General features: G+C 37.8%; 1 protein-coding gene and 1 non-coding gene across 3 annotated transcripts; one reads left to right on the forward strand and one right to left on the reverse strand.

Annotated features, from left to right (window-relative positions):
- Window positions 1-17153: 17153 nt before the first annotated feature.
- LOC114025895 (transmembrane protein 245-like) lies at window positions 17154-102293 on the reverse strand. Of its 2 annotated transcripts, none has more exons than XM_027839405.1 (17): window positions 101583-102293; window positions 95289-95406; window positions 94178-94279; window positions 87119-87238; window positions 82182-82400; window positions 79567-79736; window positions 71634-71738; window positions 70598-70680; window positions 68663-68753; window positions 63260-63358; window positions 58563-58694; window positions 50569-50691; window positions 47348-47493; window positions 29688-29788; window positions 24262-24436; window positions 19884-20078; window positions 17154-17648 (listed from the first exon to the last, which is right to left on the reverse strand). In XM_027839405.1, the coding sequence occupies exons 1-17, from the start codon at window positions 102276-102278 to the stop codon at window positions 17615-17617; spliced, it is 2709 nt and encodes a 902-aa protein (XP_027695206.1). In that variant the 5' UTR covers window positions 102279-102293; the 3' UTR covers window positions 17154-17614. The 2 variants fall into 2 exon arrangements, with proteins under 2 accessions (XP_027695206.1, XP_027695207.1); XM_027839406.1 differs by having other exon boundaries at window positions 19874-20078.
- Window positions 102294-117582: 15289 nt separating this feature from the next.
- Window positions 117583-117655, forward strand: TRNAE-CUC. The gene has a single exon. It is a non-coding gene; the product is annotated as a tRNA-Glu (tRNA).
- The last annotated feature ends 15505 nt before the right edge of the window (window positions 117656-133160 follow it).

Consider the following 133160-nt stretch of genomic DNA (forward strand, 5'->3'; position numbering starts at 1 on the left):
CTCTCTCTCTCTCTCTCTCTCTCTCTCTCTCTCTCTCTCTCTCTCTCGCCTCTCCTGTCCACTGACTTCTCTGCTGCCTTCAAACATGACCAAATGTTGCTCATCCTTAAAAAACCTTCATTGTGTCCTACCATCCCATATCTTTCCTCCTTTCATGGCTAAACTCCCAGAAAAAAAAAAAAGCTGTTTGCACTTGTTGCTTTTACTATCTTACCTCCCATTCATTTCCCAGCTCCTTACACCTTTCCACCTGACTTGCAGCTGAAACCTTCTATATGTGTTGTTTTCCCCTATTAGAATGTGAGTGCCTTAACAGTACGCATTGTGTTGCTTCTCTTTTGGTATACCCAACACTTAGCACAGCACTTTGTGCAGAGTAAGCACTTAATGAATGTTCATTCATTCCTTCCTTCCTACCCTGCAAGTGCCTCCACAAAACACTGAAGCTCATACACTGCACCTCCAGTTGGACCACAAACTAATGGGACATTGAAAGCTGTATGACATACTACTAAACCTCTATAACAATAAAGGTCTTGAATCAGTGTTCCCAAGTCTTGCTGCAACCATTAACAATTTATCAGAGATAATATTTCACTCATTTCCATTGTGGCTCTCTCACCACCCCAGTGATCCTGAATGAGGTTGATCTCTTCACCAAAATGGCACAAGAAACTCCAAAGAATCCAACACATGTATTGCTGCATGTGACTTTTACTTTCATGGGTCCTCTCAAGATATTCTTTCTAATCAAAGCCCACATTTACTTGGAGCTTCTGGAATAGGTGTTTATATATATCTATATATCTATCGATATCTGTAGATACATATATATACATATGCATACATATATACAGAATATACACACATGTGCACACATGTGTACATGCATATCATGTATGTGTGTATGTGTATATGTATATGTATTTGTCCAAAATATGCTAACCACAGGTGAGCAAATGGAGAGAGTAAATCAGATGCTCAAGGTTCCTGAAGGTATAGGCAGAATGACTGGTCTCTCAGAAATTTACATAATATTTCTCATTACCCTTCATAGCTCCCCTACCCCATTTACCTCCCTTTTGTGAACCACATGCTCCAAAGTATCATGTCTGATCTCACAGTATTGCTCATGTGGCAGAGCAAGGAAAGGTTGTGGCAAGCATGCTGGCTTACAGCCACAAACCTGTTAAAAGAACACTGCCTTGGGGAAGGAGGCTGTATCAGACAAAGCATTATTTCACCAACACCTACTGATTCCATATTAACTCCCCCAGCTTTAGACTACTGGTTTATGCCCTATTTCCTACCTTTTGGCTTGTCCATTAGATTAGGCATTTCCTGTGATCTCATATATCCTTTCATTTATCCTCTCTCAAATCATGGCTTGGACCACATCCCTTTTCCCCATAAGAGGATCTCTCCTTTGGTGCTGGTGATTGCTTCAGTCACTGTTGTTTTTTTTTTTACCTCATTTCTCTCTACTCAGCTAACTAGGAGTCAGGGATGAAATAGGCCTTTATAGAACAGGCCAGCTTGCAAACAAGGCTACAGTTTTCTTTGAGAAATGTGGTCTGGCTGTCTCCAGAAAGACAGTGAGGCAGAAACTCAAAATATGAATCTTGCCTATGACATCCTTGCCTACAACATCCCTTATTCCATTTGAAGATTCCTATAATAGGAAATTCAATATTCCATGAGGAAGACCATACTATTCTTGGACAACTATAATTGTTAGGACTTTTGTTTCCCTTTTGAGTCAGAGAGGAGTATCTCCCTGCAATTTCTACCAACTGTTCCTAGTTCTTTTTTCTGGATTCAAGAAGAATGAGTCTAATTCCTCTTCCAAAGAACAACACTTTAAATATTTGAATAAGCAACTATGTCCTCCTTTAGTCTTTTTTTAGCCTACCTATCCTCAACTAGTTGGTGCAGTGGCTACAGCTCTGGGCCTGAAGTCAGGAATACATGAATTAAAATATGGCCTCAGACACTTACTAGCTGTGTGACTTTGGGCAAGTCACTTAACCCTGTCTGCCTCAGTTTCCTTATCTGTAAAATGAGCTGGAAAAGGCGAACCACTCTAGTGTCTTTGCCAAGAAAACCCCAAATGGGGTAATGAAGAGTTGGACATGACTGAACAACAACCTATTCCCAGTGTCATTATAATTATTGTGAAAGTAGCCTTATCCATCTCTACAACATCTCTACTGATTCCATATGGTAGCTTGAACAAGGAAGCAAAGTAAACTTAAGCCTACACCTTTGGATGCCTCTGTGTTTCTTTGCCTGATTAATGGAGCATCTTTGCAGTCTGGGTTCTGACTTCATCATTCAACTGATGTTGGTCACTTCAAAATTAACAATGATCTTGGTTACACAGTCAATCAACCTCTTCTCACTGATTCTCTTCTCTCCAGGTTTACAGGGTCCTCACTGGGACCTGGACAAGCCAGGATTCAGAATGTTAACAAAAAGTACTCCAAGTAATTTTTGTGACTTTGTTGACTCAACTGAACAGTAATTCTAAAATGGATGTGTCCAGGCTTGAAGGCAGCCTTGTGAATTTGAGAGGCTGTGAGATCCTGGGTCCTCATTTGGTGATGGTTGCGCTGTAGCAGGCACCCTTTCTACATCCATTATAGTGCACATTGGAGGAGGTGGCATGAGAATGAGCCTAGCCCTTGGTTTAGCTTGCCTGAAGATACGGACCTAATGGGAACTATTTGGGTTGTGCAGAGGTGAGGTGAAATGTCAAGTTCTATTTCAGTAGTCCCACAAATGACTGTGTTTTTATGGTTTTAAGGTTTATAAATAATCACTGCTGCTTCTTTAAGGCATTTTTAGCAATGTGTGCTTATGAGTTTTTAGTATTTAGTGGGTTTTTTTGTGTAGAAGTAATAAACAATTATCCTCTGCTCAATTTACACTGAGCATATTTCTACTCCCCAATTTTGGGAAGATCACTGACATCAGCCAAATGTAAGTTTTAAGTAATTTTCCTAAGGCTTCGGATTGTAGAGTGTGAGAAAAGGAGCCCGATTTCTCTTTAGGGACTAGGACCCCAGGACTGAATTGAGCCTACTTGCAAATGCATGGGGCTGCTTACTGGAGAGGGAGAGAGTGACACTTAGGGCCCCTGGAGCCAGCAACCATTATAATGGTTAAACTAAGATATATAGGGCTGTAAGTATACTTGCTTTAGTGACTAATCCTTCTTTTATTTCAGTTGAATTTGGTTTCATGTTTTGTATTATTTTCACATTGGGAAATACACAGTTGATTAGATACCTTTGGGGTGCTTGCCACTGGCATGCTGTTTGCCCCAGGTGCCAAATTGCTACATTTGCTAGTTATAGCTCTGAGACACACAGATATATGTACACATAAACATATGCATACACACATACATTATTATCTATCTGTAATTTAAATAGATAAGTTTTTTTGCCCTAGATGTCAAGTTATGGCTCTGTGATATACATATATACATACATACATATATAGATATATACACACACAAAACTACAACCTTCTGGGATATTCACACATATTTATATTCACATGTTCATCTATATATAAATATAAACATCTCTAATCTCTATATCATTTAAATATGTGTATATGTATTTATATATGCCCACATTCTTATCCAAATAAATATAGATATATGGATGTGGAGGGAATTGGTTCCAGATTTCCTTATCTGGAAGTTCCCTATACCAATGCAATGACAGGTCCAGGTCCTATCCACATACCCATACTCCACTCCCAGCAACATACAACACACATAATATATGATTCACTATAGATAATATATCACACATGTATATATGTATATGCGTATATGTGTAGTATATATGGTGTTTATACATATACCTATACACATATAAATAGATCTGAACATGTGTGTGCCCCCTTCCCTCCCCATATATATGTGTGTGTACACATATACACAATATCATACGTACATATACATATACTTACATGTACACATGCATGTGTACTTCCAGATGAGGAAATGAAGAAATCTGGAACTAATTTAGATAAGCCCCAACCCTGCAACTTATTTGAGAACACTGAGTCAAGTTAAGAAGTCAACAAGCATTGATTAGGTACTTTCCAGGGTCACATAGCCAGTATGTGACAGAGGTAGGATTTGAAGCTAGAATGCTGGCTCCAAGGGCAGATTTCTGTTTACTGCTCCATTCTGCCTCTCTCTAGGGATACATACATATAAGTATTTACTTGTTTTGGGGCTGTGATATATAAATTGTGATTTGGTAGTCTTTGAGAGAAAGTTCTTCCCCACTGCCTTATGCCATTCAGATGTTAGACTGAATCTTGCTTCTGTCCATTAAGGTAAATATAGAGAAGATTAGCTTTTTTTCTCCCCCAACATCTTCTTTTGGTGTGCTCTTAGTGTCTAGATACTATTTACATGGAACCTGAATCACAGAGAGAACAAGTCTTGCAGAGGTCACAGGAGTTTGAGTTAGAAGCAAACTTAAAGATTTAGTCCAGCCCCCTCATTTTATATAGTTTATAAGTGTTCAAGAATTCAAGAGCTTGAAACAGTTAGAAATAACTGAACACATTTTCCCCCTCTTCAGAACAATTGTTAATTGTATGTCAGAAGAAATACTCTACAGAAGTGCTTCTAACAGCATTGAAAGAGGCATGTGGGAAGCTGGTCCCATTTTACTCATTAAAGGATTCTTTTACCAAGGCCAACTCTTAAAAATGACAAGCATTTAAAATAGAAAATATAGAACAGCAAAGGTGACACAACGAAGTCATTGTTGTAGCAGTGAAATTGGACTTAAAGTAAGGTTTTCAAATTCTAAAGGAGTCACATTTCCATTTTTAAGATGTAACTTTTCACCAAATAGCAAAGGCCCTCTGTAATTATATGTGAAAGCTGTTCTATTTTCCTTATGGTGTTCAACAGGAAAAGTAACGATGTTTCTAGGGCTAGGTTCCCTAGTGGGACTAGTTATCAGTAGTTTTAGGTTGCCAGTCAGGGTTACTGGAGGTAGATAGGCAAAAGTATAGGGAAAGGAGGTCCTTTGGACCTGGTCAGTCAGGGTCAAAAGAAAGTCAGTTAGCAGCAGGGTGGAGTAGTGTGGTTCCTATGGGTTGAATAACATGGCTACTTAGGTCCTTTCCGACTCTCAAACTTTGGGATTCTTCAAGGTTAGATAGGGACTTAGGGTGATGTAAAACAGCCTTGAACATCTGGCAGAAGAATTTGAACTTTAATTGGTAGAAAGCAAGGAGCCACTAAAAATTCTTGAACAGAGCAGTGACCAGGTTTATGTATGAAGATAGTTAATTCAGCAATATGAAGGATGGTTTGAAAAAGGGAGATAGTGAAGAGAAGATCTGTTATGAGGCTACTACAATTGCCCAGAGAGGTGATGAAGGCTTGTGCTAGACAGAAGGGAATATCTGTGAGGAAGATTATGAAGGAGAGTAAATTAGGGCTGTTTGTTGCAGCAGTTGGAATGAAGACTCCTTAAGTTTGAGTCTGGAAATGAAGACGCTTGATCAGTTTCTTTTATCCACTTTAATTTCTTTATTTGCAGCAAATGTTTCTCTGAAGAGGTCATCTATGTTGATGCTTGGGAGAGAAAAAGGAAACCCAAAAGACTTATGCATGAGTAATGTGTTAAATTTTTTTTTATTAAAATATATTATGTACAGCCAACCAAGGCCAGAGGAAGGATGGAGATGCGAATGGGATGCTATAGTCTTCACATTCATGTCTAAATTGGGGTGGTGACATGACGGTTTTAAAGATGGCTTCTCAGATTTCTCTTTTTAGTGTAGGAAAAGTCTCATCTCTGATGTATATTAGAAATGCTTCTTCCTTTTCAGGGTTCCCTGATGGTGACTGGTGGGGAGCAAGGTGTTATTTGCTGCCACTTCTTTCAGACCTATACTGGGATATTTGATGAACACAGTAGTTGTTTGAGAGGGATAAGAGTATAAGACTGGACCATTCCTTGATTTACTCAAGGCTGACTTACAAGGGAGATGTATAGGACCTTATTTGAACTTCCAGGTGTTATGATATCTATGATGTCATTATGAAAAGAAGAAGAGATCTTTGGTGATTTTAGGGGTGAAAACAAAAAAGCAAGGGATGATTAACACTTAAGGGACACAAGACAATTATCTATCAATTGCGAGGAGAATTGACTTGGCTTATTCTCTCAAGTGAGTAATCAAAGATTTTGTAGAGGTGCTTCTGGTCTCATTTCCTCCCCACATTCCATTTCTGCATTTGAAATGCTAATTCAGATTCCACTGGGGAGAGGGAGTAATCTTCAAATACACAAAGGGCCTAAAAAGGGAAAAATACCTTACTTATTAATATAGCTACATATAAATTTGTATAAGGATGTATATATCTAAAACAGATACTGCTCTTCTACAGTGTTTAAGTGTGGTATAGTATTCACAAGTTTATTCTAAGAGAGCCATCTGATACAGCAAGTCAGCTAACATATCCATGGTGTTCCTGGGGTATCCTGGGTCCCTTTACTTGTCAGGTCCTCGTAGGTCCCTAAGGGATCTGTTTTGTGTTTGAGGGGGAAAGTGGTTACAATTCAATAAACACTGGAATTTTACTTGTCTTTTTAAGGCTGTGGAAATAATGCGGGAATGATCAGTTCAAGACTTAATTTTTTAGGATATCTGTTTCACAAATGTAATGCAGGCATAAAGGATTTAGTAGCAGGGCTACCCTGGTTGACTATACCAATATTTTCTGACAGCTAATCATAGTGAGGCAGAACAAATTCTGTTCAAATCTTAACCCTTCTTTGAGGCTCTAAATGTGAGATTCTAATGCTTTTGACCATTTCTAAATTACAAGGCCCTAAGAGCTGACATTCATCTAGCATTTCACATACATTATTTCATTTGAGTCTTAAAATAACCTTCTGAGGTAAGTAACAGAAGTATTATCGGCCCCATTTTAAAGAAAACTGAGGCTCATAAAGGTTAAGCCTATGGTTTACTCAACTACTTTCAGAGGCAAGATTTGAAACCAAATCTTGCCTCCAAATCCAGCACTGTTATTGGATACCACTACAATCTCTGTGCTCCATTTTTAAATTTTTTTATTTTTAACATGTGTTTTTAAAACTTTGGGTTACAAATTTTCTCCCTTCCTCCCTCCCCACCCACCCTCATTGAAAAGGCAAGCATCTTGGTACAGGTTATAGATGTGTAGTCATGCAAAACACTTCCATAGTAGTCCTTTTGTGAAAAACTAAGTATATTTCCCTTCATACTATCCTACCCCCCATTTATTCTATTTTCTCTTTTGACCCTGTCCCTCCTCAAAAGTGTTGGTTTTTGTCAATCCCTATTTCTTGTCCACATTCTCTGAACTCAGTATATACATATATGTATGTATAATGTGTATGTATATGTATATATGTGTATATATGTGTATGTGTGTATGTATACATACACCTTCCCCCCTTTTTTTTGTCTATGCCCCAAAAATGTATGTCTAATTTTATACTCGGGTTCCATCATGTCTTTGGAACTATGGTGGGCCATTGCTTACTTCAGAGTTCTTAAGTTTTTCTTTATAAGTTTTTTTTCTTTAGTGTTTGACACTGTACAAATTATTCAACTGGTTCTGCTCACTTCACTGCATCCATTCATGTCTTCCCAGGTTTCTCTGAGACTATTCCTTTTATACTTTTTTACAGTATTATAATATTCCATTACATTCATATGCCACAATATGTTCCAGCTATTTTTCACTTGATGGGCATACTCTTAATTTCCAGTTTTTCACTATAGCAAAAAGAGCTGCTATATTTTTGTAAATATGGGTCCTTTTCCTCTTAATCTGATCTCTTTGGGATATAGGCCTAGTAGCAGTTATGGAGTATACATAATTTAGTGACTTTGGGGGCAGTTTTGTTTTTTAAAATTTAAATATTTTATTTTTTCCCAATTAAATTTAAAGGGATTTTTAACATTCATTAAATTTTTTTTAGTTACAAATTTTCTCTCCTCCCTCTTTCACCTCCCCCCTCCCTGAGACGGTAAGAAACTGGATATAGGTTATACAAGGGGGTGGGGATGGAGACAGTTTTAAATTGCCCTCTAGAAAGGCTGGACCAATTCATAGCTCGAACACTGTATCTATTTCCAAATCCTTCCAACACCTTTCATTTTCCTTTTCTGTCATCTTTGACAGTTTTATGACTGTGAAGTAGAACCTCAGAGTTGTTTTAAAGTGTATTTCTCTAATTCACAGTAATTTGAAACATTTTTTTTCATGTTGTTGATAGCTTGGACTTCTTCCTTTTGACAAATTGCCTGTTTAGAGCCTTTGACCATTTATTTAGCTATTGAGGAATGGCTGCCATTCTTATATATTTGAAAGAGTTGAATATCAGACCTCTATCAGAGAAACCTGGCACAAATATTGTCCCCAGTTAACTATTTCCTTTCTAATTTCAAATGCATTGATTTTGTTTATGCAAAAATGTTTCAAGTTTATGTAATAAAAATTATCCATTTTATCATTTATGTTGCACCCTATCTTTTGTCTGATCATGAACTCTTCCCTTACCCACAGTTCACAAAGGTAATTTTCCTCTAATTTGATTATGATGTGACCTTTTATATCTAGGCTCCATATCCATAGATATTATTATGGTATATGGTATGAGATCTTGGTCTAATAAACCTAATTCTGGCAGACTGTTTATCAGTGTTCCCAGCAGTTTTTGTCAATAAGAGGCCTTACCCCAGTAGTTGAAGTTTTTGGGTCTACTAAACACTATCTACCATGTTTGTTTGCTGTGGTGTGCTGTGTATCTAATTTGTTACACTGCTTGACTTTTTCTTTTTTTGTCAGTATAAATTGTTTTAATTATCATTGCTTCATAGTATAGTTTAAGACCTAGTACTGCCAGATGCCTTCATTTTAAATTTAGTGTCCTAGATCATGCCCTATATTTTCTCCCTTTATCTCCTGCGTTGCAGCACAATATACAAATGCAACCTGAGCAACAGGTGCTTCCTAACATAGTTACCATGTTGGGGAAATGTGGTTTGTCAGATTTCTGCCCTGAAATGCCTTCTCCCCTAATACCAATTGAAATCCTAACCATTCTTTAGTTCCTTCATGAACTGCTACCTGCTGATGAAGCTAGGGAACCAACCTGAGATTTCATCAAGGGGTTCCTTAATTCACTTCATTACTGGGTTGGCTTCAGGGTAATAGTTTGGCTGCAATTAATTTGTAGAGGAGGTACTGTCTTCACTGATATAGGGAGCAGACTTTGGTGAAATCATGACTTGAAATTTATCTTGTCTTCCTTTAACAGACTATGCTTTTGGATGGGGGAGGTGGGGAGGGTTAACACGTCTTATCTCCTCAGGTACTTAGTTATAGCATGGAGCTATATGTAGCCATGTAGTCACTCAAGAAATGTTTAAATGGAAAGCTTTCACTCGACTTCTCATCAGTTTCTTCCCTTCAAATACCCCAAACCCATCCCTACCACCACAAGGCTCCCCCCCCCCACATGGTCTCCACCAGAACCCTTGTACCACATGACTTCCTTACTCCTCATAACCACCTCCTCCAAAAGATTCTTATGTTAAAAAAAAAAGCCATTTCCAGTTACTAATATTATAGCAAGAGTATTGGTGGAACATGGAAGATGGACAAGAAGAGAAGCCAACGTGGGGCTAAACAAGACAGAAAGATGGATGCAATTGTTTAAGTTTTTCTTCATTAACTATATTAGAATGGAGCTCTTTTTTGGCCGCTTGAAACAGATGAGATTTCATTTAAATCATTGATCATATTTTAAACATTCAACATTGATAAATTTATTTCAAAATATAATTTTCATTTACAAAGAAGTGACACTGGCACCTTGTCAAAAGAAGTTGAAAGCTAAGAAATACCATTTGTGCAAAAAAGAGTGCTTTTGCTACCTTCATTCTGCTTTTGTTTCTAATTTCAGACCATGTCTTCTTTGTTTGAAATATGTTGACTCAGAGATGATATTTTCAAGTTGTTACATATGCAGTTACTGCTACATATCACGGTTTCAAAATCAAATGGTATTTGTGAACATGAAATACAAGGGTGTCATTGGAATGAACAACAAGAAGCATTTCTTCAAATTTGCTCAAAATAGACACAGGGACTCACACATATCCTTGGTCACTAAAAAATAGGGATCTCTGACAAACTAACTTCACTTGAGATTGAATTCCATGTCATTTGTGGGCCTTTTTTTTTTGAGCTGAACGAAAGAATAAAGTATGCTGGAAAGGTATCATGGTGCAGTGTAAGTAGGTCAAAATATTAAGTCAGACACTTGTGTTCCAATTAAATTCATTAGTTTAGTAACCTTGGACAAGTTATTTTACCATCCTTGTTTCTTCATCTGTAACATGAAGAAAATCATGCTTGAATCATTCTAACTCATGTGCTTGTTATGAGACTTAAATGAAACCATGTACATAAAAAATGCTCTGTAAACCATAAAAAGGTTATAGAAATGAATTATTCCTAAGCAATGAACACAAACCTATTCTGTTAAAAAGGGCTGAAGTTCTGAAAACTGTTCAAATATTTAGGAAATGAAAAATTTCTCCTAAAAAATGTCAACAGGAACAAACTGAAAAAGGACAGCTGGAAACAGAAATAAAATAGGTAGCACCCATACACAAGTGACCCTAAGCATAGCTTTCTCCTGGGCAAAGTTAAGAGAAATTCTGCCAATTATGGTTGTTGGTGGTGTAGGATTGTGTTTGGTTCTGTCACACTACTGCACAGGAAACATTCTCTGTCATCACTACTGACAGTATTCATATGGGTGGGCCTGTTTTCTAATCTGCTGTAAAGAGGTTGCATTAAGAGAATCTTTAAGAATGCCATAATGGCCTTCCCTGTAGTTCTAAAATACTATTCTATTAGTATTCTAATAGAATTTGTTCCTCTAAGATACATAAGGTTCTTTTATACTTATGAAAATCTGTAAAGTTATACTTCCAAACAAGGAATTCCCAGCCATTTTGAGGGGATCATAGACCCCTAGCAGTCTGATGAAGCCTATGGACCCCTTCTTAGAATAATTTTTTAAAATTCATAATTAAAAGATATTCTACATTTCACTTAGAGGTTAGTAAAAGTAAAGATATAATTTTTCCCCCTAAGTTCATGGACTCCCTGAAATCTATCAATGGAGATCCATGGACCTCAGGTTAAAAGTCCCTATTCTAAATATTTTTTTTCAAATGTGGAAACTTATGTCTAAATCTGATTCAGGTTTTCTGTTCGGACTATACAGAATATACAGTATATAGCTAAAGAAAGCTGTATACTGAGTTAACCAAATTTTAAAAATAAAATTCCATGTTAAAAATTGTTTGTAAACTTTCTTTTTTCCTTACTTTTAAAATTTATTCCAATTTGGTAGAGAGAGCTTCACCGGCATGCAACCATGCAATCAAACATCTATTAAATTTTTCCCCTCACAAAACAGCAATAAATAAGACTTAGTACATTTTCTTACTACACCATCTAAAATAAAAATCTGTTATCTCCCTAACTTGGAAGATAATTCAGATAAAGACCAAAGAGACAAAATCACTTACGTGGAAGACTTGTGTGAACTGAATAATTAGATGCCCTCTGGAGTTATGAATATGTTTCTTACTTTAAAATTACCATTAGGAATTCACATTGATGTCCTGTATGTTTTAGTTGCATTTTCAAAAGGAAAATGCAAACATTTTAAAAATGAAAATTGACTGTCAGAAGCAATCTTCAGCTTTAGTAATTTATGATGAGAAAAAATTCCATTAAATTTGGTGTTTTAGACATCACATTTCACCAAAACAATCAGTGATAATTTTACTCAAGAAAAAAAAACCCAGCAAGAAAAGCACAGAGGTCAGGGTGGTGGTAGGGGGAGAGGTAGAATGTCAGCTGTCCACAGATTAATAAGTGCTCTGCTAGACAAGGCAGCAGAAGAGTATAATGGGGAACAATACTGGACAAGGAGTCAAAAGAAAGACGCAGGCTTTGGTCCTAGCTCTGGCACTCAGACAAGTCGCAAACTCTGTAAGGAGAGATCAGATGGAGATAATGCTGCTTGCCTTACTTGTTATGAGGAACAAATGAGATAACTAATGTGTATAAAAAAGGATATGATAAGTTATCACAATGCTAGGACTATTATTACTGAAAAATCCCACAGTTCAATGAAATACCTTGCATATAATAAAGGAATTGTTCTTCATAACAGCTTAAGGATCTAACAACCAATATGAAAGTCTGAACTTAAACTACTGTTACCAGGAAAACCTATGAAATTTATTACAGGATTTCATAATATCACAGTAATGGATTCACTAAATCACATTTCCATTGTAGATATCTCACAAAAGCCTGATAAAGACTTACTTCAGATAGATACAAGGCATTAGGAAGTAGATGAAGTATTTTGGCTTAAAATAGTTTTGATTATTTTGAATAACTTAGGTAAAGAAAACATTTATTAAGTGCTTAGTATGTGCTAGGAAGTAGGTATCTTAATAGTTGGAAGGGGCCTCAGAGGTCATAATGGACAATGTGCTCCAAAGAGGATGCCATCCAGCTTTCTCATGAAAACCTACAGTGACAGGAAACCTACTATTAAATAAGGCAGCCCATTTCATGTTTGGGCAGTTCTAATGGTTAAGAAGTTGCCTCCTTAGAGATTCCTCTTATTGGTCTTAATTCTCCTCTCTGAGGCCAAAAAGACCATCTCATCTTTCCTCTAAACGGCAACCCTTCAGGATTTTTTTTAAAATTGTAAATACCCTAGTTATCCCTTGTTGCTTGGTTTTAAGCATCCTCACTATCTTAACTGCTGTCTCCTGGGTACTCTTTAGCTAAAATGTGATGTCTAGAATTGAATACAATACTCCAAATGTGGTCTGACTGTAGGAGAATTCAGGGAGGTACCTTTGTATACTAAACAAAGAAGATGCTTAGTGGTTTTAGATAGAATGTATGTTCAAATCATTAACTTCAAAAGATAAAACATTATTAAACCTAAATACATAATGACACGTTAAAAAAAATTAAAATGTTACTCCTCATTAGCTGTTACCTAAACTTAAAAGCACTGGCCAGAACTTTGGGTGCTTGAGAAAGTAACCTGCCCAGAAAATCAGAGGTGGAAGGCCATCTGAATCATCTTTGTTAGAATCTAATATTAAGGTGGTAGCTAGATGGTGTAGTGGATAGAGCACTGGCCCTGGAGTTAGGAGGACCTGAGTTCAAATCTCACCTCAGACACATAACACTCATTAGCTGTGAGACTCTGGGACTCAGAATCATAACACTCATTAGCTGTGTTACTTTGGACAAGTCACTTAATCCCAACTGCCTCACCAAAAGAAAAAAAGAAACAATCTAATATTAAGAACTAAGCACTGAACATGCTTCTTACAGGTAGGTAATTCTGTTTTGTTTTTTTGCTTTTTGGTGAGGCAATCAGGGTTAAGTGACTTGCCCAGGGTCATACAGCTAGTGTTAGGTGGGTAATTCTGAAGCTTGGTGTAAGAAAGGTGGAATTATTTTAAAGGTAATAACAGTGAATACAGGTACTTGGTAACATATTTTGGGTACTTCTGGATAGTCAAGAAACAATGACCATGTGAGTGAAACCACAGCAATAATAATAGCAGTAATAATAAATAATACTAATTCTACCTTATATCTGTACAGTGCTTTACAACTTATAAAGTGCTTTTACAAAGAGTCTTTCATTTGAGCCTCATGAAAATCCTGTAAGACAGGATAGGACTATCCTTAATTTGTAGATGAGGGATTTGAGGCTCAGAGTTTAAGTAATTTTGCCTAAGCTTGCAAAGCAAATGAAAGAACTGGGATGGGAACTCCATCTATGATTAATGATGCCTCACAATTATTCAACTCTCCTATAAGATGATTTAGGGATTTTTAATAGAAGCAAATAAAGGTCTTGTGAAAATAGTAACTATAGTTATATAATGTATAATATAGCAATTGAATATTAGAAGATGGGCCACATTTACTTAATATGGGGGTGAACACAAAGGTTATACATCATCTTCTTCCCCAATCTCTCATCTTGTTAGAACTTTCCTATCTGTTTATCTTGTTAGAACTTACATTACACTTCCTTGTGTACACACTTTTACCCTAGCCAGATTCAAAGCTCCTTCAGGGTAGGAACTGTGTTTTTTCATTTCTGAATCTAGCCCAACACTCAGTACAGTGGCCTACAGATATGTGGCAAGAACTCAATAAAAGGATTAGGGACTGGTTCTGTGATCTCACTGGTATAGAGATCTTCCAGGTAAGGAAACTACCTCTATCAAGTCAGGCTGATATGTTCATTGTAATTTATGGTCTCATCAAGTTGTGAAGAACACTAAGGTTAAGTGATTTGCTCAGGGTCCTTACAGGTATAATGCCAAAGGTAGAACATGAGCCCAGGTCTTCCAGGCTTCAAAGCTTGCTTTTTACTTACTGTGCCAGGCTGCTTCTTAATAAATGCTCAATTAATATAACCAATGTTGTGGGGACAGCTATTGCCATCTGTGTTTCTTATTCAATTTACAACTTGTTATGAAATTAAGTAATTCTTAAGAGTGGTAATAAAGAATGTTTTGTATGCCGTCTAGTAGTTCTATAGATGTACGTGTGTGTTAATTACCATTATAGAATCATCTGTAGTCACTGAACAAAATATTTGTATTTGAACCCTATTTATGTAGAATTAAAAATTTTGTCTTGAACAAAGGCCACTTTAAGATTAGAAACTCCTTGAGGGCAGTTACTTCCTTATTCATCTTTGTATCTTCCTTAGCCTAGAGGCTAAGAGCAGAGCTAAGGCCATGCACTCAGGTTGGAGCTCAGTAAATGAAGACTGAAGGGTGAAAGGTGGATAGACACTGAAAAGACCTTGGGCAGATCCCTTAAATTTACTCTTATATCATATCATTAGTGTAGAGATATGTGTGTGTGTGTGTGTGTGTGTGTGTGTGTGTGTGTGTGTGTGTATGTGCATGTATATACATATACACACGTACACGCACCCTGTCTACACACACAACACACACACACACACATTCAAAGTAAAAATACAAGAGCTGCATTTGGCATAGTATGTTATATGTACCAAGTAAACATCTGAAAAGTTCCAATTCATAGACCTCAGAAAAAGAGCACATTGGTAACTTCAGGCTATTTTAAAAAATTTAACAATTTCTTTTCTGCAGTAGCATAAAGGCATGTTTAACTGCTTCTTGGTGAGTTCTGATTTATCAGTACCAAACATGCCATCATTTTTATTTTTAAAAATTTTACAAGGAAATTCACGATACTTTTAAACCTGTTTTCTTTTCCTTGATATAAGAATATTGGAGACACGTATTTTGGACAACATATTAAGGTGAGAATAGTACCAACTGAAAAGCAAAGAATCATTGAATTGAGAACTAGGGAATCATCTAATTAATTAGATTACTTCACTTTACAGGTAAAAACGGAGGTCCACAGAGGTAATGTTACTTGCCTTAGGTCACACAGGCTGTAAATAGAAGAGGCATAAATAGAAAATGGGACTGCAGTCAGAAAGATCAGCCTGCTATTCTACAGTTGGGGACCTCTAGACAAGTCCTTAATGTAACAAATTTTCTATAGCCTAGTTTTGTGCAACTTTCAAGACAGCAAATGGAATATTTCTTTGAACAATTTTTATTTTGTCTGTCATTTATTTGATAACTTACCTGAAGTCTAAACAAACCCCTCATGACTGATGTACTAGAGTAGGATCACCTTTTGTAATTTTTGCACTCAACTGAGTATTATCTAGATGGAGAATTAAATTTAAAGGATCTAGTGTTTTGTGGAAGAAACTACAGAATGGCCATCTATTAAAATCTGGTTTAATGCTGATACCAACTGAGTAAATCATGAAGGAAGAAAAACAAAAACGCCATAGGCTTTTTAAACCAACTGAAAATATTATAAAAATGTCCGTTTTCTGAAATCCTCTTCCTATACTCCACTGTGGTAAGGAGATGACCCTGACTCTCAAAAGATATGCAAATGGAGTACAAGCCCTGGAAGGTTTTAGCCAACCAAAGACAAGCTCAACTAAATTCAGAGAGGCTCATCATCACCCGGAAGCTGGCTACTAGTTAATTAAAGTTTTATGGCCATAACACCTTATGAGACTCTTTTAATAAAGACTAAGATGTGGAAGTGTTATAAATTGGCAGGAAGTATCCATATTGATTAAATTATATATTCTGAAGCATTCACTAGGCAGTCAGTGTGTTATAGCAGAAAGTGTATCAGTTTTCTCTGTCAGAAGACCTGGATTCCAATGCCAACACCACTGCTTTACCACATATGAGAGGCTGGGCAATAACTATTCTGGGCCTCAGTTTTCTCATCTTTAAAACAAGGGGGTAGCATTTGATGACTGAGATCCCTTCCAGCCATAAAACGATGCATGCCCTTAATATTCTTATCTGTAAAATAGAGACAATAAATACCTGCTATACCTTATCTCAATCTGTGTGGATGAAAAATAGTAACAGTAATAACAATGCTCTAAAAAGTTATAAACTTAAGGCATTATTATTAAAAATAAATAAATAAAATAAACGATGTGAGCAGAATTTCAAATATGAAGAAAATCTGGATTTAGAAATCAAACCATTATTATACTTGAGATTCCCATTTAAAACATAGGGGAAAATGCATAATTGTACATTGTATTTTTAAAAATAATTGCAGGTCTAGCAAAAGCAGCCCAAAAAAGTACTTCATTTCAATATCAGGAATGTGGCTACATTTTTATCCTTGGGGAAATCTTTCTGGGTCACCTAGGAGTAAAAATTTAAATTCCAAGTCAGATGTTTTCATACCAGTTTGTTGTTTTTTAACAATGGTAAAGAGGAAGGGAAAGAAGATGGAAAGATTATCATCCTTCTTCTTCACACGGTTGAATGCTGTAAATCTCTTAAGTTTCTTGAAAGCACTCTTCATGGAAAAGTGGTTATTATAGAAATATTTTAAAACAAATTTCTTAAAGCAGAATAAATTAATTATGTTATATGCACTTTTAATAACAGGTACGTTAGAGCTCTTAAAATTACTGTAAGCACATATATCCTTCATTTCCCTTGACACTTCAGGAAAAAACAGCTATGATTTTGCTCTTTTCAAAGGCATTTGAACAAAACTGATTACCACAAAGGAAAACATCCATATTGGTTGTTCGAGCAGGTAACAGCCATGACTCCAGTGTATAACTTAAAAGCTTTCAAGGTCATTTTCTAAAAAATAAGTCATCAAATGAGTTTCTCTGTTGTAAAGTTGCATGTTAATAAACAAAGCCACCAGCAGCATCTGTTCTTTTTTGCAATAAGCCAGTACACACATTGTCTTTCCAAAATGCTTCTTCACTGGACCTTCCTTGATCATTACAGCTGGGAGGAAAGAAGTCCATTGCTGTTCTGAATTCAACTGAAGGAGAATTTCTTAAAGAAGTTGGTGCAAGTATCACTCTGATGATTTTGGATCTTCAGAAATTCTTCTGAAAGTAGTAACATAAGAAAATGTCTTTACTTCAAGGAAAATTGTTTAATTTTTTCTTTTTCAGGCAATTGGGGTTAAGTGACTTGCCCAGAGTCACATAGCTAATAACTGTCTGAGGGCAGATGTGAACTCAGGTCCTCCTGACTCCAGGCAGGTGCTCTGCGCCATCTAGTTGCCCCAACTGTTTATTTTTCAAGAGAAAATCTAACAGCAGGGAAAGAAACTCCTTTTTATATTACTATACTTATATTTACCTAAACCAAAACAGACAGTAAAGACCCAGTTTCCCCACCTATTAAAAAAAAAAACAACAGAGATGGGTTGGATGTCTCTTCCATCTCTGACAGATTATGAATCAATTAAAAATTTATAGTCCTTTTATACCTGTAATGAACATATCCAAAGGCTATTAAAATGGAAACTGTTAGGTGGGTGGGGGTGGAATTGCTTATGATGCACATGGCTTCTTTTGGCTTTAGGGAAGGCTGAGCTTGCCCTGGCAGACATTCTTGGTGAGGGAAAAGCACACTTGCTGCTACTTGTCTAATAGTCCCTAATGCCCTGCCAGGCATTCTCAGCATAGCTCCATCTCTTTGCCTATTTTCAGGTAGGGTGAATATACTAGGACTCAAGGACCACAGTGCTGAGAGATTTTGTGTTTATGGCCCTAAGAACCTTTCCTGAGTGAATTTTGTATCCCTACATATTTTTACATTCTGAAAAAAAAACAAAAACCTATTCATGTTTTAGGGAAAAAAATCATATTTAAACAGAGTTGTGTTTTTGCAACTAAAGGCAAATCTACTTATAAACTCTATCAGGCTTTTTGGGTACCATAGCTTTGGGTAGCTTAAATTAACACTTACTTGTATACCAGAACACTTGCTTATTAATGGCACTTCTAGATAAAAACACTTTTCAGGCACTCTTACCTTTGATGCCCTTTGAAAATACTAACGATATTTAACATAGGTAATTTTGAATTCACAGGTATTCCATCTAAGAGATACATAAAATATCCTGCTTGAGGTAAAGACGTAGGAAGAAGTTGATACAAAATATACAATATTTTAGGCCATTTGACAATCTTTTTGGAAATATTAATTATAGCTAAGGATAGGTGAATAAAACGTGGAATATTAAAGCTGGAAGGGGTTCATTTAGTTCAGCTCCTAAAGGGGAAATATATTTGGAGGAGGGAAGCATCTTCCTCAATATCATTCCTGGTAGAACCATGACAAAACCAGTTCAATACGATTTTTCCATCAATACTCATTCCAATATACTATACTACCTTTCACCCTTTTTCCAATACAGAAATTTGAAATCAAATTGAAGCAAACTGTGAAAGCAATCTGAAAAACCTCCTAGCTTCAAATTTATCACAGGGAGCTGAATATTCAGCCTAGTAACAGCCACCCCCCCCCATAACACTTATTTTTATGCAAATTAAAAGTACTTATCAGAGATACAAAAAAATGTGTGTGTAGGAGTAGTGCCTAATCCCTGAGAAGCAAGGACCTAACTAGATAGCAGAATTAATGAATTTTTAACTCTCTGGTTAGGTTACATGGGTAAGCTGGTCAAAATCTTTTGTAAAATTATTTTAATTTCAACCTACAACTTAGATAATGTTGTGTTAGATGTGCTTTTGGGATCTCACTTTTTTTGACCAAGGGAAAAAAGGCAGTGCCTTTTTATTTTATTAAATAAGGAATAGCCACATTTCATTTTATTATCGTTATCAAGAGGCAAAAGCAACAAAAGGGCCAGGTGTGAATTAAAAAAAAGCTTTTTGTACCTGAATACCTCTCTCTCCTTTTATTCTTTTTACAAAAACTTCATTTCTCTTTTCCTTTAGCCTATAAACTATGAGTTTAATGTAGACCCAGCTCTAAAACTCTAACTCACAGGGGATCTCTACACTCAATAATTTAATGAAGGATGCACAAACAGAACATAAATTTAAGAGGATTTTAAAACAGCCTCACAACAGATTTGTTGTTTGGCTTCAACTGAACAAGACGAACAAGACTATAAATTTCTCAAAAGCAGGGCTAGGCTACATATTTTTTTTTTTCACATTCTCTACAGCTCTGAATACAGTATAGACACTCAAGTATTTTATCTGCTGTTCGACTGACTAAATCAAATCTCATGGAAAAGAGCAAAAACATCAGTTATATTTCAATATTAGCACTCAGTTTAGAGATATTTCTCTACCTCAACTTACTGTTGTGTCTGTTGAGGACCCAGTGTCTGACTTGGGGTGGGCGTGGGGTTTGTAGGACTTAGTAACATGGCACTGTAGATATTAGAGGCAACTACGAGTATGCAGAGAAGTATAGGGCCAATGATCGCTCCTTCTAGGCCTAGGTAGTATGCTCCACCAGCCACTGCTAAACCCGTCAAGTAAGGATGGCCTCCTCTGGAATAATAACATAAACAGATTACATGTGAAAGGATATATCAGTTGGGCAAACATGGCTTTTAAAAACTTGACATCTAAAAACTAAGGAACTGTTAAAAAGTCAAAATGGCAATTTCTAGTCAAATAAATGGCCAAAGCATATGAAAAGAATTTTTTAAACAGGAAACAGACCATCCTGATAATCACTCAAAAAAAAACCCCCAAAAAACACAACTTTCCTAATAAACAGCGATGTAAATGAAAACTACTTTGAGGCATCACATCACTCATCAAATGAGCAAACATGATTAAAAGTAACTAAATGCAATGCTAGCAAGGCTGAGGAGGAACAGGTACATTTATCTATTGTTGGTCTAACTCTACATTTTAAATATCTTTCTGGAGAGAAATCTGACAATACATAGTACAAGTTACAAAATTAATCATATTTTTTTTTGAAATGGCTAATGTGGAAATATGTTTTGCATGTATAATGGGTATCATATTTCTTGACTTCTCAATGAGTGGGGGAGGGGATAAAGAGAGGGAGAGAATTTGGAACTGAAAATTAAAAAAAAAATTAAAAAAAAAATTACACTCTTTGACACAATAGTTCCATGGCTAGAAATATACCCTGAAAGTGTAATAAAAAACAAAAGAGCTATCTATAAAAAGATTTTCATAGCAATGTTATTTGTAAAAACAAAAACTGGAAGCAACATAAAAGTCCAAATGGAGTGCATTACACAGTAGATATTATAATGCAGTGGTTCTCAAATGGTGTACATTAAGTTTTAGCTAAGCGTGTTGGAATTGTGTAGAACTTATACTTACAATCTCATACATACTTAAATGTCTTGACTCTTTTATATTGTGCTGTGATTCCTATGGTCAGTTGATCAGTCAATAAGTACATATTAAACACCTACTATATGCCAAGCAGTGTACTAATCACTAGGGATACAAAGAAAGGGAAAAAAAATCCCTATGGGAATTAATACTGTGCTTTGAACAAAAAAATTTTTGAAAACCACTGCTATAATGTAATTAGGACTAACAGGTATGATATATACAGGGAAATCTGTTAAGATCTATACAAGGTAGTCTAAAAAAAATGAACCAGAAAAGTAAAATAAAAACTATCTACAACCCTAAGGGGAAAAGTAAATGAGAAAGAATGCTAAGGAGGTCACACAGGGAATTCCTGAAAAATCACTATAGTTTATGCACTGAAATTAATTTAAATGTCAATAATTACTAAGCAAGTTCAGCTGATTGTACTGTTGTTCAATATAAATTTACTTTTTAAGAAAACATTAAAAAAAAAACAACAAAAAATTCACGACAATTTGAAAACAAGCTATGTGATCTTATTCTACAAAAATAATGATATAAAAAGCATACATTTTAAGAGTAAATTTAAATCATGAATTCATTATAAAAACAGCATAGGAAATGTTTAATCCTCAGCACCACTATCTCTCCACTCCTTCCCCAATTAATGCAGTTAATTGAAATTTGAGAAGAAAGTAAGGAAATAAGATTGGAGTGGGGGGTGGGGAACTCATGGTGAATTTATAGGAGGACATGGGCAAGATTGGCACAGGATGGGACAACCAAGGATGAGTTGTGATATGCATTGTTGGAGAATTTTCCAAGTCAATGACATAACTGATTCATGTATGCATTTGAGAGCTGACTGTAATCAGGTTAATTTACAGAAGTTTCATGTCCATGAGGTCTGTGATTTTTATTATAACTTTATAAGTTTGAATGGGAAGATCAGTATTAGAGAAACTGATTATTTACTCCTAGGACATAACTTCTATGATTTGGATCATTGTTTCCAGTGGAACAGTGGTGTCTGAAGAATACAGTTGCATGGGTTAACAGGTCAGTATAACACAATTCCATTACGTTATTTTAATGGAAAAAGCCACAATAATGACCCACAATCCAGGCAAGTCTTCAAGGTTGTAAGCTGAAGAGCAGATATATTATTAGAGGGAGTTTATTCATTTGCAATTTCTTATGCAATTGAAATATGAATAAATAAATAAACAAATATGAAATTGCAGGCCCAGTCTCTCCAAAAAACAAACAAAAAAACCCACTTCCCACTTCTTTGATGATCAGACTTCTGGCAATTTGAACCATCCAGAATCAAGTAATGAAATTCAAGGTAAGTATGAAAAAGTCTTCAAAGCTGTAAATGACCACTACAAAGCTCAAGTGCTCTGAGACAGAAAGGTCAAAAGAGTATATTTCAATTATATAGAAAATTCACACATAAAATGCCTCATTCCCCAATGATGCCAGTCAAATACCATCCTCCTTTAAACATCTTATTAAAATAACAGAATAAATATTTATTATTTTCTAATTATAAGTAATATGATTCAAAATTAAGAGCAAGGTTTGAGGAAATATAATGCCAGGGTAAAAATGAAATATCCTTTTCCAGTATATTTTACCTGTTAAACAATCACTACTACAATTCTAGTTCTTTGTACTTTGAGAAACCTCTAACTTTCTTTTGCTTGTGCTCAATATATCAAAATTCCCCAGGCCTCGTGTGCTGCAAATCTGTGACCTATTCTCCTCCTCTGATTTTTCTTTAGAGCAATTTAGCAGCAAGAGTCTTTACTAGTCTATTTCCAACTTACCGGAGAGAAGTCAAGGCATTGATTTGCCTCTTTAGCTTTCCTAACCAGTTTAGAGCACTCTTAAATAATCATCTTTTTCTGTTCTTTATTTTAGGGGACAAGGATTCTTCCTGTGGTTTTCTCTGTTTCATTTTCCTTGGATGTAAGAAGGGTTACTATTGTGTGTGCACATACATAGGCAAGAAGCTGTGTAAGTCTCCAGATAAGAGCAAAACAATGTGGTGGTCTTTTTATAATCAAAGAGATGTTTCTCCTTGAACATTACATTGGTTCTAATCAACCTTCCCTCTCTGATTAATGCTCAATTAATATAGGAAATGTTTTCTTTGTTGTAGCAGGTTTCTAGCAGAATTTATAAACTATCATAGGCTTCTGACATAGACTACTTTTTAAAGTTTTCTGCCTTAAAAAAAATCCCCAAACTTTAACATTTACAAACACTTTAGAATAGAAAAAAAATATTTTTAAAAGAGAAATCCAGTTCTTTGTCCCCAGAAGGTACAATGTTATAAGAGAATATGGGCTGAAATGGAATTGCTACATGTCAGAATTAAATATTTATGTTGAAACCAAGAGATAGAGTAATGTAACAAATAAAAGGCTAGCCACGGAGTAAGGGAATGCCTGTGGCTTGCTTCTTTGACATGGGCAGGCCATTTAACCTCTGCTGCCCTGGGCAACTCTAAAACTGCAAGTTAAGTTGCTGATCTGCGTCAATGGAATTCCTATGTTTGGACTTCCTCACAGGTCAGGACCAAAATTAAACAACAACAAAACAGCTGAAATTATTAGATGGGACAAGGAAAATTATGTAAAGATGTGGATATTTGATTTTAAAAAGTTATTTTAATGGAAAGGTTCTGAAATAAAATATTGACTCTTCATTCTCGCATACACCTGGTAATATTTCTTTCTCCATAGAAAATACTACTAAAACATGAGTCTGCCGACAATTTTCACTTATTCTGACACTCAATTATATACTTTCTTACTTTAACTCTTCAATGGATCTGTGATCACACTGATGTGGGTAATTCACTCCAATGGTGCAGATTATAACTCATCCCCATTTTTTCAACCTGGCCAATTCACATCTGTATCTTCCTTTAAAGAATCTTTCTTGCATTCCCCCAACAAATAAGAAGTCTTCACATTTCAAGGGTAACTGCAGCACCCAATCTGTCTGTTATCTCTCACTCTTGGCACATGACTGGCTCATTTTACTTTCCAATTCAATGTCTAATACAATCCTTGGCACAGAACAGACATTTAATAAATGCTTGTTGATTCCTCATACATTCCTGAATGTTATTTTTTATGTCAACTTTTGCACATAATTCAGTATCACTGCAGTCTATTTATACACCAAATATGTTTCTTCAGTAACATAAATAGCCCTATTTTATGAAGTCAGTTTTCATTAAAATTTTACAATGGTAACAGAAACACAAGGGAGTAAAAAGAATTTTTATCAAGATGTGAAGACATTGATATAATTACAACTAATACTGCTTTCCCTTTTGTGAAATACTTACCCTGATATATCAGAGTAGATTGCAGTATCTACAAAGTAGGTTGGTAGGAGATGAAAAACCAGAAGCAAGACGGCTTTACATCCTTCTCCCTGAGTAAGCCACAGGTCCAGGACTGCCGGTATTGCTGCCCAATACGTTCCCAGAAATGGTACTGCTCCAAGGATTGCTGCTAATGCTAATAAAGTCAAAAGAAAATAAACTTCATACTACAGAAAAATAGTAAATAAAACTGTTAATTCTCTGCAATAGAACCCCCCCCCCAATTCACATACAGTAAAATAACCCAAATTCATTGGAATGTTCAAGGTATGTAGTGTACTGGATTAATGTATTTAAAAAATAAGTGAAGGTTAAACTGATTAACTGAAGTCAAGCTTCAGTGAACTTCCAGTTCACTGGAATAGTGTTTACTGAAGAATTCCCACACACAGAGCCTGCTGAAGTGGAAAGAACACTTGAAGTATGTTTTTGTCTCAGCCCTGCCACGCAAGTCATATCACTTCTCCAGGACTGAGTTTCTTCATCTATGAAATGGGGACAACATTCTCTGCCATGTCTATCTTAAAAGGCTTTTAAAAGAACCCAATGAGAGAAGCACTTGTGAGAGTTGTAACAAACAGGAGAGGCGCCAATCAATTAAATGCCAATAACAACTTTTCAGTAGCAGCAGGAACACCTTCCTTGCCAAACTGCTAATGACCAAGTTTCTTTCCCAGGCCTAGAAGCTGCCAACAAGGTATTTGGCACCGTTCTTTCACAAGTGACCCAAAACTTGTTTCTGACAAAGATGAAGATATATTCAGAATGTGGTAAGCTCCAGGTATCTCCTCGTGAAGGCGATCCCCATGGGCTACCTTACCTGGAGATGTAAGGGAGCAGAACCAGGGCCCTGTGTCAGTCTGAAGATTGCCTGTACCACTCTAAAACTGGGAAGGTGGAATGTGCTGGTTTTTTATAGTGCAAACTTTAAGCCAACCTGGAACTTAAAGTTCACAGGATTTAGAGGTGGAAGGGAATTTACAGCTCATCTAATCCAACTTTCTCATTCTACAAAGAAGAAAATGGAACGTCAGTGACATTATGTGACTTGAGTGAAGTTATACAGGTGACTCAGGAAATGAAGAAAGCTTGAACTAGACAAGAAGTCGACCTGGGCTACAAAGGATGAAGCACCTGACACCTGAAAACTAAACACCAATGTGTCATTTAACCTGTAGTGTTCCTACTCAACCTGCCATAGTCCCAAGCAGGAGATACTACCTTTGTTTTTGAAATGTTTGGTTCCATGAATCTAGTTACTGTCTCCTTGATCCTGTTTCCTTCATACTGGCTCCTCTCTTGGTAGCCACCTTTCCTCAACTATCACCTCTTATTCTCTCTAATCTTCAATCTCTCCTTATCTGTTGGAAACTTCACTGTTGCTTACACAGAAAAGCCCATCCTTATAAAATTCTTACTTAAAGCTACTGTCCCCTCATGTTATAATTCTTTTCCCTCCTTTTCACAGCCAAATCACCAGAAACACCCAGCTTCACTCACTGCCTCTTACTTCCTTTCTAAATTCCTTATAATCTACATTCTGACTTCATGACTCTCATCACCTCAAACTTCTTTTTCCAAAGTGACCAATGACATCAGTTGCCTCTTCTCAGTCTTCATTTTTCTTGACTTTTTTTGCATGAAGCACTTGACCCCAGTGACCACCCTCTCCTCCCAATTCATCTCCTCATACTCTTTCTTGTGTTTTCAAGATGGTTCTCCTGTGGTTCTCTTCCTACCTATCTGGTTGCTCCACCACTCCCTATGTGCATATGTAATCCCAAGGCTCTGTCTCCCAGATAACCCTCAAATCTATTTATATAATCTCAGCCTCTCTCCTGAACTCTAGTCTTTCACATCACCAGCTGACCACTGGACATTTCCAATTTGATGTCCTATAGGCATTTCAAATTTAATATGCCCCAAACTAAACTCATCTGCCTTCCTCCCCCCAACCCACGTCTCTTCTGACCTTTATTTATATCAAAAGCACTACTATCCTTCTAGTTCCCTAATTTCACAACTGTGGAGTCATTCTAGATTCCTAATTCTCCCTTCATGCCACATCTCCACTCATTCGTCAAATCCACAACCTCTCTTGCCATTAGTCTCTTTTTCTTTCCTTTCAAGGCTGTCAGCCTAGTTCAGGCCCTTATCACCTCTAGCTTAGGCTACTGCCACAGCCTCTTAATTGGTATCTCTTCCTCAAATCTTTCCCCATTATAATACAATCTCCTGAACTGAAGTGATATTTCTAAAGCCTAGGTTTGGCCATGTCACTCCCATGTTCAAACAAGCTCCAATGGCCCCCTATAATCTCTAGAATAAAATACAAACTCCTCTGCTTAGCAATGAAAGCCTTTTATAAATGTTGCAAAATTATAAATAACAAGTTTGGCTCTAAAGAAGAGATTTGAGAAGACATTCCCACCCTAACCCTCTGTAGAGCTGGGAGGTCCCCAAATGTTGTACATTGTATTTATTCTCAGACTTTTCCCAATGCGTTGCTGTTCTGCTGATTCCCCCCCCCCCTTTTTCTTTTTGTCTTTTATTTTATTTTTTTTCTTTTTGTCTTTTAAAAAATACTATTTGAAATAAGGGATGGCTCTCTGGGAGGGCAAGAGGGAGGAGTACTGAAGGAAACTATGGTGATGTCAAAAAAAGATATCAATAAAAACTTATTTTTTAAAAAAAGTAAGCCTTTTGTAATCTGACTCCGGCTTTTCTAGGAATATTGCACATTTCTCCCCGTCACACCCTATTTGGGTCAAATTGGCCTACTTGACACACGACATGCTGTATCATGTCCCCATGTATTTGTAGTCTGCCCTTCATGTCTGGACAGTACTCTTTCCTTTCATATCCTAAAATACCTAGCGTCCTTCAAAGCTCAGTTCAAGTGCCCCCTCCTACATGAGGCTCTTCTTGGTTCCCTTTGCTGCTAATGCCCCACTTGCCCCCCCACCCCCAACTTACTTTATATTTAATTATATGTATACAGATTATTTTCCTTAGTAGAATCTAAGTTCCTTGGTATGAAGAATGTTTTATTTTCATCTTTATATCCCTAACACTTAGCACATAGTGAGTACTTAATAAATGCTTATCGACTGATTCTTCTACTTCTCTAATCTTTTCTTTGGGGTCTTTGTCCATTTTCTGATCTCTAGATGTGGATGTTCCCCAAGGGTCTGTCTTTGGTCCTTTTCTACTTCTACATATTAAATCTATCCTTCCAGCCCTGACCTCTCTTTATGAGCCTCAGGTCAACATTTCTAGCTGCTTTCAGATTAACTGGACCTAGATATCCTACCAATACCTCAAGCGCAACATGTCTAGAGACTTTAAGCTTCTTTTCTTTCTAAACCTTGAAGTCATGAACCTGTTTGTAAAAAAGTATTCTGAAGACTACTTCAATATTGTTTTTCAGTTGTTCAGTTGTGTCCAGTTCTTCGTGATCCCATACAGAATTCTCCTGGCAAAGATATTGGAATGGTTTGCCATTTTCTTCTCCAGTGGATTAGGCAAACAGAGGTTAAGTGACTTGACCAGGGTCATGCAACTAGTGAGTGTCTGAGACCAGATTTGAACTCAGGTCTTCCTGACTCCAGGCCCAGTGCTCTACCCACTGAGCTACCTAGTTGCTTCCAAGGCAAACAGAGATTAAGGGACTTGTCCAGGGTCACAAAGTTAGTAAATATCTGAAGCTGGATGTGAACTCTGGTCTTCCAATACTCTATCCACAGAGCCATTTAACTACTTCAATATAGTTCTATGTGTTTCATGCATTTAAAAATATTATACTCAGAAGCAGTACACAGGCTTTACCAGACTGTCAAAAGGCTATTATATAAAATCCCCTGATTTAAACCTATTTTTTCATGTTTATAATCTTAGGGTGACCTTTGATTTCTGCTCCAGGTACTTTTTTGTGTTTCTGAACATAATCTTTACTATTTTTACTATTTCAGTAATGGAAATTATTTCTAGAAATGGTAATATTCCTAAACATTTATCATAGAATAAGAACATTTCTTTTTTAGCATAATATGATTATAATTTAAGGTAATGCCCCTATCGTTAAAGAGTAGTTTTTTTTGGGGGGGGGCTAGGCAATACGGTTAAATGACTTGCCCAGGGTCACACAGCTAGTAAGTGTTGAGTGTCTGAAGCCAGATTTGAACTAATGGTAAAGAGTATTAAAATCAGATTACTATGAAAAATAAAATTAATAACCCCTTTAAATTACAAAGAACTTTTGTATCTATACAATAAAATGGAATCCAAACGGTAGCCCCAAACAAAAGGTTTCTAGGTCAGGATCTCTCTTACAGGGTTAGAAGGCAAAGATCAGACAGAGCAGGATAATGAGAAAACTTGAAACCATGTCACAGGAAAAGGGAATGTTCAGCACACAGAAGAGAACACTTGGGAGTTAGACATGAAAACTGTTTTCAAGAAGAGAGTCCCTGAACCATGTGGCTTCTGAGGGAATAATCAGAATCAATGAATGGAAGTTAGGAAGAGGAAGATTCTGGTTTAATAAAAGAATTTCCTAACCATTAGGGCAGTCTGGAAATAGAAGGAACTGACTCATGAGGCAGTTGAGTTCTTAGTTCTATGTGCCATTTGGTTAAAATAGGGTGAGGTTAGGGTCACAAACACTGCAGAGCATGGATGAATGGAGAAAGAAGGTATTAGTGAAAGGTAGCTCTAGGTAAGGTCCCTTTAGGATGACAAATGTCTATAGAAAAGAAAAAAAATCTTTGAGAATTGAAGCCATTCTACACTGAGGAAAAAACTGGTGAGGGTAATATGGTATAATGGACAGAAACTCAACTGGGAAATCAAAAGAACAAGGTTGTGGTCTCAGTTCTTCCACTATCAGGCTGTGTGACCTTTGACAGTTACTTCATCCTTCTAAGTCTCAGTACCCTCATCTATAAAAATGAGGGGCCTGAGCCAGATCATCTCTAACTTTGTAACACACAGAATGAACTCGAAAGGAATTCAATTATAAAGAGGGTACTAGATGATCCCAGGAATTACCTGGAACTCAGATAAGATGTGTAGATAGCTCAAGTAGCAGTAGAGGAATAACGAATCTCGGCCCCCAGAAAATAGCAATAATAATAACAACATTCTGTAGGACATAATCACAAGGCTACTAAAATGTCTGCCGTTAGATAATCACCACAACAGTTTTAAAATATATGGCAAACCATACACCAAGTCTAACTCTCCAAAGATTTCTGAGACAGAATTAGAAAAAGTAATACTCCAAATCTGGGGAATAACACATGCCCCTAACCAAAATGTCAATTTTCTATAAAATGCTCTTAATATCTTTAAAAAGAACACAACTGAGTTTATGGTATGATGGTTACCTGATGGGATGAAGACAATATTGATTCCAAATACAGTGTGAGTCAACCATGTATACAATCCATAGAACCCAGCCATTTTCAGGGAAGCATCAAACACACCTCTAAAATGACCAAAAAGAAAACATAGGAGATAAAATTACTGTCACGCTGTTACTTGGAAAATTCAGTTACGATTTAGGTTAATGCCCTTATTGTTAAAGAGTATTAAAACCATGTTACTACAAAAAATAAAATAACTCCTTTTAATCAAAGAACTTTTATATCTATTTAATAAAATAGATTTTCTAGACATGGAGTTTCTAAACAACTTATTCCAAAACTAAAAATCTTAATTATTCCTCTTCTCATGTACCAAAGATTAATAATTCACATTGTTACCTAAATAATTGATACCATTTTCTCAAGTCCAAAGATTCATGTTCATTAGACTGTTGCTGCAATTTGTCTTTTGTCTTACTTTTTGGCTTCTTTATCTCATATGTGAGGTTAGTTCTTCTTAAACTTAGATGATGCCAGACATACAGATCTACCCTTTTGCATCTCTATGGTTCATTATTAATTTCATATAATATTTTCTTACAGACTAGGTCACATCCTTAGGATGAAATGAAAGAACAAAAACAAGGAAAGAACTCAACAGGGATTGGCAGTTAAGTAACTGCTTCTCTCTGATCACTGGTAGGCTAAATTTTTACAACTTCCCTGGAATCTTCTACCTTAAAAGGACCACTTGGATTAAATTACCTTTGAATTTTGAATTATTTTGTACTGAACCATTTGTATTTTTGTGCCTCAACATGAACATGGATAATCAAAAGTTGACCTAGAGAATCAGTGAAGGGATATAATATAGAAGATATAGTTTCTAATTTTAGCTTTACCATTAATTACCTGCTAAATAGCCATGGGCAAGTCATTTCCCATAGCTCTCTGGGCTTCCTTATTTATAAAATTCAGATTCCTCTAAATTTTTTTCTATGTTCTATAGTCTTAGATGATTTTGTTATAAAGTCTCTTTCAGCTCTAATAATCCATGATATAATGACAAGGAAACGCCAATTAAGTAAATATGTTACTTATTTACTTAAGTAATTCACTTACCTTGTTTTCATCCCAGCAGATATTTTATTGCCAAAACTATAATAAATTATTTTTATGTGGGTAACTTGACGCCGATGACACAGATGAACCCAAGGGATCCAAGCTGCAATATGTTACCCACAGCAAGTGAAAAAGTGAATGATACTTAATCATCTCTTCCTTTTATTATCTAACTTCTTCATCTCAATTAAGCTACAAAGCAATAAGCAATTGTCTACCAGGTATAAAAATCATGTGGAAAAAAAAAAGAATAGAGCCAAGGGAAAAATCTCATAAATTTAGTAGATTAACTGAAATCAGTCAGTCAATAAACATTTATTAAGCACTTACGATTTACCAGACAATCTGCTAAGTGCTAGGGATACAAGGAAAGATAAAAACATAGTCACTCCCCTCAAAGAAAGTGCACACTTCAATATGGAGATAATATGCAAACAACTAAATATGTACAAGATATAGAGTAGATGAAAGCTAATCTCACAAGGTTTGAGAAGGGACCAGGAAAGGCCCCTTGCCAAAGGTGGGTGAGTATTGAAGGAAACCAGAGAAGATGGGAAGGACAAGCGAGGAGGAAGAGCATTCTAGGAATGCAGTATAGCCAGTGAAAAGCCATGGAGTTGGGAGATTGATTTCTGTTTGGCAGGAACGGCTAGAAGGCCAATGTAGCTGAATTGTAGAGCAGGTAGAAGAGTAAAATGTAAGACTGCAAAGGAAGAAAAAGGTCACATTGTGAAGGGCTTTAAATGCCAATTATACCGAAGGTAATAGGGAGTCACTGGAGTTTATTGAGTAGGTGTGATATGGTCAGATCTAAACTTTAGGAAGGTCACTTTGGTAGCTAAGTGGAAGATGGACTAGAATGGGGACAGCCTTTAAGAACCCTATCCTGTAACACAGCAGGGGGTGGAGTCTGGTTTGGGCACAAAGCCTCAATTTATGAACTAAAGTTGGAGAGATCATTAAATCAAAGAAAACACTCAACAGTGTCAAAAACTAGTGCAAATTTAAAAATCCCCCACAAGAGTAACTATAACAACTGAAAACAGAGACTAAAGGAAAAATGGATTTTCATTGTTCAATTGTTTTGGTCATGTCCCACTCTTTGTGACTCCATTTGGGGTTTTCTTGGCAAAGGTACTAGAGCGGTTTGCCATTTCCTTCTCCAGCTCATTTTATTACAGATGAAGACCTGAGGCAAATAGGGTTAAGTAACTTGTCCAGGGTCACACAGCTGCTAAGTGTCTGAAGACAGATTTGAACCTGAGGAGATAAGTCTTTCTGACTCCAGGCCCAGCACTCTATCTACTGTGCCACCTAGCTGCCCCTCTATAAGGATTACACAAATACTTAAAAGAAATGGAGCAAGAGATAAAAAATGAGGGAAGAACTGGAAAGATAATAAAGAGCTTAAAAGAGAAAATGGTAAACCTAATCCAGTAATGGACTCCCTAATAACCAGAATAGACCAAACAAATCTAATGACTCCCTGGGACAGAATCTTTTCTTTCTTTTTTTTTTTTCTCTTTTCTTTCTTTTTTCTTTTTTTCTTTTTTTTTTTTTGGGTGAGGCAATCAGGGAAGTGACTTGCTCTGGATCACACAGCTAGGAAGTGTCCAGTGTCCGAGGCCGATTTGAACTAAGGTCCTCCAGACTCCAGGGCCAGTGCTCTATCCACCGCGCCATCTAACTGCTCCCAGAACCTTTTCTTTCAAGATCATAAATGAAAACATTTCAGATAGAGTAAAATATGAGGAAAAAGTAGAGATAGAAAAATTCCACCAATCACCATCTGAAAGGAACTCTAAAAGGAAAAGTCCCAGGGAAGTCAGTCAAAATCCAGAGGCTCCCACATGAAAGGAAAAAAAAAATTGCCAGCATCCAGAAAAAAGCATTTCAAACACCAAGGGATCGTAATTAGGAACACATAAGAATTGTAAGCTTCTACTAAAAATGAATGGAGATCTAGGAATACAATATTCCAAAGGCAAATGATATAGGCTTACAAACAAGAATAACTTACCCTGCACAATGTAGAGTATAACCTTACAGAAAAAAAAAATTATCTTTAATTGAATAGAGGACTTTCAAGTAATTTTGATAAAATGACCAGAGAACTTTGAAATGAAAACACCAGAGTCAGGAGAAACCTGGAAAAGTCAATGTATTTGAGAAATTGGTAGGAATTATGTGATGATATGGTACTAACATTCTAAGACATGAGAAGAAGAAACAAGTGTCCCTTTAGGATCTTAAATGTCTTCAAAGGATACTGAGGGAGTGAAATAAGAAAAATATGAGTTAAATGAAACAAAAAATCCCAGCGGGCACTTCCTGGGAATAAGAACTTGCCACAGTTAATTGTTTTCCTGTGACAGTGGCCAGAATAAGAAAAGTGACCTGAGCAACAGCTGCGCTTCAACAAAAGGAGCTTCAATGAAGACAGGCATCAACACAGGAGAAATGAAGTAATAATGGAAGGGAAAACAAGTCTGTCTAATATTCCTGGGCAGTGGGAAAGAAACAAACCAATCCCTAACCTTCTCCTCCAAATATAGGACACCAGCTTCTTAACTGCTTCATTAAGATTTACTCCCACCACATTCATTGATAAATACCTTCAAAGTATCATGGGGAATAACTTGGTATAAAGTTTAATTAAGCTTCACAACAGATCATGGGTCCCTCATATTTTCCTCATGAGGAACAATTTAAAGGAAGTACCATCATGTAATGAAAAGAACAGCAGATCTATAAAGTGACCTGGATTTTTGTCTGTTCATCTCTTTTGCCACTAACTGTGACCTTAGGCAAATAAGTTCATCTCGCTGGGCCTCAGCTTCTTCATTAGAAAAAGAGGATCAGACCAGATCAGAAGTCAGCAAACTACAGCCCTGGGCCAATCTGGCTCCCCACCAATACTTTTTACATTTCAAAATACTTTATTTATACTTTATAAGGTATTTATGCTGTATCTCATTTTAAAAGGTAAAAACCATTCTTAGCTTACAGTCTGTGAACTGAACTAGATGTTCTCTAATCTCTTTCAGCACCAAGACTTTATATATAATGTTCATCTACGGTTGACTTAAAGGTCTGTGACTGATAGCAGGACAGGGTGGGGTGATAGTGGTAGTGGCTGGAGTGGAGGTTAGAAGAATCTGTGTTAAGACTATAAACCCCTTATGAGAAATGTTCCACTTAATTTTAAAAAGTCGTGGTCTTTCTTAATAACAAACTATGAATAACAAGTCAACATGAACTGACTTTATTACTGCCATGTAAAAAAAAATACAACAATCCGAATTTGAACTATATGATGCTATGTATATTCACAGGACCGTAGAACTGGAAGAATCCTTGGAAGCAATCTAGTCCAACTTCTTACTCAATGAATTAATTCTCTTTATAATTTCCTTGAAAAACGATCCACAAATCATTGCTGCCCACTTCCAGACTTCGTTTGGACCTCAAAAACATCCCCTCCCCTCCTTTTCAGCTCCTTTTTGTTTGCTGTCTTCCTCCATTAGAATGTAAGCCTGTTGAGGGTAGGGACTGTTTTTCTTTCTGCTTGTATATGTATTCCCAGTGCTCAGCACATAGCCAACACTTAAACAAACAAAAGCATTTATTAAGCACTTATTATGTATCAGACATTGTTTTAAGTGCTGGGGATACAAAGACAAGAACAGTCCTTGCCCTTAAGACGCGCATGTTCTAATGGGGGAGACCACATATGAGTAATTTGGTATGCAAGATAAATATGGAGTGGATGGAAGGCAGTCTCAGAGGGGAAGGCACTAGCACCTATGGGGATGAAGAAGGACATACCAGGAAAGGCTTCCAGCAGAAGGTGGGATATTCTCTGATAGCTGGAAAATTCTTCCTTATACTGAATCAAAATCTGTCTCCTTGTAATAGGAAACCTACTACTTCATGAAGTACCCATTTCATCTGTAGATAGTTTTTTTTAGAAAGTTTTACCATATGTATGTTAAACTGAAGTCAATTTTACCATGATATTCCATTGTTCCTAGTTATGCCTTCCTGCTGTGGCATATTTGCAATGATGACTTCCTAGGAATGTGTATAAAAAACATTTTTCAGGAAATGGATTGTCAGAAAAGACTGGTCAAATAGTATAGGCTGAGAGATAATACATGGAAAAGCCAAATACTGCACATATACTCACAGAATGCTAAAAAACCTAAAGGAAGGTTCCTAGCACACTAGGCAGACCATCTACAGTAGATTTAAGGGAGAGCATGTAAAAGAAATGCACAATACAATATAGATAGGTTGTGATTTAAATTGTTGGAGGGACTACCCACATTAATGGGATGATGGAACTCAAGAATATTGAGTAATGAGACGGAAGACAAATTTATTTTCTTTAGAAAATATATTAACATTTTCTTATATTTTGATAGTCTATTTAAATTCTTTTAGCACCATCTTTAATCAAGTGGTTAAAAACCTATTATGTTTACTAATTTGATTATTTTAAAATAATTTCATTTCATTAATTTTCCTACATTGGTAAGATATTTGTACTATTCTGTCACTGCTAGAAGAGGTACTTGTTCCAATGAATTGGCATCTATTTCCTTGCTGCTTTAAACCTGCTGTTTACATTTCAATTTATGCAAACTTTACTCAGTAGATACTAAATTTCTTGAGTTTTTTTTAATGAAATTTTAATTTGTTCTAAACAGAAAGCAAAAAATCTTATTTCCTGGATAACTACCCTAAATGTATAATAAAAATTGAGCACTCTTGAGTTACCCACAAATGGAAAAAAAAAACCCCAAACAATAATTTCTCAAGTGGAAATGTTGTTTTAGCAACAAAACTTATGTTATGTAATATACATTTCTGTTAAGCTCTGAAAGGTACAGTGTAAATATTAACCAGGCTATTATACAATGCTTCAATTGGATTCATATAATGAAATTTCTCCCCCAACAAAAACCGAAAGCTATGATAAACTTTAAGCCACAGCCATACCCATGTGCATGCACTCATGTGAAAATATCACACATACTAAATTGCACTAAGGCCGTGACAACATGCAACTTAGTAATGTGCAATATCTCCACCAGAGCAAGCAGAATGAGAACATCAGGGAAGAAGGGTATGGTATGAACATTTAGGAGAATGACATGCTTCCAGGGGAAAGGAAAATGGCACAGGGAAAGATGTGCATGCCACTAACTCAGTGAGATTCATGAACTCAAAATCAAATCTCATCTTTATTCATTCAGCAAACTAACAATTAAAAAATTAGAATAAATTAAGATTCAAGATTCAATGAGGTTAGTGAGTATATAAAATAACTATGTACTCAGAATGGAAAACTTGAAGTATGGGGAAGCTTTCAATGTCTGGTCATGCAATTAACTCCCAATAATAATCTACTTCACTGAAATTATTATTGGGCTACAAATAATTCAAATTTTCTACTTTACTGAAGCATCAGGATTATTAATTGATTATGTACATCTGACATTATATTCTAAAGCCAAATGGTATAATGGAGAAATTACAATGGTAATTATCCACACGACATGTTTAAAGTCTTATTTCAACAGTTCCTCTTCCCCAACTTAAAATGATGCACCATGCAAACTTTCATGAAAGACAATTAGATTTCTCTTGAAAATGGATCTCCTTACTATCTTGGCCACAAAAGAGTTTTCAATGGTACGAGAGAAGATGCTTCAGTGGAATCCTCAATCTTCATGATATTGAAATTTTTCTAAATATATGTCTTCTATATAGCTAGTGAAAACATTAATCATAAAGTCTTAGGGACTGCTTAAATGATCTTTAATTACAATTCTGAGATTTATACAAACTCAGTCTCAAAAAAAAAATCTTAAAATTATCATCAGGACCCTCAAATTTTCCAGTGCTATGGCATGACACAGATGTATCTCATATAAATGAGCATCATTAATTTAAGAAAATATAGTTGATCATATTTTAAATGTTTATTAAAACTAATTGATCAAAGCATAAGAGGATTTTGCTTTGACATGATTTATGTCTTGGATTTATAGGCTAGCAGTGTTAAACTTCATACTTGGTGTATATAATTATATTATCAAGTTAGGGTATTTGGCTATTGATAATATTACTATATTAATTGGAAAAGAGATTGTCTAAAAAGCTTACTTGTCCCTTGTTCCTTACCTGAAGGGAAGTCTTTGGAAACACAGGTACACAATAAACATGAAATCCACCAGAGAACTTAAACTGGGAGATTTTGCACTAAAAAAACTACAGAGTTTCATTTTAAAGAATAATAAAAAAATTAAAACTTGGTTTTCTACTAGCACAGCATATGATATTTTTAATAAGCCAAAGTTTTAGTAATTGTCATTAATCATAAATTTCAGCTTAGTGAGTAGGAAAATCTTTGGTCTCCAAATTTTCAAGCTGATGCTTAAATATGCTATTTCATGTAACCAAAATGACCAAATATCTATCACAAATATAAAAAACAGAAAGCACTGTACATAATTAAAATCTTGCTTTAAAATTCTTATACAGAATATACATTTCAGTGACATTCAGTAAACCTGGTTTCTCTAAATATTTAATGTTTGTGATGTGCCCTATTTCCTCTGTTCTATTTATCTGAATCCTACCCTCTATGTTAAGGTCCATATGGAACCTTTTTCCATGAAAGTTTCACTCACAGTCTTTTCACTGAGATCACCCATTGAACGTCTACTCATCCTTTAAAGTACAATTCAAATTCTGCCTCCTATGTTAAGCCATCTGTAATTCTCCCCACTGGAAATGCTTTTCTTCTGGGAACTAGACATAGCACTTTTCTTCTGTTAGATACTCTAATGCATTCTTCCTGCATTATAACTTCTTATATGTATGTGGGCTATAGGGTCAATGGGGGTAGGGACTATATTTTATATAAATTTGCATTTCTTCCATAGCTTATCATAGTGTTCTGCAAACAGTAAGTGTTAATAAATGTTGGTTGAACGAATCTCTCACAATGACATCATTCATCTGAGAAAAAAATTATACAAGGTTTTGTACAGAATACAAAAATGCAAAGGACATAGTCTCTTGCCGCCTGGCAGCTTCCAATCTAGTGAGGGAGATAAGACACATGCACATATAATTATAATACAAAGCAACAAATAACCGTTTTATGAGAGCTACAGGTAATATATAGGTGTTCAGTACAGAGAAAGGTAACATCTGGATGAGGTGATCATGGAAAGCTTTATAGAGACATTATGTCATTGAAGCTGATTTTCAGTAGCTAGCAGAAGCAGACTGAGCAAAGGCAAGGAGGCAGGAAAGTTCCAAGCATGATCCAGTTTTGCTAGGCATGAGGACTCCTAACAAGGAATAATGGGAAATGAAGCTGGAAATATAGGTTAAGGTTAGACTATCAAGGGCTCTGACTGCCAGGGTAAGGAGTTTGGATTTTATCTGGTTCAATGGTTTTTTCTCTTTGTATAATAATGGCAGGCACAAGGTAGGAAAAAACAAACAAACCCCAAACCAGTACATTACCCCTTCATAACCACTAAGCACCCAGGTACTTGGGGAGGCCACTGTTGACACTCAGGCCCCTGCCCAGAAGTTTGCAATCCTATTTCTTCTTGGGGTCTACATGTGGACACTTGGTTGCTCAGGAACCTACTGCCACATGGAGAAGCATGATCTTTTTCACCCTATGTCACCAAACCATTGAATAACAATGTGTCAGCTCTCAATAAATGCTGAGTGTCCACATATAGACTTTTGCTGCCAAAGTCCCATCCAGGACCAAGAGTTGTACACCAGGTCCCAGCAGGAACAAAAAGTTTCTTTTCATCTTCCACTATTTTTGAGATAAGGCAAGAAACAAAACAAAACAAAACAAAATATGGCACTGAGTAAAAGTTCATTTAGGTCCTAGATGATCTGAACACCAAGTGCTTACCAAAACAGATGCAGGATCCCATGCCCTGTTGCCTCTAACCCTCCATTCATTTGTATTTAGAGAGAGGACAGCATTTCACTACTCTGCCATCACAGGTCGCTGGGGAATGGGATCCTCAGTCTTCTGGCTCATCTTATGACTAGCAAACTCCCACATTCTTTGTCCTTTATACTTGTTAACAGAGAGGAAAAATTATCTTCCCCCACTCCCACTCCCTGTGCTCTCTCTCTCACTCTCTCCCTTTCCTTATCGCTTGACCCTATCCTATCATTAACAAACTCCTCTTCATCATTTCTCTTCCTTTTGTATTCTTTCTCTCTTGCTTCTAAAAAATCTCTCTCTGGAAGCTACTGCATCTCTGGCTACCCCCTAAAGCACAAGATGTGCTCTCTTGTCACCTGACACACTGGAAAAAGAGGGAGAATAGTATGCTCCTTGCTATCAATTTCCAGAGCTCTTACTTCTATTACTATCATTTCTCTTTTGAGATTCATCAGTCTTTATCTCCCTGTTTGAATCCTTATTGGATCCTATTGGCCTCTAGGTCACTCCCTTCTTCCTCCCTGCCAAGTCTAGAATCTGGCTTACATTGTATCTTTCCACCCCAACCCCTTAAAGTTATATTTGGAGTCCTCAATATATACTAACATTCCCTAAAATACTTTGGTTTCCCAGTTTATTAACCATTCATCTGTGACCCTGAACTCTGAAATTGCACTCTCTGATCATAATCTCCTGTTCTCCTGTATCTCATTTCTTTTAAACCTATTCCTCATCCTTAACAAAATTTCTAGTCCCTTCATTCCTATACTCTCATTTCTCCTCCTCTTTGTCATAATAGAGGCTTACTTTCCTCTCTTCAGTCTCAACCCAGTAAACTATACACTGTTTCTTCCTACTCTTGAAACCCTACCTATGCAAGTATTCCAGAGTTCTTGTCCTGGGTCCTCTTTTCCCTCAATGCTCTCTCTCAGCAACCTAGTCAGCTCCTATGGGTTGAACTATCATCTCCAAGCAGATGACTCCTGAACTATTTATCTAGCCTCAGTTTCTCCCTGAAGCTTCAGTCCAATTGTCAATCGGGCATTTCAAAAAGGGATGTTCTGGGGACATCTTGAATTTAACATGTCTAAAACAACTCATTATCTTTCTTAGAATGTTATTTTTATTTATTTTTAAAGCACAGCAACTTTTTAAAAAATCTTTTTTTTTAGGGGCAGCTAGGTGGCACAGTGGATAGGGTACTGGCTCTGGAGTCAGGAGGACCTGAGTTCAAATCTGGCCTCAGACACTTGACACTTACTAGCTGTGTGACCCTGGGCAAGTCACTTAACCCCACTGCCTAGCAAGAAAAAAAACAACAAAAAACAAAAAAAAAATATTTTTTTAGTTCCAAATTCCCTCCCTTTCCCTACCCAACGAGAAGGCAAGAAAAACAAAACCTATTACAAATACTTAGTCATGCAAAATAATTTTCATTTTAGTCATGTCTCACAACATCCCTCACCACAAAAAAGGCAAAAAAAAAAAAAAATGCTTCAATCTGTACTCTGAATCCATCAGTTCTCTACCTCTTTCATCATGAGTCCTCTCAAACTGTGGTAGGTTATTATGTTGATAAGTTACCAAATCTTTCAAAGTTGATTATATTTACAATATTACTAATAGTGTGTAGACTGTTCTCCTGGTTCTGCTCACTTCACTTTGCATTAGTTTATAAAGGTCTTCTCAGGTTTTTCTGAAACCATCCCTTTCATTATTTCTTATACCACAGTAGTATTCTACCACAATCATATACCACAACTTCTTCTGCCTTTTCCCAACTGATGGGCATTCCCTCAGTTTCCAATTCTTTGCCACCAGAATAGCAGCTGCTATAAATATTTTTGTGCATATGGGTCCTTTTCCTCAATTTGCTCTCTTTGGGGAATAGCCCCAGTATGATACTGCTGGGGATGCACAGTTTAAATAGGCTTTTGGGCATATAAACTCATCATCCTTTCCCCAAAACCCTCTTTCAAACTTCCTTATGTCTCTTGAAAGCACCAATATCCTTCCAGTTTCTCAGGCTCATAAACTTGACATTATTTTTGACCCCCCACTCTCTCTTATTCCACATATCTCATCAGTTGCCAAATCTTGCCATTTCTACCTTTACAACATCTCTCACATCCAATTCCTTCTCTCTATTCACACGACTAGCTACCACCTTGGTTCAGGCCCTCCTCCCTTCCGGCCTAGATTATTACAGTAGCCTCTTGGCTCAAGTCTCTCTATTGTCTTCTACAGTCTTCTGCCAAAGTAATTTTCCACAAGCATAATTCTGACCATGTAACTCTCCCACTCAATCAACTCCAGGGGCTTCCTATTGCCTTTAAAATATAAACTCTTCTGATTAGTTTGCAAAGCACTAAACAACCAACCTACCCCATCTACCTTTCTAACCTCACTGGATATCATTGGCAGAACTTCAGTCTGCAACCCAGTCAAGCTGGCCTGTATTCGTCACTTACAACACTCCCATCTCTGGACTCTGCATCTTTGTACTGGGTATCCTCCATGCCTGGAATGCAATCCTTCCTTCCCTCTGACTCAGAGTCGCTTTCATCCTTTAAGATGTTACTCTGACACCATCTTCTGCATGAAGCTTTTCCCAATCCTTTGAACTGCTAGTGCTCCTTTCTCCCAAGGTATCTTTTACTTAGCTATTTGTATGTGTACAACATCTTTATTTATTAACTTTGTATTTATGCTACTTTTATTTATATGTAGTCAATCCATAAGCATTTATTAAACACCTACTATATGCCAGGTATTCTGCTAATAGCTAGGAGTACAAAGGAAGGCAAAAAGCAATCCTTGCCCTTGAGGAGCATATAGTTTAATGGGGTATTTCTAACTTGTTTCTTCCATTAGAAGTTAGCTCAATGTATGTAAAGATGGTTTCTTTTCTTTCTTTCTTTCTTTTTGGTACTTATATCCCTAGCAAAATGCCTACCATATAGTAGCTTCTTAATATATACTTGATTGACTGAATATTTTGTCTCCTTCTCCTATTAGCATTAACAACTTGTTAACCCGGAACTCTCAGTTACCCTCTCTACCGATTTTCTCTTATCCTGCTTTGTATGCTGCTAAATGGTGCTAGAAGAAGTCATGTAATGGCGCCAAATATTATAAATTTATGTGACCAAATCTCAAATGGGTTCTCACTGATGCATGACAATGTTTTATAATTAACTATTACATTCCCTTAAACAGCTCCTCCAAATCTTAACTCTGACTACTCCATTTTTATACCATCTCTCTCTCAACAGAAAGCCTTACCTATTATTTTTGTGAAAATAAAGACAATCTACTGAATACCCTCTTCTCAAACCTCAAAACTCTTCTGTATCATCCCCCATTCTTTCCTCTTTGAGTCTAGAAGACAGAGCTCCCATTGCATCTGGGGCCATCTCCGGTCTTCTTGATTTATATCTTACCACTCACTGAACCCATATGGCTCTGGAGAAGAAAGTGAGGCTGCTGACTTTGCATAGCCCTCCCTCACTTAAATCCAATTTACTTGCAAGTCATGGCATCAACTTCCTGATGCCACGGTCGTCTTTTGACAAGGACGTACGAACAGCAACAATAACAACAGAAGGCAGAGATAGTCCGTCCTACTTACCAAAGTTAACCACTTTTCTTCTGCCCTAGATCTCAACTCCTGCACTACCTCCACAGCATTTGAAATATCTGCCCCCTTAACTCCATTCACATAATCACTACCTATCATTAGTAGAATAATATGTAATGATCAAATGTCTAATGAAGCAATATTTCTTATAGCTTCTGAGCACTGAACAAAATTCAGTCCACCAATTCTTTTCTTTGCCTCTCTAAGAACTAAATACCTGTGAGTTCTACTTCCATTTAGCTGTCCTTCCTTGCTCTGGTATTGTTTATAGCAAGAATATCAACACCAATATTATTTACTTCTTTTGACAATGTCCATTCATTCATCATTGTCAAAGGACCTCACATTACTTGTATTTGGAGTACCAGAAGGCAAATTCAAATTTCTTGATCTGAAAACTGATTCTTGGCATCCTCCCACATTGCCAGAGTCATTATGGAAGTGAGTGACCCTAAAAAGCTGTCCACCAATACTTCACTGTAGTAAGGATGTGACGCTGAGTTCTTAGAATGTATTTCAGTGGAGTACAAGCTGAGGTTGGTCTTAAAAGGCTGGAAAGATTCAGAGTTTAGCCCTCATAACAAGTTTGTTTTTTGAGGGACAACAAGCTAATTACGAAAAGGTAGATACTTAATAAGCAGGGTGGTCACCTGGTAATAATTTTTTCTTTTTTTCCCCCATGGCAACTCATGCAACAAAGAAAAAAACAGTACAAAAATAACTGATATTGTTAATGATATACAAGAAATTTCTTCACTAAAACATACTTTTTCCCTAACTCTATAACATAACAATAGTTTAATGAATAGAGGAAACATTTCACTAAAATTTTTTGTGAAGCTCATCAAGTTTTGTGTTATAGAAATGTGCAAAATCAACTCAGAGGGAAGCAAAGTATCACCCTAAGGTTAGCATCTTTCTATGTTGGGTAGCTTACATTGGCTATGGGGGTAAGAGTGTCAAATTTAAGCATATGGGCTAAAGAGGCTTGTTTCAACTTCATCTGCAAGGATTAACAGAAAGAGTGACAACATCTAAAAGATTTACCTGAGCAGAATAACAACATAAAAGGATAATTTGCAAAGGATCAGTTAACAGTGTAAACAAAAAATTGAAAAAAGCTCTACTGAAGCTTGGCTCTGTCAACCCTGAGCCCTGACACTAGGCAATCAAGGGAGAAGTATTTACACCAACTTGTCTTCCCCCATACATTGTAAAAGAAAATCATGGTCAAATTACTAGTTCAAAACATATAGTAAAGCTATTTGAGCAGAGATTCGAGGTAACTGTATATACTTTAGTTGTTTAATAAATATTCCAGGGTAACTACAATGTGAAATGTGCCATATCGAAGATTTTTGTGATATAGTCTCTGTCACCTAAACGCTTGCTGCGTCACATATAAACTCGTTACAGAAAGATACTGGAGATGTGCAATTACTGAATAGGTTTGATAACTGTGCGACTTTTTCGTTCTATTCATAGTCTGGGAATTAGGTGTCATGAGCTTGTAAGGTTGTCCTAAGGGTTGCCAGAGAGGCTGGTGAAGAAATGAGATACCTTTTTCTTTCTGTATTTGATGCACCACTTTTGTAACCTTGCACTTCTTTCCAACCGATCCTCCCTTTTCTCTTGTGGGATATCATAATTAATAAGAGGGCAGAGTCAGGGGGAGATCGTAACACTTGCAGTTACTTTGAAAATCCTCCTCTTTCACAAAATGTTTCAAGAATGGCTTTAACCCTCCAGCTCCACCTAACTCCTACTCATCCTTTCATGAAAGGACCTCTGACTTTCTGACCTCTATTTACCCCAGGAAATGTCATCTCTTTCACAGCATTGTATTTTTATCTTTATTAATGAGCCTCCACATGGTACTGTACTACAACCACTGTGTAATCTTATCTCTCATACTAAATTGCAAATTCTTTGAGAGCAAGAACCATGTCTCTTCATCCTGTACTCCCCATAATGACCAGCACAGACTTAAGTGCTCAACCCCACTGTAGCTTAATTGTACACAAATACAAGCTTTTGAGTCCTGACCCCTACCTCCTCACCCCCTAGCCAGGATAGAACAGTCTACTCCACTTGACCTGATATTTTAATCTTTCTACAATGTGTACGTCCTCTATCTATCTCTTTAATGTGGCCTATTTCCCTACATGAAACTGCTACTTAGGCAAACTGGTCCATTTACCGCCCCCCAGCTACGCCACACGTTCCCACACCTCCATGCCTTGCTCATGGAGCTCCTCCAATCTGAAAAGATCTCTTGTCATCTTTGCTTATCTAAGCCCTACCTTTTCTCCAAGGCTTAATACAAATCCTAGTCTCTGCATGAAGCATTTCTTAATTACGCTTAAAGTCCAGAGTAGTCTCTCTTCTCTGAATTCCAATAGCGTTTATTAACTATACTATTCATTAGATATTTTGTATTGTATATCTCATATTGTTATTTCTCTTTTCTACCTATGTCTCATTTCCTCTACTCCTTGAGGACAGTGGATGTTGCACAAAAGTACTCAATAAATTATTTACTGTTGACACTGATACAGAAATCATGACCATTACATTCTCAGATGACACCATAATAAGAGGTTGCCTCTCCCTTGCATAATAAAATATGAATTTAAATTACCGTAAATGGAATAAATGATCAAAAATAAACATATTAAAAATGCTAGATGATTGTTTGTCTGGGCATAACTGAAAACAACCTGAGTTATAACAGAAACTGATCATTTTGTTACTGTATTTTTTAAAAAGCAAACTTGATAGTTTAACAAGGGGTCAAAATCTTACTGCAAATACCAATGTACAGTTCTGTGCTCCCATAACTTAAGAAGGATGTGGAAAATGTGGAGAGAACTTAAGGAGAGCAAAAAAGATAACCAAAGAACTGAAAAATAAACTAAGAAGGAATAAAAACAATCGAGGTTATTTAAGTTGAGGAAATTCTGAGAGGTGACTCAATAGTAAACACTATATAGAAGATGTGAGCTATCTGTTCACTTTCTATATATACAAAAAAAAAAAAGACACTACAGAAAGTGATTTAGATATTAGGAAGACATTTCTGACAGTAAGAGTAATAACAAAATGTCCTGATTTTTAAAAACGAGAATCTATCATATAAACTATTTGCCAGGTTGCTTGTCTTCTATTAGTGGCAAAATTTTAGAATGGATTATTTTCAAATTAATTTTTTATTGACCTTTTTTTAAAATTACACTTTGTTTTTTATATCACACTTATTTCCTACCTGAAGGTCTTTTGTGTTTTCCCTGTAAACAAGATGGAGAGGTGAAAGTGAGACAAAAAGTATGTTGGTAAGTTCAGAGCTGACTGAATGACCAGATTAAAAACAATAGAGATGAATGGGTGAAATGGGAAGTCTGTAAAAAAGCATCCTTGCCTCTGAACTAATCAACTTTTTCAAAATCAATGGTTTAGATAAGCATTAATGATGTATTTATCAAATATGCATAGCACATAAAATAAGGAGGTATAATTAATAAATTGTACGACAGAATAAGAATCCAAAATATTAAGAGCATAGAACATAGGGCTGAATCTGATGAAACTGAAGAGAAATAAATGTAAATTTCTTTAAATAGTTGAGTTCAAACAAATCATGTTAAAAATATCTGAGAATTTCAGTAAACTTCAAGCTCAGTATGACTCAAAAGTATAACATGGCAGCCAAAAATGCTAAAGCAATGTGATAATGCATTAAGAAAGGCATCATGTCCATAATAAGGGTGGTGATACTCTCATTCTTTGCTGCCCTGATCAGACCACAAGTGAAGTACTGTGTTTAGTTGTAGGCACCCCATTTTAGGAATAGTTTTATGAATTGGAGAGCCTCCGAAAGAGGAGAACCAGGATGGTGAAGGAGACCATGCTGCATGAGTACTGGGTGAAGGCACTGCAGATCTTTATCATGGAGAACAAAAGTCTTAAGGAGAAGAAAATCAGAGAAGAAAAGATTTAAGAAAAGTCTTAATGACAGTTTTCAAATAGTTGAAGATGAACTAAAATTGCTTTAGTTGGCTTTCGAAGGCACAGAGGAGAAAAGGGTGAAAGCAGCAGAGAGGAAGATTTGAGCTTAATATAAAGAAATTTTTCCTTAAAATTAGGGCTACTTGAAAGCATGATGGGCTGTCACTGGAAGTAATGAATTTCTCTTTTTCACAGATCTTCTAAGGAAGGATGGATGACTACTCAGTGGAGATATTGTATTAACGATTCTTGAAGTCCATTCCTAGTCTCAAGTTCCACGAAATGGGTTATTAAAGAACGTTATTGTGCTTTCTTTTTAGCAACTGTTTAAAGACAGGGCAGACTCTCATTTGTCTATGAGAGCTTAAGAGAAAAGGATATACTGTTTACATCCCCTAACCTAAGTTCCATGAAGGCAGGCACTGCTTTCCATTTTTGTCTTTCCACCTCAAGAAGCTAGGCATATTCTTGCCCTTGGTAGGTACTTATTGTTTGGTGAAATTAATTCTTACCTTGTGACAAGTTAAACAATGGGTTTCCCCCTATTAGGGTGCTATTAGCTTCTTGGAAATGTATTTTTATTTTCTCGCTAGACAAATGTTAGAAAAATGTAATATTCTTCGAATATATACAATGCTCCTCATTTTTTTCAGTATTCATGGCAGAAGCAGTTAATCCCATGACTAATTAATACCAGATCTAGGAGGAAAATGATTTGTGCCAAACTTTTTTTTTCTATTAAAGTTTGCATTTCTCATTGCACTGTTATATGAATGATTTTATAAATACAGCATGTAACTGCCTGTTGGGGGCCTCAATATGAGAGTATTAACAAGACAACAAAAGAAAATTAGTTTCAAATGATTAAATAGTTTTTGAATGTGATGAGAAAAGCAGATAATGCTTTCCTACCTTATGGCTTCTTCCACAGATTGACCAACTATGTTAGATGAAGGGCCTGGCTGAGACAGTGGTGTCAGACTAATTACCCACTTCACTGGTTTATAATATTCATCACTGGAACTTAATAAGTAAAACAGTGTGGTCAAGAAAATCACCTGTAAATCAAATCAGAGTTTATGAAGACGCTATGAAAATAATAACATGAAAATAAACACACTACCTAAGAGAGTCAGGAAATGTCTATGATGTAATAGCCATTTAAAATTATATGCTTCAAAAGATTTTTGAACCATTCTAATGAACTCCTTCATCCTTTCTTTCAGAGCTATTGAAGAAAAAAAATACAAAGTGCTTTCCAAATCTCAAATTTTATGATTCTGTGAAATTAAGACAATTATGGACATCATATCACACACCCATCAAATTGGCAAAGATGGAAATTGTTGATTTTGGAGGGGCTGTAGAAGAGAGGCACAATAACACATTGTTGCTGAAGCTGGTCTAATTACTCTAAAACACTATTTAGAATCATATAAGGAAAGTTACTAAACTCTTTCTATTGTTTGATCAAGTGATTCCACTACTAGGTATTACTTCCCAAGGTCAATCAAAAAAGAAAAGGTCTCACATATCTCAAATATTCACAGCAGTACTTCTTGTAGTGACAAAAAACTGGAAACAAAGTGGTATGTCTACTGATTAGCGAATGGCTGAAATGGTGGTATATGAATCATGAATGTAACAGGGGATAATTGTGCCTTAAAAAACACTAAGTATGAGGAACTTAGAGACACATTGGGAAGACCTACATAAACGATGCAGAATGAAGAAAGTAGAACCAAGAGCACATACGCAATCCCTTAAATAATACACATGAAGACAACAGTAAAGGATGACAGACTTCAGATCAAATAGTATAACCAAAATTTTAAAATATTTTTAATTGATGCCTTTTGTCTTTATATCATGGTCATTTTGGGAAACTACTCTCCCTTCACCATTCAATAAAACAAAAAAACAAAAAAAGAGAGAGAGAAAGGAAGGCAGAGGAAACTCTTTTTGTTGAGGCAATTTCATGGGTAGGCCCTAAACCCTGACTGACCAATTTTCAGATCGAGGCTTATAAACTACCCCAGCTATGGATCTTTTTTATTCTGGCTCTGATGTCACTCAAATAGGACATTTCTGAGTATTCTCAAGTAAGATGGCCCTACCCACTTGGAATTTTTCAAATACTCTACTTTTCTCTGACTCCTGGGGATATTAACTAGACCACTGTGTTGTTCCATGGTTTAGACTAGCAGCAAGCTTTCCTAATTTGGCCAGCAACTGTCACCAGCAGCTGCCCACTCATGCCTTTGTCTCCATGACCCCACACCAGACCCTGCAACACTGCCCTACCTACATAGTAGAGACAGGAGTATCCAGGTGCCAGAGTAATTTTCCTTCCCTTAGTCTGTACATTCAAGGACTTTGTTTTGCTGTACTTGCTACTACTAACCATACACTCTTTAAATTCTTTCTTCCCTAGGTTCCTATGACACTAGTGGAAAGAAAACTAGCCCTAGAGTCAGAACATGGAGGTTCAAGACTGAACTCTGATACTTACTAGGTATAGACTTTAGGCAAGTCCCTTAGCCTCTCTAAGCACCAGTTCCTCCATCTGCAAAATAGGAATAATAATTATACTACCTACTTCACACAAGTGTTGTGAGGAAAGTGCCTGGTAAACCTTACCTTTGTCTTCTAAAACTCCTAATTTGGGCCTCTCATTTGGACAAAAGTCTCCTAACAGCACTCCCTTCCAGCCAGCCTCTAGTCCTTCTCTCTCCTCTACAATACCACTGCCAGATTGATCCACTCCTGCTACTCCCTTGCCTCAAAACCCCAGTACCCAAAGAATGTGCTATTTACTTCCTGTGTGATGCTGGGCAAGTTTAATCCACTTCCCTTGACTGGAACTCCCTTGACTGGCTTTAGTTCCTTACCCGTAAAACGAGAGGTTTGGACTCTCTGGTCTCTAAGACCCCTCCTGGCTCTAAAGCTATGACCCTATAACACTCTTCAGCCTGACATCCAACGTTCTCTACAATATGGCTCTAGTTTTATTTCCTACTACTCCTTTAAAGTCTCAGCCAACCTGCCCTACTCATTATTCTCTGAATAAATCCTGTGCTGTCCAGCCTTTACTGATATTGTTCCTTCATTCTGTCAAAATCCTAAGCATTCTTGAATCCCAGCTCCAAACTGACCTTTCTTCACAAAGCCTTTCCTGAACCGGAAGGGATTTCTTCTCTCTTTGAAGCTGTAAATGATGTTACTTTGTAGATCTTCCATGACACTCATTATGATCTGCTTTGTATTATGCCTTTATTTGTCTATTTATTTTATTCTTAATAGATTATATAAGCTTTGAGGGAAAGGGCTCTGTATCCCTCACAACACTAGGTTATCTCTGTACTCAGCAAGTACTCAATGAATATTTACTAAATCAAGTCGCTGTTTGAGAGGTATAGTGGTAACCTCACTTGACTTAAGAGCTTAAAGTCCTGGACCATAGTCGCAAAAAGTTCTGACCCTTTTTAGCTCTATGATGATGGGCAGATAATGCAGACTTTCTGAGCCTTTTTCCCCATTTGTAAATTGATGATATTAATATCTGTACAATCCAACAAAGCCATAATGCAGAAAGTTCCTTGTAAACTATATAGGGGCATGTAAATGGGGGTTATGATAATGATAAGTTTCACTAATTAGTTCTATAGCATTTTTTTAAAAATTCAGATATTTCTAAATATTTGGATAATATCCTGAAAAATTATAGCAGATAATAGATTTTTTTTAAAGGCAATTGGGGTTAAGTGACTTGCCCAGGGTCACACAGCTAGTAAGTGTCAAGTGTTTGGTCTGAGGCCGCATTTGAACTCAGGTACTCCTGACTTCAGGGCTGGTGCTCTATCCACTACACCACCTAGCTGCCCCCCCGATAACAGATTTCAAAAGAAATTCTGAATGTCAAACCTTTGGTTAAATCTGCACTTTAATATTTCATACTAAAATTGAAATTAAACTTGATGGCCTCTTCCTTTTCAGATTTCAGTGAGGTGAAGAAGTAGAGAAAATGAAAAGAAAGTATCTTCTAAAAAATAAACAGATGTGTCTGGAAAGAAAAAGAAGGCTCATAAGAAAAACAGTGTAGACTGAAAAGGAGGCATTGGGAACGTACATACCAAAGATAGTACAAAATTGAGGAGGGCTGTCCCACTATAGAAAAGAATAGTCAGTAATGTTGTAACTGTGGTAAAAAGCAGGCTCACGTTGCGACTCATCACTATCCACAGAGATTCCAGGATCTAGAAAGAAGAGAATCAAACGTCTGAATTCGGTCAACAAGTTAATTAGTTAAGCATTTACCATGTACCAGGCACTGCGGATACACACAGAGTGCATGCATACACACATATGTGTATACATACATACATACATAGTAGAGCAAGGTAATCTGAGAGGGGAAGGCATTTACCAGCATGTTTTCATTGCTTTTAGCATAGCCTGCCAAATAATGTACAGAAAAAAGCAACATATAAGGAATGCTGTCAATCAAGAGCTTCATACCATGCAGAAATTAGCGCCCAAAAACCACTTTTAAATCATAATTTCAAGATCATCCTTAATTTATTAACCCCAGAGTTAAACAGAAATTAACCAATAAGGAGAAATCATTCTTTCAGAGAAATTTTAGCAAATAGGTAAACCCTTTATAAAATCAATTCATTACCATGTGAATCAGTATGTTTATTTATGTCACAAAGGCATTATCATACACAAAGAAGTGTATGCCATATATATACCAAAGCAAAAATGGGCAACAAGGTACAGCAGTGGATAGAGCTCTGGGCCTGGAGTCAGGAAGACCTGAGTTCAAATCTGGCCTCAGACACTTACTAGCTGTGTGACCCTGGGCAAGTCACTTACTACTGTTTGCTTCAACTTCCTCATCTGTAAGCAGGAGAAAGAAATGGCAAACCATTCCAGTATCTTTGCCAAGAAAACTCCAGATGGGGTCATGAAGAGTCAGGCATGACTGAAACAACCGAACACTGACAACAACCAAAGCAATAAAACGTCCTACAGGAACCAATATCACTACTTGCTGGCATTAATGGTCAGAAGGAAATTAAAAATTAAAACTTAAAAACAAATCTCTGGATATCAGCTTCCCAGAATCAGGATCTTGGTTTTGAGTATTCACCACCTAAAATTTAAAATGTGTTAAAGAACAATATTAAATACCATCAGCACTCTCTCTGCTACAACCAGAACAATTGAAAGAGCACAAAAAAGGGAGAGCTTATGATAAAAAATGAAAGCACTGAACAAGGGAAATGAATACTCTTCGATTGGTTTATTAAAGAGATTTCTAGAACCTACTGGCAGGTAACCTGTAGGTTGCAACATTCCAGAGTGACTTGTTCCAACAGATTTTCATTGGTTTCATAATAGCCTGGACCAAACAATATACAGAAAGAACAGTATATAAGGAATACTGCCTTAAAAGGACACAAAGCCAGGCTCAAGAGTTTAACACCATGGGCGGAGCCAAGATGGCAGAGGGAAAGCAGTGACTTGCTTGTGCTCTCCCTCAAAACCCTCCAAATACCTATAAAAAATGGCTCTAAACAAATTCTAAAGCAGCAGAACCCACAAAAAAAACAGAGTAAAACAAATTTCCAGCCCAAGACAACCTGGATGGCTGACTGGAAAGGTATACAGCACCGGCCGGGAAGAGGAGCGCAGTTCAGCATGGGCATGCAGGCTGCAGCAAACCTGGAGCAGGCCTCAGAGGACTGAATTGTGGGCAGCTGTGGCAGTTTCCAGACTTCTCAACCCACGAACGCCAAAGACAACTTAGAAGGTCAGTGGGAAAAGTCTGCGACTGCAGTGAGAGAAGAAGCTAGGTCTCAGCTGCCCGCAGGGCAGCGGCTGCCTCCTGAGCTTCCGAACCACAGACTGAGGGGGAATCAAGAGGCTGATCAGAGAGGGATTTCAGGGATCTCTTTGCCAGGGCTGAGGCAGGAATCTCTTGTTTTGCCCGTGCTTGGATCTGGGTCACAGTTCTGAGGGGCGGTCCTGGGGTGAGAAGTGGTTGGAGCTTGTTGTGGTGGTGGACAGGAAACACCTCACCCCTTATCATACCACCTTGGAAGAACTCAAAATTTTCAGGTCCCTAGAAGTATCTCTGAAAACAGCTGTACAAACTCCCGAAGCTTGGAACAGTACATTCTCCACACTGGAAGCAGACTCTTACCTTAACAAAGAGTTTAAAACTCAAGTAATTAGTTGGGATCATGAGCAAGCAGCGCAAAAAGGGTCAGACTATATTATCTTACTTTGGTGACAAAGAAAATCAAAACATACAACCAGAAGCAGCAAACAAAGTCAAAGCTCCTACATTCAAAGCCTCCAAGAAAAATATGAATCAGTCCCAGGCCTTAGAAGAGCTTAAAAGGGATTTTGAGAAGCAAGTAAGAGAAATAGAGGAAAAACTGGGAAGAGAAATGAGAGTGATGCAAGAAAATCATGAAAAGCATAGCTTGCTAAAGGAGACTCAAAAAAATACTGAAGAAAATAACACCTTAAAAAAAAAGTTTCACAGCATGCAGATCAGTTTGTGGAATATCAAAGACTTGAAAGGTTTGAAAAATGTACAGGTGTTTTCCAAAGCTCCTAATGAGTAAAAGACTCCTAGAAGAAAAAAGATAAAACATTTGTTTCTTAACCTTGTCTACAACTACACCACTAAAAATTTTATACTGTATGACTTTATATAGAAACTATGTAAAATCTTAGATTTATCTTAAAATACTTATGCTTTTTACAGTGAAATTTCATATAGATGTTATTTATCTATAACTACATATATATATATATTTATCTGTATCTATATATATCTATATATCTCTATATATCTATGGCAAGTTATGACAGTGCCAAAAAGCATATGTGGTGAAAACAATGCTTCTGGGTCTTAGCCACATATCTGCGTAAAGAAAACAAGTCATGGCTACCAAACTGATCAAACTTATCAGTTGCAGGTAACATAATTAATCAATTTTAAAAGGTTAATGAAAGCATCCTTCTATCAAATAGCCAAAAAGACACAAAAAAGTGTTTTCTTCATATGAGAAAACCATACCATTCCAGAAATGTCTAAAATTTTTTCTGCTGTGTTATGTTTATATTGTTCAAAAGGGAAAGGTTCAGCTCTTTAAAGGATAATCTCTAAAAATAACTCAGATTGAAGAACTATTAGACACTGTGAGGCTGGCTGTAAAATGTTAAAATTGAATGCAGAGAGGACAAAAATCCTATTCTACAGAAGAGGGCTTCTTGATGGTGAGGGAACAGAGAGGTAAGATGAAAGATTTTTCTATTCAATTCAGAAAAACATCTGTCTAAGTAACTGTTACATGTAATGCAACTATGCCAGGTAATGATGATACAAAGATGAAAAAAAAGTTTTTGATCTCAAGAATTTTACAGTTTAGTAAGGGTATAAACACACAAAAGCTCTATCAAATTTAGAATGCCATTAAGTGCACAAGACAGGTTAAACAGAGATGGATGAGAGGTAGGGAAGGAGTCATTTTTAGTCACTGATAAACCATATTTGTTTTTGATGGTGAAGCATTTGACAATTCCAAGGACTCTGGTGGTAATAACCGTTTCTTCTGGATCTTCAGGAGCAGTGGTTGCTAAGAAGTTAGGGGTTGCAGCACCTAAAGTTATAAACACCACGCTGTATAGTCAAAAGGGTTATTCTTTTGTATAAAAGGCTTAACTTGAAGTGGGACTAAGAGGGGATAGGAGAGGAGAGGAGAACCTGTGGCCTCGAGGTCCTCAAGTGTGGCCTCGAGGCCACAGGTAGCAGTTGGCCAGCAGTGCGGATGCAGGGTTGTTTCCCTGAACAATGTTCTACAGGAGTCAGGCTAGAAACATGGAAGCCACTATTCCCTGGGCTCTTGGGCACAAGGTCCTGGGTTATCTCCCACCCAATGGGTCTGAGGGGAGGTGATGGCAAAGGTGACAGCAGTAGTATGATTTCTCTTTCCTTCGGGATACCTTGCAGCAGCCTTGCAGCAGGCCTGCAAAACATACGGCCTGTGGGCTGTAGGGTGAGCAGGCTTGTTTTACATCTTCTATATTTTTCTTGGGCCACCCAAAATCCTTTGGCAGGCTGCAAGCAGCCCATAGGCAATATGTTGTGCGTGCCTGCCTTAATGGAAAATCGCATAGTCAGTTTTGCTGAGGGATTTGCATAAAGCAGGCCTGCACAACATATCATCCATGGGTCACTTTGGCAGGCCACATGCTGTGCAGGCTCGCCTTAGAGCCAGAAAGACCTGGGTTCAAATTCTGCCTCTGACACATAATTGTCTATGCCACTGCTCTGGTCAATTCTCTGAGACTCCTACTCACTGGAAGCATTTGCTCTGTTCTGAAAACTCCAAATTTGGGGCTGATTTTAAGGAAAACTAAGTTAAAAAGTACAGCCTCAAGACTGTACTTGAGATTACTTTTTATTTTTTAATTTTTTTGTCAGTTGGGGTTAAGTGATTTGCCCAGAGTCACACAGCTAGTAAGTGTCAAATGTTTGGTCTGAGGCCGGATTTGAACTCAGGTCCTCCTGACTTTAGGGCTGGTGCTCTATCCACTGTACCACCTAGCTGCCCCTGAGATTACTTTTAAAAGACAAATTAACTTCTTTGTAAAATGTAGAGTTTTAAAGCTACCTCAAAAATAAATAGTCTCCTATTACTGGAACCTAATACAAACAGGTATATCCTTATATACTACAGGATGAAATCATGTCCTACATGGAGAGTGCTACAGTAATAAATTGAGTAGCATTTGAGCTACAGGAAAGGATAAGGAAAGGAAGTAAATATCTGTTGTATGTGGCTAACTGAAAGAGTGACTCAGGGGGCATAATACAGGATGTCCCAAAAGTCTTAATGGCTTTTGTCTTTCGTCTTTCAAGCTTTAATGTCTTAAAATTGCACTAAGACTTATGAGACACCCTGTAACAGTCCCCATTAACATAAGGATGTATGTGTATCTAAGGAGAGAGGGTGAGAAGTGTCTGGTTTAAACAATCTGTCTTAATAGACATCATAGATGACAATTAAAAAAAGGCAGGCCTTCCTTGGAAAATGATGGGTTTAGTTTTTTGTAAATATGAACTTCCTTGAGCAATATTCAGTTTGTTAGAAATAGTTTTCTTCCATATCAACAATGAATGCTGTTTCCATTTGCCTATGTCTGAGTAATAAATTCAACCAGTCCTTCTGGAAATCTCTAAAAACAGGACTTCAAAGGCACCTTGGTCTCTCCTCTTCTCCTTTCAATGAGAATTTAAACACTTTGGCAAGAGTCATTGTCTAGAACCAGCATAAATGAGAAACTGTATCCTTATGGGAATTATGTAACTATTAAGTATTAAGGAAATCAACCCAGCTAGGGCTTGATTCTTTTACCCACTGAGTGGCTTTGATTGACAATTTAATTACTTACTTTCTATAGGTACCTCAATTACTCTGTCTGTAAAATGCATATATTTGTCATATTGCTTGTTGACAAGAGAGTTTAACCCTAACTGTTGGATGTGAAGACAAAAATTATATTCAAAGAAAAAAGAAAGTGGCTTAGTTCCGCCTTTGGTATTATCTCTGCAACTAAGCGCAGGGCCACCAGATGGTGGTGGTGTTTTATTAGCGTACCATAACCAAGCCACAAGGTTATTTTTTCAGAATTGATAACTGAAAACTTCAAAGACAAACCTCAAGATCCAATATTTTCTATCAAAATGACATTGTTTTAAATTTAAAATACATATCAAAATATTTAAAAACAGTATGATTACAACAGAACTTTCTAAGAGACAAAGCCAACATCCTTAAGAGCAAGAATTAGAGGAACTGAAATTATACTTGGGTACTCTTGGAGTACTTAATTATAAACAACTGCAATTTAATTACATTTTACTTTTGCTCACACTGGAAAACTATGCCTTTTCTTTCTTAAATTGTTATAAACTTAACAAATACCAAATGAGTGTTTCCACATATGAAGTAGGGCAAATAATGAAGAGTGTACAAGGAATTTTGAATCTCTATTCTGTGCAGTTTGCTTTTTCTCTTTTAAGTATATAATAAATTCAATGTTTTATTTTCAAAACTGTCCTGCTTGTCTGCTTCCTTCTATATTTCCTTCTCTTTTTTGACAATAATGAGGAAGGTAAAAAACAAAAAACCCTTGTAACAATTATGAATAGTCAAGCAAAATAAATCCACATATTCATTATGTCTAAAGATGTGTCTTATTCTGCACCTTAAGACTGTCACTTCCCTGTAAGGGGGCTGGTTCATGCTTCATCGCTGGAGTCATGGTTGATCATTTCATTCATCAAATTTCTTAAGTGTTTCAAAGACTTGTTTCTCTACAATATTGTCATTACTGTATAAATTACTGTCCGGGTTCTGTTTACTTCATTTTTTATCAATTCACACAATTCTTTCCAGGTTTCTCTGAAAAAAGTCCTTTTCATCATTTCTTACAGGGTGATAACATTATATATCATAATTTGCTCAGTCATTCTCCAACAAATGGGTATCCCTTTAGCTTCCAGTTCTTTGCTATAACAAACAGAGCTACCATAAATAATTTTTGTACCTATGGATCTTTTCTCTCTTTGGAGTACTGGCCTAGCAGTGGTATTGCTGGTGTGTTCATCATTTTTATTAGAACTTATCTTCCTCTGTCCTAAACTATCTTTCCTTCCTGAAAGGTAAAATCCCTTCATGGTCCGCCTTGATGGAGGGTAGCATGGTAAGAGGAAAAGTGCTGCATCTCAAGTCCGAGGACCTAGTTGCAAATCTTGTTTCTGAATACATTTCTGAATACATTCCCAATGTGGAATCTGATTTGCTTGACTATGCATATTTGTTACAAGGGTTTTTTCCTTCCTCCTCACAATTTTTTGGGGTAAAGATGAATAAGAAGAGAACTGGGGACAGGGTTCACTCTAAAAAAGTTTTGTTCTAAAAAAGAACAAACAGAATCAAAGATATGCAGGACGGCTTTGAAAGTTATATGTTGCATTTATTATATAGCATTTATATAGCACTTTGAGACCTGCAAATATGTACTTACATAAAAACACAAGCAATCTATACTTAATAAATGTCTAGTTCCATATGCAATCCTCTTTTCCTGTTCTTCAGAAATACTAATTTTATTTGGTATTTGTAAAGTTGAGAATTTAAAAAAATGAAAAAGAAAAACAAATACAATTCCTATCTGATATTCACCAAATTTGTGACCTTGGGCAAATCACTTACCCTCCCTAGGTCTCAGTTTCCTTATCTGTAAAATGAGGAGATTAGATAAGGTGACCTAGGAGGCCTCTTCCAACTCTAGCTCTGTGATTTTATGATCTCTTATTTTGACCTTGAGGGTCAAAATAGACTAATGTTCTTCTCTTCCCTTTTTTTTCTTATGGTACATGACTGAGGATAAAGCTTAAAGAACAACATCATCATTATCATCATCATCCATCTACCTACCCACCCATGCCGAACTGATCTTTTTAGAAAAAATTTTAAAAGGTGCCATTCCTTTTTTTTTTTGAATGTCAAATAAATGACCAAATAAACAGAATTCAGAAACTTTAAGTAGTTTTGTACTGATGATTCATTTCATTACAGGGAGATGGGTCCCTGAGATGTATTTGATGAGCACTACTATTCCCTGAACTGATCACTAAAATGGGGTCATCACTGACCCTCTAAAAGAATAAACAATTAGACCTACAAAAAAATCTGATTGCTCTTCAAGTGTTTACCAGGTACATTCTGATCAGTTTAGAGACATTTCAGTGCTCCAAATCTCTAGGGAACAACTAGGTTGTTATAAAGAACAGTGCTATGATGCATATGCTAGGATGACTCATGACGTTTCTGGGATCAGCTCAGCCAGCTGAGAAAGTGACAAAGGAATTACTTCCACAGCTTTTAAAAATGTGTGCCTTAGCAATAAAGGCATGCCCTATCCGAGATCAAGTATAACACAATGAGTAAAAACCTCTGCAAACAGAAACAAGTCAAAGGGTAGTTTTTACACTTTTCATTTATATGTATATGTTAGTATAAACAAAATTACTTACAGAAAGAAATGTCTCGATGTTTTCATGAACAAAGGAAGCAATATCCTGCCAATCCAGAATATCTCCAAGCCAGCTATTCTGACGAGTTATAGTCATCTTGTGACCTTTGTGCCTTCCTGAATGTGTTATATTCTACAAAGTAGAACAGAATGTGAATATTAAATCAAGTGTTTAAAAAAAGTAATGGATTTGATTGCACATGTATAAACTGTATCAGATTTCTTACCGTCTCAGGGAGAGATGAGTGGAGGGAAGAATAGAATTTGGAACTCAAAACTTTAAAAAAAAATTTTTTTTAATTGTTTTAACATGTAATTGGGGAAAAATATAATGTTAAAGTTTTAAAAAAAATAATGGATTTTTAGAAGCATATTTAAAAGTACTTAAATGAGCATTTAGACATAAAAAGCTTTGAATTATTATAAGAAGTGAAATAAATAGCCTACCACCTAAAAGACCAAAGATCTATTATATTTTTGTATTTTAATTCTCTTCATGTTGTTTGGCACAGAAAAGTCCTGTTTTACTCATATCTTAGTTTAAGAATCAACTGTGTCTCCTGACACACAAGAAACCTATCAACATTAATTTTATTGCTTGTGACAAAATAAGGAGGTATACTGGATAAAGCACTGGGCCTGGAGTCAGGAAGACATACATTCAGATCTTGCCATAGGTGCTTTCTAGTTGTATCATCTGAGGTAAGTCATTGGGGATGATAATAGCAGCCACCTTGCAGGGCTACTGTGAGCATCAGAGGAGGGAACATGTGAAATCCTCCGCAAACTCAGAAGAGCTATATAAATGCTAGTTATTATTACTGCTTATGCTTAACAACCACATTTTCTTCCTTTGATACTTTTCTAGTTTCTCCATTTTTTCTTACTTTCTACATCTCTTCCCTTCTCCATTTATCTTCCAGGTTTCTCTCTATTCCTTTTGGATTCAAGGAAGACAGAGGAAAACAAGACTGCTGGGCTACATTTCTTTACCTTCTCAGTAGTCAAACCACTGAACTGCAAAGAATGGACAGACGGACAGAACAACTCATATTCCTCATATTTTGGGTTTAATATACCTATTTTTACCCAAGAATTGTCAGGCCAGAAGCAACTATCTTAATACGGGTCATATAGAATGATATGGATTTTAGGTCCTCAGCATCACCATATGGAAGAAATGCTGCAGATGGCAGTTGCAGAGAGGTTTACTAGAGAAGTAAGGCCAAGAAGTCAAGGCCTAGAGGTGATAGAGTCAGGGAGAGAAGATGGTTATTCCTGTACCTGTGAAAAGATTAGCTACTTTCTCAGCCTCCATTATCCTCCATATTTTCCTGAAAGCCAGGATTCTAGGAGCTAGGCATGGTAATCAAGACCTATTAAGGCAGGAAGAAAGAAGTAATAGTCCTAAATCGGGAGGATGTGAACATGTGTATTTGCAAAATTTACAAATTTGAGTTCATGTGTATACACACACATGAAGACACACATATAGATAGAGATTATATTTCTGTTGTTTACTGAATTAAGTATAAGTTGATACTGGAATTTAAGGCCTTCCACAATTGGATTCAACCCTTCTATCCACTATTATTTCATACTCCTTCCCCTACAACAAATTTTACATTCTAGTCACATTGGACTGTTTTACCTTTTTTCATCTTGTTCTCTGTTTCTCTACCTTTCTTCATTCCACTCCCTATATCTGGAATTAACTACTCCTATCTGTTGAAGAGCATTCCTCCTTCAAGGCACCCACGTCAGATGCCAATTCCTCCAAAAATATGAAGCCTTCTGCAACAAAGCAGAAATGATTCCATCCCCTCACATTTCTCAAAGCATGCTGTCTATACTTCTCCTTTGAAATCATTACACTCTGAATCACAGTTGTTTGAATACTTGTTGAATTGAAGGCAAATTGCAACTACCAATTTTTACTTTGGGTGATCACATGCAAAGAAATTAGTAAAAGGCTGGGTTGGCAGGCATGAGGAATTTAAGAGATGTGTGACTAACTGAAAAGACAGGGCAACATAAAGGAAGGCAATGGGAATACCCATTTGTAGGGTGCCTACTATGTGCCAGGCACTTTGCTAAGCACTTCTCATACATCTCATTTAACCCTCACAAAAATCTTGTGAGTTAGGTACTGTTATTATCCCCATTTTACAGTTGAGGAAATTTAGGTGAAGAGAAGGCAAGTGACTTGTCCAGCATCACACAGCTAATAAGTTAAGTGCCTGAGGCTGGCTATGAACTTACATCTATCTCCCTGACTCCAGGCCTAGCACTCCATCCACTGCACCTCTTACGTGCCTCCAAAAAAAGATGAGAAGAAATTTACTCTGGCTAGAAGAAACCAAGATAACACCTAAAAGAAGTCCAGAGAATGACTACCATTAAAACCTACAATATTTACTGGCATAATTTCTGTCTTCGAATAACTTCTGACTATGTAAATTCCAATTCGGATGATGTAAAATGATTTCTCTGTCATTCACAATAAAGGTTAAAGATTTTAACTTTCTCTGTTCCTTACATACATCACTAGCTTTCCCTCACACTGAAAAATCCTTGTCTTGATTTTATTATCCTATAGAGTTCTTCTCTTTAACATCTAAACTCCTAGAACTGAAAGTGGTCTCTTCAAAGGTACTAGTGATCTCTCACTCACCAAATCACAATGCTTTTTGTCAATCCTCACTCTTCCTGACCCTGCCGGCCACTTTCTCTTCTCTGGGCTTTTAGGATATTGCTCTGCTCTTGATTCTTCTCTCTGACTGACCACCCCTTACTCTCTTTCTGGATCATCCTCCACTGCTCCTATGCCAAAGCTCTGTCCTGGGCATACTTCTGTTCTTTGTTCATATTCTCTTGGTTATCTCATCAGCTGCCATGAGTTTAGTTAGTATTTATATGCAAATGGCTTCCAGATCTATATATTCAGCCCTAGTCTCTCTTCTGAATTTTAGTTCCATATCTTCAACAAGCTTACTGGGTATTTCTAACTGGATTTCCTGTGTCCATCAGAATCCTGATGTCTACAAAACAAAACTCACAACCTTTTTTCCAAGGCCTACCTGTCTTCCAAACTTCCAAATATCAGTTAGAGGTACCACCAATCTTCCAGTCACCTAGGATTCCAACTTTGGGGTCATCATTGATTCCTCACTCTCTCTCTCACACCACCTATCTTATCAGGTGCCAAATCTTGTTGATTCTTCCTCCACAAGTATCTCACATCTGTCCTCATTTTTTCACTAAAATGACCACTCTAGTCCAGGCTCTCATCCCTTCTCAGGTAACTGTAACAGTTCTCATTGGAGCTCCTGCCCCAAGTCTTTCCCATCTCCAATTTCTCTTCCTCACAACGATCAAAGTGAATTTCTTAAAGCACAGGTCTGACCATGTCACATTCCAGCTCAATAAATTTCAATGGCTCCTTACTCTCTCTAGGGCCAAACTGGCCTTGTGTCTGTTCCCCACACATGATATGCGTCTCCCATTTCTGTGCTTTTGTGGTGCTGGTCTCTAGAGCCTAGAATGCACTCCCTCTTCACACCCACCTTGTGGAATCCTCAGTTTCCTTCAAAGCTCAGCTCATGTGAAAGCTTCTTCAGGATGCCCGTCCTGGTCTCCCCAGCTGCTAGTGTCTTCCTCCCCAGCATTACCTTGAGAATATTTATATATACTTATATATGAACATGTTGTTTCCTTCACTGCTCTCCTTGAGGGCAGGAATAGTTTCATTTTTGTCTTTCTATTTGTCTTTCTATTCCCAGCCTCTAGCTTAGTGCCTGGCAAATAGTTTGATGCTTAATAAATGCTCTCTGATTGATTGTTTAATCTGAAGTTCCAGTGAAGGAGGTAAAGCAAACAGTGAGAATACAGGCATATGTTATCCTGGTAAAGAGAAACAAAAGGGGCATTATAAAAATACCTATATAAAAAGTACTTGCAAATAAACATTCCTATTCTTCTCATTCCATATTTGTTTGGAAGAAAAAGCAGCAATAATGGCTTTATTAACTTCCTAGCCCATCAGTACATGAGATAAAAAGTATAACTTTCTACCCATGAGATCCCAGTTTCTCACCTTAGAGTTAGCTGGACCTAATATCAGCACCTCACTACTGCTCTCCAAACCCACTCTAGATAAATTGTCATTAAATCATAGCCAGGTCACTAAGACAAACAATGGCTTTCATTTACTGCTTCCTCTCTATCAACTTGATGAATTTACAAAAGCAGAGCTTCTGCTATCTCTACATAAGCACTAGGGAAAACTACTCCCTCTTCCATTCTGTGGTTCGTCCATAGCTCATAATTCCTGCTAAGTTCGCAGTAATTTGAGACCTTATACTCAACAAATGAAAATAACTTATTAATTAAACCAGTATCCCCCTATGTTAGCAGATTTTACAAAATAATTTACAGCTATCATAGAATCTTAAAGGTCAGAAGGTATCTTAGAGATCATCTAATCCAAATGCTATCTGAAGAATGAATACCCTCTACAACATCCCTGGCAAATGATCATACTGACTTGTTTGGAATGCTTCCAGGGATGTGGAACTCATAATTTTTTAGGTAGCATTTTTCATTTTTGGATCACTCTATTAGGATTTTTTTCCTTATAATGAGGTGAAATCTACCTTCCTAAAAATTCCATATCTTTGTAAGTTACACATTACTTACCTTTACAAACCAAGAGTGATACAGTCTGTCCCAGAGTTCTAGTACTTGCTTTTCAATCACAGCAGTATTGTTCACTTTATCTCCCAAAATCTTACGAAGCTACAATAGACACAAAGACAGGTTTAGTATTATAGAAAACAATGACATGAAAACAAAATTTATTGGCATTTGTTTACATGTTCCAAATAAACTTTGGCATCCCAGATTTTTTAAAAACCATATAAACAGTAAAAATTAACATCCCACAGTTCAAAACTCCAATGCAACACTTGTCTTTCCTTCTTTATTCTTCTGCTTATCCTTCTTTATTACTTCTGCTTGCTTAGTCAGCTTTATTTTAATGAATAAATGAAACATACTGCTAAAACAGTTAAGAGTAAGGAATCACAATGGACAATTAACTTTGCATAGAAAAATCCTGCTCCCATGGTGTGTTGGTGTTTGTCATCTGCAGTCATTCTAAGTGACCACATTATTACATAATCATGATTATTATTGTTAGAGTTTAAAAGTAATTCCTATGTAAGTTTTTGTAAACTTACTTCAAGAGTAATATTTTCAATGGCATTATAGACATAGGTGCTTGGATATCTGCATCTGAGCTGTCTGACTGTTTCTAACACAAAATAATTCTTCTTTGTGAACAAAAGCTAAAGTATTTGTATTAACAAATTTAATTTAATAAATGTTAATCAACAAATGAAATTAAGAACTATTTAGTGGAACAATTATATAAAATGTCAAAACTATCTTCTATTAACTCAGCCAGTTATTTCATTTATCTTTTGGCCTTGTTTTTTACGAAAAAAAAAAAAATGGTTTTTGTTATTCTGTACATCCCAAACACCAAACATGAGCATTTCCATATAAAGAAAAAAGAAAAAAATTGTTCATAAAACAACAAATCTATTAAATATAGCTTGTATTTTTAAAAGGACATTTTAAATTCAACATGTTCAACTAGTTATTTTAAAGATCACTTTTACTTTAATTATAATTTCATATTTAATCTTGTTAGATTTGGCTTATACAGGTTTCTTCCTGATTTGGAAGTTGCCCATGCCATCTAACATAGAAGTTTCTGTTTTTTTATGATTCAGAAATTTGATGACCAAGCCCTCTATATTGTAATCCAAATCACTTCAAAATACTGAAGACCTCCCTTTAGTTGCACAATAATTGATTATTCCGTATTTTGGGACAAAACTGCTCAACCTATTACAAATCTAAACAGTTTTACTTATAATTTGGCACTAGTCCATGACAAATTTTTTGCTGATTCACAAAAATTTTAATATCTAATCTTTATCTCTTAACACTTATAAATTTAAAAAACAAAACAAAAATAATTCTTCCTCCCTATATCCTGCTTTTTCTTTCTCCAGTATAACTGAGAATTATGAGACTGAGATGAAGTAGTTCACAGTTTAAAGGAAAAAAAATTCTTCAGTGTAGTTGGGAATACTGATCTAGTCTTTATTTTTCCATTCTGTCCACAAAGAAACTCTGACAAGGAATGTCAAGCATCTTGCTGAAATCCATATGTAAAACAATAACCAGTGCCTCTTTTCCACGTTATGTCCACTAATATTAGCTAAAGACTGGAGTCCAGAGAAGACATCTAAGAACAAACCATACTGAGTACCAATTCTCACCTCAAGCAACTGAAGTATTAGTCCAATTAGCCTGACTCTCACTAGGCCCATTATAATACGCATGAATACAAGTGGGGTCCTAAAAGGAATCCTACTCACCAGAGCACTCAGAAGAAAAGACGTGTTTTTCCTAGACCAGTTACAGCTACATCTAACCAAGTATAAACGCACTTGCAAACCCCAGAAGTCCAGGAATGATTGGCCATATATATTATTTAACAATGATAACTATTATTTATTATTATGATTACTATTAAAGATAGTAATAACAAGAAGAAAGGTAATGAACATTTATTAAGTGCCTCCTATGTGTTAGGTACTTTATAAATATTATTTCATTTGATCTTCACAACAATCTTGGGAGGAAGGTGTTATTATGATCCCCATTTTACAGCTGAGGAAACTGAGGCAGATGGAGGATAAATGACTTGCCAAGAGTCGCACAACTAGTAGTAATCCTAGTAGTAAAATGGTAGTTATACGCTACTACTTCAGTTTTTAAAAAAATTCATCCCTGTGGGTCTTTTGTGTTTAGCATTTCTTTTGTGTGGTTCATACTTTTTTTTTAAAGTCCAGTGGCATAATTTGTCTTACATCTCCACATTGTACATTATGTACCTCATTTCTTTCTTTTGGGGAGATCCCTGACATAAGCCAGATGTAAACTTCAAGTCATTTTCTCAATGGGTACAGGGTGAGGGCATAAAGAGCCAGGGACAGTGACTGTCTAACTTTCTCTCTGAATTCCTGGATCCCCCAATACTAAATCTAGACCACAAGCATGGGCCAATGGTCAGATGCGCCTCAGAGGTAGAGCTGGGCACCCTAGCATCCCTTGGCCCAGCAACAGTTCAGTGCTGTTACATTTGGAGGATGTTTCTACTTGCCTGGGATTAAAAGTCTCCTTTCTTTCAAGGCCTATCATTAATATCTCTGGACATTTCTATTCCTCTTCCCCCTCTTATCCATAGGGAGAGGTGTGAGCTGCTGCTGCCATTATAGAAAGACGCAGTTAGGAAAGAGCTGGGGTTGTAGTTGGCAGCCAGGGAGTTAGAGGTCCTGCTGCTGCCATCCCCGTCAGTTCTTTCTACTCCACCTTTTCAGCTGCTCTGCCTGTCTTCTCGTGAGTCCTCCAGTCGGATACCATGACCCTGTTCAAGAGCTACCCAATACCTACCCCTTACTTCCCACTCCATGTGGACTCACAGCTGCCATGGGCTGAGGGGAAAACCCCTTTCCTCACATTCTCATTCATCTCCACCCAGCTCAGCCCTGCCTCTCCTCAGTCCACTTTCTTCTGCCACACCATTCCAGCCAGTTTGCTGGCACCTACAATGTACCAGGCACTAGCAATACAAAGAAAGGCAAAAACAGTGACTGCCCTCAGAGTTCTGTCTAATGAAGGAGAAAACATGGTAACAACTCTGTACAAAGATATATACAGGATATGTTGAGGGTAGTCTCAGAGGGAAGGTCCTTAACAGGGCTAAGATGAAAGAGGCCTGGGAAAGGACCCTTGCAGAAAGTGGAACTTTAGCTGAGAAGGAAGCCAGGAGGCAGAGATGGGGAGGGAGAGAGCTCCAGGCAAAGGAAGCAGCCAGGAAAATGCTTTGAGTCGGGAGATGGAGTGTCTAGTATGTGGAAGGGCAGGAAGTCTAGGGTCACTGCACTGCAGGGAATGTGGATTAGGGATAAGGTATAAGAAAACTGGTAGGGTCGGAAGAGGTGAGGTAATAAAGGGACTTACAAGCCAAACAGAGATTTTATATTTGACTGTGGAGGTAAAAGGGAACCATAGGATTTTACTGAATAGGCAGATGACAGGGTCATTCCTTTTTTTTTTGGTTTGTTTTTTGGTGAGGCAATCGGGGTTAAGTGACTTGCCCAGGGCCACACAGTTAGTAAGGGTCAAGTGTCTGAGGTCACATTTGAACTCAGGTCCTCCTGACTCCAAGGCCAGAATTTTATCTACTGCACCACCTAGCTGCCCCAACAGGGTCATTCCTTTATTTTAAGAAGCCCTATTTGACAGCAAAGCAGAGGATGGCTTAAAATGAGGAGAGACTTGAGACAGGAAGACCAAGCAACAGGCTATCGTAATAGGCAAGGTGTGAGGCAATGAGGGCCTGCACTAGGCTGGCTACAGTATTAGAAAAGGGGCATATAGAAAAAATGTCCTGTAGGCAGAAATAACAGGACTTAACAAAAGACTGAGTATTAAGGGTAAGGATGACGCCTAGCTTGTGAGTCAGGGTGACTGGAAAGATGATGGCATCCTGGACAATAATGGGGAAGCTGGGAAGAGGTTTTGAGGGCAAGATAACGAGTTCAGTTTCGGACATGCTGAATTTAAGATGTCCATGGGTCACCCTACTAGAGATGTCTAGCAGGCAGCTGGAGATGCTAGGCTGTAAGTTAGGAGAGAGGTACGTGCTGAGATCTGAGTAGATATGAGAGTTATCTGCATAGAGAAGATAACTGAAACCATGGAAGCTGATGGGATCACCAGGTTAAACAGTATAGAGAAAAAACAGAAGAGAGTGAAGGGCAGAGTGCTTTAAGCCCTCTGGAAATCCTGCTCTACTGCTAAATTTCCCTTTATCCTAGGTTGCTAGACACAGCAGATAGGGAAAGGGACTTGGCATCAGGAAGACCTGAATTCAAATCTTGCCTAGATGCTTACTTCCTATGTGACCATGAGCAAGTCACTAAATCTCTTAGTCTCAGTTTCTTCATCTGTAAAAAAAAAAAAAGGGGGATAATATTAATAATATTAGCATCTATTTGACAAGGTTGTTGTAAGGATCAAATAAGAAAACATGTAAAGCACTTCCTAAACTTCAAGCATCATACAAATGTTAGTGATTCTTTCTTTCTTTCCTTTTTTTTTTTTTTGCGAGGCAATCAGGGTTAAGTGACTTGCCCAGGGTCACACAGTTGGTGAGTATCATGTGACTGAAGCTGCATTTGAACTCAGGTCTTCCTGACTCCAGGGCTGGTTCTCTATCCACTGCGTCACCAGCTGCCCCACTAGTGATTATTATTAGATCTCATCCTGTCACACTCAAGATACTCAACTTCCTTTGGAATATATTCCTATCATGTTCTCCAAGCCACAATTGTTTCTTGAAATGCATCCCCCTTCTTTTTGTCTCAGAAATAATCTGTGATGTATTGCCAGAATTTCCCTTTTAAGAACTTCCATCCGCATCGATCTTTTCCCTTAACTTTCTGCAATCCACAATATATTTAAATATGATTGGTTTTCTCCTCTTTGGCTACCTCAAACTCTACTGGGAGGCCACTTTTCTCCCGATGTTCATGCTACCTCTACTCTACCCATCAGTTCTTTAATCAAAATTAAGTGCTACCTAATAGTTTTTCTGATTCTTCAACCTAAGTGATGAAACCGTCAGCAAACAAAGCTAAAACTGATCATAATCTTGATGGTGGAAGTGGAAGTTTTTGGAGACAGAAAAGTAAAACTAAGAGTACAGAAGAAAGATCCATATAGAGAACTGAGGCAGCTTATGTGTGTGTATTCATGACTCATGTCTCATGTTCCTTAAACTAATGTTAAACTATCATCAATAACAACACTGAAACTTTAATTTCACAAGTTATTCTCTATTCTCTCCAAGAAGTTAGTAAAACTGTATCCTCCATTATTTGATAATAAAGCAAAGAGTTGCCAAAAACATAGCAAACAAAAAGGAAACAGAAAAAAAAGATATCTTTCCCACCTTACCTTATGTGTTATCCATTCTCGTCCATACTGATAGACATTATTAGCTGCAGAATTTAGAGCTCTTTGAACTACCTGAGCTTCAGGAAGCCAACTGAGGTTTAAAAAAAAAAAGGAAAAATATTAAAGTATATTTTTAATAAATAGCAGGTAATGAACACAAAGTTAGGAATACACACACATAAGCTGCCTCACTGGTGGAAATGAAGCTTTGTCCATTCTAACCCTGTCTCCTGGATCTGGCCTAAGTCCTCTATAAGGGTCTTTCTTCTGCATTCTAGGTTTTACTTTTCTCTCTTCAAAAGCTTTCACCTTAGTGGTCTTAGATTTCTCTAGGCTCATCTAGACTTATTTCGTTTTATTTACTGAGATAGAGTAAGGAGATAGAAATTCTGCCAGAGAATTCATTCAGAATAATAACCACCTGGGGATAAAGAATATAAAACACTGAATTTTTAATTTTTTTTCTTTTTCTTAAGAGACAACAAGACAGCATAGTGGATAGAGTGCTGGGCCTGGAATCAAGTGGCCTTGAGTTCAAATCGAGCCTCAGATACTTACCAACCGTGTGACCTTGGGCAAGTCACTTAACCTGTTTGCCTCAGTTTCCTCAATTGTTAGGGATAATAATAGTACCTACCTCCTGGAGTTGCTATGAAAATCAAATGAGATAATACTTATAAAGTACCTACTGGTACATGGTAGGTTCTATACAAAGTAAGCCATTATTAAAAAAAACTGGAAATTGTAGTTTATGAAATTTTAAAGATTGAAGGTATACGTAAACTGCTAAGCAATCTTTACTCTCCCAAATAATTTAAAAAAATAAAATCTTTTGTATATAACATTGGCTGTGATATCAAAGCATTACAATTACCCTACATTAATTGGTAAATACTACACACTTCAAAATGTGATAGAAAATGCCATTTCTGTGTCTGCAGTTTACTAACATTTGGATTTAGTGCCTTTTTTTTTTTTTTTCTAAATCAGTGGTTCTTTCTGTTGATGCCTGGGGCAGATGTTGGTAGATACTTCTTATTCTTCTAAATAGCCCTAAAAGAACTGAAAGTAGGGTAAACAAAGACAGGGGCATCTAAGGAGATTTAATTCCAATGATAAGTAACAGGAATCTTGCAACAAAGTGACTGTGTTAACTCGGAGTTCATTGTTTTTGCTTTGTGAGGGGCTGGGGGAGGGAGGAAGGATTGGACTTGTGATTTCAATGGTATGGGGAACTTCAAACGAGAAAACCCCCTCTACCAGTACATACTGGCACAAGTTCTGCACCCTACAGTCTCAGGGACAGTGATTTGCCCAGGGTCACAAAGCCCACAAGTTGTCAGGTGGAACTTGAACCCGGGTCTTGATAACACTGAAGGTACCCTCCAGTCACTATGCTTCTCCTGGTCCATTATAAAATCTGGTTAAATAATTATATTCAAGTGACCCTGTTGACAGCACATAGAGTATGGAAGGCCAGCTTTGGGGTGAAGAAGATCTAGGTTTCAGTTCCACCTTTGACATATCTATCTCCATGGGACCCCGGGCAAGTCACTTAACCTCAAAATGCTTTGGGCTCTAAGCATGAAGTTGCAAAGAAGGTGCCAACCGGCCTTAGTAGAAGGAGGTGAAATCTCAGGTCTAGGAACTGTTTCTATTCCTTCTGGACAAAGTGAAAACATGTTGAGAGGTCTTAAATAACCACTGGTGTTAGAATGGGTCACTTTTGACAAAGGAGGTGAAGATTTCCAAGGTCTTTGATATTTGGGGGAGATTATTTTTTGTCACTAAATCAGCATTCCTACATGAAACAGAGCCTATTCTATTCAGTTTTTTAAAAAAATTATAGTTTCCACATCAATGGAGGAATGCTGAACCTCATTCACCATTTCTACTACTCTGGTCAAATTTCAGACTTCAGGAAGGTGGCCTTACTTCGCCCATTCCGGGTGGTTGGCGACAGTCTCATTGATTAAACTGCTTGTGACTTGAATCATGTGTACACTCTCTTGATGCACCTGAATTAAAAAAGAAAGACTTTGAATGAAAAGCAAATAACGTTTAAACTTTTTAAAAAATTAACAACTACTAGCACAAAATGCTTAAACTTAAAATAGAGCTTGTAGCAACCATTCAACAAATAAAGGCAGCATGACATATGACACAGAGGGCTAGTCTTAGAGTCCGGAAGATCTCAAGTCAAATGCTGCGTCTGACACATTTGGGTGTGACAGCAAAGGCAAATCCTTTAATATCTCAGTGCCCTGGAAGCTCTCCAAGACTCAAAACTACAGAGAAGTTTTCCACCTGTGTGGTAAAGGAAGCTCAGCTTTATCTTTAATATGTCATGTCTAACCTTGTTGTTGGCAGAGTTGAGAAGAGAGTGTTCTGTTAATGTGCACAATCATTTAATAATATTTTCTAAATGTGAGCTGCAACCTAGAAACTCTCTCCCTTTAGAGGGGTGAGATAGGGATTCATGCGCCAAACACAACCCCCTGAGAGTAACGAAGAAGCGTGGCAGGACTAGTCCGCTAGTCTTAGGGGAGATTATGTCTCTTTTTAGCTCTGTTAATGAGAAGGGAATGCCGCAGAAGGGTCAGAAGCAGAAAAGATCAGTTTCTGGGAGCACTTTTTGCAGGGATTAGCATGCGGAAAAAAGCTAGACCACAGCTGAGTCTAACTGGATGACTAAAGACAGCAGGAAACAGAAAGCTATCTAACCAGTATAAGAAAAATCAGAAAGCATTTAAGCTATTATAAATGTGCTAATAATAAAGGTATTTAATGTATTAATACATAAATAAATTCAATTCAAACATTTACTAAATGTCTACTACTGTGCATTGATTACTTTTCTGGTTCAAACAAAAATAACATTTAGGAGTATACTGATAGCAGTATTTGTGCTAGCATAAATAGTAGCCATGTCTTCTGATGCTAATTCCAAATAAAATCTTAAGTACTATACCTTTGCTGTAAGTAGTAGGGCCAGAAGAAGGGTTCCTATTACTAGCAAAAATATGATGAAAATGCTGATTATTTTATCCAGCATTTTCTCCAACCACACAATCATCTGTGCAAAAAAAGGGTAGAAAACAGGATTTACAAAATGATATTCCATCAAATTTTGCTTATTTATCCAAAGGCATTCTTGGCATTACAAAAGTTGTTGTTGGAAAAAATGTTAAAATGTAAGCAAATCTGCAAATTAAATTACATGTATACACCACAGAACTTACATTATAAATCCCCCTGGAAATTCTCATATTAAAAAATGGCATCCAATTTAAACATCCTGTATATTTATTTGTCTTGAGTTCTTATTAGAAAGAATTTAGGAAGCATTCACAAAAAAATCTGGGAAAGTAGAGTTTGGTACATTTAATTTTCAAAGTTTAGTTTTTTATTAACACCTGTCAACACACACACACACACACACACACACACACACACAGGCAATTTAAAAATAAACCTGAATCATTGCCAAGTTTTACTAAAGTTTAATTTAAAGAAAATTATATTAAAGAAATATTTATAGTACTTAAATCACACCTAACCACTGAACAGTACAAAAATATTATCCACATCACCTGTAATACAGTTGTCTTACAGTAATACGAGGAAAATAAAAGCAATAGGGTCGATGTGAAAATAACTTTTTTTAGATCTCATGAAAAACAAGTCGGAAAATTTGATGTATTAAAAACACAGGAATTAATATATTAAAATGTCTGAAAAATGTTTATGAAAAAAGGCATTCACAAACTAACTGATCTTTCTTTTGGGTTAATTATAATCACTATCTCTCTAAACGCTACTCAATGTAAAAAGCAAAAAACATCCTTGTTTTCTGAAGTATGCACAATTAGATATATTATTTGTTAAATGGGTCTGAAAAATATAGCAATATCTTCTACACTGAAATTTCTGCTGCTATCCCACCTTTTTATAAACACTGAGATCTTAGCACTCATCTTCACTGTAAAGGTTATTCAACACTACCATTTTACTAGTGGTCACTGCTGAAAAGTAACACCGTATTCCATTCGGGGACTAATTTGTTGAATAATTTTGTAACTGAACTCTATATTTTCCTTCCTGAACAAAGGTATTTAATATTTGAGAAAGATAATTGTGCACAGAGAAAATGGAGTTATTTTTTCCTTTATTACTAATCATTCTGAGGAGAAAGATCACATGCTTCAGAATTCTAAACTGCCTTACTATTTACAAGTGAACCAAAGTGATTCCATTAGCAGGGATAGTAATGTGCTGCTTCTATAGACTTGTTATATTAGTAATATTTAAATTTGGTTTACTGACATGTATTTTGCCAGAAGGGCCAATATGCATACCACCTGAATTAATAAAACAAAATAATGATGAAAAAGTATCGTGAAAAGTTTTTCTAAAAATTTTTACCATGGAAAACCAGCAAAAAACCAAAAAATTTAATTACTATTAGAAGATTATTGACTAATAGGTTTCTAAGTTACCTTCCCCTATTTCTTCCATGTAATTATATACATAATTGAGGCTATTATCGCTAGATCAAAACTAGATTTATCCTAGAGAATAAAGCTTATCTTTAATATATTTTACTAAAATTAATGACAATAAATCATAAAGATTAATTTCTGGTGCATGCTGTCAAAATACCCAAGACAAAAGCAATTGGAGGATAATAAACAGACATTTAAGATATGGAAGGTCTTTTTAAGATATATCAAATTTTGAAATTAATAAAAAAGGAAGCTATACAAATTTATGTAAAATTAGAATTCTGAAATCGAAGATACTTATGCTATATGTCTATTCAATAAAACAATTCTATTTTCTATTTAAAATGTAGTAGGTTAGATATTCCTAGACAGTATTTTTAAAAATAAATTCCTTAGGAATTATAAATACTTATCTATATATCTACAGCAGAAAATAAATCATCTATAAACAGTATATATCTTAATTACAGATATTTTAAAATGTATACATTCAGAATATTTGTAAAAACTCAATTTTTTAATAATCTCCACTCATAGCCTAGCCGACCTTAGCATTTACACTGGGGATGAGGAAATTTTTTTTTCTCTTAAGTGCCACAGCCCTCTAGAAAGAAATCAACCAAGAGCTAGCAAAGTAAAAAAAGTAACTTAATTTGAGTTACTGTTGTTTTTAAGATTTAGAAAACATTTTATTTGTATGCTTCAAAACTTAAGGACAGGGCACATAAAACTCTATTCATTAAGTTTGTGATCAATAAGTTGGTCTTAGGCCACAGGATAGCTAGCTGAGGCCAGCAATGGAAAACTGAAGGGGAGGGTCAGACAGACAAGCAAAGGGAATCAAAGAAACAAAAACTAAATTAGACAGAACAAATCATAGAAGGTGAGAAATGAAAAGGACACAAAAAGATGGCTTCAGAAAAACCTGAGAAGACATATACTGATGTAGAGTGAATTGAGCAGAACCAGGAAAACAAGTTATGCTATAATGACATTGTAAAAATGAACAATTTTGAAAGATGTAAGATCTCTGATCTATGCAATGAATGCTACCCATCTCCTGAGAAGGAGATCATATTATCTCTAAGGTAGCCCTTCCAGTGCTAAATTCTACAATTCTATGAAAAACTAATGATTTTGTCCATGGTGAACAAGGTGTCACATCCATTCACAAGTATTTATTAGTTAAGTGTCTGCTATGTGCCAGGGTTATATACTTTAGAAATGATCTTGTCCAATCCCTTCATTTTTACAGAGAAAGAAACTGAGGCTCAGAGAGGTTAAAATGATTTGGGTGCAAAAGAATAAAAAGCAGGATTTGGAGTTAGAGACCTGGGTTCTATGAGTTAGTATTTGTGCTACACTAGGCTTTGGAAAAATCAAATTCACCTTTTGTCTATCTGGATACTACTAGAAATAAATTGTGGGGAAACAAAACAACTCAGCTGGGAGAAAGTGGAGAAGTGAAACTAACCAGGAAAAAGTAGGTTTAATGTGAGTGAAAACTACAGATTATGTTAACACAATGGGAACATAAACTTAAACTGAGTAAATTATGTTTAGTTCTACCTGGGTCCAATTAGACAAAAAAATTATTTTTATCCTTAAAGCTTAATACTACTTTTGTTAAGTATAGCCCATTTAGCTGCTCCTCTTGAATTTTATTATCCATTATTTCAGGCAGAGGATGATTTTGCCCTATAAATTTGCTTCCTGGTAAGGCTTTTGAACCCTCACACTACAGGGAGAGTAGTCATTTTGAACAGTTTTAAAAAATGTAATTTGGCAGCTACTCAGAAGTAACCATAAATAGCAGAACTGAATGTCACAACTTGTCAATGCAACTTAACTCATTTGAACTGTGATCTCCCTTCAGGACCACACAACTGTTACAATCAATTAAAAAAAAGAAAAATCCTTTGCTTTACAATCCTAGAAACAACTTCTCAGGTCATGCCATAAAGGCAACAGTTACGTTTTAAAAATACCATTTAGCTATATATAAGTATGTAAGGGATTTCCTACAACTTTTAGGAAAAAATACAACTTTAAAGTTTACTTAAGTTGGGAAAGACAAAGATTGCTGTTTTGGGTAGAGGAGGAAAATATAACCCTACAGATTTCAGGCAAGGGTCAACACTGCCAGAATTAATTATAAATTAAATATTTTTACTGCCTACCCAAAGTTCATAAGTTCAGGTGTTCGTGGTATCCTCGCTTTTCCTTCACTTTTTAAACCAAGTATATTCTTATCTTACAGTGAAAGAAATGCTTTTAGTGAGTAACATGCCTATCTTGGAACCTGATAGAGTATTTCCAAAAAGTGTGTTACAGTTAAACTCTGTTAATCTAGAATATTACCTCTCTGTATCTGTTTAAGGATCAGATAAAATTAAGTTTTGCATCACCAACTGCTTGTTGGCCATTTCAAATGGTGTACCTCACCTTCAACACATTCAAAACATCTCATTATTTCTCTCCAACCACAACCCCAGGGCATCTATCACTCTAACTCAATTAACCCTCCTTCTAAAACTCCTTATTTCTCTCAGAGGTATCACTCTTGAAGATACAATGGTACCTTCCAGTGACTCAGGTTTGCAACCTTGGAGACATCTTTGAATCCTCCTTCTCCCTTAGCCTACATAACTAACCAATCAGCAAACATTTATTGCCTACAATGTGCCCAGGGCTGTTCTAAGCACTGGGGATATAAAGAAAGGTAAGACAGTCCCTGTTCTCAAAGAGATTGCAGTCTAATGGGGGAAGATATGCAAACAACCAGGAACAAACACAATGTATACAGGATAAGATAGATTAAAAAGGATGAGAAAAGGCTTCTTGCCAAATGCGGAGTTTTAGCTGAGACTTGAAAGAAGCCAGAGAAGCCAGGTGGCAGAAATGAGGAGGGAGAGAACTCCAGGCAAGGAGAACAGCCAAGGAAAATGCCTCAAGTTGGGAGATGTCCACTGTGAGGAACAGGAAGGAGGCCAGGGTCACTAGACTGCAGAGTATGTGGAGGGGAGGAAAGTATAAAAAGACTGGAAAGGTAGGCAAGGGTGCTAAAAACAATTTTTAAGGTATAAAGGGCTTTTAAAAAGCCAAATAGAAGATTTTATGTTTGATCCCGGAGGTAACAGAGAGCTACACTCAACGAACTGGAATGATGACATGTACAAATATAAATACATACAGAATAAATACAAGACAGTTGGGGTGGGGAAGGCGGTTCTGGCAACTGGAGGTCTCATGAAAGGTCTTTGTAGAAAGTATAGTATGAGCTTTGATTTGAAGGGAAGAGAAAGATTCTATGAAGTGAGAGTAAGGCATTCCAGAGAGGGGGAGAGGGCTCCTGTGTAGGAAGAATAGAGAAGGCCAGTCTGGCTGAAGAGCAGATTGTGGGAATGGAAATAGCAAATGATGAGGCTAGAAAGGGAGGTTGTGAAGGTCTTTAAAAGCTAAACAATGAATTATGGTAAATGAATATATGGGATCTTATCATGCCACAAGAAATGATGACAGGGATGGTTTCAGAGAAAACTGGAGAGACTTGTATGAACTGAGACAGAGTGAAATGAACAGAACCAGATGGAAAAGACAAACAACTGTCCCCTTGCCTTTGCTCATGCCTGGAATGAACTCGCCTCTTGATTCCCTAATTTTTTTCAAGGTTCAGCTGAAACGTCACCTTCTACATGAAGCCTTTCCTGATGCCCTCTAGATATTGGTACCCTCCTCTTCACAACTTATATCTGTTTCATGTGGAGCAGAATTGCTGACTCTGGAACTAGAGGACCTGGATACAAAGCTGGTGTCTGATGCTAATTACCTGTTTAACCTTGGACAAATCATTAGACTTTCCCAGGCCTCAGTTTCCTTAACTGTGACATGAGTAGACTGAACTACATAGCCTCCAAGGACCTTTCTGAATCTAAATAGATGATCCTGTGACATATATAGGTTCCTGTTGCTTCCCCAATAGATTGTACACTCCTTGAGGGCAGAAACTTTTAATTTTTGTCTTTGCATACCCAGTGCTTGGCATAGTGCCTGGCACACAGCAGGCACTTAATAAAGCAATTATTTTATTAAGAAAAGAAATTAACACCAACAGAAGGGCTTGTGTGGTTTGTTTCCTTTTCAGTAAATGTTTAATACTTTTAATGTATTCCTAATTTGTGAACCATTATGCAGATGTGGGCTTCTGGCTGGCCATGACAAAGCACGGAATTTTTAAGGTCTTTAGGGATGGGGATTTCATCACATCTCTGATTTTAAACAAGTTATCATCAACACTATGGCAATTTTGGTATTTTATGACCTTCCATAGCTTACACAAAAAACTATGATGACAGTTGGGAATTCTGAAGGAAACAGACTTGAAAAGCAAGGTTAGGAAAACTCCCCCCAATGCGTTATTAGTAGCAACCGATATGTTTGTTTATTTACCTTCTTATTAAGCCAATGCCAGAGCTTGGAGATTGGGGTGGAAATGAGAAGAGAAGAACAGTAGAAGATTATTAGAGAATGCAATGAAGGGAAAAGATAAAGAAATCTGTCCAAAACATGAGAATAAAACTGTTCCTGAACAAAAAGAAACTAAGAAAGAATAAAAAAAAAAAGAGTAGAGAAACTTGTAATTCAGTATCTTCCTATCCTAAAATCCACCATATGCCACTAAGTGAATGTTGACAGTACAATTTTGCTAGTATAATTAACTAATTATAAAGGCACAAATGAAATGTTTGAAGAGTTTTCTTCTTACCAATTATACTAAAATCCCAAAGACTAGACTTACATTTGTGAAGGTCATTTTTACAAGCAGTAGATCAAATTAATCCAAGAAATTTATGAATTGATATCTACATTCTGTTTTTAAAGCATTCTTCTACAAGTATAGACATGCTTTAACCTACTATTCTATGTCATGAATAACTTCATGCATTTAAAAAACCTACATAGGAGATAAATCTAGATAATGCTACTTTGGTTCCCATAGGGCTGGCTGGGTGGTGGGGTGGGAAGGCATTTCGGGCATGCTTTTATAAAAAGTATGCAAATGAATATAATATAAGTTTCATTAATCTAAAATGTTATGATGCATATAGCATAAAACTTTTAAAAAAGTATCCTCAAAAGGTGTAGGAAGAAATCTGGACATTGTTAAGTTAGCTTCAAATTTGGAGTCAGGGGTCCTGGGTTTGAATGTCAGATCTTCAGGTTAAAAAGTAAAGTAAATAATGTACTGCGAGTGATTTGATAATCAAATATGTTAAGGGTTTTCAGTGTTGACTGAACTGAAAGTCATTTTAATCTTAAATGCATATATTTGACACTGAAGAAAAATATTAAAACTAGGTAAGTTAGTTTTAAATACTTTAAATTTCTATTGTATTTAGTGACAGACTTCCTCCTGATAAAGTAAAAACAACTCACAAATATCCACAATTAATTTATATATGGTTTAATTTCCAATTATCTGAATATCTGTTTTGATTTAAAAGACAATAATAAACTCCTTTAACTTTCTGCTGTAAATGAGGAATTAATAAAATAATAATATAAACATAGTATTTTCTTTCCTGTTTACAAATGCTGGCCTTATAACAACTCTGTCAGGAAGGTGTTGTATTATTATCCTCATTTTACAAATGTATAAAATGAGGTTTAAAAAGATTTAAGAGCATAAAATTAAGAGTCAGGAAACTTGGTTGTGAGTCTCAGCTATGCCATGACCGACCTGGGAATCAAAGTTCAGCACTCTCAGCCTCTGCTTCTTCCACTGTGTTTGAAAGTGAAAAATAATTAGGGAGTAGCATGAGATTATCTTTAACCTAGGAATATGAATCAACAATCTCTCCAGTGTCACAGAGGAGATGGAGGAATCAGGACAAGTTACATGACTCTAAGTCCCATCCTCTTTCCACTACACTTGACATAAAATTAAATCTCCTAAAAATGTGCAATATGGAGCTTTAAAAACGAATCCTATATCTATATCTGGGCTTTGAAGAATATGTATTAAGATTCTATCACAGAAACAAGACTGAACTTTTGTAAGAAAGAAGATTAAGTTAGGCCTTTTCTGGTTTGTGACTTATATAAAATGCTTCTCATGTAATCACATGTTCCTCTGTAATTACGAACATGAAACATTCAGATCACAACTCCATCTTGGTTTGGCTACTCCCTTGTAAAGAAGGAGTCCCTCAATATACACCTAGAAGATATTAAAAGTAAAATCACTGAATACAAGAAGGGAAACACTGATTCAACAAGAAACTCATTTATCAGTACTTCTGAAGTTGTCTTTCAAGTAACAAAATGCTTGCTATTTGAAATGTCTTAAAAACAATATACCACAGCAAAAAACACCCCCCCACACTTGAAATACTGTACCTTGCTATCAATTTTTAACATGAACTTTCCAAGCCCTACAATGGGCCATGGTGTGAGAGCTTCTTGCCGTTCCTTCAAAAATTTTTCCAGAACTTGCCACCATCCATAGCAATGTTCCTTTAAGAAGTTCACAACTCCAAAGTGTATAATAAGTTTTTTGAGTATCCAGACTGTAATCAATTTTAAAAAATGAAAAGGACAAAGATTAAAAAAAGCTATACTCTTAACTTTTATCCTAAAGATTCATGGAAAAGTACGTTCACGTACTTAACAGAATCCACTAAAATAATTTTATAGATTTCTAGAATGGTTTTAGAAGGAGAAACACCTCAGATCAGAGGCTGTAAAGCAAGGATCTGTGAATTTGTTTTTTAAATTGTGATAACTGCATGTAATTCTCTCTACAACAATTATGACAAGGGGTCTTCTGGGTTAGAGTTAAAGACTTCCAGTAATAGGGGAAGTCACTAGCTACCAAAGAAGTCCATTTCACTTTTGAATATTGTAATCCAAATTGGATTACTTCATATCCTATTAGATATGAAGTTTTTGCTTTAATCAAACTACAAATTTTTTATCTTTCTACAACTTTTATTCAAGGCCTCTGGTGACCTCTGGTCACAGGGCCACATAAAAGAAATCTAAGTCCTTTGCCACATGACAGTCCCTCATATGTAAGAAGATAGTCGTGAGCCTTGAAATGGTAAGCTTAGAAGTAATTAACTTGGTTTCTACTGTAATTAAGGCTTGATCTAGTTTTTATGGAACAATCCTAAAATCCATTATTTATTGAAGCCTTTTAAAATATATTTATACTTTTTTCTTATACTACCTCAAGGTACTAAGTTACATTCATTTATTATTACTTGTTATATGCAATTGTTTATTGAACAAACAAATGAATGCTGAATAAATGAACTGGTTATTTCCTATTTGCCCTAAATTTATACCATTCAAGATTTAAGAGCTGCCTTTCAGCTTGCTATAGTCCAGAATTACGTGAAAAACTTTATTTTCAAACATATCTCACAGCCTTCATCTTTCCAGAAGGAAGAATATGAATCTTCTTATTTGCCTTCAAATGGAGCCCCACAAAAACTTCATAATTTTAGTTGCTCTTTTCTGGACCTTCTCCAGCTCCTTTATATTTTGAAGTATATATCAACTAAAATAGCATATAGTATTCCAGATATGGATATGCCATGATTTCATACTACTGTAGAATATTTTTAGTTTTATATTTGGTGTACTCTTTTTTTTTTTTTTTTGGATAATTCCCTGTGTTCTATCCTCTACTCTCAGGACTCAGCAGAGAAGTATGCTGGTTACCCAAGTAGGGGTTTAGCAAGACTGAAGACATATAAGCCAAAAGTAGTTCAACTCTTAAGTAAGCCATGTCACTCGGTTCTGGTAATCTTGCCTAACCTAACTTACTCCTTAAAACTAGTACTGGATTGGTTCTCTATGGTCCTACACTAAGAAAAGGATTTCTGTTTTCCTGACCCAGGTTTGGAATCTTGAGTTGGTTTTCCTGCACTGAACCTTGACCTTTGAGTGGAGGAATTCCAATAAAGTTTTTCCTGTTTGAGCGTGAAAGAGGCTCCAGATTATTATAAACCCTAAGGCAAGTCTTACATAGTCTTCAGGATTGGCCCAAGTCTGATAAAGACCCTTTGGGTAACTACAATCCTTGGTAGGTTTCCTTTGATCATAACCTCTGTTCCTAACATCATCCCAAGGTCCCTACCACCGCCCTGCAATTTAGGGTGATGAATAAGCACCCTCAAAGTGTGGTTACTCTTGATAGACTAAATGAATAATAGGACCTCAAAGCAGCAACTGTATCTTTCATGTTTGTGCTGCCACATCACACTGCCTCCTGGGACCATTCAGGAAGATGATTTTAAAAACCACACTTTTTAAACCATAACCCCAAGTTCCAGATTCAACAAAGGGCTTTCTAGGGATTTCCTGAAATAATATGTGGGCATGGTGTATGTTCAATCTCTGCTATGCCTTGTACCTTTCCCTTTAAAGGATCAAGGCATTAAAGGTTTGACCAACAGCCATCAAGCTACTAAGGCAGAAAAGCCAATAACATTGGTATTACGTGTACTTAAGGATGCCTATGAAAAAGAATATACCTCAATGTATGTGTGTGTGAATACATTTAATTCAACACATTTCTCAGTTTCAAAAACTCAATTCTTAAACTGAAATTGTTATCTTATCCAATGAAAAAGATGTAATTTTTTTTTGGGGGGGGTGAGGCCATCGAGGTTAAGTGACTTACCCAGAGTCACACAGTTAGTAAGTGTTACGTGTCTGAGGCCGGATTTGAACTCAGGTCCTCTTGACTCCAGGGCCAGTGCTCTATCTACTGTACCCCATGATGTAACTTTTAAAAGTAAATAAAGGTTAGCTCTCATAACATATCAAACTAGGTTGTTTGTTCACTTTCCTTTTCCTTGTGCATATCATCACACTGTACATAAACACAAATAATCAGGCTTCTCTATGATCTCTAACAAATTGACTCTCCACTCAAATACTACTTGCAAACTCATAAAAGTTCAGCTGGAAATGGAAAAGAGAGCAATAAACTATGTAATGACCTGCAACAGGCACTGGAAGCAACTGGACAATCCACAAATTCAACCAGATCTGGACTATAATGATGGCCCATACAAGGGTAACAAAGTAGACATCACTGGTTTTCTTCTTTCTAAGAAATGTTCCAATCTCAGGCCTCTGTCTCCCCAAAGTGGGAGATGGGGAGGAGGCAGTGGAAGAAGAAGGAAATGTACAAATGGATTCTCCATCGTTTGCAGTTTCTGTAAGAACAAAAATTGTATACTCTATTAATTTCTGCTAAACACCATTAGTGGGCAACTGATCAACCTATTCCATTTTAAGTTTTGAAAGACACACACATTATTCAAATAGTAAAATACAAAGACTTCTGATATATGCTATATTAACCACAAAAAATAAATTTCTACTAGGTACAGTGGACTGGTATGGTATTAGCATTCATAAAAACCAAGCTTTTAACATTTGGTCTTGTCTTCACTTGATACGTTTTGTTTTGTCTTTTTGTTTGACGGACAATCTGGCATTTAGATCTGGTTATGCCACTAGCAATGAAACTTTAAGCAACTCACCATTTTCCTGGGTTTCGGTCTTCTCAGTAAATAAAAAGGGGGACAAAATTATTTCTAAGGTTCTAGCATTCTGTGATTCTAGTAAACAATTTAGAGTATACAAATTACTATACCTATAAAACATTTATTAATGGTTAAAAATGTCTGTCAATTTATCATATATAAATCCCAAGGTAGAGAAAGCTCTTCATAGATACTTATTTACAAACTGAACTTTCAGGAGGCTTATTCATTTCTTTACAAGATATGACTTTCTAAGTACGGTATATTGCCTTGTTTATTCTAGCCTTCCAAACATTAGTGATAGGGATGTTTCGCTGAAATAACAATTAGGAGTATGAACTTTTACAAATCTACCTCTGATACAAATGGCATCCCAAAAGACCCATAGTTTGCCATATAACATTATATAGTTTTTTTGCTTTTAAAATAAACAAAGTTTATTTTAATTGTATTTGATTTTAAGAGACAGGAACCATAAAAATTTAACATAAAATTTTAAAAGTGTTCTTAAATTTAGTACTTGTCATATCCCTTAGGACACAGAGTGAAATATAATTTAAAATTTTTAAAAGTCAGCATTATTTAAAAGCTTAATTGTTTCTGAAGAACACTGAATCCCATAGGAATATTAAATCCTTCCATGCTTTTGCATATGGGATCTCTAGTATCTGGAAATAACTGATTCCTCTATTTGTTATTACTTTCTCCCTTTTATAATGTCTTTATATCTGCTTACGTGTATTTACATTATATGTCCTTCTACTCTCAAGCAAAGTTGAAGCTCCATGAGGGCAGGGATTATTTCCATTTTATTTTTTATTCCCAGTAATACAATGCCTTACATATATAAAGGAGGGCTGAATTAAAAAGAAAAAAATCTGAAGTAAAAAAATTTGAATTTTTAAGTAGTTTAAGTGTAAGGATAGTAAATACAGAGTTACAAGTGAAAGTATCACAAGCATCATCAGTCCAAATAGATTCTCTCTGATCAGACATTCAACTAAAGCATGCAAATTAAAGTATGGTTTTAGTGCATGATCTAGAAAAGGAAATATTTTTGTAACAATGCTTTTTCCCTAAGAGAAAAAAATGACTAGTTCAAGTACCTATATAGTAGGTCTCAGTTCATATATAAATCACTTGCACTGACCTTGCCCACTCCTCTGACTCACTACTAACAGTTATCACAAACAACTCCTATTGAAACCATCCTTACTACTCTTGCCTAGCCCTGCTAACAACTTAACTGTATCCAAGCAGTTTTCTACTGGCCCAGCTATGTCCACAAAACCTTCTTAGAATAAAAGAGTGTGTTCTGGGGATAAGTACAAAAAATGGATTTCCACCAAACAAAAGAGTAGGTTAATTATCGGTCTATTGAAGGTACCCAGAAGGCCCCTGTTTCCTCTACTCCTTGAAGGGCTGTCATCACAGGAAGGAAAGCAAACAGCTGACCTTCAGGTGAGAGAATGAAACAGGTATAGCCAACACTGAAAACTTCTTGATGAAGTACACTGGCATCTTTGCCCTAATGGATCAACAATGAGATACTGCTATTACTGTCTTTAAAGAAACCTATGTCCTGTGGGTATAAAGTAGCTAAATATGAGGAAAGAGGGGGAAGAAACAATGGAGGACCCTTTGTTGCTATGAGAATAAGGCTGTGGCAGACTGGGATCCCTCATCTTTTCCTTTCTATTTGTACTAATGTCACTGACCTCAAGAACGTGACTAGGAAGATGTATTTTGTGTGTTTTTTTTGAGGGACATCTATGTCTATGACCATGATGAAATGGGACTTTGATGTCTAATCATATATAATACCACTAAAAAGTCAGTCTGAAGAGTTTGTGTCTCACACTCACCAAAAGTAACCTCTATGGCATAGGTTCCCAAAGTGGGCATTATTGCCCCCTGGGGGTGGTAGTAACCTCAGGTGCAACTGGAGGGAGTTGAATAAAAATAAGTGGATGGTGGAAACATAAGGAAAAAAGAGAAGATGAGAAAATTTGAAAAACTGTCTGTACATGTTTCATCTGTTGTGTAACAGAGTTAAAACTGTAGTGATTACATTATTTTCCAAATAAACACACAAAATTCAAGTTATAACCAATCAGTGGTCAAGTCTGCTGACAGTTCTTAACAAGCAAGTGTTGGCAGGGGAGCCCGTTGTGCATTGTTGGGAAGTCCAGCATGTATCATCAGGAATATGTAATGACTTATTTACAATATGACACTACACAGTTATATGATGCAATATTACATCAAAATTTCAATGCAGGAAAAAACCACAAAGTACAATAAATTATTAACTTTAAGATATATCATTTTTTAAATTATTTTTAAATTTTAAATTTAATTAAAAAAAAAAAGCCATTAAATATTAAAGAAAGTAGATTTCCAAGCAGAAGAAAACTTCTTGGGTACAGTTAAGTTGTTAGCAGGGCTAGGCAAGAATAGTAAGGATGGTTTCAATAGGAGTTGTTTGAGATAACTGTTAGTAGTGGGTCAGAGGAATGGGCAAGGTCAGTGCAGGTGATTTACATATGAACTAAGACCTACTATATAGGATAGTAAAAAAAAATTCCAGTAGATTTTTTTTTAAAGGGGCAGTAGGTCAAATAAGGTTGGGAATCTCTGCTCTATGGCAATACTTTGTGAGGCCACTCTTTTTCTTTCAGAGCAAATTCATGCTCAGTGGGGGCTAGGAACTTGTCAAAGCTCCCTCATACCATATTTCACCACATAATTGTCGCAGTCTGTTTTTCAGTCCAAAAATTGGTTTATAACCTTTCATCGTGTAATTGCTGCATGGCATAATTCTGTTCGTCACACCACTTAAAAGGTAAACAAAGCAGCAATGTATTCCCCAGTGGCATACAAATAATCTTTGTGCACTGAGAGCCACAAGCCTAGAATTCTCATTGCATGTGCATTGTCAGTATTCAATTTTAACATATATCATGAGTATTCCATGCATCCTTATCTTGCACCAAAGACAGTTTAGTAATAAATGATTTTTAAGTAATACCAGCACAATTTTTAAAGCTTCACATAATGGTCACACGCCACCTTTTTTGCAAAAATTTGCCATAAAATCTGTGCTGAATATGCAGTGAAATACTGTAAGTCTGCCAGAGGGAGTGAAGGGAAGTGGGATTACAAAATAGGGATCAGTGGGAAGGATCATAGGATCATGGTTTCTAAAAAGCCTCTAATCAAACCCTCTCCTTTTACAGATGAGAAAACTATGGACCAAGACCAAGAATTGTGCCCAGTCAAATGGGTGTCAGAAGATGGTTGGTGGATCAGGCAGACAACCTGAACTGGGAACAGCAATGGTGTTTCTTCTGCTATACTTACCACCCAAGGTACTTTCCCTTTACTCTATGTCTTTTAATGATGAACCTTTTCTTCTACCATCAAAGAGTCAGCTGTGTACACTCTGGGGTCAGAGCTGGCCTGGCCCTATACAGCCCTCAGGCAAGCACTTTCTGCTGGTGCTCTGATGGCCATAACCAGCTCTCCTACTGTCGCCAAACTCTAATCCCCATCATAAGTAGTTAGGCCTAGACTACAGAGAAAAATACAACAAGAAGAATAGGGAGAGTTCTGGACAGAAGAACTAGTATATGCCTGTCTAAGTTGAGGGAGCAGAAACTAAAGCCAGGTATTGGCAAAGCTCCTACTGAACCACTGGGGAAACTCACTGGAGTCAAGTATCAACCAAATCACTTGCTGCACAGAAGTATCAACAGTGAGATCCCCTTCTCCACTCTAAAAGAAAAACAGGGAAAAGGAAGACATCCATAAAAGATGATTAGAGTGAGTGGAGATGGAAGAAAGGGAAAAAATAAGGCAAAAAATCAAAAATAGATCAAAAGGAGTAAAGAAAAAAAAAGAAATGGGTTAAGGAAGGGAAAAAAGAGTAGAGGTACAGGGAATCCAAAGGAGATGAAGAATAATAGAACAGAATAGGAAAAAAAAATTACAGGTGAGAGGAAAAAAACCCTGAGACATAAAGAAGAAATCAAGAAAACTTCAGAAATAATTTATTTATTAAGTATCCTTTTAACAAGGCAAAATAAAAAGGGAAAAGAGCAAAGAAAAAAAAAGAAAAAGAGCAAAGGAGAAAAAAAGGAAAAGAAGGAAAAAAAAAAGGGAGGGTAGGCAACCAGATAAAAATGTAAACATAGAACAAAAGAAAAAGTATATAAGGTTAAAAAAAAATACACACACACACACACATAAGATTAGGACTAAGAAGAAAGGAGAAAATTTTTAAAATGGAGTAGTAACAAAAAAGTCAAGAAGTTTTATAAACCTCACATACATGATCATAAGATGTTATAATTTTATGTTATATTCTTACACAGTTCAGTCACCTGTGGGTTGTTGTGTTGAATTATGCTCTTCTTGTCCTAGCTCGTACCCTGTGATGGATATGGCAAATGTGGCCAGTGTAGAAGCAGCAATAGAAATCACCTGACCAGGTAATTCTGTTCCTATAAAATAAATACATTTCTTCAAAAAAAGGAAAGGTTGTTTTAAATTAGAAATACTTTCAATTTGTTTCTACAGCTTTAAATTAAACTTTACACCAAAACAATGGATATTATTAATATGTAAATTCCAATAGAGGGCTTTAAGATTTTACACATCACCAAAGTATTTATAAATAAGCAAAAAAAAAACCCCGTTGAAAATACAATAAAATATTGCTATGTTTTACTTTATGTGGATTTCACACTAAGATATATTGAACAAATGGCATCAAGTCTTAATGACATGCTATCCTATTAGGTGTTAACAACATTACTTCAGCCCATATCCCTCCTGGCTCAAAGTCTAGCATGATTTTGACCACAAGGCCAGAAACCAAGAGATGACCATCAAATTATAAAGTCAATCTCAGAGAAACGTCTGCACTCAAGTGATGGTGAAGCCATAAAGAAAACCAGTATATCAGAGATGGAAAGAGAAGCCAGCCCCCTGTTCCAGGCCCCATTTTGTCAGTGTTATCTAATTTGTACCTCTGTTACAAAAGCTTTACTGTGCTTTTTTTCTTAACATTCAACCCCATTCCTGCTCCCTTTGCTTCATTCATTCTCTCTCTTGATTTATTAATTGTATTTCACATTGCTGTTAGTACCACCACAGAGTTGTGAAATCTCACTGCAACCAAACCTTATCATAATGCCAAAAAAACTTTGCTGAATTCCTTTTAGTCAATCATCCAAGACACATTCCTGTCTAAAGTAAAGTCGTAAACAATCTTGCTTCACAACTGACTGGAAACAACAGAAGATCTCTTTGTTGAAAGGTTTCTCTAGACTATGAGTCTAGAAGCACACCATAACAGTGTCAGATGCCTCACCAGCAAGAATAGCATTCTTAGGGCATTCTAATCTAATTTATTCAATCAACAAACACTGGTTAAGGCTTACGGTGTGTCAGACACTCTCTCCTTCAAGGAACTTACTTTCTAATAGAGAGGCAACATATAAAGAGATACACACAACATACATAAAGAGAAACTGAGGAATAAAGTATAATTAGATTGTACAAATAAACTACATATAAGATAAACCAGAAACTATCAATAGAGGAAAGGCACTAGAATTAAGGATGATCAGGAAAGGTTTCTTTTAGGAGATGAGATTTTAATTAAGATTTCTGAAGCCTCTTTTTCTTTTGTCAGAACACCTGATGCATATAGTTTTTAACGAAAGACCAAAGGGCTCACATTCTCTCAGAATTCCATTTGGACTTAATTTAAGGGTATCTATTGTCTAGTTAACTTGGTATTACTGATACCTTAATGTTTGACTATTTATTTGTGTACATGTTAGTGACTGTGGGCATGTAAACGAATGGCTAAATGGAGCACCTTCCAACTGGGATTAAATGGTTTGGGGTCTTAAAAGAACAAAAATCATAACGAAGAATAAGGTTCGAGAGATTGAAGAAAAGCACTAGATTCAAAAATGACTAAAGATATAAACTTCTCTGGGATCTGGGCAAAAACATTCTGCTCAAAGAATAACCTAGATTTAAGAGGACTTGAAAAGTGTTGTCTAGAGTTGTCTTGGAGGCAGCATATCGTGTTAGAAAAAGAATTATTAGACTTGGAATCAGGAAGCCCTAGGTTCAAATCCTCCCTCTGACATCTACTACTTGTGGCCTTCTAAGTCCTGGGGTGTGGCCTTTGGACTGAATCCTAGTTTTACAGAACAAATCCTTTTATTAAGGGGAATTTATTCTGTGAAGTTTGGATTCAGTCAAAGGGTAACACCTGAGGACCTAGAGGGCCACATGTCTGTAGGACATCCTTTCTTGTTTCCTCATCTCTAAGACAGGATGATGCTTATAATGCCCATCCCACAGGGTGGTTATAAGCTCAAATGAGAATGTATTTAAAGCATGTGACATACCTTTTAAGTGACATATAAAGGTCTGTTATTAATAACATCATTGTTACAAAGCAGGGAATCAATAAACACCAAAAAGCTCAACTCTGCATTTGCTTTATGAAACTATAAATAGTTTACTTTAAAAAAACCTGTGCTTATTTATTACTACTCAGAATAAAATAATTACTGTGACAGTCAGGAGAACTGACTTAAGACTGATGGTTTGCTGATGATTTACCATGGCAGGGGAGTAATGTGAAATAAAGAAGCTTATATTCCTACACCTGTAACAATCGCCTAAGCTTTTTTGTGACAGCAGCAAAGGGATGTCACTAATAGTCATGGGACTGTGGTACTATCGAGTTTATAACTAGGAAATTATGGGTTAAGGAAAGAAAATTCAGACAGAGTATCAGAAAATCAGTCTCTAATTTTGCCATGCCAAAATAAACTGTATTTTCTGTTTACATACTTGTCCTGTTACCACTGTTTTTCTAATGACAGAAATTCTGGAATTTCAAAACTTTAAAAATAGCTTGCTGGGATTCTGGGAAGATGGCAGAGTAGGTCAAAAAACTTTTGGCTCACTAAATTTTTCCACAAAAAAAGACAGAACATCACCTCAGAAAGAATGTAGGGTAGCAGAAATAAACAAGTGGGGGTAAAGCAAATGTCCTCCTAAGACACTATGAGAAAACCCTAGCAAAGACCCAGGGGCTCCGGGGGCAGAGATTTGGTCTGAGTGAAGTGCAAACACCTCCAGGCATACTCTGCAGAACAAATAAGCTCTAGGGGCATCTAGGGTTGGGAGGCAGCCTCAGCCTTAGAAACATTCATCTCATAGACAGTATGTACACACAGTGTGTGTGGTGTTTGTAAGGGGTGTGGCGGAGGGCACTGTATGACAGCTGAGTAGAACACTGAAGGAACTTTCACTATGGAGAGACCCAAGCACAGCTGTGTTGACCAGACTTGTCCTAGGCCGTGGCTGTAGGGAGAAGGAGCTAGCACATACCAGGTGAGTACAGTAGTAGAGGAGTGGGGACCCTGCTGGCTGTGGGCACCTGCAGGAGAACAAAGTCCCTGGTTTCAGTTTCAGGGCAGAGAGGACAGCTGTAGTTTGAAGCCAACAGAGGAACCGCAGGGAGCAAGATCATTTGCTAGGCAATGTGGTTGAAGGTCCTAGCTATGGCTTAGGAGTAGAGACAGGTGCCCAAGGTTGGGCCCCAGGACAGACTTCAGAAAATAACAGTAAGAAGAATCCGAGGCTTGGGGCATCATTCCCCATACCTCAGGACTGGAACTTGATTATACCTACAGCTGCTAAGAACAAAATAAAACAAAAAATAAATAAATAAAAATAAGTAAACAGAGGAGAAAGAAACCAACCATAGATAGCTGGGGATACTATGGGGATAGAGAAGATCTGGGTTCATATTCGGAGGAAGATAACAGAGCTAAAAAAAGCCACTCCTTTTTCAATGAGATACATCAAATGGTCCCAAGCACAAAAAGAGTTCTTGGAAGAACTTAAAAAGGACTTTAAAAATCAAATAAGAGAGATTGAGGAAAAATTAGGAAAAAAATAATAGCAATCCAAGCAAATCATGAAAAGAAAGTCAACCAACTTGAAAGAGAGAATCAAAAACTTAAGGAGAAAATAATTCCTTGGGCAAGAGGAAGTTAATGACATTCTAAAACACCAAGAAAAAAACAAAACAAAATCAAAAGAATGAAAAAATAGAAGAGAAAGTAAAACATCTCATCAGAAAAACAACTGATCTGGAGAACACATTAAGGGGAAATAATGTAAGAATAGTTGGACTACCTGAAAATTATGATTAAAAAAAAGAATCTTGGTATAATATTACAAGAAATTATCAAGGAAAACTGCCCTGAAGTTCTTGAACAAGAATTCAAAGAAGAAATAGAAAAAAAAATCCACCAGTCTCCACCTGAAAGAGATCCCAGAAGGAAAAATGGGGAAAGAAAAAAAAAAAAGGACATTTAACGAACTGAGACTTTCAGGTTTTCATGACAAAAACCTCAGGACTTAAGGGAAAACTGACATATAACATCCAGGAGAAATACAAGGTAAACATCAAAAACCAATTATAAAATACTGTCAAATTGTTTACTTCTTGAATGTGAAAATATTAGCAGTATTCTTATGACTCATTATTATTTGGGTAGTTAGAAAGAAAAGTTTGGGATGAGCTGACAGGATGTTCTAAAAAAAGAAAATTGTAGGGAAAGATAAAAAGGAGTATATATCTCATACAAATGAGGCGTAAAAGGAAAACTTCACACAGAAGAAGCCAGAAGAGGGGAGGATGGGTAGTGCTGGAACCTTACTCTCATCTGGAATGGGTTAAAGCAGGAACAACAGACAGACACAGACACACACACAGACACACAGACACACACACACACAATGGTATAAAAGTCTTCTAAATTCAGAAAGAAACAAGAGGGCAAGGGGATAGGGTTGGGGGAGAGGATAAGAGAGGAACTTTTGGAGGGGTGGGTAGGTTAAGAAATAGGAGGGCAAGGTAGCGGGTAGAAATAAAGCAGAGGAGTGAGTAGGGATAGGACAAATAGGGTGAGAAGGATAGTGAAGAAAAATAGGAAGGAGAAAAACACACAAGTAATTGTAACTTAGAATGTGAATGGGATGAATTTACCCATAAAACGGTAACAGCAGATTAAAAATTTGAATTCAATATATTGCTTTCAGGAACCACTATAAAAATGAGAGATAACACACAAAGATAAAATAAAGCACAAGAGTAGAACTTATTAGGTAAAAATAACAAGAGTAGCAATCACGCTCTCAGACAAAGTTAAAGTTAAAAGAGATTTAATCAAAGGAAAAAAAAAGAGAAACTATACTATATGTCAGCAATATTACTCAATATTGTTTTACACCATTTAAAATAACTAGACAGTATAAAATACCTGAGCGTATACTTGCCAAAACAGACACAGGAATTATATGAACATAAACACAAAACACTTTATATAAATAAAGTCAGATCTAAATAACTGAAGTAACATTTATTGTTCATGGGTAGGTAAAGTCAATATAACTTTAAAAAAAACAATTTTACCTAACTATTTATTCAATGTCATCCCAATTAAATTACTAAAAAATTATCTGAGTTAGAAAAAAATAGTAACAAAGTTTATTTGGAAGAATAAAAGGTTAGGAACTTCAAAGAAATCAAGGAAAAAAGATGTAAAGGAAGTAGATTCAGCAGTATCAGATCTTAAACTATATTAGAAGGTAAGGGCATTGTTGAAGTGTAAAATGGATAATTTCGATTATTCTAAGTTAAAATTTTCTTGTATAAATAAAACCTATGTAGCTAAGAATAACAGGAATGCAGAAAATTAGGAAAAAACTTCCACAGACAATCTCTCAGATAGGATGGTACTGGGTTGGAATATTGCCGTGGAAATGATTAGCTGGTTGATTTAGAAAAACATGGAAAGACTTGGACTGATGAAGGAAGATGCTATCCACCTTCAGAGAAACAGATGACAAGTGGAAATAAGCATAGTATGGTCTTATATATGTGTATGAGTATATATGTATATATATATGTGTATGTTTATAGATATCTATGTATATGTATATATATCCATGCTTAACTGTAGTCTTCTTTAGGATAGGAGAGGGAGGGGAGGGAAAAAGTAAAAAGTATACAGCACAGAACAAAAGAAAATCTACAAGGACGAAAGAAAAGCTGGGCAGCTTTGAAAATAATGTGCAGTATTTGTTATACAGGTTTTCTTGAAATGGAAATTTATTGTATTATAGTGAATTCTCTCTTATGTTCTGCTGTGTATATGGCAATAGTTTTCTTTTCTTATTTTGTATTTCAGTCTAAAATAAATAAATTTGCAAAAAAAAAAAAAAGTTTGCTGCTTCATTTTAGCTATCTAGCCCAATCCCTTGGTCACAGTAGGCCTTTTTCTGAATTGCATCTTATATCCAATAAATTTTTTTCTGTATAATTATTTAGGTCAGGACATAGAGTAAATAAAGCGTATGGATTTTATGACAACTATTCACTGGTTAAGTACCTAAAAAGTCTATTTCTGGTCCAAGATCTAAAGAAAGGTCTCATATATATGAAAATATTTATGGCAGTACTTTTTGTAATATTAAGGAATTAGAAACAAAACAGATATGTGTTAACTGGGGAATGGCTAAACAAATTTGTAGTTCATGAATGTAATGGAATATGGCTACTCCATAAAAAATAATGAATATGAAGACTACAGAGAAAGTGAGAAAGATTTAAATTACTTGATGCAAAGCAAGTAAGGAGAACCAGGAAAACAATATACACAATGACAAGACCAAAAATGCCCTTGAAATTGAATAATGTGTAATTCTAATGATCAAGGTTAGTCCCACAGAAACAATGAGAAAATGATGGCTTCTGAAGTCCCTTCTATGATTCTATGACCTCTCTCTTTCCCTTCCTTGCTGAACTGGGAGACTGTCAGTGTAGAGCACTGCACACATACTGTCAGACTCAGTTGATCAGTGGGTGGGTTTTGATGAATGGTTTTTCCCCTTTTTTCATTTGTTACATGGGATTGCTGTCCTTGGGGGGAAGGGATATACTCCCTCATAAAAGTGACATAAACATCAAAGATGGCAATAAATTTTAAAAATTAAACTAAATTAAAACTTGTTTCAGAGATCATAGTTAGCTGCATTCCAAATGGTTTGTTGTAAGTCTGAACTCCAAAGTAAAAGTATTTCTGACCCTTCATAAATGGTTGCTCTTCCTAGCAAGCACAACTTTTATGAACACAGATAGAATGCTTTAGAAAGATAATTCTTTAAACCTAATTCCTCAAAGAACTTGTATCATTACCAATATAAAACTTTTAAAAATATAATTTTTGAACAGAAAATAGGGCAAGTTTTTTTTGTTTTACTACAATTTGTTTGGCATTTAATCTCCAGGATACTTCTTGGAATACTACTATTAATAAAATAAAAGTTCTTACCGGAGGAGACTTTTTCATTCTGCTTTTCATAAAGAGTACCCACAGACATCAGAAAAACTATGACAAGGAATACTGGAATCTTCCAGGAGCCAGCCAGAGATGCTGAAAATAAATGGTAAACAAGTCTAAGCCCTCTAAAACAATGTAACGACTTGAATGCACAGTTATTATATGTGTGTGTGTGCTGTGTGTGTATATAATTGAAACATTTAAAACTCTACACTATAGACTAGGTTTTGGAGGGAAAAAAAGTAAACAGTGTGCTTCTGTGTGAAATACTCTCATCCAGCTCTGGAAATGCAGATCCAAGCCAGAGCTTTCCCAAGCTGCTGGTCACGACTCTAGGAGACTCTGACTGAGCAAACCCAGAAGAGGTTACCCCCTAGTACATTTTAAAGGATTCTAATCCTTCGGTGATAAAAAGCCTTTCTATGTCAGGGCCAAAATGCTAACCATCTGTGTCAAAGCTTCTATTTGTCCCTTCAAAGATGGGGCCTGGCTGGATTTCCTAGGACTTCAGATGAGCTCACAATATTCTGAATTTCCAGAAAAGGGTGAGGGCATAGATAATAAACTAGAATATTCCTCTCTTTAATGTATAAAGTTTAGATACTAAGGGGTTGCCAGGGTACAGATCTGTTTCTTCTCCTCAATCTCCCAAATTCAACATGGTCAAATAAAAAACCAAAGGGCTACTGGAATAAATTCTCCAAGAAATAAGCAAGAACACGGAAGTCATACTTTGAAGATTATGGGGTGAGAGTAGGAAAGGTAATCTTGAACACTATTAAAAAACACTGACCAAAGGTGTCTCACAGAAAAACAGAAAAAATGACCTGGTAAAGCAATATATTTTTCTAAAAAATATTTTAAATATTGTGCTGTTTTAGGTTATATGACTTTGTTTTTCAATTGCAAAAAAACAAAATTCTAAAAGCAAACATCTAACAAAATGAAAAGATGAAAAACTGAACATGTAGCATTTAGTCAGAAGTTAAAGTTTCTAAAAATCTAATAGGATTTTTAATAAATCTAAATTTTTAAATAAATCTAGAAATATCTACTTTACTTTACATGGCACACCTCTTCGTATCAAAAACAAGTGACCCACCTAAATGGAAAAGTAATATAATCCAGACAGGAATTGAAACTGCTCTCAAGTAGCGTTCAGTACTTGGATTCCACTTGAATAAAACAGCCAACACATAGCCAACTACCAACGTCCAGATCTTTAGGAATAAATGAACAGAAAATATAAGGTTGAAAAAACATGGATATGTAAATAAACACAAACATACCTTCATTATACAAAACTTCCAAGCATTTGTATTTTAAAACCGCTATTGTAGTAGTTCTCTACTATACATATTAGGTTGTTAAGATGAAGAAAGCAGTTTTAGGAAAGTTCTTACATCTTCTCTTATTTTAAAAAAAATAAAAAATCATCCTTTTGGTTGAAAATTGTCAGATGTTCAAAAATGTAAATTTAGCAGCTTCACATTAAAGGCGGTGAGGGTTTGGAATATGATATAGCAAAGGAGCTACAATTACAACCAAGAATCACCTACACAACAAAACTAAGTGTATAATCCTTCAAGTGAAAAAACTATATATTTAGTAAAATAGAGGACTTTCAAACACTCCTAATGAAAAGACCAGCACTTGGCAAAGAATTGGAAATTGAGAGGATGCCCATCAATTGGGGAATGGCTGAGCAAGTTGTGGTATATGAATGTGATGGAATATGATTGTGCTATAAGAAATGACGAACAGGCTGACTTCAGAAAAACCTGGAAAGACTTGTATGGTCTGATGCTGAGTGAAGTGAGCAGAAACAAGAGAACGCTGTACACAATAACAGCCACGTTGCATGATGACTAATATTGATAAACTTAACCCTTACTGGCAATACAAGGATCTAAGACATCTCCAGAGGCCTTGTGATGGAAAATGCTATCCACACCTAAAGAAAGAACTATGGAAGCCGAATTGCTAATTTTTTTCTCTTCTGTTGAGTTGTGTTTCCTCTTTCTCATGGTTCTTCCTATTGGTTTTAATTTCTACTTACAACATCACTAATGTGAAAATATGTTTAATATGAATGTAAATGTATAGCCTATATCAGATTATGTGCCATCTTGGGGAGGGTGGTGGGGAGGAAGGGGGAGAAAAATTTTAAACTCAAAAGCATATGGAAGTGATTATTGATAAATCAAAATAAATTAATTTAAAAAGTTAAAAAAAAAGACCAGCACTGAATAAAAAAATTGACACTCAGACAACTCAAGAAAAGCAGAAAATGATAAATGTGAAAGAATAACCATAAGGGACTCAATAAAGTTATTTTTTTATATGCCTATATGTGGGGATGATATATACAATTCCTAAGAACTTTATCATTATTACGGCAGTTAAAAAGGAGTTTACATAGAACAAAGCATGGGTATGAGTCAATTTTGTGGGAATGATCTCCAAAAAAAATGAAGGGGTAAGAAAGAGGGATGCACTGGGAGAAGAGGTGGGGAAAATTTTCTCACCTAAAAGAGATGTGCAAGGAAGAGCTTTTACAGAGAAAGAGAAAATGGGGGAAGCAGGTAGGCAATGCTCAAATCATACTCTCACAGGAATGTGTTCAAAGAAAAAAGACTATATTTACACATAGAAATGTAACTTACCCAACAGGGAAATAGAAGGGGAAGAGGATAAGAGGAAGAAGGGGATGATAAGAGAGGGCAAATTAAGGGAGGCAGTGATTAGAAGTAAAACAGAGTTTTGAGGATGGATGAGAGAGAGAAAGAGAGAAAGAAAGAAAGAAAGAGAGAGAGACAGAAGATAACGGGATGGAGGGAAATATATAGTTAGTAATCATAACTGTGAATGTGGATGGGATGAGTTCACCCATATAACAGAAAGGGACAGCAGAATGGATTAGAAATCAGAATCCAACAATTGGTTGTTTATAAGAGACACACTTGAAACAGAAAGACACACACAGAATTAAAATGAAGGGCTGGAACAAAATTTAATATGCTTCAGCTTGGGTAAAAAAGGCAGGGGTAGAAATCATAACCTCAGACAAAGAAAAAGCAAAAATAGACATAATTAGTAGAGATAATCAGGGAAACTATAAGATGCTAAAAGGTACCATAGATAATGAAGTAATATCAAAAAATTTTCCAGCAAGTTTCTCTGATAAACGCCTCATTTCTCAAATATTTAGGAGACTGAGTCAAATTTATAAAAATAGTAGCCACTCCACAATTGATAAACAGTCAAGGGATATGAACAAACAGTTTTCAGAAGAAGAACTCATAGCTATCTATAGTCATAGGAAAAAATGCTCTAAATCACTACTCCTTAGAGAAAGGCAAATTAAAACACAACTATCAGAAATGATAGAAATGCTGAAGGGGATGAGGGAAAAACAGGTACATTAATGAACTGCTAGTTGAGTAGTAAAATAGAGAAACCATGTACAAAAGTATTTGTGGCAGCTCTTTTTGTGGTGGCAAAGAATTGGAAATCAAGGGGATGTCAATCGATTGGGGGATGGCTGAACAAGTTGTGGTATGTGATTGTGATGGAGTATTACTGTGTTATTAGAAATGAGAAGGGGGGTGGTTTCAGAAAAAACATGGGAACACCTATATGAACAAAGTAAAGTGAGAAGAACTGGGAGATCACTGTGTACAGTAATAGCAATATTGTAACGATGATCAACTGTGAAAGACTTGGCTGCTCTGATTAATACAATGATCCAAGACAATTTCAAAGGATTCATGATGAAAAAATGCTATTGACCTTCAGAGAAAGAACTAATGAATTCTGAGTGCAAACAATATAATTTTCTTAACTTTCTTTATTTTTCTTGCTTTTTGGGGGAAATACGGCTAATATGGAAATATGTTTGACATGATATCACATATATAATCGACAGTATATTGCTTGTCTTCTCAGTGAGTATGAGAGGGAGGCAGAGAATTTGAAACTCAAAATTTAAAAACAAAAGAATGCAAAAAATAAATAATAATTATTATTTTTTAAAGCAAGAGGTCTTTAAGTGATCAAAAAGTTCTAGGCAAAAAGTCAACTTCTATACAGATCTCCATGGTAGACTATCAAAATTCTAAATGAAAAAGGACTCTGTGGTACAGAATAATATGATTAGGGCAAAAGAAAGATAAAAAATCCTGGCGTTCAAAGCCTGATTAAAATTTAACTACCTATCTTTCGCTTTAGTTCTACTGTATCTACTTACAATCTACCTCCAAGTTTCACTCAGTTTATCCTGGCCATCCAAAGCAGTTGACCTATCTGATCTTAGTGTTTCTAATTCTCATCCCACTTACGAATAGCATCTCAATTCTGGTTCTTTTGAGACACTGAGTACCTTCAACGAAAATCTGCATACTGACTTATTTCTAGTTTTTCCTACTAACATCTCACAAATGCTTCTATCCAGGTCTCTACCTAACTCCCTTTGGGGATACTGACATTGATTGTTTAACTGATCTCATTTCAAGATATATATGTGGGATGCTACTGCTAACAAGAATACATTCAAGAGTTCATATACAAGGAGGAAAGGGCTTGTTCTCCCGACATTCTTGAGTTATTCTTCTCTACCAAGTGTCTGACACTACTCATATGAATGCTCTCATTTTTTATTAAACATTCACACATTTATTAAATTTATTTTTACAATGAACAGAGCCATTTGTGTTATCTTTTCTGTTATTTCTAGGTTTGGTGTCATTCACTTGAAAACCACATTCAGAGGCCAGAGGAAGGGCTTCTAAATGAATTGTACATAGTTATCTTCCTTAAACACACTACCATAAGTCTGACACAGAAACTATTTTTCTGCCCATTTCCTCTGATTCCTAATTCCAAATGCTGAGAATTTTTATTAGATATTATATGGTGGTATCCTAGGCCACTTCACAGGGAGTAAGCAACCTTACAGTCCAAGTTTATTAAGCTTTCCCCCCAACTTTAGGTCCCCATCAACACCTTAGAAATACAAATTTACTTAATAATTTAGTACTAGATATGTGAAAAGGTATAGGAATTTGGAAAGAATCTAGGATGTTCCTAAAAGTTAGTGGGGTTAAAAAATAGATTCTTTGATACACATATATTCTATCATCATTAGCCTCTGTTTCCTAGAAGTAGGGAAAAGGCAAAAAAAATCTGGTTTATCAAGGGTTTTCTGTATTGACGATTTATTTCAGAATTTCTCTGCCAGAAGAACTTTAATCACTGACTTTCAGATTATGTTAAGAGTGGATATATTTTGAAACCTCTTTCCCAGTTACTCTATGGCAAATTTTAAAAAATAATGTAAACTCTTTAGTTTTTTTGTTTTTGTTGTTGTTCAGTTGTGACCAACCTTTCATGACCCCATTTGAAATTTTCTTGGCAAAGATACCGGAATTGTTTGCCATTTTCCTCTCCAGCTCATTTTACATATGAGGAAATGGAGGCAAACAAAGGTGAGTTGCCTAGGTTCACACAGCTACTAAGTATCTGAGGCCAGTCAGATCTTTCTGACTTCAGGCCCTGTGCTCTATCCACTGCACCACCTAGCTGCCCAAACTCTTAAGTATTACTAGTTTATTTAATGAATATTCTCAATTCATAAATTTCATTCTAAGTCTAACTGACCTATGAAATATGTAATTTTAAAAATTCCAAGGAGATTTAGGCAAGATTAATGTACTTAGAATTTTGTCAGACAGCCGAGTGAAAGCCTCCTATATCACACATTTAACAACCAGCAATAATTCAACAGTAATTTTAAAATGATGTTAATGCTTAAGTCCCTCTCCCAACTTCATCCCCACTTCCACCTCTTGGAATTCCTGGCTTCCCTCAAATGCATAGCTCAGGTACCACCTCCTATACCAGAATGTTCCAATATCCCCAGAGGAAATTACTGTATTCTGTATATACTTCCTAGTTACTTTTATGTTTTTCTTTCTCTTTGCCCTCCTCAACAACCCCCCTTTCCCAATAGAATGGAAACTCCATGCAAGAGGAGGCTGTTAAGTTTTGCCTCTGTATCCCCTAAATGTCTGTAATAACACTCAATGAAATTCTATAATTAGGGGGAAGAAAAATAAGTACAATTATTAACATTAACACACACAAGTGTGAAGAGGAAAACTTGGACCAAGATAACTAGATTCACCCCTCCCCCTCATCCTCACATGTCAAGATCTGAGATCACCATCGGAGAAGATCATTGACCGAGTGCTGGAAAGGTCCTCAGAAGCCACCAATTCCAACCCCTTATTTTACAGATGAGAAAACTGAGGCTCAAGGAGGTTCAGTAGCCTATCTAAAGTCACATAGATGGTTTAACTGTTATTATATATTTTTATCAATGATTCAGATAAAGGCTCAGATGGTATGGTCATCAAATTTACCCATGCTAAAAGCTGAGGAGAATAGAAAACCCAATGGATGACAGAGTCAGGATCCAAAAGGATCTTGACAGGCTACGCAGCTGCGGCTTTGAGGCCACATGTGGCCTTAGGTTCTTGGGTACAACCTTTTGACTGAATACAAGTTTTACAGAAGAAATCCTTTTATTAAGGGGATTTGTTCTGTGAAGTTTGGATTTGGTCAAAGGGACACACTTGAGAACCTAGAGGGCCACATCTGGCCTCATGGCTGCAGGTTCCCCACTCCAGGGCTACAGTATTGGGTCGAACCTAACAGATGAAATTCAATAGAGATTAATTTAAATTCTTGCCAAGAAAAGAATAAAAACAAAACAAAACAAAAATTTCACAAATATGAGATGGGGTAAGTTGGACAGCAATTGTTCAGATAGCTGTCTTCAAATATCTTAAGGATTGTCACACGAAGGAGGGATTAGGTTGTTTTAGCGGCGCCCCGCCCCGTGACAGAAGCAGGAGCAATGAGAAATGAGCAACAGGTGGGAGTTCAAAAGATGTAATTTCAGCTTCAAAGTCCGATGAGAAAAAAAACAAAAACTTTCCTAGGAATTAGAACTGTCCAAAAGCGGAATAGGCCTTCATAAGAGGCAGTCTAAAGATGTGAGTTCTAATCCAATATCAGACACTAGCAATTCAGACGCTGTCGGCCTCAGTTTCCTCATCTGCAAAATGGGGATAATAGGATAATTTTACAGGATAATAGGATAATAACCACGCAGCGTTGTCGTGATGATCAAATGAGCTCACACAAGTAAAAGTGCTTTGCAAACCTTTGAGTATTATCTAGCTATTATTATAAATTGGTCTTCCTTTGGAATCTGAAGCATGTTTTTTGAGGAGGGACTGCCAAAGAGGTCCAAAAGGTTTAAGAACCCTGTAGATCGGGGAGGGGACGGGGCGTGCCTCGACGTGCCTCGGCGGGCGCCCGGCGCACTCACCCACAGCGTGTTGAAGTAGTCCAGCCCCTGGCGGATGAGGGCGCAGGCGTAGGCCAGCAGCACCTGCACGCCCAGGTAGCTGCCCAGGTGGTAGAGGGCGTAGAGCAGGGGCGCGCCCGCGCCCAGCAGCAGCAGCAGGCGGCGGCGCCGCAGCACCTGCTCGCCCAGCGCCTCCACGCCGTAGTTGGCGAAGCAGAGCGGCAGCAGCAGGGCGGCCAGCACGATGGGTGTGTGCGCGCGGTGCAGGCGGCGCAGCCAGCGGCGGCCCAGGCGCGTCAGAGAGCTCTTGAAGGGATGCAGGAAAGTGCCGCACAGCACGGCCCACAGCAGCGGTCGCAGGAAAGCCTCGAGGATGAAGTACACGAGCACGGCGGCGCCGCAGCACAGGCACACGAACAGCACGGCGCCCGTGTTGTAGAAGGCCTGCTTGATGGGCTTGTCGAAACGCAGCGCCAGCCCGACCGGGGGGACCCCGCCCCCCGCCTCCCCAGGCGGGGGCGCGGGCGCCCTCGTTGGACCTTCCCGCAGCGGCAACGGTAGCGGCGGCGGATCCCGGGCCACTGCCCCTCGGCCCGCACCTCCGGGAGCCGGAGCTACGGCCGCCCCCGCCTCGCTGTCCTCTCCCCGCGGCGACAGCCGGGCAGGACTGGAAGAGCCCGAGGTCGCTCTTCCCACAGCGCCCAGGCTGTCAGCCATGGTGGCGCCGCCTCGCTCGCCGGCGGGGGAGCTATGAGGGGGTGCAGGAAACGGTATTGGCCGGACCACGGAGGGCGCGGGGGTTCATGGGACTTGTAGTTCTCCGGGCGCTGGGATTCTTGAGTGGGCCGGAATGAAACTACACCTCCCTAAAGGCACCTTGTATCTTGTGCCCTGGGGCTCCTTACCATCCTGCCTGCTGTCAGCTATTTACCCAGGGCAGCTGCCTTGCAAACATTGTGGAAGATCTAGTCTGCTGGTCTACCCTGGGGTCGCGATGAAAATACGGGCTGTGTGTTAATCCCGAGTAAATGACCTTTCACCCATTTTCTAAAATGAACAGTCGAATAGGTCGAGAATAACTGATTAGGCAACAGTTAAAAAGTAACAAAAATTTAAATTACGAATCCTTAAACAAAGGCAAAAATTAAAATTGAGGGTTTGTAAGCAAAGACTTCAGAAAGCACCGGTGTGGGAGTCGGAGGCTTGGCTAAGCCACTTAACAAACTTTTGTGACCTTCGACTAGTTGGTTCACCTTCTGGACTTCATTGCCCTCATTTATGAAATAAGAGGTTTGGAAAACAGGACTTAGAAGGTTCCAGCTCTGGAACTCACCAGCTTTTGATTCTAAAGCAAAACCAACAGCAACCGTGAACCCCAAATTCCTGACTGCCATGTTTAGGTATGAAATAAAATAATAGGTCTCTTAGACTGAGCCTCACTTCTCTCACTTCAGGGTCTACTCTGGTAAAGCTTCCTATGAGAAGACCAAAAGTAAACATCTGGCAGGGCAGCTAACTGCCTCATTCCTAGTCCTACTTGTTTTTACACATTCCAACACCAGAGGTCCCATAGTAAATCTTTACTCAAAGCAACAGCAGACTGCCCTGTCAATTGGTTTCTTTACTTTCTCTTTTCATAAATATACATATTATTCAAACAGCCTTTGTAGTGGGATGGGGATCCAGGAAAGGACTGCTGTGTTTGCAATTTTTTTTGCATATAATCATGACAAGATTTTTGAGGGGAAAATGAAGCTGTTTAGGGCCTCTCTAGGACTGTTTGTTCCACTAATTGTGCCTAAAGGAGGAGGAAGCAGGCATACAATGTTGTAAAGGGAATGTTGTAAAGGAAATAGAAGTCTAGGAAGAGTTAAGTGGGAGGAAACTCATTCTCTGAGTAGAATCTTGGAAGGTTCCAAGTATATCAGTAGAAAAGCTCTCTTCAAGGCTCAGATCAAATGCCTGTTCTGATTCTCCCCAGTTGTTAGTACCCTCCCTACCTTCCCAAAACTACTTAGCAGTTACTTGTGTATATTTTACATCCACCTCTCTGTGTACCTACCTGTGTGTGCATAGCACAGTGCCTGGCTGTGCATGTTGACTAGTTCACATGCTATTTTTACTCCCAATAAAATGTAAACTCCTTGAGGGTCAGAATGCCTTCGTACTTAACAAATGGTAGCGATGATATAGCACTTTTAGGTTTTCAAAGCTCTGTGTGTAGGCTGGCTCATTTGATCCTTACAACTACCCTATTTCCCATTTTACAGATAAAGAAACTGAGGCTGAGATAATGTTAAGTGGCTTGCTCAGGGTCATACAGCTAGTAAATGTCTGAGTTGGGATTTGAATTCAGGTCTTCCAAACTCAAGTTGAATTGTTGTTGAAAATTAGGATAATTTTATTTTTGTCCTCTTGAACTTTAATTTAAACTACTAGGAAACTTGGGGGGGAGGGAAGAAAATCAGAGGCAGTTTGGTATAGTGGAAAAAGTTCTGGCCTTGGACTCAAGACCAAGGGTTTGAATCTCAGCATTGATCTAATCAGAATCTGTATCTAATGATATAATGCAGATGTTTTGGGCCAGGCACTTCATACATTGTTTTCCAATTTGAATTAAGTGCTATTTGTTCATGGATCACCTTGGCCAAATAAACCTTCCTAATGGCCATCTTGTTGACAGTGAGCCACCCCATATTTAATGAGCCATAGCTATTACCACATTTGTAGCTTTATCGGGTTTTGTGGGGCCATTCAAAACTTGTGCTTCATTGGCATGAGAACCCAGGATCGCCTGCACATTCACAGTAAAGTACTGGAGTAGGATTTTTGTCACCCTGAATTGCCCGACATAATCAGTGTCTAGAGTATGAAGTTTTTTTCTTGTCCAGATGGATTAGAGACTTGTAGAAGATCCATACCAACTAATTTCCAACCATGCTACAAGCAAAGCAGAGCAACTATTTTTTATCCTTGGAATAAAAAGAAATATTTTATCAGTACTCTTAATACAGTGGACTGCAGGTAGATGGGTGCAGCATCCTGGGCATCTGTGGAATGACATTGTCATCATCATAGCCACCATTTATATAGCACTTTATGGTTTTCAAAGTGCTTTACAAATATTATCTCATTTTATCTTCCCAGCAACCCTGAGAGATGGACACTATTATTATTCCCATTTGACAGCTGAGAAAATAGAGGCAGACAGAACTCAAATGATATGCCCAGGGCCACACAGCTAGTAATTATCTGATTTGAATTCAGTTCTTACAGACTCCAGGTCCAGTCCTCTACCTGTTGTACCACCTATTTGCCTCATCAATGTCTTCATGACTCACGTGATCAATCAGTGTGGGAAGATGAATCAAAGACTACTCTATGAGAGCCAATCATGAGGTTTGTCTCCAACACAACCACACCAACTTAAAAAAATTAAAATTAATCAAATTTAATTAAAATTAAATAGCAAATAAAAGGGGTATTTCTATACACACACACACACAGTAGAATAGAAAAAGAAGATTGAACAAATGAAATGATATTTAAGTAAGCCACTTGGCACAGTGCCTGGCACATAGTAGGTACTTAATAAATGCTCGTTCCCTTCCCCTTCCCTCTACTTGGAAGTGTGAATCATGTATCACACACACACACACACACACACAATTAAACAATTTTTTTAAAAGCTATCCTGTTTGTCTGTTGTGATTGTATAAACTGGTTTCCTGATTCTGTTCACTCAACTCAAAATTAGTCCCCACATACTTATTCTTCACTATTTACAGCCTAACCTCGGAGGAAGCTCCCAACTTTATTTTTTCTGTGCCAATGATTGGTCAATTGGCATATTTCTAACCCTAACACAATTCAGACACCCACAGCCGTGACAATGTAGGTGCCATTGTGAAAATTACCTCCCCTCCCAGCATGCCCATTGAGAAAAAAAAAATAGTGATAGAAGTGCATGATCAAAAAAAGTTTGGAGAGAATTTCTATAAAGTTGCTCTAAAGGTCTCTAAAAGTATTCTGAAAGATCAGACATCCCCTTCACCAACACAAATCTAAACATCTCCACGACTAAGTAAGTGATCTGGAGAGCTGCTGTGGCCAAGGTATTAATTACCTGCTGCCCTCCTGAGCTCTAAACTTAGCTAGGCTGGCTCTCAAACCAGTGAGAGGCAGTCTTTCACTCTACTTGTACTAAAAACCTTTCTTGCTTGGTAGAACTTGCCAAAGCCCATATGTGCCTAACACGGTTTTTGAGAACCCAATGTCACCTCCCTACCACTATGAGACATTGGAGTAGGACGTTAATGGAGAACAGGGAGATAGGGGAAATATGAGAGCCTTCCCAGTGACACAGATTCAGAGAAGTGAGAAAGAAGAGAGCATTCATTTAATTTCAACAAACATTCGTTAAGTACTTCCTATGTGCAAGGAACCATTGTGGATGTTAAATATACAAGATAGATATGACAGCATTTACTATCAAGAAGTTTGCCATCTAAGAAGGTTGAAAAAATGTGCACACAAGAATTTTTTTGCTTAACTGTACATGTTTATAATGGGCTTCATTTTTCTTGCTTTCTTCAATTGGGTAGGCATAGTGGGAGGGAAAGAATGTGAAATAGAAAATAAAAATAAAATTTAATTTTAAAAAAATAGAAAAAGGAAAATAGAAGTCCAGGCAAAGTGCTATGGAAAATTTAAGGAAGAATATATTACTTTTATTTGGGAAAGAGGAAGAAACAGGAATAGTTTCATGAAGAAAATAGCTTCTGGAAAGTTTTATTGAGATAGCTTCTAAACTGGGCCATAAAGCAAGAAAAAGAACTAAGAACAGTGGCTTTAAAGCTGGAAAGAATATTAATGATCGCCTAGTCTAAGCTGCTGATTGTGCAGATGAACAAATTGTGGTCAACAGAGAGGAAGTAACTCACAGCTGGGATTCCAACCCACTTCCTCTGACTCTAGTTGCTGTATTCATTCTATTACACTGTAATAATAATAATAATCTCTTAATAAAAAGATTTGTTCTGTGAAATTTGGATTCCGTCAAAGGGGCTGCACTTGAGGACCTAGAGGACCACATGTGGCCTCGAGGCCACAGGTTCCCCACCCCTGGTATAGACTTCAATAGGGAGGTTTCTTCTGGGTAAGGGAGGCAGTGAGAGCAAGATGTGGAGATGGGAGAGGTCAGGGCAAGAATGGGAAATGGAGTCCCTAAGTTAGAATGATTGGAATAGGGAACAACTCTGCATGGAGTAGAGAGGATGAGCTCAGTCCGGAAAGATAAATTGTAGCCAGACTGGGGAGTAGGAATGCCCAAATCAGGAGTTTATGTCAATTAAATTTAAAAAAAAACATTTTAGAGCCTAGTGAAGGAGGCACAGAGTTTAGGTAAGACATTGTGCTTGCAATTATGGAGATTACAACATAGTAAGAAAGAAGTAGTGTGGCATCATGGCTAAATAGTGGACTTAGTCTCAGGAATCCTGCTCAGACATTTACTATTTAGGCGATCGTGGGTTAAGTTTATAGTGTCCAAGGTTATAGTGATAACTTCTCTGAAACTCAGTTTTCTCATTTATAAAATGTGATGATCAGATTAGATGATCTTTAAAATCTCTTCCAACTCTAGACTTTAAGGATACACTTTAAGGCTGTATGTTTTCATTTCCTCAAGGATTTAGGCTTTTAAATTTGTCATGGGTCTCTTTCTATAATATGTAATATCTTATCTTTTCCGTCAATTACATGTTCAAACAATTTTAAAACTTTGAGTTCCAGATCCTCTCCTCTCCCTTTCTCTTTCTCCTCCTTACCCTGAAACCTTCCCTGAAATGGTAAGCAATCAGATATAGGTTATACATGTGCAATCATGTAAAACATTTCCATATTAGTCATTTTTGTACATGAGGACTCGAATAAAAAAAAGGATGAAAGAAAGTGAAAAATAGCATGTTTGTATTCAGACAATATCAGTTCTTTCTCTGTAGGCAGGTAGTATGCTTCATCATTAGTCCTTTGGGATTGTCTTGGATCATTACATTGCTGAGAATAGCTAAGTCACTCACAGTTAATCATCATAAAATATTGCTGTTGCTGTGTACAATGTTCTGGTTCTGCTCACTTCACTTTGTATCAGTTCATATAAGTCTTTCCAGGTTAGGGGTTCTTAATCTGAGGTCTGTGAACTTCTTTTTAAAAAAATATTTTGATACCTATTTCAATAGGTTTCCTTTTTAATCCTATGTATTTTATTTTATGCATTTAAAAACTTTATTCTGAGAAGGGGTCCATAGCCTCCACCAGACTGCCAAAAGGATCAAGACAGAAAAAACTTGAGAAGTCTTGCTTAAGAAGGAGCTCATGTTTCCGGTGGGGTGATAGTTTGGGTTCTGAATTCTGAGGGATTGAGGGGAGTAGGACAGCAAGTGGTTAATTGTGGGAATTGAGTGAACTACACTGACTCCATCTTGGGACTCAGTTCTGGAGCTAGCTCAGTTGCTTTCTATTCAATTATGGGTCTAGTTCAACTTCTGTCTTGTGGGAAGACTTTGTTCCATTGTGGGAAGGCCTTGTTGCATTGTTTGAATCTAGCCCTGTGTTGCTGGGAAGGTGGACCACCTGTACCTGCTGTTTAGAGACCCTTAACTAAGGACCTAAGTTATATTAACCAGAAACTCAGTCAGATCCAAAGATTGATGCTAGGAGTTTTCTCACAGTTGTACATCTCAAGAAACTCATGTGTCTTAACTGAAAACTGACACCATACTGATCAATCAGTTATTGTTTCCATGTTCCTTTGATTGTTCACAGACACTTGGGGGGAGTGGGACACCCCATTTTCCAAATTCAGAGAATGATACCTGTTTGCTCTCCCCCTCCCAACTTGGAAAGTCCCTAATATTTCATCCAATTTGAAATCAGATCACCTAACATTATATTATTTCCTTTTAATTAATTGGTCTTGTTTGATTAATTGTTTTTAATGTATAAAAATTTGTCTCTCCTGGTATTTGGGGTCTAGCCCTAAGCTGAGGAAAGGGCTTGGTCCTGATGTTTTTAGGCAATTGACATGCGTTGCTTAATAAATTAATATGGTTGGAAGATCAAATCTTTGTTTCCTCAGTCATTTCATGTTTCACCTGCCACAGTTTCTCCTCTTGGTTTTCTTCTCCTGCATCTTAAAAATGAATGAATGAATGAATGAATGAATGAATGAAATGTTTATCCAGCACTTGCTATGAGGCAAAAAAAAAGCACTATGCTAAGGGCTGGGGATACAAATAGAAAAATAAGACAGTTCCTCTCCTCAGGCAATTCTTCTAATGGGAGAAGACAACATACAAGCAACTAAGTATGTACAAGATGCATATAGTGTAAATGGGAAGTAATCTCAGAGAAAAGGTGTGGGGTCATAGATCTGGGACTGGGGGTTACATTAGAGGCCATCTCATTCATCTCCTCTTCATTTTACCGATGAGGACTACAGAGATGAAGTATCACCCAAGGTCACACAGTTAGCAAATAGCACTCAGATCCTCTGGCTCCCAATTCAGGGCGCGCTCCGTTGAAACACATTGCCTCTCCTTATTCCTGAGGAAGAAGCCTGAAGAAAAGAATTAGAGCGAACACAACTGAGGTTTGTAAAAAGCTGAAGGGCTGTCATGTGGAAGAGGGGTTAGGTCTCAAATTGCCTTTCAGCATGCATTAATAAAATGTCAGAGATCAAAACAATCTGTTTGCCTTTTGATGTTATCTCAGTGTCTCAGAAGATTGGTTTGGGGCTGTGGTAAATTAGCTGAATAAAGTACTATACTTACAGGAGAAAAAGCATGATTGTAATAGCATCTACTGGCTGTTCTGTTTTTTAAGCAGTTTCTAAATCACCTAGTAGTCATTTAGAATCATGGAATGGTGTTAGATGGTAATAATGCCTCCTTTTGAAGGCTATTGGTGTTGCTTTAGTTTTTAAAGCTAGGTGCAGCTATTCCAGGAATGAAACATGTTCTGGGATTATTTAATTAGTACCACGTTGTATTGAATTTTTGTGTGAAAGAAACTGTATCTCTGATCATTAGAGCAGTGCATTGTTGATTAAACTATTAGAAGCCAAATGATGTTGTTTTCATAAGCAGCTGATCTCATTTTTTCACTTCTGGGCATAATTCCTGTAAATATGCTTATTTTACTCTGTATTTTTCTAGCAATGTGTTTATGTTTTTATTAAATCTTACTTTAAAGTCTTCGATTAAATAGTGCTGAGGTAGGGTGGCCAAGTCCCACAGACACAAATTAACCATAATACAGAATGCAACTTGATATAGGCTTGGAAGAGGTAGAGACTATATGGCAGTCAAGGGCCAAAGAAGGAAAGCTCATTTCTGGGGGAGGTGGGTCAGGGAAGGCTTCATGGAGGAAGAGGCATTTGACTTGGATTGGTAGAATTCCAACAGATGGGGCAGGGGAGGGGGAGGATTATTCCAGTTGTAGTGAATTACACAAGCAAAAGCAAGAAAGCTTAGAACATATGTAGGCAATTAGTTTGTCTAGAACATAAGGAATGCTGTAAGACAAGGCTTAGGGAGTAGTTAGAACCAGATTATGATAGACTTTGAAAACCAGGTGAAAATTTTGACACTACTGAGTAGGAAATGAGGAAGCCTTTAGTACTTTGAACAGAAGAGTGATGTGATTAGTATTGTGCAGTAGGAATATTTAGGCTGAGGTAGGACAGACTTTTAAGAATGAAGGTATGAGAGCAGAGCCAAGATGTCAGAGTAAAAGCAGTGACTTGCTTGAGCTCTCTCCCAAACCCCTCCAAATACCTATAAAAATGGCTCTAAACAAATTCTAAAGCAACAGAACCCACAAAAAGACAGAGTGAAATAAATTTCCAGCCCAAGACAGCTTGGATGGTTGATCAGAAAGGTATATTACTCCAGGCTGGGAGAAGAATGCAGTTCAGTGCAGGCACACAGGCAAAACAGGCCGCAGTGAACCTGGAATAGGCCTCAGAGGACTGAATCACAGGCAGCTGTGGCAGTTTCCAGACTTCTCAACCCATGAACTCCAAAGACAACTTAGAAGGTCAGTAGAAAAAGTCTGTGTCTGCGGTGGTGAGAGAGAAGCTTGGTCGCAACCCCCTTCCCTAAGCATGGCCCCTGGGTGGTGGCTGCTTCTGGAGCTTCTGGCCCACAGGCTGAGAAGGAATCAAGTGGCTGATCAGAGGGAGATTGCAGGGATCTCTTTGCTGGTGCAGGATTCTCTTGCTTTGCCCATACTTGGATCTGGGTCACAGTTCTGGGTGGTGGTTCTGGGGCAAGGAGGAGTGCTGGCATGGTGGAGCTTGTAGTGGCTGTGGAGAGGAAATCCTTCTCACAGTTCCGAGACAGAAAAGAGTGCTTGTGGTCACTCATAGACCAGAGCACAGTCCAGGAAAGGAGTAAACACCTTGCCCTTGATTGTACTACCTTGGAAGAACAGAAAATTTACAGGTGTCTAGAAATATCTCTGAAAACAGCTGCACACAACCCCTGAAACTTGGGACAGTACATTCTCCACACTGGAAGCAGACTCCTACCTTAACAAAGAGTTCATAACTCAAGTAATTGGCTGGGATCATTAGCAAGCAGTGCAAAAAGACTCAGACCATAGAATCTTACTTTGATGACAAAGAAGATCAAAACATATAACCACAAGAAGACAACAAAGTCAAAGCTTCTACATCCAAAGCCTCCAAGAAAAATATGAATTGGTCCCAGGCCAGGGAAGAGCTCAAAAAGGATTTTGAGAAGCAAGCAAGAGAAGTAGAGGAAAAACTGGGGAGGGAAATGAGAGTGATGCAAGAAAATCATGATAAACAAGTCAACAGCTTGCTAAAGGAGACCCAAAAAAATACTGAAAAAAATAACACCTTAAAAAATAGCCTAACCCAAATAGCAAAAGAAGTCCAAAAAACCAGTGAGGAGAAGAATGCCTTAGAAAGCAGAACTGGCCAAATGGAAAAGGAAGTCCAGAAGCTTACTATGGAAAATACTTCCTTAAAAATTGGAATGGAACAATTGGAAGCTAGTGACTTTATGAGAAATCAACACAATGTAAAACAAATTCAAAAGAATGAAAAAATAGAAAACAATGTGAAATATCTCACTGGAAAAACCACAGACCTGGAAAATAGATCCAGGAGAGAGAATTTAAAAATTATTGGACTATCTGAAAGCCATGATCAAAAAAAGAGCCTAGACATCATCTTCCAAGAAATTATCAAAGAAAACTGCCCTGATTTTTAGAACCAGAGGGCAAAATAGAAATGGAAAGAATCCACCGATCACCTCCTGAAAGAGATCCCCAAAGTAAAACTCCTAGGAATAGTATAGCCAAATTCCAGAGTTCTCAGGTCAAGGAGAAAATATTGCAAGCAGCCAGAAAGAAACAATTCGAGTATTGTGGAAACACAATCAGGGTAACACAAGATTTAGCAGTTTCTAAATTAAGGGACTGGAGGGCTTGGAATATAATAGTCCAGAGGGCAAAGGAGATAGGATTACAACCAAGAATCACCTACCCAGCAAAACTGAGTATAATCCTTCAGGAGAAAAAATGGACATTCAATGAAATAGAGGACTTTCAAGTATTCTTGATGAAAAGACCAGAGCTGAATAGAAAATTTGACTTTCAGATACAAGACTCAAGTGAAACATGAAGAGGTAAACAGGAAAGAGAAATCACTAGAGACTTATTAAGGTTGAACTGTTTCCATTCTGCATGGAAAGATGATATCTGTAACCCATGAGTCCTTTGTCAGTATTGGAGTAGTGTGTATGTGTATAGATATAGATAGATAGATAGACAGATAGATAGATAGATAGATGGATAGGTAGAGGGCACAGAATAAGTTGAAGATGAAGGGGTGACATCGGGAGAATAAAAGTAAGGGGTTAGAGAGGATTATACTGGGAGAAGGAGAAAGGGAGAGGTAGAAGGGGGTAAATTATCTCACATAAAACAGACAAGAAAAGGCTTTTACAGTGGAGGGGATATGGGGGAAGTTGAGAGGGAATGAATGAATCTTATTCTCATAGGGTATATACAATAAATGTTATGAAGGCAGGCTTGATAGGGCTTGGCAACAGATTGGATATGGTGGGGGGGAGTTGAGAGTGAGGAGAAGAGGATAACATCTAGGTTGTGAACCTGAGTGAATGGGAGACTTGTGGTACCCTCAACAGTAAGAGAGAAGTTAGGAAGAGAGGAAGATTTTTGGGGAAAGATAACATACACACCCAATTGGGTATGGAAATCTATCTTACCCTACAGAAAAATAGGGGGGTAGGGGACAAGACAGCAGGAGGATGATAGAGGGGAGGGCAGGTTTGGGGAGGGGGTAATCAGAAGCAAACACTTCTAAGGAGGGACAGTGTCAAAATTCAGAATAGAATAAATGGGGGGCAGTGTGCCGGCCGCGCCGTGCACTCTCCTCCTATAAGGAGCAGGCTGCCAGAGTCATACTTACCAGTCTTTGGAGCCTACCCGGATAAACACACAGAGATGAGCCGACCAGGAGGTGCCAACACCCAAGCTTTATTCAGAGGCCATCACAGCAAAGCCAAGCAGGAAGGCCAGAGCAAGAGAGCAGGAGCAAAGAGAGAGTGAGCTCCGACCACTACCGTTCCTTAAGTACCTACTTAGCCCCTCCTCCTCAGCCCGCCTACTAGTCATTGATTGTAGGATCAGATACCCGGAAGGGGATGTCTGAGTTTAGTGCACAAAGGGAAAGTACGTGACCCAGGAAGTCAGGAAGGACACAGGAAGGAGGCATCTGGGGTTAGCGTTGTACCTAGGGAGGGGGATAGACAAAGGAACTCGTTTTCTGCCATCCCACTCCCACGTGGCACAGCCCCCTGCCTCAGGAGCACATGCTCCGGCTATTTCCTTGTATTCTGTTCCTTCCCCAGCTTATCACAGCTCCACATAGCACTGCCCACTGCCTCAGGAGCGTGAGCTCCGGTTACTTCTCTGTATCCAGTTCCCATCCCAGTTCACCACAACTCTGCCTAGCACAGTCCCTGCCTGGGGAGCGTGAGCTCCGGTTACTTCCTAATATCTTGTTCCTTCCCCATCTTGCCACAACCCTTACTTGGCAGTAGTCAACATCAGACAGTCCCTCACAATTCCCCCTTTTTGTTTAATTGAGGGGGCGGAGACAGGGTCTCAATACTAGGCCTTTGGTTCTGAGTGCCTCTATAGAACCTCTAAGAATCCTAAGGAAACCTCCTAATATAGTGGGTAGTAACAATAAATGTATAAATGCAAAAAGAGCTATAAATGCCCAATGGGTTACAAGGGAGGGGATGGGGAAGGAGGTATGCTTAATCCAATCGCTAAGGTGATGAACAATATCATCAGTCTCGTGCTGGTGCCAAGTGTCAGATATGTTCCGCGCCAGTGTAATTAACACCCATAAAGCCTGGAGTACAGAGGAAAGATTTGTAGCCTGGATCTGGGAAAGGGCACGGGTATCATTACACCAAATAGAAAAGAAAGGGAGAGTGTCATTTATGCTTTGTGAAAGGGCGTCGCAAGTGGCGTTATGGTTTAAGGGTGTTACACAAATGGATCAATATCAGCCATCGCATGGCAACTGCTGTCTCAATTCCAGCCACATAAGTTCATTCCCAATGTCCTGGGTAGCCAATGCTATTTTTTGAATCTGCTCCTCCAGCTGCTGATCAATATCAGCCTGCACTTGGAGGGCTTGGGAGAATTTATTGGCCAGTTCCTCTATTTTTGAGGCAAGCAATTGCTGTCCACTATATAAGTCCTGTATCTGGAACTCCTCGAAGATGGATGCTGCCAACGCCAAGTGCCCCCAGCCATTCTCTCTTGTGTCCCAGGGCACTGGAGCTGACGCAACCTGTGGCAAAGTCCTGATCGCGCAAAAAGTGAAAACAGTTTACTCAGTTTGGTCATCCTAACTGTCTTTTCTTTCTGCTCTCTCTGAATTTTCTGTTGACTGTGTTTCTTCTCCCATCCTTGTTGTCTCTCCCGGGGCTTCTTCAACTCATTTTGTTCTTCTTTCTGGTACCCAGCGGCTCTGGCCATCAGGATCTGTAAGACATAAATACCCCGGCCCACTCCACAACACTACAGATGGGCCTTGCCAGTTTCCCTCATCGTCCTTCCAGAGGACTTTCTGGTTAAGGGATGGTGCATGTAGTGCTGTTTTTAAGGGGCCAGATGAATTACAAGTGGGTGGTGTTATTAGCTGTAGCATGCTAGGGGATAGGCCCGTGTCTCTATCTAGACAGAGAAAATTGTATGTATATAAAGCTTTATCCACGTCTGCTTGGGTAGGCCACCGCCCTGAGCCCTGACCTCCTACTCCCCCTTTTTGTTTACTGAGGGTAGCTTTCAAGGTATGATGGGCTCGCTCAACAATAGCCTGACCTGTGGGGTTATAGGGGATCCCTGTAACATGCTTAATGCCAAAGGATGTAAAGAAGGCAGTCATTTGTGTAGATAAATAGGCAGGCCCGTTGTCAGTTTTAATGACGTGAGGGATCCCCACAGAGGCGAAGCAATGGTACAGATGCTTAATAACTGATGGGGTGTTCTCCTTACTGGATACAGTGACCATCATAATTTTGGAAAAAATATCAGTGCAGACATGGATAGTGACACGGCCAAGGTGAGTAACATCCATTTGCCACAAGTCATTGGGAAAAAGACCTCGTGGGTTAATCCCCTTTCTGGGTGGAGGGGGGAGAAAAGGAACACAGCGCACACATCGCCTCACAATTTGTCTAGCCGGTTCACGAGTTAAACCATACAGGGGTCTCAGGGAGCTCGCTGGTAGGTGTAAAAATCATGGGCTTGTTCAGGAGGGGTGAGGACTGGCAGTAGGGAGCACTGTAAAGCACGATCTGCTACATCATTGCCCTCAAAAATGCCTCCTGAGGTGGACTGATGAGAATAAACATGGAGCAAGCATGGAGGATGGCAAAGAGCTCATTTTTCTGGGTAGAGTCATAGGGGGTTTCTAATACTGTTATTTCCTTAGAGGCCTCATGATAAATAGAGGTCTTTCGGTTTTTTGTAGCATCAGTGAAAACATTTGGGCCTTGAACAGGTTCTCCCATAACCTTTCATTGGGGGGGGTACTAAGGTTATTTGCTCTAGCATAGGGAGGAGCAGGCAGGAGGAATGAGGACTCACCTCGGCCCTTTGGGAACAACATGCCCAAGACCAATAGATTTGCATAATGGTTTCTTGGTGTCCAGGTTCAAAAATCGAGTAAAGTAAAGGTCGCTGCCCAGACAAGTGGACAGCCCTTTGTACTGCAGCTAAGGCTAGTTCCCCTAACATCTCATAATAATTTGGCAGCACCTTGTGAGTCTTCTTTGCATATACAAATTCTAACAATTTGGGACCTTGGTGTATAACACAAAAAGGGCTCTGTTGATTGACCAAGGAGACCTCTATTCTACCTTTGGGGTCCCATCTGGCGGTCTGGGCCTGGGCAGCAAGTGAGAATATTTGGGACACTGCTGCCTTAGCAGCAGGAGTCCATGCCTGAGGGGAGTTCAAATCTGAATTTCCTTTTAATATATCATATAAAGGCTGCATTACAGCAGGAGGAATGGGTGTGCGGGCCCTGAGCCATTGGATCTGTCCCACTAACTTTTGGAAGTGATTCAAGGTGGTTATCTTATCAAGCCCTAGTTCAGGAATTTGATTGATAATAGAAACAGCCTCCATACGAAGGCCAAGGTATGTGAGTGGGTAATTTTGTTGGACTTTGTCAGGGGCCACCACCAAACCATAATGAGCAAGAGCAGAGACGGTTTCTTTTACCAATCTTGCTAGTTTCTCATTAGTGCTAGTGGCTAATAAAATATCGTCCATATAATGAAGTATTGTGGCTTTAGGCCATTTGTCCCTGATAGGGTCCAGCACTCTCCCCACATAAGCCTGACATAAGGTGGGACTGCAGCACATTCCTTGGGGCAGGACCTTCCACTGATATCTTAAATCTGGTCCTGCATTATTAGTAGTGGGTATGGTAAAGGCAAATCTCTTTCTATCCTCTGGGGATAATGGGATAGAGAAAAAACAATCTTGGATGTCTATGACTGTCACAGGCCATCCAGAAGGCACTAAATTAGGGGAGGGGAGGCCAGGCTGTAGGGTTCCCATGGGCTCTAGGGTGGTGTTAACCGCCCTGAGATCTATTAACATTCGAAATTTCCCTGATTTCTTTTTTATTACAAACACTGGGCTGTTCCAGGGGCTGGACGTGGGCTCAATGTGCCCCACCTGTAACTGGTGCTGCACTATATCATGTAAAGCCTGGGCTTTCTCTGCAGGGAGGGGCCATTGGGGTACCCAGACTGGGTTATTAGATCTCCATGTTAGAGGAGTGGGTCTGATACAAGAAAATTTCTCTTGTTGCCCAACGGCCCCAATTAAAAATCCTGCAGGGGTGGTATATAAACAGATGCCCCACAAGCCTTCAAAATATCCCTTCCCCATAAATTGTATCTCAAACCAGCAACCACCGGGGTCGATTTGGAAATTTCCTTTGCTGTAAAGGGGAAGTCCAAACCACTGGGTAGAAGTCGGAGATATTCCTGATGCAGCCCCGAGGGCGCATTCTGAGGGGGTGGAGCTTCCATCTGGTAAGCTTGTTGAGGGGCCCTCGAGGGGCCCCTTGCCCCATTTCCCTAGTTTCTTGCGGCATTCCTTAGCATAATGGCCAGATTTGTTACAATTGTAACAAATTACCTCGGGGCAGGCTCCACCAGGTTTCTGGCGGCATTGTGCCTTGAAATGACCGGCTTTGCTGCATAGATAGCACAATTTAGTCTCTTTTGTTTTCAGCACTTCTGATAGTCCTCTCGAAACAGCCGCCTGTAGGCGGACCATGAAATCCAGGAAGGGTTTATCAGGACCTTTTTTAATCTTTGTCATGGAGGGCCTTTGTTTCCCCAAAGCCTGAATCCTACTAAAAGCCCGGCTAGCTCAGTCGGTAGAGCATAAGACTCTCAATCTCAGGGTTGTGGGTTCAAGCCCCATGTTGGGTGCCACTTGTGCCGGCTGCACCGTGCACTCTCCTCCTATAAGGAGCAGGCTGCCAGAGTCATATTTACCAGTCTTCGGAGCCTACCCAGATAAACACACAGAGACGAGCCGACCAGGAGGTGCCAACACCCGAGCTTTATTCAGAGGCCATTACAGCAAGGCCAAGCAGGAAGGCCAGAGCAAGAGAGCAGGAGCAAAGAGAGAGTGAGCTCCGACCACTACCGTTCCTTAAGTACCTACTTAGCCCCTCCTCCTCAGCCCGCCTACTAGTCATTGATTGTAGGATCAGATACCCGGAAGGGGATGTCTGAGTTTAGCGCACAAAGGGAAAGTACGTGACCCAGGAAGTCAGGAAGGACACAGGAAGGAGGCATCTGGGGTTAGCGTTGTACCTAGGGAGGGGGATAGACAAAGGAACTCGTTTTCTGCCGTCCCACTCCCACGTGGCACAGCCCCCTGCCTCAGGAGCACATGCTCCGGCTATTTCCTTGTATTCTGTTCCTTCCCCAGCTTATCACAGCTCCACATAGCACTGCCCACTGCCTCAGGAGCGTGAGCTCCGGTTACTTCTCTGTATCCAGTTCCCATCCCAGTTCACCACAACTCTGCCTAGCACAGCCCCTGCCTGGGGAGCGTGAGCTCTGGTTACTTCCTAATATCTTGTTCCTTCCCCATCTTGCCACAACCCTTACTTGGCAGTAGCCAACATCAGACAGTCCCTCACAGGGCAGGATAGGATTAAGGGAATTATACTTAGTTTTTCACAACATGACTACTATGGAGGTGTTTTGCATGACTACACATCTATAACCTGTATCAAGTTCCTTGCCTTTCAATGAGGGTGGGTAAGGAGGGAGGAAGGGGGAAAATTTGGAACCCAAAGTTTTAAAAAGAGAAGTTAAAAAAATTGTTTCCACATGCAACTGGGAAATAAGATACAGGAAATGGGGCATAGAAATCTATACTGCCCTACAGGAAAATTGAAGGGGAAGGAGATAAGAGAAGGGGGGGAGAGATAGAAGGGAGGGCAGATTATGGGAAGGGGTATACAGAATACATGCCATTTTGGCGTAGAGGGAGGGATGAAATGGGGAGGAAATTTGGAACTCAAAATTTGTGAAAGTGAATGTTGAAAACTAAAAATAAATTAATTAGAAAATTTAAAAATTTAAAAAAAAGAATGAAGGTATGGTCAGCAATATCAGAGATTGAAGAAAAATCATGGAGAATGAGGATTAAGAAAATTAGAATGGACTACCTTGGGAGATATAGGAGAGGAGCTAAGTCAGCAAACATTTATTAAATACCAATTATATGTCAGGCTCTGTGCTAAGTACTCAGGAACTAAGTGCTTCAAGGAACTTGAAGTCTAATGGGAGAGATAACATGCAAACCACTATGTCCAAGATATATACAGGATAAATTGGGGATAATCAGGTGGGGAAAGGTACTAGTATTAAGGGATATTGAGAAAGACTTCTTGTAGGAGGTGGGATTTTAGCTGGAACCAGAAGGAAATCAAGGAAACCAGGAGTTGGAGATGAGGAGGAAAAGAACTCCAGGTTTGGGGGACAGCCAGTGAAAGTGCATAGAGTTGGAGGTGGAATGTCTTGTGTCAGGAACATCTATGAGGCCTGTGTCAGTGCATCACAGAGTTGGTGGAAAGGAGTAGGTGTAAAAAGACCAAAGGATTTTATGTTTGAGCCTGGAGGTAATAGGAAGCCACTGGAATTTATTGAATAGAGGGGTGATATGGTCAGACCTGTACTTTAGGAAGGTCAGCCTTCCCTGATAATTAAGTGGAGGATGGACGGGGTGGGCAGAAACTTGAGACAAGAAGATCAAACAGAAGGCTGTGAAATAATGCAGGCCTGAGGCAGTGAGGGCCTGGACCAAGGTGGTCAGAAGAGAAATCAGGGTATATACAATAAATGTTATGAAGGCAGGCTTGATAGGGCTTGGCAACAGATTGGATATGGGGGGGGGGAGTTGAGAGTGAAGAGAAGAGGATAACATCTCGGTTGTGAACCTGAGTGAATGGGAGACTTGTGGTACCCTCAACAGTAAGAGAGAAGTTAGGAAGAGAGGAAGATTTTTGGGGAAAGATAATGAGTTTAGTTTTGGATGTATCTAGTTTAAGATATCTGTGGGACATATAGTTTGAGATGTTTAATAGGTAGTTGAAAATGTGAGACTGGAAGTCAGTAGAGTGATTAGGGCTGGATAAATAGATCTGGGAATCATCTACATAAAAATCATAGTTGAATCCATGGGAGCTGATGAGGTCACCAAATGAAATAGTGTAGGAGAAGAGAAGAAGGACAAGGAAAGAGGTCTGGGTGATACTAACTGTTATCAGGCATAACTTGGATGAAGATCTAGAAAAGGAGGTTTGAGAAGGAGCAGTCAGACAAGTAGGAGGTGGAGAACCTAGAAAGAAGAGTAACTAGAAGAGGGCAATCAAGAGTGTCAAAGGCTGCAGAGGTGTCAAGAAAATTAGGGTTGAAGAAGACTATTAGATTCAGCAATTAAGAAATCAGTGATAACTTTAGAGAGAAATTTGTTTTAGCTGAATGATGAGGTTGGAAGCCAGATTACAGACAGTTGAAAAGAGTGAGAAGAAAGGAAATGAAGGCTCTGATTGTTAACAGCCTTGTCAAGGAGTTTAGCCATGAAAGGGATGAAAGAAATAGCTAGTGGAAATTGATGGATCAAGTATGGATTTTTGAGAAAGGGGAAGATGAGCATATTTGTAGGTAGTAAGGAAGTGACCAGTGAAGAAGGTGAAATTAAAGGTTAGTGAGAGTGAGAATGATGGATAGAGCAATCTGTTAGAGAAGATTGTGTGCAAAGGGATAATTTGTGCGAGTAGAAGGATTTATGTTGGCAAGGAGAAGGGCTTCATCTTCTTGTGAGACTGGGGTGAAGAAATAGATAGTGATAAAAGAATCTGAGTAATGTGAGATGGGGAGGAAGAGGGGATATGAGGGAGTTTTTTGGTGAATGGCCTCCATTTTTCAGTGGAATATAAGGCAAGGCTCTTAGCTAAAAGCATGGGGGCAGGAGAAGACATGTGAGTTTTGAGGAGGGATGGAAAAGTTCAGAAAAGGCATTCTGGTGAATGGGATCATGAATTAATTAGGAAGATATAAAATCATTACCTGGCCTCAGTGAGAAACCAGTTGGAATTATGTAACATAAATTTACAGTGGACCCAGTCAGCATGATTTTGTGATTTTTTCCAGCATTATTCAGTAGGTCGTGAGTAGAAGCAAGGAAGTGGATGGTGGGAGTAATCCAAGACCTAGGATTTACAGGGCAAAATCATGAGAATAATAAGGGGGCAAAAGGCTTGAGAAAAGAGGACAGTATAGAGTTGAACTGGTTCACCAAGAAGTCAAGAGACACATAGAGCAAGAGTTGGAGGCCTGAGAAAAAATTGAGACATGGAGAGATTGGAGGTCATAGTGAGGATAAAGAACAGGGTTAGGAGTTAAAAGACAGAGGGAGGTAGAATATCAGCAGATTATGATCATATAGAGGAATTTTTTTAGTGTTCAAGAACATAGAAGTATAACACTTTGGGTATGGCAAGGTCAAGAGAATATCCATCTTTGTGTGAAGCTGAGTTTGATTGGAGGAGTAGGTCATGGGAAGGGAGTAAGTTGAGGAACCAAGAAACTAGAATGTTTGAGGGATCATCAATATATAATTATATATGTTGAAGTTCCCTAGTATGGGGGCAGGAATTGGGGAAGAGAGAAAGCAAATCACTGAACTCACTGAGGAAGGAAGGAGGGGTTCTGGAGGTCAGTAGATAACAGTCTCTAGAATCTTGATCGGATAATTGATATGGATTGAATTAACCTCAAAGGAGGAAGGGTTGTAGCAGGAGAGCAGGGAATATTCCATTTACTTTACCATGGCTAGTGGGTGGGGGAAAGGGCAAAGAATGAGTGAAAGTGCAACCAAGTGCTGGAAGAGATAGCCAAGCAAGCTGTGTCATCAAAAGGGAGGGAAGTCTTAGTGAGTCCAAGAAGATCAAAGGAGCAAAATAGGAAAAAGCTTAATATAGAACTACAGAAAAAAGTAGGACAATAGCTAGGGGTGGGTAACAGAATTAAGGCAAGGATCGTTATACTCTAAATATTTTAATTTTTTTCCAATAATACATAAAAACAACTTTAACATTCTTTTTTTAAATATTGAGTTCCAAGTTTTCTTCCTCCCTCCCCTACCCCCTCATTGAGAAGGCAAGAATTTGATAAAGATTATACATGTGTAGTCATGCAAAACATATTTCCTTAAAAGTTATGTTGCAAAAGAAAATACAGACAAAAAAATCCAAGAAAAATAAAGAAAAAAAAGTATGCTTTGATCTGCATTCAGACTCCATCAGTTCTTTCTCTGAAGGTGGATAGCATTTTTCATCATAGGTCCATTGGAATTACTTGAATCATTGTCATGACCAGAATAGTTAAATCATTCACAGTTGATCATTGTACAATATTGCTGTTACTGTGTACAGTGTTCTCCTGGTTCTGCTCATTTCACTTTTCATCAGTTCATGTAAGTCTTTCCAGTTTTTTTTTCTGGAAGCATCCTGCTCATCATTTCTAATAGCACAATCGTATTCTATCACAATCATAAACCACAACTTGTTTCAGTCATTGCCTGATTGATGGGCATCCCCTCAACTTCTAATTCTTTGCGACCACAAAAAGAGCTCCTATAAATATTTTTGCACATATATGTTCTTTTCCTTCCCTCCCACCAGATTTCTTTGGGATACAGACCTAGTACTGGTATTGCTCGGTCAAAGGGTATACACAGTTTTATAGCCCTTTGGGCATAGTTCCAAATAGGCAAGGATCTTTAAAAGGTAGGGAAGCCTGAACATGTTTGCCACTTGACGGGAAGGAAGGATCTGTGTGTGTGTGTGTGTGTGTGTGTGTGTGTGTGTGTATGTATGTGAAAGAGAGAGAGAGAATATGATTATTGAAGCAAGTCATAGAAGAAAAAGGAGGGAATTGTACCAAGGGTACAAATAAATCACTTAGCCCTTGCAAAGAAAAGAACCATCTCATCCTCTAATAATGAAGGGGATAGGGTGGAGGATTTGAAGACATAAAGAAGTTTTGAGATGAAAGAAATCCTGCAGGATGACCTTAATCTTTCCTGTGAAGTAGAAGGTGAAATCTTATATTGAGGGTAGATTTGGGGATATGAAGAAAAGAGGTTAGAATTGCTGCTGTGGAGAATGTGAGAAGGAGCCAATGAGAGGTGAAGAGAAGACTTGCCAGACAGTACTGAGGTCCACTTTAGTAAGGGCCATTTTGACTTAGAAAGCATGAATATCATTGATCCAGTCAACATAGTTTCATACCGCAGGAATAGAAGCCAGCTGAATGGTCAGAAGGACCCAGGGTTTGGCATTTTCAGGGCAAGAACAGAGTAAGGACAGAAGAACTACAGATCTAAGGGTAAAGAAGAGTGCACTGTTGAAATGGCTGACTGTAGCATAAGGGAGGAAATAAAGGAGGACTGGAAATTTTGATTAGTGAAGGGAATTTCACAGTTTGAGATCTGAAAGAGGCCCAGTTTTGTGTGATAGCAGATACCCATGTGATGGCTGATATAGAATGGAAATGGAGGTTACAACAGTTGAAGACAAACTGGTAGGGTACTAGAAGACATACAGAAAGATAGATGTATAGATAGAAGGATATAGAGCATTTATTAAGTACTAACTATGGACCAACAATGGTACTAAGCGCTAGGTATGCAAATACAAGCAATTAAGGCAGTTTCCATGCACTAAGAGCAAACATTCTAATGGGGGAAGACCACCACACATAAAGGGGAATTAAAAAGGAAAGGAGCAGAATGCACAGCAATATAGTGTGAAGATGGGACAGAAATGATCTGGAGACCTGATTCCAAGCAAGATAGGGCAAGATCTCACTCATCAGACCCTAGGGGTATGGAGGAACAGTCTAAAGTTGTGAAGGGAGGAAGATGAGGATGATGGCTGGAATGTAGGTATAATGGTGAGGAAATTATTGGAAAAGATTATGTGTGTATATTGAAGCCACCAAGGACAATAGCAGGGGTTGAATTGGAGAGAAAGATTGTAAAACTAATAATGAAGTCATTGAAGAAGGTAGGCAAATGTCCTGGTAGGTGGTATGACAAGGATTGTGGCAGGGTCATTTGGTCAGAGGATTTAGAGCTGGGAGAGACCCTAGAGATTATCTAATCCAACTTCACTCAGTTTATAGCTGAGGAAACTATGGCCTGGAAAGGGAGAAGTAGTAAGTACAACATTGCAAAGGTAGTAAGTACATAGCAGAGCTGCAACTTGACTCCCTATGCTCTGAATCCAAAACCAGTAGTCTTTTCATTGCCCAACATTAACAATATAATTGGATAATATGAACTACAAAAGAAGTGAGTGAGATTACTGAGTCATAGAGTCTACACAGCACAAGTCTGTAAGTAGCAGTGCGGGAAAAGAGTTATACAAAGTCTTCTTTCTGGTCCTGTGAATCAACAGATGTTAGAAAAGGAGTAGCAGGCACTAGAGAGGGTGATAACTCAGCAGTGGTGTGTTGGAGCCAGCTCTTACAAGATTTCAAGAGCTCATTGTTAAATTGAACATTTACACCTTGAAAATCAACAGACATTACAAAGCAGGGCTTGGTTTGTGGTTTTATTAATTGTATAGACTTGAGAAAATGGTAATAATGCAGATTAAACTTAAAAGTGCATTATATGTACATTTTTTTTCAGAGAGTTGGTCATTGAACATTTACCAGCTCACCTTTGGTAGTAAGCGACATGGAGTTTTCAAGAGAAAGCCAAATTTTCATTAGACCTAGAAAGTGGAAGAACTTTAAGAGGAAAAGATTCAGGAATGAACTCTAGAACTCCTTTATTTTTCCCATGTGTATTTGTGTTATTAAATTTATATTATCCCAAGTACAAAACTTATCATTTATTCTTCCAAAATTTCACATCTTATTAGTTTTAGTATACCATTCCTGTCTTAGGAAATTTTTTTAGATCCTGATTCAGGATGCATTTGTTATCTCTTAGCATTGTGTCATCTGCAGATCTGAAAAATGATATACGTTTTTATCCAAGTGATTGAAAAAAATACTAACCATATCCCAGGCAAAGACAGGCCAAATCATAGGATTTCCAACCTTTGTTTCCTAAGAATTAAATTCCTTTATTTTCCAATAGTGAAATCTATTTGATGGTGGTAAAGTAAATTATTTTCTTTTAAGAAATGGATGTTCCATTAAAGTCCCACTCTGATGCTCCATCATGGTATGGAAATGACCTTGAGTTTTTGAATGCTATACTAATGGAGTATAAGCACTGGAAGGTCCTTTCAAGTATGGCTTGGTGATGGACTCCATGTCAATAATTTGAGGCTTAGCCTAGCTAAGTTCTTAGAGGTTTATCACTAGATTGGTGATTTATTGGTGATTAATCTTTTGGCCAAAGTATTTCCTTTTTTTGAGATTCAGTCCCCTTATCTTGCCCAGGCTAGAAGTACAATGACCACTCATGGGTCCCATCCCTATACTGCTCCATATGTTGAAGCTTTGACCTCCTCTGCTTTCAACTTAGTTTAGCTCACTCTCCTTAAACAACTTGGTGGTCATTTCCCCACCTCACAATCCATCCTAGTGATAGACTTGGTGGAGACACCTAGTTGGTATTAGCTCTGCTGCAGTTCAGAGCCACTAAGCTCAAGTGCTCCACCAGCCTCAACCTCACCAATATTAGACATTAGAGCATGTACCATCATGCCCAGCTAGCAATTTTTTCTAAGAATAATTTTTTATTGGTATCTTTTGTTTTTACACACCTCCCAATGCATCCATCTCCTCTGACCCACCCAGAGAAGCACACCTTATGACAAGGAATTTTTAAAAAAGAGAGAAAAAAGTTCAGCAAAATTAACCAATATTTGGAAAAAAGTCTGACATATACAGTGTTACAATCCCATAGTGCACACCTCTCCAAAGAAATGGGGTGGGGATAGGACATGAGGGAAAGTGTCTTTTTATATCTTCTCTTTTGGACCACTCATGGGCATTATAGTTTCATAGCATTCAATTTAAATTGTATTGATGTTATTGTGGTTTTTATCATTGTATATATTATTTTCTTGGTACTGGTCTTTTCACTTTGCATCAGTTCATATAAATCTTCCTATCCTTCTCTGTATTTATCATAGTTTTAATTTCTTACTGCACAGTAATAGCCTGTTATATTCATCTGTCATAATTTGTTTAGCCATTCACCAGGGGGCATGTACTTTGTTTCTAGTTCTTTCTTGCAACAAAAAATATACCACAGTAATTCCTAAAGACCTTCTACTAAATCATCTTACTAAGAGGAGTTATATTCTTTACTGGTGTTCAGCACAGGTGAAATAATAGTTGTTGATGTATGCATTGTAAGGAGTCAATAGAGCAGAAGGAAGTGTTTGTCTTTGGGTTGTTTGGGGTCAGAGGAAAATGCCTGGTTTGATAGATCAATTATCTTCTTACTGTTAGATACCCAGTGACCCTGTCAATGTGGAGATGTCCTTCTCCATCAATGAGAACTTGCAGCAAGCTCTGCTGATGGAATTCAGATAAACTGTACTAGAGTGGATATGATATTTCAGCTTTAATTTAAATGTATTCCCTGTATAGATAAACACTGCGTGGAGGGGTTTGGCAGCTACATGAAGCATACCACAGAGTGATACCAAACACCAATAACACCCCACACATCAAAATCACTGGGCAGGGGAAGAGACCCAACCCAGGATGCCATTGCCAGGCCTCTCCTGCTTCTTTCTTGGACTCACTTGATCTCACTACTTTATTTTCTCTCTCTGTTTTGGTAACACACTCTCTCTAATGAATCACTCTTCATTCAAATAATAATAACTTACCCTATCAAATCTACTACACTAGCCCCCTTCCTACTTTTTTGGCACCCCCAAATATTTCTGAGAGTTGTAAAGGGCCCTGTAAACTTAAAACACTGTATAAATACAAGCTATAATTATCATCCTCCCCACCCCCAAGCTATGCCATTATCATTTCCATATAGACTTGAACAGAATTTTCACGCCTCTCCCTCCCACAGCCTTGGGCTTCTGATGCCTTTTTCTTCCTGGCCTATTACTGATATTTAAAAGTAGGATAAATTAACAAAAAAAATCCATACGTAAGTTTTGAGAAATGATTCTTTATTTGAAAACACTGAAGTCAATAAGATGGAATGAGAGGATGATATCTTAGCAGATGACTCAAAGCAGCCTGATAGGGAAAACAACACAAGAACTTCAAGGTCTAAGTCGCAGATTAAAGTCTAGACTAAAAGCAAAAGCAATCTAATAATGAAAACAACAGCCTAAAACAACCCAAAGTCACTCGCTGTAGGAAATCTTTAAGATACAAATTGCAATTTTAGGACAGTAAAACTAAGACCGTAAGTCTTACGGACAATAGTCTTCAGGACAGTAAAACTAAGACACAAGAAGGCAATCTTAAAAGTGTTAAGAGCAAAATGGCAAGATTTAAAACACTAAAAGCAGTCTTAAAATACTGAAACCAGTTTGGCATAATAAAAAGAATCCTAAAAGTAGTCTAGATTTACTAAAAGCATAATAAAAATGATAAAGATAAAACAGTAAAGTTCTTACAATACTGTAGGTGATAGAATAATAAAACTAATATAATAGAAATAGTTCATAATAACAATGGCTTATGTTTCTACAGCTTCACAGTTTACAAAGCGCTTCCCTCACAACAACCCTGTGAGGTAGGTAAAGTATTTTTATTCCCAACTGACAGATGAGGAAACTGAGGCTCACAGAAGTTAAATGACCTGCTGAGCATCACATAGATAGTAAGGAGCAGAGGGAGAATTGTAACCAATGTCTGGAGTTCTTTCCAAGATTTTACACTGATTCTTTCCATTTAGAGCCAGGACAGTGGTATGGGGTCTACGAATTTATGGCGTCTATGAATGTGAATAGCCCTCACCAAGAAGTTTATGATATATTCCTAGATCTGCAGCTGGGAGGGTCCTTAGTGATCATCTCTAGTCCACGCCTTCATTTTACAGATGAGGGCACTGAGGTCTAGAGAGGCTAAGCTTCTTGTCCAAAGCCAACCAGATCATAAATGGCAGAGGAAAGACAGCAGAGCAGAACTCAGGGCTTTGAACTTCAAATCCAATGCTCCTTACATTGCACTATGCTGCCTCTTAATGCTAATAACTCACATTTCTGTAAGAGCTTTAAACATTTCCCCCAAGCACTTCCCCCACAACAACCCTGTGAGGTAGGTAGAAGACGTATTATCATCCCCATTTTGCAGATGAGGAGACTGAAGCCCAAGGAGGTTGAGGGATTTGCCCATGGTCACACTATTAGTGACTGTTGGAACTAGGACATGACCCCAGATCTCCTGGCTCCAAGGACAGCTGTCATTCCACTACCTCACTTTGTAGTCCTCTGTTCTTTAGAGGCAGGTTCTTCAAGTAAGGGAGCTTCTCATCTAGAAGGGCTTAGTCACTCTCTAGCCCCTAGCCTAGCACCCTACACAGAGAAGTTATTTGATAAATGTTGGTTGATGAAAATGATGATTACTGTCCTCAGGCTGAAAGAGCCCCTTAGCTCTCATGCCCTGGCCAAGAATGGGGGCATTGCCTTTTACACCTAGGTAGAACAGGAATTCAAACAGCTGAAGGCAGGTTCCCATTTATTGTAGCATACTCTCCGTTCTCAGACTCCGTATTTATTTACAAATAAATCTATACTTTGTAGCTATTCAGACATCATTTGAACAAATTATTCTCTTATTTTATTAAAGGCAAGGACCATTTCCCTAGAAATGTATATTAAGATTTACCCACTAAAGAAAATAAAGAAACATTGCCTAATTGTCTACAAGTTAGAATTGGGATAAAGCCCAAATGCTGGACTCAAGCAAATTAGTCTGAATCATTCAGTCAAGGTCTGAACTGACTGTCTTGGCAGAGGGGTTAAGTTGCTAAATATGCTGGGAATTGTAGTTTTCTCCAGTTTAGGAAAAGACAAAAGTACTATGAGATTAGAAGTGGAAGGCTGAGTTTTTCAGCTGCAGTGATAATCCAGAGAGCCAAAGAGAGTGAATGGGGGAGATAAAGAGAGAAGAATGGTGGAGAATGTGGCAGCAATAGCAAGAGGAGGATGCTTTATAGGAGACTGACTCTTAAGACCCGTAGTAGCTGGAACCTTTTCATTTTCATTTCCCTGGCCTACTTTCTAGATGACCTTCACTTAACATTCACTTGCTGTGACGACTTACTGTCCCCTCTTCTTCCCAAAGACCCCTTATTCAAAATGACTTGTTAGCTGAGAAATAATGAAATTACTCATGAGGGTTTTAGTCTAGGGCAGAGGTTCTTAACATTGGGTCCGTGAACATGGTTTTTATTTTTAATAGTTTGATAATGATTTCAATGTATTTCCTTTGTATTCCTAGATATTTTATTTCATATGTTTAAAAACATTATTTTGAGAAAGGGTCAATAAGGCCTTATCTGCTACTAAAGGAGTTTATAACACAAAAAGTTTAGGAACCTCTGGTTTAGAGTATGGGTCCCAATTCCACATGGGCTTCTTTTTTCTGCAATGTTAGAAGTCTTAAAATACGTATTATTAGCAAAAGTCACAAATCTCTGGGCCACTAGGCAATCCTTTGATTACCAAACTGGAAATATGGTGTTCCAGCCAGTTGTATTTGAGTAGTTATCAGTACTATCCATTCCACAGAAGTGAGAATAGGGGAGAAATAGTCTTCAGCCAGACATTTTGCTGGGTATCACTAATAAGGGGAGCACCTTACCAGTAGGAACTATTAACACTTACTAGAGAGGTAGGGTATGGGAACCAACCTCAATATGGATCAATTTTGAATTTCAAAGTCTGCCATAAAATCATGAAACATGTTTCTATCACTTTCCCTCTGGAACTAGTTTCCTCCTGTAATGTTGTCTACCCTAAAATTGTGTTTTCCTACAACAATAATAATTCACATCTCAATCACATTCTGCAATTTACAAAATAATGGTCTCATTACCCTGGAAAAGGTATTAGAAATTTTAGTTGGGGTATACCTGGCTAAAATTTACTATGGTGCTAAGGGCTAAGAATTAGAAGGAATTATAGAGTAGGGTAATTAATAGGGTCAAGCTAGTGATCTGTTTAGTCATGGCATCTAGGACTGTAGATCCCAAGGATTATGTTACTAGTCAATGTCAAGATTCTGGGTTCCTATAATTCAAAGGTTTTGTGTAGAACAAAATCTCCAGTAAATCAAGTGAGATTCCATTCAAATTCAAAAGCATAAAATTACTTGTACCCAGAATGGGACTGTAACATTTGTAACTTAGATAATTTGCTCAAATAAAATTCACTCTTGCAATTCTTCTCATTAAGCAGCTATTTGAATACTCTAACAGTTTTTGCTAAGTCCATTTCTATCAAGACCAAGATATTGAAGAGATGACCATGAGACATTTTGAGGGGGGAGATGAGTATAGAGGAAGGATGCAGCAGAGATGAACAATCATCCTAATCTCTTCTCTTTTACAGCAGGGCTTTGAATAACTCAATGCTCATTCTTTTCCTGTTAAAATAATTACATTTTTCTCTGCGGCTAGACACTGTATGTCGTGGAAAGAACAGTGAGTCCTAGCTCTTCCACTTACTAGGTGTGTGACAACAGGGAAATAACTTAACCTCTCTGAGTTTCATTGTCTTCATTTGTTAAACAAGGATGATGGGACATCAACTATGTCCTTCACAGAGATGTTGTGAGGAAAGTACTTTTATAAAAATAAACCACTATTAAAGAATAATCATTGTGAATTTTATGTTTCCTTTCTCTGTTTCAGCCTGTGGAGGATGAATGGAAAGATGTGGACAAAAGATACACGAGAGGGTAGGAATAAGTTGTGATCCTCAGTGTCAGAAGAAGTACCCCCATCCATGACATCACAGATCCATTGAAATAATAATAACTAACATTTATATAATGCTTTACAGTTTGCAAAGTGCTTTGCTTACACTACCTTATTAGGTTCTCATAACTAATCTACTCCTGGCTTTGTCAATGTCCGTGCAGAGTAACGTACCACTGAATGGGAGGTCAGACTTCCACCAACCTCAATAATTGTGAGCACCTCTCTGACTCCAGAAAAAGGTCTCTGATTTCCTGAAGTAGCTGGTACAAAGCTCTTACCATTAAAGTCACATGTTGTATTCCTTAAACAGTCATTCAAGCATCCTGTTGTAAAGGAATGGCAGATAGTCTTCCTAGCAACAGGCAAAATTACAGAAGAAGTGACTGTTGATTAGCCAAAATTTAGAGAAGAGACATGAAAAATTAAAGTAAATGTAGCAAGCATGCACAGAATTTATCCTGAAGGAATCTGAGTAGTTTCAAGGCAACCCCTCAGAGAGAAAAGACTTAGAGAACATGTGTTCACACACACACACACACACACACACACACACACAGTGGTTGTAGGGGTTTCTAGGGAAATAAGAACTACAAGAAAGAAGTGGTTTCCACATTGTAGTGGTGAGAGGGGGGAAAAGGAGGCGGTAGTGACAAAGGCAGTGGCTATGTGGTATCCTTGAGGATTCTTGAGAAATTGTAGATGCCTCGGTAACTGGATAGTATTTTTCAGAGTTTTTGGGAGCATATATTGGGTGAGATGTGATGTAGACTAGGGGAAGATGCTGGAATGAGAGATTTTGAGAGAGAATGAGAGAAAAGTTGAGAATAAAGAGAGAAGCAGGCTGATACTGTTTTTAAATAAGGTATTTACGCTAAAGGAGGGGAAAGACTACTGAAGAAGAAAGAAGGGGACTTGAGTACATGAATTAAAGGAGGAGAAAGAAGAACAGGGGACCTTGAGCTGAAAAAGAAGCACAAGTGACTCAGAGAAAGAGGAAGAGAAAGATGTGGGAAGCGAAAGAAAGTTGGGTAGAGCACGCTAAGTGTAAGGAGTCAGTGACACTTGTTGTACTGGAAGGAACAGAAAACAAAAGTTTCCAGTTTCACCTCAATCCCTCCAGTGTGGATAATCTGAATGGGCCAGCTGCTCAATGTCAGAGGAATGATGGGAGGTAAAAAGAATTCAGTTAAGATTATCTAACTTAATAGTGAGGGCTGAAGGCCTTTCCTTGGGGCGGGTTTGGGTGGAGAGGGAAAAAATTAAGAAGGACAAGGTATTGACAGCTGTCTGAGTATTAGCCAAATGTGGTATGCGGTGACTATTAAAAGTTATAAAAATGTGTTGATTAGCTCCCAGGCATGTTGGCCTGGAGCAGTTTCACAAAAAGTTGTTAATACTCTTTCCAAGGAAAGAAAAAGCCACAGAGGCGGATAGAAAATGATAGCAGCAAGTCAGTAGAGTAGCAGCTGCAGATGACGGCTCTAGCAGATGACAGCTTAGGAGAGTAGCAGCAGTGGATGACAGCTTCAGCAGGTGACAAGAGCAGCTTGGCGGAGTAGGTAACAGCTCCAGGAGACGGCAGTAGCCCCTTAGTAGAGGAGCAGCAGTGGTTGATACTACAGCACATGGCTATAGCACTTTGGCAGAGAATAAGCAACAGATGGCGGCAGCAGCTAAGTAGAAGGAGTTGATAGCTTAAGAAGATGGCAGTAGCAGTTTGGCAGACAAGCAGCAGAAGATGGTGGCAGCAGCTAAGCAGAGAAGCAATAATAGATGGCAGCAGCAACTAGGGAGAGAAACAGCAGCAGATGATAGCTCCAGAAGATGGCAGCAACATCTTAGTGGAGATACAAAAGGGGATGGCAATAGTAGTTTAATGAAGAAGTAATAGCAGATGATAGTGGCAGCTAAGCAGAGAAACACCAGCAGATGGTGATAGCAGCTAAGCAGAAAAGCAATAGTAGAAGGCGGCAGCAGGTAAGCAGAGAAGCAGCAGCAGCAGATGATGGCAGAAGCTAAGCAGTGAAGCAGCAGCAGATGATGGCAGCAGCTAAGCAGAGAAGCAACAGCAGATGGCAGCAGAAGCTAAGCAGAGAGGCAGCAGCAGATGGCAAAAGCAGCTAAGCAGAGAAGCAGCAGCAGATGGTGGCAGCAACTAAGCAGAGAAGCAGAAGCAGAAGCAGAAGCTGATGGCAGAAGCAGCTAAGCAGAGAAGCAGCAGCAGATGATGGCAGCAGCTAGGCAGAGAAGCGGCAGAAGATGGCAGAAAGCAGCTAAGCAGAGAAGCAGCAGCAGATGGACTAAGCAGAGAAGCAGCAGCAGATGGCAGAAGCAGCTAAGCACAGAAGCAGCAGCAGATGGTGGCAGCAGCTAGGCAGAGAAGCGGCAGAAGATGGACTAAGCAGAGAAGCAGAAGCAGATGGCAGAAGCAGCTAAGCAGAGAAGCAGCAGCAGATGGTGGCAGCAGCTAAGCAGAGA

This window comes from Vombatus ursinus, unplaced genomic scaffold, assembly GCF_900497805.2.
Source record: "Vombatus ursinus unplaced genomic scaffold, bare-nosed wombat genome assembly UNPS02014832.1, whole genome shotgun sequence".
Lineage (NCBI taxonomy): Eukaryota > Metazoa > Chordata > Mammalia > Diprotodontia > Vombatidae > Vombatus > Vombatus ursinus.

Excerpts from the sequence above, each read along its gene's own strand:
- LOC114025895 (XM_027839405.1), bottom strand. The coding sequence starts at position 102,278 with ATGGCTGACAGCCTGGGCGCTGTGGGAAGAGCGACCTCGGGCTCTTCC. Across the intron at positions 79,737-82,181 it reads GCTTCCAGTGCCTGTTGCAG|TCTGGATACTCAAAAAACTT; the intron begins GTCATTACATAG and ends AATTGATTACAG. Across the intron at positions 63,359-68,662 it reads GAGAATGGATAACACATAAG|CTTCGTAAGATTTTGGGAGA; the intron begins GTAAGGTGGGAA and ends TGTCTATTGTAG.